The sequence below is a fragment of the Melanostigma gelatinosum genome (genome assembly GCF_949748355.1).
Source record: "Melanostigma gelatinosum genome assembly, chromosome: 22".
Classification (NCBI taxonomy): domain Eukaryota; kingdom Metazoa; phylum Chordata; class Actinopteri; order Perciformes; family Zoarcidae; genus Melanostigma; species Melanostigma gelatinosum.
In genome coordinates, this window is record NC_136655.1 from 14,007,895 (window position 1) to 14,152,073 (window position 144,179).

The 144,179-nt window shown below is 42.8% G+C and overlaps 1 protein-coding gene across 1 annotated transcript; it reads right to left on the reverse strand.

Moving 5' to 3' along the window:
- Positions 1 to 8,635: 8,635 nt before the first annotated feature.
- Positions 8,636 to 51,395, reverse strand: ntf3 (neurotrophin 3). Its single transcript, XM_079294738.1, has 2 exons — positions 51,268 to 51,395; positions 8,636 to 9,688 (listed from the first exon to the last, which is right to left on the reverse strand). The coding sequence occupies exons 1-2, from the start codon at positions 51,283 to 51,285 to the stop codon at positions 8,822 to 8,824; spliced, it is 885 nt and encodes a 294-aa protein (XP_079150864.1). The 5' UTR covers positions 51,286 to 51,395; the 3' UTR covers positions 8,636 to 8,821.
- Positions 51,396 to 144,179: the final 92,784 nt, after the last annotated feature.

Genomic DNA, 144,179 nt, shown 5'->3' on the forward strand with positions numbered 1-144,179 from the left:
ATTTTGTGAATGACGTACATTTTGTTGTCCATATATTGTAGCTGTTCGTAGCTTGACCGCTACAGACGTTCGTCAACACACAATAATCCCTTAAGTAAAGCTAAAACAGACAAAATCACATGAAATAGAGTCCCAAAGTTACTGTTATGTAACTTAAGGATAGTTCAAGGGTCATATTAATATTTGTTTTATTCTGAAAGATTCTGACACCAAATGCACTTTGCCCAAAATCAGCAACGTGCTAAACGCGATATGATTCTTAAGCCTCGGTTATACCTCCAAACGGACGGCTGCCGACACCACGCTGGAGTTCCACACAAGCGCAGTAGATAGCTTCACTACTATGGAGCTTCATGGATCTCACGCTCAGATTATTTTATGCTCTCCCTCAAAACCCTGACCACACAATCACATAGCCCCTGATTGTGCTTGGATTTCCTCTACTTCTGCTCAAACTGTGTGCTTGTGCTCGGATACTTGCTTGCACAGATTTCCTTTTCCCTCGCACTCTTTTGTGTGCTCGCGAAACGTTACAGGGAAATAACCCTGTCAAAAGTGTTCCATTGTTCGGTTGTGTTGTTTTACTGTCAAGCTGTTGATTGCTGGTCCGTCCATTTAAAATAGACTTGACTGTTTGAAATTGAAACATATAGGCGGATATTGTGAAGGAGACCTCAGAGACTGCCTTTTCTGTGTGTGTTCGCCCTTCCTCCAAGCTATTGCAGAGGAAACCACACTCCTTATATCGGCTCTAAAAAGCCAGAAACATTGCGATATTTTTAGCCCCCGTGATCTCTGTCTCTCTCTCTCATACACACACACACACACACACACACACAAATGCACAGACCCACTTACACATACACGCATAGACCCAGTGGGTGGTCAATGCTGCGTTTATGTCCAGATGTTCACACTGCAGGCCTGCTCAGAGACGGCCTCACATCTCAACAAATTTCCCCTGTCAATCATTTCGGCGAAACACACTTTCTCATTTCCTCTACTTATCCCCTGATGTGTGTGTCTGTGTGTGTGTGTGTCTGTGTGTGTGTGTGTGCGTGCGTGTGTCATACAAATATGGGCTCACCCTCTGCCGTGTACACAGGCCTCCTATTGTCACCCAATTATATGTCTCCATGTGGGACAGCTTCTCTATTCCACTGCCAGTGTCAATACTGAATGTACTGTATAACTTAATAATCCCTTAAGACTTTGAGGATTTTTATTTTCATTTTTTGATCAAGCATTTGGCAATGCCTCTGTTTTTCTTTTGGCTTCCAATGTTAAGGACCTCTGCCAGCACTAATACTATGTGACATGCTGATAGAGAGGAAAGCACATTACTAGTATTTTGTACAATTGTGCGTCAGAAACATTGTTCAAGTTTTCTTTTGATTCTATAACCTAATGTGTGGTAGCTTCAGTTTTTCCGGTTCTGGCACGGCATCGGAATTTCATCATTGACTCCTTCTTGCTTGAATAGATCAAAGTTTACTGTTCCAAGTACTGAGAGAAAATATATCAGTGGCAGGAAATGTCACTTTAAATCTATTGCAGTACAACTTTGCAAACTCAATTTGTAAATTGAATCGTATCTCCGGATCAAAATCATTTTCATGTCTGCAGCCTTGCAATTGACCTTAAACCAAATTGAATAAACTTGTTCCTGATTTACAGCATAATGGGTGACTTATCTCACCATTAAAAAGAGTTTGAGGAATGGCGCAGCATGCATAGATTTAAAATGTATTGCAGAACATACCTATGTTTGGCAATACTGTGAGTTGGCCTCCATGAGGACCATATTCGGACTTGTGTCTTGAAATAGCCTACTGGGAGTTTAAAAACATGGTATTAGTGGATCCCTCAAAGCCGTTCAGTGGAATGTTTAACGTTGAACGAGGCACTTGTTCTGGGTACGGCCTGGCCCCCTAAAGTAGAGTTTAATCCTCGGAAAGTCAAATCTTTTGGCATGAAAGCTTGGCTCCCACACACAACTCATATCCTTAAATGTTGGTAGGTTTGGGAACTGTACGACAACTTTTTGAACATTGATGGATGGCCTCTTCTATTGTCTCAAGAGCGAAATTAATTAATTGCATTAACTGCCGTGCCTTAAAGGGGACATATCAAGCTTTTAATTGTTTTTTATTTTAGGTTTCTAACAGAACATGTTTACATGATTTAATGTTAAAAAAAACATAAGTTTTCACCCTTTGTCTGAAATGCTCTGATTTAGGGCCTGTCTCTTTCAGCCCCCCTCCAGAAAAAGCCCACTCTGCTCTCATTGGCTTGTGAGAAAAATATGGTCAAATCTGAATGAATTATTGAATCACACGTTTTATGATCTAGACAGCCCACAATAAGTCTTTTTCACTACAAAAACAGAAAATGCGTTTGGTTGGAAGGCACTCTAGATACCCAAATGTATGTGCACAATCACAAGTGAGCTTATGTTTGTTCCCTTTTGAACATGGCCAGATTAACCTGCAATGGGAACATATACCATGCAATATTTCTACAAGACAGACAATATGCTAGCAGCTCAGTGAGGCTGTGCGTAGAGATGTAAGCTAAATGCTGACATCGGCAAGCTAACATCGTCACGTCAATAAAGCTGGAATTTGGATGTTCAGCAGGTATAATGTTAATCGTCGTTGTTGAGCATGTTAGCATGCTCACATTTGCTCGGCATGAACCACAAAGTACAGCTGAGGCCGTTGGGAAGGTCCAAAAATGTCTTTACGAAATTTCACAGCAAACCATCGAATAAAAAACACAAATGTCATCCTTATTGTTGTGCTGAAGGAAAAAGTAAGGGGATCCCGAAAAAAGGCACAATTCATTCTGAAGGAGACCTTGAAAGACTTGAATGTGTTTAATTCAGAGGGAAAGTCAATGCAGAAGGCTAATGCAAGAAGGTAATGTTTAGTCAGAGCTTTGTGGCGTGGTCATACTACGAGGTCTTGGAGGTTTCAGAAACATTTGTTTTCTGCATTCTGGTGACTTTTAAAGAATGACATTTGCAACCCACTCGCCTTTCTCTCGATCGGTCATTTATCTTTTCCTTTGAGTTCATGGCTTTTAATATATCAGCCTGCTACTTTTCTTAACCCAAGTACACTCAGCAGAGCACATTGCTGAAAAGGTCTCACAGGGCCTCGGCTTCCATAATGGTTCACGTTTGTTGTCTAATCGTTTGATGTCCTGATGAACAACAAACAACAACAGCCACACTTGGCTAGCAACAACGCAGCTTGATACTGACCGCCAAGAAGATAAATGTATTTTATTGCGGCAATCAACACAATCATCTTATCACCTGATGCACTGAATTCCAGCTAAATCACTTCAGACATTTTTGAGATGTCTTGACATAAACAGATGAACTTTGCCGGCAGAGAGACAAACTTCAAAGCTTGAAGTTTGTTGGCTTAGTTTAACATTGTATTGACCTAATAGGCTAGTCAGAAATACAGCAGCAACAATGAGCATGACAAACAGATGCCAAGTCTTGTGGACACATCTTATCCTTCTTCTGATCTTGCCATCTGTAAAAACATGTGACCTGTGAGCTTCAGGCTGTCAACAGGCTCTGGGGCTCTCTCTGCAAATCCCCCCTACAGGTATCAACGTAGGATGGGGGCTGAAACCTTGTGAAGTTCACAAGCCCTCTTTACGCCTTTGTCTGTCGTGTAGGTTTTGTCTAATGCTGAAAGAATCCTATTTCCCTGATTATAATCCGCCTTCCTCATTGCATTCCAATTAAGACCCTAACACCCACGCTGGTGCTATCTCTGGGCATATTTGTAATAGGTGTGCGAGGGGGAATGAGTACAAATGCACGGAATTTACTCAAAATAGATCTTTTCCATTTGAAGTCTGGTAACATAGCTAGCAGGGTTGGAAAGCAATGCCACTGTAAGAAATCGTGGGGAATATTATTAAGATGCTTATTTGATCTTTCTCAAACAATACTCGTTTTTTAATAATGCTGTCAATCAAAACGTATAACAGGAAGGTTTGAGGGGTCGGCTCTGGTTACAAGTGATATTCCTTTAGCAATGCCTCTTTTTGCAACCGCGTAATCATTCTGGCTGCTCTTTTGCCAGGTTCTCCTACTAATGCTGTCTGGAGCTGTACGTTGGTGGGAAATCACAGATTAGACGAGTTGGCCATGTCTGCACTTTTAGCCGTAAGAGACAAAAGGAAAGAGCCAATGGGAGACAGGGGGGCACAATGATGCAGGAAGACATTTTTTGTATTGTGTCAATTTAGCACACCTAAACACTAACATTTGGTGGATTAAACTCTTTGGGCAGCTTCAACACCCTCAAGACGCGATTTGGCGATGGCGCGGCGTGATTGGCGTGAATTTGCGTCATTCGCGTCATTTGCTCATTTCGCGTGAGTTCAAATATTTCAACTTCGGTGAAAAAATCGCGTGAGGCTATGGCGCCACAGCCTATCAGCTTTGAGATGCTCCTCCTGTCATCACTGACGTCCTGCCGTTGTAGAATCAGGAAATTAATACTGTAGCCGTCTGTGTTCACCCAGAGCTCTACGATGCCTCATATTACCGAACCAAACTATGTGTATAAACCATATGGCACAAACGATGCTGCCGTATTGATGGCGAGATGACGCTATTTTAAGTGTTGATGGAGCTGCTACAATGTTAGCATAGAATAGCACCAATCTATCCGAGGTCCATTGAGAAAACAATTATTTTAAGAGTTATTTGCTTGTCGTTAGTTTATTGCAGTTAAATCCACTACAAGTACGAAGTACAAATAGAGGTATTTTTTCCAAGGTTGATGGCGGAAAGAAATGGCGGACAGTTGAGCGGCTTCCAGACCAATAAGCCACGCCCCCTATCCGGCGCGATTGCCATGAATGGCGCGATTCATGCGAACGAGCACAAATGGTCCCCGGCAAGTAAAGGCGCGAGTGAACGCGGCGCGAGTGAACGCGATTAACGCGCCGCGTTCAGACAGCATTTGGTGGATAGTTTAAATTTTGACTTCATAATTACCTCTAAATTACACCGATTGTTTTAGTCTGCCTGAGGGTTCGGTTTCTTTCATTCGCTGAAATTTTCCCTTTACACCTAAATCAATTTAAATACGAGCACATGCATTCAGTCAGCACATTCCTGATCTGCTCTCTGCAGCCTGACAAGTGGTAAGCTCCTCTTAGAATAAGAGATTACCACCTTAAATTCCAGCTCTGCATGTATGTGCATCTCCTTATGTCAGCTTTACCCTTCTGTAAAACCCCAGGGTCATTAGAGATGACACATTCTGCTGCTCCCTCATCCCGCTTCCCTCACCTGCCTCAAATCAACAACAAATCAAACAACTTTTCAGGCCGTGCCTGAATGGGCCTCAGAAGGAGTACGTGTGTGATCACATGTCCAAGGAACAATGGGGAGAAACCATCCCTGGCCTGAGGACAGTGGGGTTAGAGGGAGGCAGGGAGTGTTCATGGGAGAACACTCCCTGGGAGATTTTATTGGTGTTGTCACATTTTGTGACAAGCTGGTCTCTTGGTGAGAGATAATCAGCAGGGGATGACCTCATGACAAGACGGACGCCACTGCCAAGGTTCGTGCCCGTTATTGTTTCTGTCAAAGTCTGTTGGCGACAAAATATGTTATAGTAAAAGCTTCAAAAGGAAATAATCTTTCGTAAGAATATAACTGTCTCGTCAGCATAAATCATGCCGCAAAGTAGCAGAGAGACTTATGGTTAAACGCAGGATCACAGTACACGTTGGGCTCGAATGCGTTGTGTACACTGTGCCATACATAAGAATAGAATAGGAGTGGAGGGGACATTCCTATTCAGATAAACGTAGCCGGATGGTCAGAGCGTTGGCCATTTTTATATTGCACCGTTGCCATTCCGACCGTTGTAACAGGCTAATGTCGGTATGAACTACACCGACTCAGGAGAAGCCAGCGACTCACTGAGGGGAGGTTTTGCAGTAACCACTAAAACAAGCAGTGGAGTACTAACGCTACAAAGCACAGCGAGCCAGAGTAAACTGGCTGGTGAAATGGCTACTTTGGCCTCTGCAGACGTACGTGTCAACTCTCAACTCGCTAATCAGACTGTAAACCGCAGCTGCATCATTTCTTCTGTTGGTATCTAACTATGAATTATCTGATCCATAGACCTTTTTCCCATGTAACTGATCATCATTGATGCACGTTGGCAGCTTTAGCAAGAAGCCATAACTTTATGATTCTGTTTGTTTAACACCAAAACCTGACATTGTTTATTAAGGTCACTGTAAAATGTTCTGCCACCAAACTTCAGCAAACTTGTAGCTCTTGGAAACGTCTGGACATAATCTCCCATATTTAAAAATTCTAAGTAACAACAGCTCGTTAACTTTTACTTTGCTTTTTTTTTTTTGAAGGTGGATGTTTCCTTTGAAAGCCAAAGATTGTTTGACAAAGATCAAATGCATGCCAAGCCAATCCTCCTGGGATAATGGTCTGAATACAAACATGTGTGCAGTAAGCACTCTACAATCCAGCAGCAGTCACCTGACTCTGTAGAGGATTGTTTCATTCCACAAACACTGAACATTCAGTTTTGAAAAGCTATATTTCTCAAAATCAGTCAATTTTCAAACAACACAGTGGTATCTGAGTGTTACTTGTTGCTTTGACTGATACCTCATGGTGACCCAGGACGTGTCACACCAGCAACCAGCTATTGTGTACCACCCTTTACCTGGAAGCTCCCTCTCAGTATCATCTGACAGGCCTTCCTGTCTCTTCACATACCATCTAATACCCAGCATACCTTCACTGTTTACACACAGCCTGCCATCTGCAGTGACCTCTGATGAATCTGTTAATGACTGATTCATATCTTTCTTCCTTCACATCTCTGGTCTGTTTCCATCTCTCTACACATTTGGTGATTTGCTTTGCCAGATCTTTGTGTCTCTTTCCATTGATGTCGTGGCTTTGTTCACATTTGTGTCTGGGCATTGCTAAATGTCACATTTATTGCCCTATTTTTACACGTTGTTTTTTTCGCTGCTTAGGAGACCTCCTTCCCTGAGGCAGTATGTCGTCTTTTTCCCCCACTCAGGCTTGATTAGGACCTATTTGTATGTACTAGCATTAACACAATTAGGAACATTATGACCTAGGCTGGTTTGCTCTTCAATTTAACCCTGAAGTCCAGGCTTTGAACCTCAGAAAGGCCTCTGGATTTTCCAAACTGTAAATACTGTGACTAATATCATCGATTATAAAAATGCCACTGGGATAACCATTGCTGAAGTTCGGCTTTGATTTCATTTGTATTTTTCCTTGCCGCACACAATGGGAGCCACAGTATAAGTCCCTCAGGAAAACAATACCTTCCGAGTGAAATGTGAGGCATCTGCATAAGCCCCATTCTGATATCTCTGTTCTCTCTCTGTGCTGTCAAGATAACAGTAAAGTGTAAAACATCTGATCGGATGTCAGAATAAATGACTATTGATCATCCGTCAGTGTTTCTCTTAGTGGCTTAACTCCCTAGAAGTCCCCGAACACACGACTGGGAGACACCGGCAGACTATTTTCTTGGGAATTGTGGAATTTTTTGTTATTGTGCCTTGATCAAACATTTAAAGGATGAGACTGGGGTTAATCTATATGCTTGGTATTATCACCAAATCCCGGTAAGAAAGCAAAACTTACCATGCATCATTCATGCAAAAACAACGTGTCAAAAACACTTAAATGGCGTGCCATTTTTCTTTAAGGTTTCTATATTATTATGTAGCTTGCCAGTGTCCCTTATTAAGTATTCAAATCCTAACATTCAAAGTTTGGTAGCATGCATGTTTTAGCGTCAAAATACTATTTTTCCAAACCCATCTAAAAACGGACAATATTGCATTGCAATCTTTGTCACCATGTTGCTTTTTTCTTTTCAAAATTCAAAATGGGTATTTGTTAATGAAATGCTTCCAACTTTAAGAAATATAGTTTTTTTTATTAAAAGGAAGAAACAGAAACATCTTATGATAACAGTTGAGAGTAAAACGTGGTGAACAGAGTCAAGGTGGTCTGATGAAAACCAAACGGTTGGATCTTCTTGAATCTCCGTCAGTCACTGCCAGCAGATTCCACAAGAGGAATTCCAAATTTATATTTCGTCAAAACTGTCTCCCAGAGAGAATGGACCCGCGGTGTGAATCTATATTTGTCATAGGATGCCTTTTTAGGTTCATCCCTCCAAAAAATGTGCGGCAACTGCTGTCTGTGATTTACCATGTCCTATCTCTCTGCTCTGCAGCCACACTGGTCATGGCACATGTAAAATCTTACCGTGAAGCACCTTTGCCACCCAGCTCCATATTAAAGTCTCAAAGTGAGTTCATAGCTTGTTTCGTTCCTTTTTTTGTAGACATTTTCTTCCTTTACGAAGACCTCCTTCAATAAATAACACAAATATATTCATAAGTCATATATAGATAGATAAACATGTATAAACTACATGCATTTCATATAATTTAAATAATTTATATGTACAGTTCCCCCTCCCCCCCCTCCCCGGCCCCTCTCACACGAGTTCTTTCGTAACAGCGGCTCTGTGCCGGCTTGTAGATTTGCAGCGCATTAAAGTGAAATATCATTTAAACGGACCCAAGATTTCTTCAGTAGAAGTTTCATTTTAGAGTGTCGCTCTGCACCACCATGGCACATCACCCAGTGGTGGGGAGCGCCGTGAACAGGAAGTAAAATCCAATACAGGAAGTAGAACTCCAAACAGGTAGTCACCAGCGTGGGCTTGCGTGGTTTTGTTTACGTCCTGCGGCGTTTCCGTGACAATGCGCAGACGCATGAGGTGTCTATGCGTATCCACCTCCAGCCCACTGAATTGCGGACCTGCGTCAGCGCTCGGACGTACGTCTGCGTCGTCTTGCACTGCGAGTTCCAGTTCTTGTCATCGATGCCCCTGCAGCCACCTTTGAAGGGCCTAGGGGTCCGACAGCGCGTCTCATAAAAGAACTGTTTGATGTCCTGCGCGGCACTGATTTTAAATTTGGCCAGGACGATGACAGGGTAACCCCCCGTGTCCACTGCTTGGGTTTTATTCGTCACCCACTGGCTCTCGCTGTCGCACACAGAATATTCCCCTCGATAGCTCTTGTGCTCGGCGTAGCGCCTCTTCCGCGTCTTGTTTCCCGCCGCCCCGTCCAATCCGCCACTGACATAATCGTCCGTGAGGTACAGCGGCGGTGGCTGCAGTGGCGGCCGGTTGCTCAGCAGCACCCGAGGCGAGTTGTACCGCTTGTGCTGCCTGAGAACGTCCGAGTTCAACAGCATCACCTCCTGGTCGGCAGCGTCGTCGCTGCGACCCCCCGTCCCCCACTGCTCCGCATCGCCCTGCTCCTCCAAAGGTAAGTTTGCACTGAGGAGGGGGGGCAGCGTGTCCGGGGGCTTGGTGTCCTTGCTTTTCCCATGTTGACTCTGGTTCCCCCTGGTCTTCCCCCTCGTCAGATCCGCCTGAAGCAGCTCGATGATAAGGGAGTTTAAGGGGTCGGGACTCGGCTGTTGCTGCTGTTGCCCCTGGCGTCTGCTGTCCATGTTGGTCGCCTGGATACCATAGAGGTACACGAGGACCATCACATACAGCAGGATGGACATCACTAGATTCACCTGAAAGATCTGCAGAGAACGAGAGAGAGACCATTTTAATAGATGCTATACTCCTGGTTGTCTTCATTACAGCAATGAAATACAGTTTTTTTTGTGAATTCACATTTAACACAATCCGTCTCCAGGGAGGGGAGAGGGGAAGGTGTGAGGCAAAGAAACTGCACGAGACAACGTACCCTCATACAATGGTGCGTATGATATCTTATGATAAGTTATTTTTTTAAATTGTGCCCATTCAACACAATCGATCAGAATCTCTTTAGGCAACACAACTACTTGGTTTAGGTAAAGAATGGTTTCGGCTAAATCAGTTCTTGTCATAGATCATGCTCTCGGCTGTTGGTTAAGCACGTAAGTCACGTAACAAAAGTTTAGTAAAAGTCAACGTTGACTTGGTTTCATACAAGACACAAACATGGTGAAAGTCCTGTGTTTGCTTGAAGCAACCTCCTCCCGACACTGACTTTGTTGCTCTTTATATTGCATCGCCTGCCACTTTCCTAGAGGCAGCCCCTTGCACTTCCTGGCTCACGATCTCACGGGTTAAATAGGAATTACAGTCCCTCACATTGGTCAAAGCAAGAACAGTGAAGGAGAACAGCATGCCGTTTATAAAAACAACAGGAAGTGCATCATTGTAATATGATGCATGTAATCCCGTTCATTTGTCCGCTCATTTACAGGACAGATGTTGCAGCAGCAGCAGGTCAATTCAGTGTGGCTTACACTTCCTGAGGATATCATTTTCTCCAATGTCTTATAACTTCAGAACTGAGAATCATGCCTTTTTAAAGTTTTCTTCCAAAGTAAAGTATTCCAGTTCCTAGTTATCTACAAGTCTACGTTTACATTGAAAACAGGAACCTCTAATAGCTTTTGTGGCTCTGTGGGAACGTTTTTGGCTTGAACTCAGTTACCACAATGTAAATAACAGCAGCAACCGTGCTGCTCCATGTACAGCATACCTTGTAGCCAAAAAAACACTTACAATTGTGCTCGGAGTAGTACATTTAAACGCTTGACACGAGCATGAAACCTGGCTCACACACACACACACACACACTTTGCTGTCTCGCCAAAGGGTGTCGCTGTCTCTTATTCACAGTAATTGTTTTTTTAAAATGCAGTTGTAGTCTACTTGGCAGTGTTGTGATTGTATGGTTGCCAGTCCAAATCAGGGGAGGAGCAGGATGATTCTTGGAGATGACGCCCTGCTCCATATTGAACAGCGTCTACTGCAAGACCATCGTAACCCAATACTGTTGGATAATTAGTGCAATAGCCTACTTACTTTTTCTTTCGTTAGCTTAGGATTTCAATAAGACAAAGTGCTCGTCTGTGATGAACAATCAGAAAGTTTTTAAACTTTTTGTTGAAATACAAAACGCACTGAACACTGTCTTCATAAGTACTTTTGAAATGTTAGTCAAGGCTTGCATCACAACACGGCAGCTGCTGTGCTACGGCTCTTGTCTTACTTCCTCCAGTCGGAGCCAAAAATGAAATGATGACAGACGAGCCACACCTGAGGTGTCTACTCTTACGGTATCATCTGTCATCTCTTGACTCTCATTTACTCTCACATTTCACTTGGGCGCACCCAGTCATCTGATCGAACCGAAAGAGCTCCATCTTTTCTACTTGATTTAGGACGATTGCTCCAAGAGGAGTTTTTAAAATCCTGTGGTGATCAGTAGGAGTTCATAGTATGACATAGTGTCAGAGAGCATTTTTCTCATGTTTGTGTTTGTCTGTGTACGCTCCCAAAAGCAGATGTTTCGGCACCACATGCTTGTTCCCAATCAGCATGGGTCAGGATGTGCTGGTGGTGTAAAACCACAGGGAAGAGTTGTTACCACTTACCGCAGCTGTTTGTGTCTTTCTGATATTTCTTTCACGAAAGCTGACTAGCCTCCACTTATTAGCATTGTCCAACTGCAGCCACTGTCTTTTACTGTTGGCCATCGGACAACCTCATTTGCACATACAGCAGAAAGCATTCATTTGGAGTCATGTTTCTTACCGACTGACAAAATCCAATAATCTCCATTTAGCTCTATTTTTGTCTCCACCAACTCCTGAAGGAAATATCTGGCTCTTTAGCTGCTAATTGTTCAACTACATTCACATAAATTCATGTGTCTGCAGTTTGGTGCTGGGCAGGTAGCATACAATGAGTTATCAGAACTTGTTCACTAGGAACCACTACTTGTTACGGATGAAAGCGACACGGATGAGAGCGGTGAGACTGAACCAAAGGTAAGGTTCATCTTGGAGTAAAGGCAAAGATAAGTTTAATGAACAACTTCTTAGTTTTTGGTTTTGCTAGCATATCCAAATAAGTGTTGAGTCAATGCGAGCCGACTGTTTGCCGCAACAATTAGGGAACATTCAACAAGTTTGGTAACCTTCTTAACTGTCCATGTAAGCGGTTTAAAAGTAACTCTCCATCCTCTCTTCAGCACTTTTATTGCAAACATGCTCCAGCCACCAATGTCTGGAATTCTCATCAGCTGTCAGTTAATAGACAAATTCTCTTTCTCTGCGTTATGGCCGACAGCACAGTAAAAACAATGAAACCATGCGGCGTTCCCTTTTAACTCATCGGGTGCTTTACGATCCTCGAAGACGAGTCGTCTGTGTTTTATTGTGGCCAACATGACTAGTTGGTTTTGACGTAGAGGGGTTTCTAATAGTTGTGACCACCTTAAATAATACACATTTTTAAACCCTTAACTATTACAAAAAGGACAGAGGCTCCTCTGATTGTCACAGCACAGGCCATGTGAGGCTCACAAAAGATCTGCTCCCCTAACCCTGATCCATAAACAACAAGGTTCCGGTTACTTCTTAATAAGCTGGGGTTACGCTTCGCAGCTATACATGCAGTGAATGTGTTTACGTGAATATGAAGGAAAAAGGTCAATGATGTATGCACGGTCGTACAGTATTTCTCCACTACGCCAAAACGCTAACCAGTATGTACTAGTTTTAATATAAAAATTGTTTTATTATGGGCTAGCATACTTTTCTCCTGTGTCACCATGTGTAATTATAGTATTCCCACAGAAAAGCAGGTGGTGATGCACATTTAATGTTTCACATAAGTTGTGCAAGGCACAGACGCCGATTTGTTCTCACGCCCAACTCGTAAAATACCGACGCCTGATCAGTGACCCTGTGCTTCAAACTGTGACACTCTCGCTACTTCACAGGCGATGCACAGTTTCCTCTAGTCACATGCACATACAGTCCCCTTTCAAAATAAACTTCAAATGGACAAACAGATGGCCACCAACTAAAAGAGGTGATTTGTTCCCATCAACAATGTTATGGCTGGATGATACAACTGTTGGAGGGATGGAGGGGCATCTGTTCAGCAGCAATGTCACCTTACAATCAATGGCTCAGGAAGGACAACAACACACACACACACACACACACACACACACACACACACACACACACACACACACACACACACACACACACACACACAACAGCTCATTTCTCTCTGTTTCTGTCCAAAGAGAAGTATCAATTTGAATATTGGAAACTGCTCAAAGTCATGTGCACTTGCACAAACTCGTACTTTCACACTCTCAAGGACCATCTTGGACTCACAACCTTGGCAAGTCTTAACCCTCAAACAACCCCTTCTTCTCAGAGTCATAACACTGTCAAACATGATCACACACGCCCACAATGTTGGAACATTAGTCACGTTCAAGCATTCATAAATCCCTTTACTTTTTGTGGGTTGCCTTCATCAGAAAACACGTCACCCGTAGGCCTGTGACTCAATGTATACGAAACGCTCTCGAGTTACAGTGGTGGGGAAAACCCTGCTGTTTATTCTGGCGTCCTGTTGGCTGAAATGTTAGTGACATTCTTATGTCAACAAACACACGTGCAAACACAACAGGCAAGGTCAGCAAAAATGATTCGAGGTCATGATCATGTATCGTCCGATAAGTCGATAGACTGTAGTACTCACTGTGACGGGCCTCGTTACATGCAGGCTCATAACAACATGCCGCCGCCCCCCCCCCCCCCCCCATCTGGGAATCTCCTCCCACGACTTGAGAACTTCTTTTGCAAGCGTGTGCCATATCTTTCTCGCCATTTAAGGCAGATTTGGCGGGAGGTGGGCTTAAAGAGGCGGGCGTTTCAGACAGACAGTGAATACAGGTTTATTCAGATAGACAGTGTGAGAAAAATAATGTGGTTGTTTTATCATTAAAGCATGTAAACATGTTTTAGGAACCAGAAATACAAGTATGTGCCTGAAAATGAGCATGCTATGTCCCCTTTAATTGAATTAAAAGCACTGGGGGCCGTGTTTTTTATTACTATTTGCCTTGCGACTCAGCCTGGAACACTCTGTCCTTAAGAGAAGCACATGCGATTAGCCCCTCGCGGCATTTTGACAATTTGACATTACCACTTATTGTGACACAAACTTTTAGTTTTTAGCTCAATTTCTTTGCCACTGCTTTGGTGATTAAATCCAAATGAAGGAATAAGGATCTCTCTGTTAATCAGGCGCCTGACCCGTGAACTCTGCACCCAGTGAGACAAATTCATTTCCACTCCTGCTGCCACAGTCACTGCAGGACAAGCCCTGACAGTAGTATACGGTGTTGACATTCAGACCCGTGCAGGCTAACAAAGCACAGCGATAACTTCCTCAGTGGGCAGAGTGATAATGAGACTGTGTGTGTGTGTGTGTCCTGCATGTCCTGCGTTTCTATGCTTTTTGTACAGGACAAGAGTCTGCACAAGGACGGGGAAATGAGGAAACACCTCCCCACTGAGGACACTTTGCCCGTCCTCACCTCTACAAAAACTTATTTTGGGACTTGGGTTTAGGGTTAGGTTTATAATTAGGTGTTGGTTTAACGTGAGGGAATACATGTAGTCGTCGAAAGTCAAAGTGTGTGTGAGAGGGATGCTGGGAAGAATAAGAAGGCTGACAGATGTTAATGCTCCCGAAAGAAAAGAAAATATATCGGTGTGATTGTCAGGATATTATCAGTCCACCTGTTTCATAGGCATGAAGGTGAATCTAATAACAGACACACTATTATATTATATTTATATAACATATTATGTCAAATGTGTGACCACAGAGCTGATAATGAATGGCAAACTCATTTTGCTCGTTTCCATGTCTGTCAGTCTGCCTTTGTGTGATGGGAAGCAGCATGTAGTCAATGCAAGATAATATAATAATCAAGCTATGTCAATATAATAAAATAGGACAATCGACAGGATGCATTATAAGCTGATTGACATTAGAAAATCTAATTAGAATAGTGAGAACAAGTCCAAACAGTATTTCATTTCCCTAATTCTCTTTCTCTTCCTGAGTAAAAGCTATACATCTTTCACATTATATTTTGACTTGTGTAAGTCATATAATATCTCATTTGCACACAGTTCAAACCCAAATTATGAACTTTAACAATAATAGATACAAACGCGCCACACGGTCAGCCATGCTTTCAGGAGAAGGGGGTGTGGCTCGACTGCAGTCCACTTTGGATGATGTGGAACACTGTGATTGGCATACAGACATCCAATCAAATAAGTCTTTGCATTTGGGTGGCGTCAGATGACAGTACTCATAGATCTAGACGTCCTAGAAGGGTGTTATGTCCGTTGGAATGGACAAGGGATCTGAACAGGTGTAACATGCATGACAACGGGATGAAAAGACAAAGAAGGTGTCTGGGAAGACTATGTTGTGTTGTCTGTTGTTACAGTTAAGAAGTCAGAAGCCAGTATGCTTCCAATAAAGTACTTATGAAACAGCTACAGGTGCATAACCAGCACCTTCTGGACTTGGAGGGCTTGAGATGCTGTGAGATAAGATTTTCTTCATCCCGAGGGAAACTGTTGTGCAACCAGTGGCGGCTGGTCAATAGAGGGCCATGGGGCATGGCCCCACCATGAGCCACACAAAAAAAAATTGTCAATATTTGTGTTTTTGAACTATGGAATGTATCCAGTAATGTGTGTAAAATATGATATCTGCGCAAAATATATGCTTTTCCTGCTCGTCCTCTCCGCCTGTGTGCTCTCTGCTCGTCCTCTCTGTCTGTGTGCACGACACTCTGAGAACGCGCAGCTTGGGGGGCCTGATCGTTTTGGCCCAAAAGAGACGGGTCTATGAAGCAGTTTAGCCAATTGCTGATTCAAGATATAAATGAGTGACATACAATTTAGCCAATCAGCACCCTCAAATAGATTCAGCTGTGGGCCAGAACGATCAGGCCCCCCTCGCTGCGCGTTCTCGTCAGGAGAAGTCTCTACAGGCGCCCGCGCCAGTGCGAGCACTCCTCCTCCAACCCCCGTTTGAGAGGAGAACTTTGAGGAGATTCTGCAGCCAAAGAGCTGATATCAGATCAGCCTGACCTCACAATCAGACAGCAGACTCGCGGGAAAGGGAAGCAGTACATGCGGAGCTTCTGTACTAGCTGTACACCAGACAGGTTTGGCTAGCTGGATGACGTCATGCTAATAACTTATTTAGCTTTTTAAAACAACGGGGACGGATCCAGCACGGACAGTTACGGGAGTGAGGGATGAGGAGGTAAGGAAACATGAGAACACCAGGGTAGGGAGTGAGGGATGAGGAGGTAAGGAAACATGAGAACACCAGGACACACATGAGAACTCTGTCAAGCTACATATGAGACAAAGTGAACATCTTTTATTCTACAGAGTTGTCCTCAGTCTCATCTGCTTAACTTGGTCATGGAGGCATCAACATGTAATAGAGATGTTAAATTAACAGTGAAAACTCATCATAGCTTAATTTAACATCAGTATTCATAATTACACTTCATGTTTACTTCTCCTGATCTTTACCTCCTATAACAAGGTCCATAGGGGCATCTCAATAAATAAACATGTTATATTATATTATATAAGTGTTATTTACTGATTGTTTTCGTGTTGGAATACATGTTAAATATTTAACTGCCAAGTAATAATGCGTGTTTGATACTTTAATTTTTTTGCATTAAATCATACTGGGATGTTTGCTGAAATTGATAGGATGGCCCTACCTAGAACATTTTCCACCAGCCGCCACTGTGTGCAACACTTCTACAGTAGAAAAGAGTGCAAATACAAAATATACAATATCAATAAGGTGCGAATTCAAAATCAACACAATGACAAGAAATAAAAGCAGGTTAACTATATTTGCGTAATGTGTGTTGTGTCAAATCTGAAGGAAGTGTATTTGATTATTTCACAATGTTCAGGATTATGTCCATTATACTTCACATGTATCCCAAACTGGAGTATTACTGAAACCAAGACGGGTTGAGATCTGGCAAACAGAGAAGCGGTAACACTTAATAATAACCATCATTAATACATTGTAAATTGATCATTTATTAAAATGAAGTTGATAATTATTTTACTGTTGATAAACAATGAAATGATAATTAATGTTTACCTATTATTAGTAATTCTAAACTTTGTTATTTCAATGGTTATTTGAACACTTTGTTTATGGTTCATAATTGGTTTGTTGACCAGTATGCATTATTTACAGCTGATGATTATATTTAGGGGTGTAACGGTTCACAAAATTCACGGTTGGGTTGGGTACGATACAGTGGAGCCACGGTTCGGTATGTTTCGGTACAGTAGAAAACTAAATGCCAGAGAAATGTACTTGATTTTAAAATATATTTATTCATTAAAACTAACATCATAAAGTTATTCTTTGACTTTGAACAATGATGGAACTATACCTGAGTGACCCATCTTCTGGGGTGTCTTCTTAGCAACACATAATCCTTATAGTGTCTAGGGTCCCCTATTTCGGAGACCCTCTGTGTAGACAGACATGTGTACACTGTGTATACTAGTCTGTGTATAATTCACTTTTGCGAAACGAATAAAAAATGTATAAAAATACCTGTGTAACAAAGAGATTCTGGGCGAAACAACCATGGGAGCCATTTTACACATTGCAAAACACAATTATACATGAACTAAGATCATATCTAGAAGAATACTACAAGTTTTACCACAAAACCACGTTTTTCTGGGCAAAAAACTGCAGTACTATACTCTTTGTTTTGGTCTCTGATGAGAAAGCACGGAGCGATTTTGATGGATGAACACATCCAGAGGGCCGTGGTTCGACCCCGCTTCGTGTATCGTTTTCGAAATGACTCTTTCAAACCGTTCAAAAGTTATGGGGGTTCATACCAATATCAGCCACAGGTCATGACAAAAAATATTGGGGAAACCAACTTACGTTTTGATGATTTTATGGACGAAAAACTGATCTATTCCAGTGGATTTTGGCACAGCTGTGTCCCCCATGTTCTGATGTGTGTTTGTGAGTGATATCACTGCGCTGGTTTACTGAATGAGGAAATGGCACCCGAAACCGTGAGCTGGACCAATCCATTTAGGGAGGGTTTCAGATTTTTAGTCAGTAAACAGACAATGAGATTGTCAAACACCCCCGCATGGCTCCCGTTGGACTAGCCCACATCGAAAAAGATGTTTTTTGTGCAGATCAGCCAAACACAGCCGAATCTAGGAGTCACAGACACAAATTATGATTCATATATATTTATGATTGACAGATATGACATTCATAACTGCTCAAATTTATTCCAAATGGTGTCAAACTGCTTTATTAGGATTATTGAACACTCTTAGTGATAAGAAAATTGAATATGTAGTTAATATTTAGTTATATAGTATATACAATTATAATACAGCAATGCAACTGCTGGTTCCGAAAATCTAAATTGTGCTTGAATCAGACCATTTATGCTGGCCTGCTTCACTCAATCGAAGTAAAATATGTTGTGGGGACATGTAAAACGTGTTGTTCTATGTCTGTGGCATAATTTTAGGCCAAGGCAGGCATTATTTAAAAAACATTTTTTTCAATACAAGTGCTTTTTTTCAGGCGAACCTGGAACTTTTTCAATTTGAGCTGTGCCATAAGTGTATCAGTTATTAACCAGTAACATATACACAATATTTACACAATTGAACACATCTCACAAGTGTTACCAGTATTCTGGCATCAAAATTATTAAAATAGACCTTGTAGTTAGAGTTCTGGACTCTCTTGAGTATGGGTATGCAATTTTCGAGCAGAGGCCTAAAAATAGGGCTGGTGTTTAAAGCATAAAAAACAAAAACTGCCTCATGTTATGTGGTATTGTTTCTTACATCTTGCTTACATCTTGTATTGTTACTTACATCTTGCAAAAGATATTTTTAATCTCAATGGGACTACCTCGTTAAATAAAGGTTTAAATTTAAAATTTAAAATTTAAATTTTTTAAAAATTCAAACGTATTGTTTGGTTCGTCATGCGTACCGAACCATGAGCCACGTACCGAACGGTTCAATACGAATACGCGTATTGTTACACCCCTAATTATAATACTGAGTTAAATACTTTGTAAAGCGTCTGTACAAATTATTGAGATAGATTGGAAATATTTTGGCTGCCTTTCAACATGGCGACACCAGATTCCGCGGTTTAGCTAACAACGGAACGAACTGCAGTCCGTTGTCGTTGTGCGCTTTTCCCATTCAACCCCAACCACCACCCCACGATGACGGGCTTTTTTCCTTCGCCTTCGAATGTGACCTTTCAGATCAGGTATGTTTACCTGACGTGTTTGAACAACCCTCCAAAACAACCAGTTTGTTGAAGTCCAATCCCAGCCTTTACTGTCTCTGCTGTCAGTTGAAACCGATATCCGATGACGTTACAACCTGGTTGTTCCTCTAAAACGCCCCATTTGGAAGCACTTGAAGCAGCGTTCTTTATAGCTTGAGGTCTGAGCGAGTCCCAGATTTTTTGGTGGATTTGAATTGTTCCCTCGGCCAAAAGGGTCAGAACATTTTCTCAGCCCACAGAGGGCCGTGTAATCCTTTTAGCTGTAACGTTGCCCCCACTGAATCTGATTCAGAGCGTGCTGGTTGCCTGCGCTGTGTTCGTACTGTAAATGACTAACGGAGCAGGTTTGGGCAAGAAGACACATCTGAAGCCTCGGGGGAACTCACAAAATATCTGCAGGTCATCAAAGATTCCTTAGAGTTTCAGTATTCGTGATTGGGTGCTCGTTACCAGCCGGTTGTTTTAGGGTGAGGTCACCGTCAGCACCTCCTCAGAAAGCTTAGTTTTCCTTAAACTGATCTTAAACAAGTAGGGGATCCGACACAGCAGCACGCAGGCTTACAAGAAAACTCACCGGGTGCCTGAGTGTTGTACTTTACACTTCAATGGGTAATTGCTCAAGGAAAATCTATTTTTCATGTGATTTTCAGATGGTACTGTGGCCTGAAAATAGTTACAGAACTGTGAAACTGGAATGCACGGTTTCGGGGCTTTGTCGCCCCGCAACCACCACAATGCCCCTTGTGACTCCCATTAGCGTAACATGAATATTTGCGAGATGTTTTTTCTGGCATTGTTTTTTATTGCCTGCGAACCAGACCGCTTATCCTGGATGACTATTCTAGGCTATGTTAGCATGCAGATGTTAGCATCGGTGTGGCTACACAGGAGGCGTTTCTGTTTTCCAGTCGGCTCCGTCACAAGCATCTGACAAGAACCAATCCGCTTCTGTTTTAATCAATCCGGCTACGCAGTCCTCAAAACAGCATGTTTGTTACCACACGTATCGACAATTCTGTATTTTGCATTGCTCAGGTCAATTTCTCAATCTGCAGAGTGAGGCCGAGTGCATTTGTGGACGGCCCAGCATCAAGCAGTTGGAGGTTTGTTAGCGATTGTAATGGTTCAGTCAACACAGGAACTTCGAAAGAAAATCGGGAGTCTGCAAAAATCGGAATCAGAGCATTAGACTTTAAACAAAAATCAGAAATCGGAATCAGCCCAGAAAATTTGCAACTGATGCATCCCTGGTATCATGTGCCTAAATCCCAATAGTCAATGATAATGTATCATTTTCAGTACTGGTTGTCATTACATCACATGTCCACACAAAAAGCTGCACATGTCGGCACTTATAACACATTTCAATCTTGCACATGTGCAGCGACAAATCTGATCCGAAAGAGAACAGCAACCTCCGAGACATCGATATGTCTTCATGGACAAGCAAAAGGTTCCTTTCTGACAGCCTAATCTCAGTTTCTGACATGGAGACATTGGTTTCAGGCACTTGTATCTGCTTTCTTGTCCTCTCAGTCACCCAGAGCTCACAGATGAGGGGTTAGAACGTAACTGACCGGTAAATTGAAGGATCCCCCATAAGACTGAGCTTCGTCTTCGACATAACAGTCCAAATAAGGCCGCTTCACTCGCACACTTTGGCAATCAACTTGCCCTCACAGCTCCGAGCTGCTGACTCTACAACTCATCAGTCACCACAATGACTAAGGATGAAGTGTTTTCTCTACCTTGATTCAATGACACACAAGGGAAAGCTCAGGGCTTGAGTCATTTGGATAAGCTTTCACCTCAGCCGGTGGCAAAGGATGGAGAAGAACAGAGGGGGGTAGTTGGGACATAAGAGGGTGTGGAGGAAAGGATGACAGGAGGGGAAGAAGCCATTATGAGGATAAAAAGGGAGATGTGTTTAATGATGAGGGCAATTAATCATCGTCATGTACAAATGTGGAAACACATTGTCTAATCTAGTTGGATGTTGTATATACAGTATGTACAAATATATGAAATGAACAATCAGCAGCCTGTAATAACAAAAGGAAAGACTTGCCGTGGCGCATTACAACAAGTAGAAATAGCTGCAGGACTTTGTAATGCCATTTAGCAAGATCTGATGTAACTGTTCTCTGTGCATTTCAGGAAGAGCTCTTCCTAAGAGCAAAATAGGGTACGACCCTGGCTAACCGCCCGTTGCCAAGGACTTAAGTTAAAATAGAATACCAGCAGATGTGGTGTGTGTGCAATGTAAAAGGTGGAGCCTGGGCACAGACTACAGCGTACATTTAGGTCAAACATGGGACAGGTGGTGCAAATACTAAGTTTCCCATCTACTATTCAATAAATACTCTCTTGTGTCTTTTCTTCTACTATTTCTTAATTCTATCTTCACGATTTGTATTTCCATTAAAGAAGCCATTATTCAATAACTTAAATCCAGTCGGCCAGGGAGGAACGCAATGACCTGCTAGTACACACACAAAGAGAAAGAACCACGTTATATTTAACATGTTAATCAAAAGCCAAAATGTTTGCAGAGGGCATCTGTGGGGACATCGTGTTCAAATGAAATACAAGTAAAAATGTCCACTGAGAAAAATAAGATTTCACTTTTCGAAGAACAAAGGTAACAATGTTTGTCTCCACCGTCCCTTTATAGTTTCAACTAAGCCTGCCCCCCTCCCCCTGACATTATCCCCCCTTCATCTGCTCATATTTATCCTCACCTCACTCCTTGTCCTTTTCTCCATCCGCCTGTCTCTGAAGCCCCATTCACAGACAGGAAGTGTATCAATGTGTATCAATTTGCTTTTCAAATTGTACTTACATTTTTTTTTTTTTATTTCAATTTGCGATTTAAACATTCTTCCCCAAATCCTTCATCCAATACCAGCATAGTTTATTTAGGTACGGGTGTGCATGTGTGCAGCTTCCTAAGCTCTTCCGCCATCCGTGTGTTTGCACATTTCCCTCGCCGTGTCCAAAACACCAGCGCTAATCATTCCCCCAGCAAACAGAGCTGGGTAAATTGCCAACACCCTTGGCTGGCCCGCTCTCCACGCTCACTGAAGCTGTTAATCTGATTCAAGCTCGAGTTGAAGGTTTAGAGCCGCCGCAAGTGGGGGGAAAAAAACCCCGCACATTGCACATATTGTAAATGCACAGTGAGCAGGGCGCACATGTGATACTGCCCGATGAGGTTCCATTTTACACAACAACAAAGTGTCTCTTGCACGGAGTCTGGTGTGAGCCACAAAAGGAAGCGGCGGGCTCACGCCCCCCCTGAGCTTTTAACTCCTGAGGGATTGATGCAGATAATCGGACTCAGCGTGGCAGCGTCTTCGTAAGAGAACAGACAGGTTTCCTCAGCGGACGGACTCTGTGTTTTTCGTGTGTGTGTGTGCCATGCAGGTCAAGCCCCATTATGTCATGTGCTGTTGCGGAGGGACGGGATACATGCCACCGGGCAAGGAAGCTGTGTTCCCCTGTGTCCCATAATCACTCACTGTGGCCTTGTTTTTCACTGCAGTGCATAAGTCATGCACCTTTATTGAAAGAGCACAAGTAGAGAGAACTCAAAAATGACTTTAGTGCAGTACAACACAGTTATAATGCCTTAAATGAAAAAAAAACATTGCCAAAGATAACATCAATAAGGACAAATGTAATTTCTTTTGTAATTTCTTTACAAAGAAATGGAAAAAAATGGAATCTCTGGACAACATTTTTCCAAGTGCCCACAAAAAAGGGGGGTCCCATGTGCGCTACATATTGAACTGTTCACACTTTTACAACCTCTCTTACAGCCTGCAGTTCAGTCAAGGTTTTACAAATATTTTGTCCCATAACTTGGTCTCAGCTGAGTCATTCATGGCTTCCGAGTTTGCGCTTAAGAGCAAAGAATTTAACTTTTTTTTTAATCTGATTAGTGCACACGGTATATTTTGGGCAACATTTTGAATGTAGAATAAAGTGATTTTGACAAAATATCTCTATTTTTTCGCTTAGATTTGGTCGTGATTCCTGACAGTCGTGTTCATGGACCGTGGGAAATGTGACAATCTGAGGATAATTTCTGTTCGTACAGATTCTGGCTTTGATGAATGCTGTCATTTTGGACAAAGCCACCAGCAGGTTGTGGAGTTTAGAGGGTTAAACTGACATCATCTTCCCAAATTCATTGAATACACATGCCAGGTCAACATGTAAATGATGTAAAGTTTGCGCGATATGTGAAGGGTGCACACTGTTGTTGAGGGTGTACATGAAGAGTAAAGGGTGTCTGTGTTCAGAGTGGACAATGCTGATCACTGAACAGTTTCAGATGCTGTTCAGATGGTTGACCGGGGGGGGCAGGGGGGCGTCGAAAGTATCTCGTCATCCTTTGAACTCAGGTCGACTTCGATAGTTTGGCCCTTTTTCCACCTCTGATTCCCTACATTTAATTACCTATTGGATATCGCCCCATTAATTACCCCGTCTTCAAGGGTTTTGCTTTCCAACATAGTTCTTTAATCTTCTCCATCAGCTGCCCTTTATGTCACGTCCACCATCCCGCTCTCTGCTTCTTCTCTCCCTCTCTCCCTCTCTCTCTCTCTGCTTTAACCTCTCACTGCAGAACATTAAAAAGTAAAGATATGTTTCCGTTTAGGAGTTACCGCTCTGTCTGAATGTGCAGCGGTAACCGTGCAGTAACAGTTTCACCACAAAACAAGAGAAAGTCACTCAAACAGCTTCCGAAGCCGACACACCGCTACATGCAGCAAGAGAGAGCAAGTGTGTGAGTGTGTGTGTCTGTGTGTGTGTGTGTGTGTGTGTGTGTGTGTGTGCTTCGGTGTTGTCAGTGGAGCCTGTGGCAATGTAAGTCAGATCATGTCTGGCTTTGTTGAGTTTGTGTGCCCACCATTAGGAATGCAAATCTAACGCACATAAAAGAGCGGCCTCAAACACACGGAGGGAAAAAAAGTGCGTGTGTGTGTAACTCGTATGAGCAAGAGCATGCACATTATCTCTCTAAATCCAAGTCTACTGTTCATTATCCTAGATAACCAGCAGGGTGACTTGCTTTGCCCAAAATGACAAGTTAAAAAACAAACATATAACTGACTGGCAACCTCTCTATTTTAATGTGTTTTATTTGATTCATTCTGGAACCTTATTTACATTAAAAGTACAACATGTTTTTAAATCAACTTATTAAAAAATAATTGGCTGGCCATCTGCCACCTAACCGTGGGCGAAATGTCGTAAGTCGAGTATCACTGCCATGGAGAAATGAATGAATGAACGAACAGCTGGTGTTTGTCAGACTGGTCTCCTACAAGTTAACCACACCTCCCAGATAACATTTGTTTTTGACGAACCACAAATATGTTTCCAATCATAGTCGCTGAAAGTATTCCATATTCCATATATCCATTCTAGGGAGGAGGTGATGCTCGATGAGTGAGTCAACATAGGACTTTAACCCAGGAGACTGCTCTTCTTGTCCCTTGTACAAGCAAAAGTCAACACTGACTTATTTCAATTCAACTGCGCAACTCCAATATCAAATCTACTAATTTAAAGCCCCGATCAAGCAGTTTTGTTGCAGTTTCAATTTACAACATTAACCATGTGTTTTAAAACTTCGACTGTAATACATGTATTCCATGTCATCCTGAATAACGAAGTAAAGAGATTGACAAATGCCACACGGGTTGGATGGGTGGGCAAACTGCTGTCCCCTGTGTATGTCACTTATTTGTCACGTACCTTTTGTAGTTACGTGACACCACTTACAAAGTTACTTTAACCCCAAACCACGATACTTTCCAACCAAGTCGTTTTGTTGCCCAAACCTCACCAAACGTCTGAAGTTTATTTTGAAAAGACTGTGTGCATGTAACAAGCGGAAATCAACACGTGTTGTTGAAGGAATTTAAATAGTAAAAAGTAAAATAAATGAGGAATTACTTTTCATAAGATATCATACAAACCATTGAGTAAGCAAACACATAAGGATAGCTCCTACTGAGCCTTAGAGAAACAACCCTCCAGTGTGTGAATGTGCAGAAACCCATTCCACCTGTTCTCGTGTTTGTGTGTGTGTGTGCGTGCCTGTGCCTGTCTGTGGTTGTTTGTTTTTGTTGTGTGCATGGTGGATCGTGATGAACAGAACTGAGGGCCAAAGCAAACAAACCACAACACCGGCATCGTCGCTTCAAGGCGAACGCAGAAATTTGAATTTAAATGATTTGGAAATATAGCTAATTAGAGTTTTTACATGCTAATATGTGGAACATCATGGATCAGTCCTTGAAGATTTACTGTAAACAGGCTGTAGGATGAATCCTCTTTTATTCTTTTATTTTTATTTTTTATTTTTATAAATTTTTTATTGAAAGACACGAGACAATATTAAGACAATACATAGACATAACAACAAGAGGATGACAAGAACAGTGGGATAAAAGCCAGCAAATATCATATAGTCAGTGTGTGTGTATGTATGTGTGTGTGAGAATGTCCTTGAGCCTTTTGAGATTGAGGGAAAAATATGTAAAAATAATAATAATAAAAAATAAAAAAATAAATAAATGAAAAACAGCTAAGTATGTGTGCATATGGATGTTCATGTATGCATGTACGTGGGTTTCAATTGGTTGTCCGGCAAGAAAAACAAAACAGAAATCAATAATCGTAAAAAATACACAAAAAAAAAATATCTATATACACCGGGATATATACTATACATATTTCAATATTAATAGAATGGGTGGTGTCACGTTTGCAGAAACATAGTGAGGGATGACCAGGTGGAATGATGTTCTGTTGTATTGTATGTGATGGATGAGGTTAGATTTTCCATTGAAATATACTCTATCATTAAGTTTCTCCAGTGTGCGATGTGTGTGTTATTCCTTGATTTCCAGTTCATGAGGATAGTTTTCTTGGCGAAAGTTAGGGCCACAAGGAGTAATTTGCGATTTGTTTTACTCAGATGTATTGTTGAGACGTCTCCTAGTAAGCACAGTGAAGGGGATAAAGGGACGAGGCAGCCCAGGAAGACAGACAGTGACTCAGTTATTTCTTCCCAAAAGTGATTAACTGGTGTGCAGAGCCAGGTGGCGTGAACAAAGCTATCCGGCTGTTTTGAGTGCAATGTGGACAGATACCTGATGTGAATCCCATTTGAAACATTTTTTGCCCGGTGTAATGAATTCTGTGAAGTATTTTATACTGTATTAGTTGTAAATTGGCATTTTTAGTCATGAAGTAGATGTTATTGCAGATTTGGGTCCAGAAATCAGCATCAGGAGTGATGGATAGGTCTGATTCCCATTTTCTTGATGGTATGGATGATGTTTTGTCAGACTGTGATATTACGCTACATATTTTTGAGATTAACTTTTTTGAAGAGGGGATATTAATCAATTCTGAGGTTGAGGGGGGTAATTCTAGGTTAGTGGCCTTGATGTTAAGTTTGGATTGAACGGATGATTTGAGTTGCAGATATTCCAAAAATGTATTGCTCCTGATGCCGTACTTCTGAACCAAGTGAGGGAATGAAACCATGGTGTTATTATTGAAGATGTGTTTCAGATGAGTGATGCCTTTAGCGGACCATGTGTGGAGATTTAGAGGTGTCTTGTGACTTAGAAAATCAGGATTGTTCCATATGGGAGTAAAATTTGAAGGTGCAAAAGTAATGTTAGTGATTTTGTGGAATTTCCACCAGGCTGTCAGAGTTTCTGCTGTTGTTAGTATATTGAAACAAGGATGGCGTTTGATAGATTGGCTTAAAAATGGTAAGTCAGAAATCTGAATGTCCTTACAAACTGTCTGTTCTATATCTAACCATGTGTTGTCTGATTGGCTGGGGTGGATCCATTTAAGAATGTACTGAAGTTTATTTGCTAGAGAGTAGTGAAAAAAATGTGGAGCTTCAAGTCCTCCTTGTGTTTTTGGTTTTTGTAGAGTGGCCAGTTTAATTCTTGGCGTTTTATTTTTCCAGTAGAATTGAGTAACAATTGAGTCAAGCGACTTGAACCAGGAGTGGGTGGGTTGAGATGGTATCATTGTGAATAGGTAATTTATTTTAGGAAGTATTGTCATTTTAACTGTAGCTATTCTGCCCATGAGTGATAATGGTAGGTTCATCCAGCGGAGGAGGTCGTCATTTCTTGTGTTAAGTAATGGAGTGAAGTTGAGTGTGAACAGCTCTGACAGCCTGGGGGAAATATGTATTCCCAAATACGTGATGGCACCTGTGCAGAAAGGGATAGGTGGTGTATGGGCTGCCCCATCCCAACTGGTACTATCTAATGGAAGGATGGATGATTTACTCCAGTTAATGGAGTAGTCGGAGATATTAGAGAATGATTCCATGACTTTAATAGTTTCCTGTAGTGATGAGTAGGGGTTTTGTAGGAAGAGCAATATATCATCTGCATAGAGACTGATCTTGTGATGGGTGTTGAGTGTTTGAATTCCTTTTATGTAGATGTTCTGACGAATAGCTGCAGCTAACAGTTCAATGAAAATGGTGAAAAGTGAGGCAGAGAGTGGGCATCCTTGCCTAGTCCCCCTGTGCAGTGTGAAGCTTTGTGAGGTTTGTCCATTAGTGATGACAGTGGCTGACGGTGAAGTATATAGAATTTGAACCCAGTTAATAAATGATTCCCCAAAGCCAAATCTTTGTAATGTGCTTGTGAGAAATGTCCAGTTTACTCTGTCGAAGGCTTTTTCTGCATCCAAGGAGGCTATGATGGTACCAGTTTGTTGTAATGATGAGTAATTGATTAAATTAAACAGTCTGCGTGTGTTAGTGGATGAATGTCTACCTTTGATAAAGCCGGTTTGATCTGGATGAATTATGGATGGAGTGACTTTGTCTAATCTGTGAGTTAATGCCTTAGTGATGATTATTAATATCTACATTGAGAAGAGAAATGGGACGGTAACTAGAAGGAAGAGTTGGATCTTTGTTTGGTTTGAGGAGGAGTGATATACTGGCTGTGTTCATGTTGGCTGGAAATTGCAAATTTAGTTTTATTTCAGTTATCATTTTGTTAAAGAGTGGAGCTAGAATGAACCAGAAGTGTTTATAGAACTCAGCTGGGAAGCCATCGGGACCTGGTGCTTTGTTATTGGGCATCAGATTGAGGGCAGTAAAAAGTTCGTCCTGTGTTAATGGTGAGTCAAGTCTGTTGATTTGTTCTTTGTTAAGCTGTGGTAAATCAATGCTGTTGAGAAATGAATTGATGTCTTCTTGATTTGGGTTATTTTTAGATGAATATAGATTGGCATAAAAACGTCTGAAGATTTTATTTATTTCATCGGGTGAATTTGTGGGCTTCCCTGCAGAGTCCTTGATGATTGAGATTGTTGTTTTTTCTTCATTTCGTTTAATTTGATTTGCCAGATATTTACCGGATTTATTGCTATGGTGAAAATTTTCTTGTCTAAGTCTGTGTATGAGGAATTGAGTTTTATTATTAATAATTTCATTTATTTGGAATTTGTACTTTCTTAATTCGTTCTGGGTTTCCGTTGTTGGGTTACTTGCATTAATGGTTTCGAGTCGGTTGATTTGTTGTTACAGTTGAGCTTCTTGTTGTTTTTCTTTCTTTTTTTGGTAAACAGAGAATGAGATGATTATTCCTCTAAAAACTGCTTTCCATGTTTCCCACAGAAGGGTTGGTGATGAATCCTCTTTTATTCTAAATACTTGCATATCTATTTTAGAAGTTATCCCTCCTCTGAATATACATGAAGTATAAATGCAGCAATCCTGACTGACAGATTGCAGCCTATGATGTGAAGTGCAGTAATCTCACTGGGGCGTGGTGGTGATAACGTGCCCCTAATCGGCTGGAAAAATTGAAGACTCAACTGCATGGTGTAAAGGGCATGAACAGGAAAAGTGTTTACCGGCAGTAGAGGAGTAGCGTGTTAGAGCAAGACAGCCGCCAGCCCATCTGTCTGATTAACATGAAGTAATGATGGCGGCAACCTGGTCCATGTTTGGCAGTGAGGCAGCAGAGTGGGAGCCAACCAGGAGAGATAAGCCAAGATGGGAAAGAGGATAAGAGAGAAGAAAAAGGGGGGACAGAAGGAAAAATTACAGCTATATTTGAACATCTTTAGGTTCAGCATTTTGGTTTTCCAGCCCACAAATTCCACTCTCATCAAGATAATTTTCAGTGGTGTAGCAGGCAGCTGCACCTGCCCAGCAGTTAGACAGCATCCAGGTACACAAACCTTTAACTAAAGATCTATATATAGGTCCAGACAACGCCATAATAAACTCCATCAACATAAAGGTGAACAAGTTTTGTGAAGTCAGTAACAGCATTGAAAAGAGATCTGAAGACCGTTATGTCCTCAGACTGTATCTCATACATTCAATTCTCAAATAGTGGCCTTTAGTGCCTCTTATAACAGAAAGAGGCCTTCATTTCTAATTCCCCATGTTCCCCCACTGTTAATGCAAATATAAAACTTCCTCCTTGTCTTCCTGTTGTCTTGGTAAATTCAGTAAAATGTCCATTTCCACAACACAACAGAAACAAGAGTTCATACCAGGCGCTCCACTTTTCCCCCTAAATGATGCTCAGTCACCATGAATGAAACTAAACACTTCCCTTCTGAATCTTCAGTCTCGCAGCCTTCCCTTTATATACAGGCTTTCAATTTGTGAAAAGTTTTAAACGGGGAGGAAGAAAAGACAGTGGCAGGTACATAAAAAAACAACTCTAATTTAATTTACCAGGACAGTCAGGAGAGGTATCGTGGGAAGAGGATGTCAGACAGGCAAAACGACGCGAAGGGCGAAATAAAGGTGGGAGAAGCTTAAGAAGTTGGGATAAAAACGACATGACCAAAAAAATCACTGTCTAACCTGAACTGATTGCAACTACCATCTACTGGCAGTGTTACTCTATAAAGCAAGGCAACTGCAGCCAAACACTACAGAAGGAAAGAAAACACAATCTCTCACACCACAATCTTAATGTCAGAATGGAAATGGGCAATAAGGGATATTGGCAGTCATTAGGAACTTCATCTATTTATACTGGCATCAAATACCTTGTGATATCACTCCACGGTGGAGAGATCTGCCAAATCCCGGCAGTCAAATCAAAACATGCTACTTTAGTTCAAATATCTGCTGGTAATACTTTGAGACAACAAACCTTTAATCCAGTTTTCAGTCCATGTTTTCACACAATCTGATTAGTCGTACTGGAGCACAGCTACACGGCCATTCGCAGATCATTTCAGATGCTGTTCTACAAGTGCAGATGCGCGCGTGCACGTCAGTTTACACTGCAAAGAAACCCAGATTCTCTCCATCTCTCGTAAATGTTGGAGCCTTCAATCACAGTATGTCTTCTCAAATGGCTTTGAAGGCCCCACATGTTTGCAAAGAAAACAGGACGGTAATTCTCACAGAACTGCAGCTATATAACAGCACCGGGATCACAATCGCTATCATGACCATGTATGTACTCCTACAGGGCTTTGCATGAAGCATGTGCATTGGCCCGTGCCTTTATTTTGCCTTGAAATCTGTCTACACACGAGTACCACTTGAATTACAACAAGCTTCAACGTTATTATGGAATTTTTGCCCAATGATGCCAAAAACACACTGCCTTCCCCGGCTTCAAAGGCTGTGGAAGTGGTGTACTTAACTTCTGCGCTTCCAAGTAATACCAGTGTGTGTGACAAGTCTGTTTTTAAAATGAGCAAAGCTAACTTTATGTCAGATTTGCTGAGTTAAATAAAAGTGTAATTTTAAGGTAGGGGCTGGCCAGTGCCACTTAATTACATTTGCAGTGTGCAAAACTCGATACTTCAGATCCCCTGAAAGCGTCAATCGCAAAATTTCCGTCTTTTATAAGCTTACTAATGCCCAGCAGTTTTTATTATTCAAACTGCAAAACATGATCAAATGTCTGCATGCTACGTGGTTTAAATACGTTGCAAATAGCACAGGAGGTGCTTTGATACTTACGGGGTTTTTCTTTTGTCTTATTTGTGCAGGTTGTTAGCAGCGTTACACCCTTTTCTTTGTACAAATGGCAAAATCAAACCTTTAAATAAGACAGCCACTAGAATAAAACAGGGACACAGAGGAGACGGAAGCAGCAATGCAGCAAACACAGAGGTTAGTTAATCCAGAAGAGCACAATATAAAGGTCATAGAGGGAACGTCATGTGATTAACTGATAAGAAGCGAATACATTTAATGCAGGTTAAATACTGATGAAATAAACCCTCTTTTAATAAACGATAGATCACAGAATAAAGCCATTATAAAGCCATTCCCCCTCTGAAGATATAGATTTCTACCCCATTGACAAGCATCAATCCCTGAACCAGATTTTGATTAACATGCACTGGGCTGAAAGAGACAACTGTGGACCACCAACTAAGGCTTCCCCTAAACTACTGTAAACTACTTTTGGCTCAAAAAATTAAACTTGGCAATAGGAAGAAACTATAAGTCTTTGATTAGTATTGCACCAGGTAGCATGAGCCAAACCGCAAATTAGAAGCTGCACTCATAACCGATATCACGGAAGATTATCTGAAACCCAGAAAAACACACCCCTGACCCCATCTGTTGAGACCTTGTGGCTCCAAACAGAAAATCTGCTGGCTCAGGAAACCGCAACCGTATCAAATTGAGACGGTGTGCGTTGCGAGTTACCGTGGAGACCCCAGAGATGATGCAGTCAGGGCGTTTAGTGATGCAGCTTAGCGAGCAGTGAGCCAAACCGGCAAATCCTCCGGAGGGATTTTCACCCGGCGATGTCTGAGCCCTAATACTGTCCAATTGACTCCAGATGTTACGGCACAGACAGAGAGAGGGAGATAGATCCTGTCTGTAGCTCAGTTTCCAGCCAAGTACTTGTTCTGGATATTGTAATTCATCATCACAGAAAAACTGAACAGCCATATCAACACTTGAGAGCACGCCCTGAGTGGTTGAGGTGACACAACAACGAGAGATAATGGGATTACACTGGCAAATCTGTCCTATCGGTTAAAATATGCTTGGAATCGATGTTGTGCTGGGTGGCTCCTTTTTTAATTACACAACTATTTACAAATGACTTCTGGTGTTCCTGAAATATCCAAAGTCGTTTCATGCAGCTCAGGGAGAAGCCCAACTGATGTTTATGCACCGCTTGCAAAAGCTCACATAGTTTACTGGTTCAGAGTCGGATTGAATAATCGACAATGTTCACCTTGTGTGCGAGAGGCAGAATAGCACGAATAGGAAGCTGATTGCAATTACCGGTAACTACCTTTTTTTTTTTTTTTAAATCTTCGGGAGGGAGGATGACGGACATCAGGAAAAAAGCCAGAGAAGTGTTTCTCAAGCGTTGGATCCCTCACCAAGGAAACCTGTGGTACAAGTCAAGAGATTATCAAGAAATCTAAAAAATGATGTGTCTAACCACTCGGTTCACACGTAATACGACATTCAAAAGGCAGGTAGAAATACAGCCTTGACTCATGGATGTGCTTTGATATAGATTTAAAGAAAGGTGTTGCAAGGTCATGGTGGGAACCCCGGTGTGGAATTCACCGAATTCAACGGTGTGGACGTTAACATGAACATCTTCAGAATTTGACCTGTGTAAAAAGCGAAGCGTTAAAGCAACACGTTGAGGTATTTACAGTGGGTTTGGTACCTATTTCTTGGCCATGCGCAGTCTCTTCTTCTGGTCGCCTGGCAACCTCACCGTAATGACAACACCTCAGCTAGTTACTGCGTCTAGCTAATAACCCCTTGTAAAACCACAAGATATAACAAGATACAAACAAGATATAACATGTTAATTATTGAGCTTTAGAGGCACTGGTTTTATGAGCGTTTGCCAGGCGAGGTGTTTCTTTCTGTTTCAAGTCTTTGTGCTAAGCTAAGCTAACCGGCTGCTGGCTGTAGCTTCAAATCTAGCGTGCAGACATAAAAGTGGTGTCGACTTTCTCATCTGACCCTTGGCAAGAAGACAAATAAGTGTGTTTCCCAAAATGCTGAACTATTCCTTTGAGACATTTCATAGTTTGTATTTCACTTCCTGGAATTGACCATGCTTAACACCACCTTTTAATTGAGCAAATCGAGTAAATTTGAAGCCTCGCTGGGAAGTGAGGCGGCTTGTCCTCCCTGTCACCTCCCAACTGGCTCTGTTCTCACCCCCAGGATGTTAAGGGTAGCGAAGGGTAGGGCAGAATTCCAATCATAACAGTGAATTACCCTCTGAATGTTTGTTTGGCTGCCACCAGCCAGGTGAGTCATCCACATTGTCCCTTCAGCAAACTAGTTTGTGTACATCCGCGGGTGCAAAAACAAGAGCATTTGGTGCGGTGTGCGTTGGCGTGTACATTTAAGAGAATGACAGCGGTGTCAAAGTGTGTGTGTGAGCCGGGTTCTTAAAGCTTTGATGGAATGGGGGAGATTAGTTAAAGTGTTGTGTGTGTGTGTGTGTGTGTGTGTGTATGTGTGTGCGAGCACGCAGTACAAGTGTGAGTTGAAGAGTACATGCACGTACGTATGTACAAACCTACAGGTACACATTCCTTCACCTGACAGAGAAAAACAAACGAGAACACACAACCTTGCAGCGAGTCTGACAACATAAACCAGAGAGAGAAAAAAGAGAGCATGTCCCTGTTGTTTCTCTAAATACACGATCATGATTCCCAGTGCAGGAAAGTTATTACACACATTGTAAATAATGTAAACTCTAAAGGCCACCAGTCAAAGAGGGTTTTCCCCCAACTGGGATTCGTACTTGTGATTGGAGCAAATGTTGAAAAGTTGACATTGTTTGCAAACATGCCCCCTATTTGAACATCCATTGTGACTTTGTACAGTAGTGGGGATAGGTAGTGGTAATAGTATGGAGTAGAGCAATGGACACAATCAGTCATTGGTATGAGTTTCTGTTATTTCTAAGCTTTAGATGGTATAATAGTGAAATTCCTGTTTGTATTGTCTTGGCGAGCCAACCAGAGGTCCTGGCAGGACAAAAGACGTTTGTAGCTGGTAACCTTCTGTCAGCGAGTCCATCCATCAGCTAAAACCCACAACAAGTATCAAACAAACTCTATTCTCCCTGCAGCATTGAACCCCTTACAGTTCGTGCTGTACACCCTTGTCTGGTCTCACGCAAATCCAGGAAAAGGAGTAATACAAAACATTTCAGAATTGCCAGTCGAATTTGTTTGTGTGATTTCATCCCACAATTCAGAGACGAATAAACTTCAAATGGCAATGATTTTTGACTGAGAGTTTTGAACTTTAACAGCAGTCAAATGCACACAAACCCCGCTGGTCAGTGAAGGTGGGAAGAAAGTCCACCAGAGAAGGTTCCCTGTGGAGTTTTTGACCTCTCGTGGCGCCACGGAGCAGTGTCAGCGGGCCCCCACTTTGCTTGTTCTCGCAATACACATTACTTCCAATGCATTTACATTATTCCACTGATCTACAACGTGCCAAGAAATGCAGCCACGCACCAGCAAGGGCAGGGGAAAAGTAGACTGCAGACAAGTAAACATGGATGTAAACGGTTCTTGTTTCAAAACCTCCACTCCACGCACGAGGTATTAAACAGACGATTGATTTATGATTTATGATTTATGTTCAATTTATGATTTACCAAATGTGGCTAGCCCGGGATACGTTTTTTAAGGAAGACCACAGACATCTCCCCCTTTAAACCAAGTTTGGGAGGGAGCCTTTGGCTCAGGGATCAAAGACACGATCCATGAAGCACGATGTCTCCGGTCCGAGTCATGTCATTCCCTCTCTCCTTCCCCTTGTTTCCTGTCATCTCTAATAAAGGCTTTGCAAAAGGAAATGGATTCAACATGTGCATAGTGCCTCAAAGATGCACACAATGAGAGACACTGAGTGTAATCAGAAAACTCCAGGACATCTTAAATGCTGTAAAGAAGACTTTGGAAAATGCTGTCATGAAACCATTTAGCTCTTCCTGTGGACAGAGGTGTAGTGTACTTTTGTTGCAACCCTAATTTATGTTTTAGGTTAACAGCTGTTTAAAATTTACTTCAGTGATTTTGTATTGTACTTCCATAAAGTTCGGGGACTTGTCAGAGACTGTTTTGAGAAGATAATGGTCTAAATCGAAGCAGCAGAACTCCTGGCTTAGGGTACTTCTCAAGTCTCTTAATTGTCGTTTCCTCGCTCCTCGCTTGAACCGGAGGTTGTTCTGCGCCGCCATATTGACGGCCGTCCCAAAGCTCTTCTTTAGCTCAGAGGAGCGAGGAGGGATCTCCAAGGAGCCATGAGCAAGGACCCACGAGAACAGGCTTCAGGAAGTGTTTTAACGGCCGACACGCCCCCTCATTGTTCATCAGTTATGTGATTGGACGCTGCAGCCGATCGGACTGATACGATTTTTTTCAACATGTAAACAGTGAAGACGGATCGCAGATTAAACTCAAACTTTATATTTGATTAGTTTTCTGATTCACAGTCTGGTTTAAATGTTCATTGTAGACTGAACAACAAAAGGACCACAAAGAACTTTCTTCATTTATCAGAAAGATTTGTCTTTTCATGATCTGTTATTTCCCTCAATAACTTTTATTATGGACACAATTAATGTCAGAAAGAGCTTTTTACATCATTTATCATCATTTCAATCAGTCACGTGAGGCTGATCATTCCTGAGTGTCGGGTTTGATGAGTTTTATTATTTAAGTTTAACCTGAAACATGGAGCCTAATAAAATATTTCCAGTATTTAAGAGAAACCATGATCCTATTCTGGGTTCATAATGATGCCACAGTCAGAATTTCAAAACGTACAGATGCAAACAAGTCATAAATAAGTCAAATGCATTCTGCCGGTAGAAATCGATCCTGCACTCATAAACAGGACAGTTTGTTAACGAGGTAACAGGCTACAGAGAGAAAACACCTCTACAGTGATGAATACTGTGTGTCTTTATTAGTTATTAGTATTATTAGTTACTATTATTATACAGTGATCATGTGAACAGACAAACTTATCAAAAGTCTCTCCAGCTGTTAAAGCCGACTGACAGCCGATCCAGCTGTGATCAGCTGATCCTCCGTCATCAGAAACAGATGTCGCTTTATGTGAAAGGTCGTCTCATATCTCTTAAAAGATATTTCCTCGTTTCCTCTCTCCTCGCATGGTTTCCTTGCATCCCTGGTGGGAGGGACTAAGACGCAAGGAAAGGACACAAGTGAGGGAAACGGGGATGCAATTAAGAGACTAGTCACACAGATAACTATATATATACATATATATATATATATGTATATATATGTAGTTATCTGTGTGTTTAGTACATTGACTTTGACGTATACAATTGGTGGAGTATCCCTTTAAGGTCTTGCCAAGTGCAGCCTTAAAGGACGAGAGACTAAGATTTGGCGGCATCTTGCAGTGAGGTTGCAGATTTCAACCAACCAAAACTTCTTCCAGTCTAGAGCCAGTGTTTGGTTTGTCCTCTCTGCGCCCCTGTAGAAACGTGGTTTAGACTATACACTTAGCATACTCAATAACATTAAATGCCATTTCTGCCAAGAAATCCCCCTAATGCTACACACTGGCTCTTTAAGTCTGAATAAATGTTCAGATTTATGCAGTGCTGTAGGAGTAGGTTTCCATGTACCATTGAGAGGCCATGTATGCAGGTAACATCATACCGAGCACTATGTCTGTTTATCCGAGCCTTCGCACTTCCAAACGGAAGAGACGATCTGATGAGCGAAACCAGCTGCTGAAGTGTTTGAGTGGCAAATCCAACTCAGAGACACTTGACCCTCAGTCGCACATGCCTGTCTCCGCTCGTTCTATTGGATAAACGACCGGCGCAGCGGCGTTGACACATGCCTCTTTAGTCCTGGTGTGAAAGAGAGGGGAGGCCCTATCAGTCTCCTCCTAACACAACAGGTCGGACACACACAGCAGGACCGGTCACAGTGTTAGATTTCCATCATCTGACGAGGTCCGCTCTCACTGGGGTTACACACACAAACACGCGGCGAGCAGATGTTTCTGCTCTTTCTCCCACTTCCTGCGTCCTTTGTTGCACTTTTTGTTTCTGTTTTGTTTTGTCTGTTAATAGCCCGTCGGAGTAGCATTTAAGTCGACTTTTCTTCATATCAAGCCAACACTTCAATCCACAACGTCTCCACGGAGAGCGAGCGAATGCCGAACACAGGAGCGGGGTCGACGAGCGAGACGTTTGTGGTCTAAACACGCTCACCGTGAAAGAGAGAGAAACATGCTCGATTTGCGAGAGTGAGCGGGAGAGAGCAGTAATGGGTCGTAATAACTCATCCAAATCAGCCGCAGAGATCAGGGAAGCTCATCCGGTGCCAAGCCTACTAGAATCACAGACAGGAATAGATTGTGGAATAGATTGTGGACGGCTCAACATTGGCTTTGGCCTTGCTTCAGTGTGTGTGTGGGTCTTTATGATGGTAGTATCTCCTGGATTAATAGTCCAGGGCCCAGGGCGGGATTACCAACCGGGCAAAGTGAGCAACAGCCCGGGAGCCCCAGAACTGTATTTTTGAATGTTGAAGGGAAGAGTACAATACCTCAATTATGAGACACTTCAAGTGTTTCAACAGGTCTAATACAGAGTCCACACACCCCTGTGGTCTCACGCTTCATGTTTCATTCTTGTTAGATGCAAATTTTAACTTGGGTTCTGCTCATCACCCAATCTAATTTTAAAGGAGGTCCAGGTCAAAATACATTTGTAAGACCTTTTATTACTTCCGTTTTGCACAAAAATTTTAATGTATTTAATCATGTTATACCCAACAGATCTGAGACAAGATAATATTCCAGCATGGAACAAGAAAGGTGCCCTCAGTGGGTCTTCAAAGACCACTGCTGTAATGTTTGATTGAATACAAATCAGCTAACCCCCCCCCCCCCCCCCTCCTCTAGATTGCAAAGGTATCAAACGTGTTCTTCATTCGCACATCTCACAGAACAGATACGCTCCCATTTGACTGTGTACAGATGTCAGCCCCGGCTCTGTGCACTGTCCCTCGGGTGTAACTGCGCCTTAAAGCGTTTGTGTAAACGTTGGGGTTGATTCCCAATAAAAAAAGCCATGGAAGAACTCTGTCACCGGCCACAGAGCAGCGGCAAGTTAGCTGTGTGTGTAGTTCTGTGAGCTGTTAGCCAAACACACCGTCCAAAATAATGAAAGTAAGTGAACTGTTCCGCCCTGTGTCTCTGGGCGCAGAGTAGCATCTGGGGGTTGGCGATGCACTCAGCCGTGTTGTCACTTGTGGCCCCTACCTGCAGGGTGCCGGTTAAGAGTAGCGAGTGAGAAGTCAATGGCAGTAATAAACACAGCAGGAAAAAAAAAAGGTGTTTTGAGAAAGTGTGAGCCAACGAGAGGTCCTTCTGCATGCCCATGGACACCCAAAATATTCTGCAGTTTGCTGCAGCACAATGCGAGATTAGTAGTGGACAGACACAGAGATGAACACTCACTCACGGACACATGCTCGAGTTTGCAAGTCATAAAAGGCACCCCTGGAGATCCCCATGTACTTAACCATTCTCACACTGACATGATTACTCACCAGGTAATAAAACCTCCACGTTTTTAACAATATTTATTTTCTCTCCCCCTTTTAAACTTTTGACCTCAGTGTTTGTTTTTCCGAGGTGCATTCCGGGCCCTGATGCAGAGTGGGACAGAAATCTGTGTATCTCCTTTGTGTAATTAGCATTAATTAGCTCTCAAATCATGGCAGATTAGATAAGGAACGAATGAGTTGTGAACACAATGTGCTGCATGCAGTGCACATGATCGCCCCCCCCCCTCAGTGATAAAGGGATAAACTGCACTAAGTTTGACAAATGTCAACAACAACAACAGCAGCAGACAATTACTGGTCTGCTGGAACAAAAGTCATGATGAATTTCTGAATGATAGGATCTGTTCTGCTGTTACATCCTCCCGGGCGCTATTTGTCATCTGACTGAGACTCCAGAATGTCTGTGTGTATCCCACGGTTAAAGGAAAGATGCCGTAAATCAAACAGGTGACTGAAACTTGTTACTTTTACAGTATGTGCTCACCGGTTGGGCCTGCTGTCCATATATCATTCCAGTCTGCCTGAATAAGACGTTAGTATTTTTGGCTCCTGCCTAAAAAAAATCTTCCCCACACAACGAGATAAAAAGTGTTCAAGCAGCTGAAAGTGAGCCCTTTTTTTGCTTAAATAACTGTCCATCACACGTCTCAGCTTTCAATCCACGAGACAAATCCTGACCTGAACCGTCTCATATGATCAGTCAATACCTCAGAATATACAGTACACCTTCCTGTCCAAAGACAATAGGTTTCAGCTTTGTGCCAACCATCATTGTTTGATCTCTGACAGCAGAGAGCATTAAAGCTGAAAGATGAACGACCTGCCAGCTATTTGGCTGTAGATTTGGTCTTAGTTCCATTTGGCAAATGGAAAACTTCATAAAACGTCTTTGTTCTGCTCCTCACCACTCTAAACAGCATCTGCGAATGGTAAAGTCTTTCATTGTACCGGGAAATTGTGTTGAGATATGAGGGGGTTAGCCTGTAAAGCACCGTAAACACTCTCCCTGGCACTGTCCTCTGTATTTCAAAGCAGCAGTTTTAATTGTCCAAAACAAAACGCTGTATGATAAACGTCTAAATATGAACCTGTGCTCCCTTTCCCTTTCAAAAAATACTGTTTTTGTTCCCAAAATTAAAACTAGGAGTCGAAAAACACAAAGGCAGACACATAACAGATATGTTTAGAATTGCCAAAGGCCGATTATATACAGTAAGTGTACACATTATGTCTTCTACACTTCATGTCTTCTTTATATTTAGATACCACAAACAATGTTGGATTATCAGATACTCTGCACTCTCTCCCGGTGAGGTGCATTGCTATCAAGTTTGACACGTTCTATCACATTTCATGCAAATAACATAGAGACGAGTAGGTGTGCACGGCGGCTTAGGGCCACATCTGAAATGAGCTCCTTGTCAGCACAAGTACATTGGTACTAATGTAGAAATGGACTAATCTACCCCAATTATTTTCCTGCTAAAAAGCTTTCTGGATCTGTAAAGTCTTTCCAAAATAAAAGCTTTCTCTTTAATCGGGTGCTATGCTATGGATCTAAATCTTGAGGATCAGGCATAGAGAAGCGATGACACGCATTGCTCATGACGCCGTATTTGTACATTTGAATGAATGCAGCGATTTCAATTCATTTTATGTGGCATGTTACTGTAACAGCTGTGTTGACTGCTCGGCTCTTTTGTGTGTCATGCAATGAACTTCTAGTACAAAGGAGGTCATGCTTTTCGCACATCCAATTCATATTTATTTTGTGTTTGGATGCAAACAAACTTACCACCACTGTCCTTTCACACGCACTGTGGCAAGGATTCGTGTTGTTCAGCATCAAAGCCGTATTGTGAGGTTGGGTTTACTTTCGCTCCTGTTTTACTAATTGTTGTACCAACCACAAGGCTCGTTTGAGTTCAGTGCTGAACTGGAAGATGTAACAATGAAGCCCAACTCCTTCCAAAATGTATCTTCATTATTATATTCATGCTTTGATAGAAACTAAATCATATCTGTTTTGTATTGTGCTTCAGAACTAAATGTTTTGTGATCAATTTTTAAAAAGAGAAACTTGCAAAACAACAAATAGCCATATTATGGGAAGGTCAAGGCATGCAAGACCAATGTCACAAAACAGCTGCAACAGACATGTTGAAAGTAGCACAAATTAGTTTATGAGGTGAGTAAATTGGAATTTTTTTGCGATTAATTTGATCTTTGAAAAAGCTTCTCTACAGATTCAGATCAGTTCAGATCAGTTCTAGGAAGCAACATCGGGATTCCAGACTCCATCCTGATGCAAGAACACTGATTCTTAAATTCTTCAAAACCCCACGGCCATGTTCTCACTCCAGACTCGTCAAATACCAACGATTGGTCAGTGGCCCTACACACTTCAAACTATAACATTCCTAGTCTGGGTTCCCTATGGTGTCACTTCTGGTCGTGTCTAAGATGGGTTTCAATGTTTCAATGCTTAATGTGTTTTCAAAATAAACTTCTTCTTTACTGACTTTTTAGTTTTACTAACGCAACAAAACCACTTGGTTAGGCATCGGCAACTTGACCACTGGATTAGGATTGGGAAAAGATCGTGGTTTAGTTCAAATGAGTATGTTTGTTTGGTAAAATAACTACGCTTTTGTTAAGTTACTGTCGCTGGTAATGTTTGGAAGTTATGTAACAAAACTACAGCGTAATAAGTCAACCTTTATGTTTCAACCAGCACATGAACGCACCACACCGCCACACTTTTTGCATCAGTTCAGGCTTTCAAGTGCACTATCACCCAACATGTTACATAAAAGTGTAAAGGCAACATGATACGGTGACAGATTACACATTACTAATGTTCTGTTATCACAAGCTTTGGCCCTACTGTATCTGATTATGATCACATCAATGAAGTATATAATCTATCATAATAAATATCACCACTGATGAATTTGTTTAAGCCACAGAAACTGTTCAAATATCAAAATGTTCACCTCTTTCAGGAGAGGTGTGATATGACTTTTCATATTTGTAATCTTTAAACTTTTTGAATTATTAAGCTTTTTGCAATTTGTTTTTGAATTGGATATCTATTTTCAGCAATGTTTTGCGATTAATTTCAGTTTTCAGCATTCCAATGCATTTTCAGCAGGAAATGCTTTTTCTAGTTCCACTATTTCTTCCGTCCCCCTTTTTTTGAAACTCTTCTTCTTCTTCTTCTTCTTCTTCATTTTTTAAGCTACAGAAACCGTTCAACTATTAAAATGTTCAGCTCCTTCAGCTCATCTCTGCTATATCTCTTCATATTTCTAACCTTTAAACTTTTTGAATTATTAAGCTTTTTGCAACTTTTGTTTTGAATGGGTTTCTATGGAGAAGATTTTCAAATCCTCTTAAACTTCTTCAACTTTCAAATCCTTCAACTTCCTCATACTTTCAGCGACAGACACCATTTCAACTTTAAAATGTTGCCGCGTAATTCAGCTTTCCGATATCTTTTAAACTTTTTGAAGTGCAGCAATTTAACTTTTATGATTTTTCAGCCCTTTTCAGACTTTATAATGGGTGTGTATTGCACAGCTTAGAGTGTGTGATGTCACCGCTAGAGTGAAGAGCAGCTTGAGATTCTTGTGAAAAAAGCATTTGTGTTTTGCCACTGTGTCCACAATCTTCACTCTTCATGCATAATTTCTGGATGTAAAAGTAGCTAATATTGTCCTTGTAGAAAAATTACTGTGGAATCCCACAGATTTCCACATTTGACACAGAAGCCGTTAATTGAGAGGAAAACCAACTTTCTGCTCCATAGAGACCAATGTTAAATTTTGCTTCAAAAACATCTTCCACAGTACACGGTACCCCATTTCGATATCTTTCCCCCCTCCTCCACCCCTCCCCCCCCCACACACACACGCCATTTTTAAATAAAAGCCCCACAGAATGAATCCTAACTGAAATGCTTGTGATGAGTCTGTCATTTAATAACCGGTTTGTGTTCATCAAACATTATGATTCTGTCTCCTCTCCCCTTCTCCCCCACACCCCATTTCAAAATAAAAGCCCCAGAGAGTGAATTCTAACTGAACTGCTTGTGATGAAGCCTGTCATTTAATAACCTCTGTTTATGTGTGTCAAACATGATGATTATGTCTCCTCTCCCCCTCCCTCCCCTACCCAGTCCCACCCTTTCAAAATAAAAGCCTCATGGATTAACTGTATTTAAACGTTTAGCTCAAAATTAGGCTTTTTTGTTGAAATGATGAATGCTCTTACTAATACTGCGACAACTACTACTAATATTTCTAGTATTACTACTACTACTACTACTACTTCAACTTTTGCTGTTGCTACTATTACTACTACTGCTGCTGCTATTACTGCTACCATAAATATTATTACTACCACTACAATTATTACTTATACCACAACTGCTATTCCTGCTACTACCAGTACTAATAACCAGTACTAATACTACTACAGCTATTAGTACGACTACTACTAGTACTACTACTACTGCTACTTCAAAAACTGACTTTACTATTACTACTACTACTACTTATTATACTACTACTACTGTTATATAAAATACTACGACCACTACTGCAGCTATTACTACGACTACTTCTACTACTTATTCTAATTACTAATACTTCAACTACAACTTCTACTACTACTGCTACTACAAATATCACTACTGCTACAGCTAGTACTTATTCAAATACTTAATACTTAATACTTACACTGCTAATAATACTTCAACTACAGCTTCTACTACTACTACAACAAATGTCACTACTGCTGGAATTCTTTTAAGCTACAGAAACAGTTCAAACATCAAAATGTTCAGCTCTTTCAGGAGAGGGGTGATATGACTTCATATTTGTAATCTTTCAACTTTTTGAATTATTCAGCTTTTTGCAATTTTTTTAAAATTGGATATCAATTTTCAGCAATGTTTTTGAGATTCATTTCAGCTTTCAGCATTCCAACGCATTTTCAGCAGGAAATGCATTTTCTAGTTTGAGACTATCGTCATACTTCAACAAAAGTATCCATTTAAAAAGCCTTTGGATTATCTGAAAAATGCATCATTGTCAATATTTTGGAGATGCGTGGTTTACACGGGACGGACGGCAGCGATATGTGATGCGAGACCCCCCGCGGATATTTTTCAACCGCAATCCTCACTTCCTCAAGGGCCATGTTTAGGGTTAGGGCTGTGGCTTCGGGGCAAGGATTATAGATTCGTCTCATGTTAGGGTTAGAGTTGAACCGAGTGAGACGACAAGTAGGGATTGGTTTTGTGCGCGTTTGTGTGAGTGGGTGGGTTCACCCTCGGGTTGTCTGAACATCTGTCAGCTCGAATATCAAAGGTGGCCACTAACCTGACCCGTCAGTCCACGCAGCTGTCACCTATAGGCATCACATTCTATAGGGAGAAAACGAAGATGGCCACGAACCCATGTATGAGCTGGCATGATAGGATAGCTAGTTCCTGACAGAACCATCCGAGACACGCTGGAGCTGTACCTTTCATTTCAGTAAAGCATTAAAAGCTGTTGTTAAAAAAAACGGAATCCATCACTGTGAAGGAATCATGTGTGAAACAAGGAGGAAACACAAGAGCCCTTGTACACACAGCTGGGTTTTTTTCCAGCTTTTTCATGGAGGTGATGTAAGAGCAGTGATAGACGGTAAACACATGTGGCCATCAGATTAACAAGAAATCACTTGGACAATGTATTTCTCTGCTGAAACTGACAAATCTTGAATAAATTTGACTTGACTCTGGTTGTAGTTTCATAGCGCTAATTAGGAAACGGTAATCTTCTTACTGGCAAAAGGCTCTCGATCTTAATCTGATATAATCACTTAATAAAATCCAATAGCACATTGGATGAGGCTGACTCGTCTAAATGTCATGGAGATATGTGCATAACCTTTTTAGAAGCCCATCTGACTCCGCTTAGTCCTATTTAGTCCGTACTGTATTTAAGTGCAATTTTGAGGAACTTGTACTTTTTTATGTATTTCTGTTTGAAGTTACTGTATACTTCTACTCCACTACATTTCAGAGGGACACATGTACCTTTTTATTGCATTACAACTATCTGATAGCTGTAGTAGCTAGTGCCGTTTCAGGTTAGGATATTGTTACAAAACCGTTTCTCTGCCCTATTAATGATGTCACGACCCCTCAGATTCTTCTTGTGACCCTCACGAGGGGACCAACCCCTAGATTGGGAACCATAAAAATACTTTACTGAGTATTTGAAACTAGCTCCACCTACAGCTACAACAGCCTAAAGCTACTTACAGACTGCTACATCAGCAGTGGTGGAAAGTAACTACGTACATTTACTTACTCTACGAGTGCCGTACTTACGTACACATTTGAGGTTCTTTGTACTTTACTTGAGTAATTCTCTGCTCCTTTACTCCTCTACATCTCGTAGGCAAATATTGCACTCTTTACTCTACTACAAAATGTGATCAATAAATAAATGATGATATTGTCGTATCATTAAGGCTTAGTAAGTTACTAGGCAGTATGTCTTTTATAAAATATATATACATACATTTAAATGTATGTATATATATTTAAATTTGCTCCACATTCACCTGCTGCAGCTTTAAAGCAATGAACAGATTAATGCATCAATAATTAAATAATACATGTTCTTTGTAGTTGTACACTGTGGTATTACTACTTTTACTTCAGTAAAGAAGGAGTACTTCTTCCAACCCTGGCTTTGAAAAATTGAACAACTTTCCAGCTTCTGTTTTGTTGTTTCATGAGTAACTGAATTTTAATTCAATACATAAAAGACCAGAACGTATCAAATACTGATTTAAATGAGCCCACAATGCTGAAAATCCAATGCAAACAGGAAGTAGTCAATTTGATGAGTCGCCTGCTTTCCATAAATGTGTAATTGGCCTACTGGTGAACAGCGACGAAGCTACTACAATACAGCGACAATGTGGGCCGAATCTAGGCTTGAGATGTAGGTCAACGAGGGTATACAAGATGCACCCCAACATCCATGCATATGATCTGAAACATAACCAGTAAAGGCTAATTAGTAGGGGTGTAACGGTACGCGTATTCGTATTGAACCATTCGGTACGAGGCTCACGGTTCGGTTTGCATGACGAACCGAATACGTTTGAATAAAAAAAATAAGAATTTTTTTTTATAAAACCTTTATTTAACCAGGTACTCCCATTGAGATTAAAAATCTCTTTTGCAAGATGTAAGTAACAATACAAGATGTAAACAAGATGTAAGTAACAACACTACATAACATTAAGCAGCAGTTATTGTTTTTTATGCTGCTGTGTTGCTAAGAAGACACCCCAGAAGATGGGTCACTCAGGTATAGTTCCATCATTGTTCAAAGTCAAAGAATAACTTCATGATGTTAGTTGTAATGAATAAATACATTTTAAAATCAAGTACATTTCTCTGGCATTTATAGTTTTCTACTGTACCGAAACGTACCGAACCGTGGCTCCACTGTATCGTACCGAACCCAACCGTGAATTTTGTGAACCGTTACACCCCTACGTAAGTAAAAGATCGACCTGTACAGGAATTTACTCATCAGCTGTATCAGCATCGGGATGTTATCGCGAGGTCACTGAGTCTGGGAGGCCGAGCCAGAGATGGAGCGGGGGATGTAAAGAGGGGGGGGGGGGAAGAGGGACATAAAGATCCCAGACAGTGAACGTGAGGGAGATAAAGAAAATCGTTGAGACAAAGCGGCAGATTACGGGGTCAAGATGGACAGAGAGATGAGGGCTGAGCTGTCGCATGACTGAACTGCTGGGAAGCCTCACCTTGAGACCACGTGATCTCTATCTGCTCTGTCTCTGGGAATTGTGGGAGGGACGAGGGGAGGAACTTTTGTTTCTGCGCTAGTATTTCAGTTAAGATTAGAACTTGTTTACATCACAGTAAGTGTTTGAGGTGACAGGTTAAAGGAATGAACTCCCCTGAATGAATGTCCTGTGTGTGTGTGTGTGTGTGTGTGTGTGAGTCTGCTCCTTCGCACTGCTCGGTCACTGAGCACAGGAACGCCATCCAATCCCAAATCCTCACAGCGCGTGTTGCTCTGACTAGCCGTAAGAATGTGCGGTGTATAAACACTCGACTAAATGTGTAAACCATCTCGCAGCAGTGAAACTGCAAAACATATAGAATTGAGGGGAACAGCTTGATCCACACGGAGTCAGAGGGGGAAGTGCGGGAAAGAAATCCAAAACTTTGTCCCCAAACACAAGCTGAACAACTTTTGTTTCTCTCATCATTTTGGAATGAAGCATCACATTTACCGGCACCATTTCACTTGTATTCGATTTGAAGGACTTCGGTACCCAGAATTTATTTCTTGGTTTATTTGGCTAGGGACAGTGCACACTAATAAAACATTCCTGTAAATGGGCCAGAGCCATAGCCAAGAGGCTATTTTTCATCTGTAGTCCCACGCATGTTCACTAACCTGCTAGAAAAAGGCCTGACAACCCCTTAAGGTGCTTGACCCCAGCCGTCTTGCAAACACCACATTTGACGCAAATCTATTCGAAAAGTACTTGAGCTCCACTTGACTTTCATTATGAAACCCTTCAAATGTCTCGAAAAGCAGAAACAACCTGAGAGAAACGTTTTTCTGTCAAGTGCTGTTCAGAGTTGCAGAGTGATGGGTGAACCTCAGTCACCTTTGGTGCTTTTGAAGGTGCTAATTGTACAAAACACCAGTGGCAAGACGTGGCAATCGGATAATTCCGGCGTTTAATTTACCGTCACCCACCAACTTTTTCCTCTTTGTGTATTTCCATTTAAAATGGTTCTTCGAACATCTAATTCAAAGCTCGTGACTGGATGGTTTCGGGCTTGTCAAACTAGATTTTTGACAAATGCAGCACAAATGTGGAAATATTATTAAAGTGTGTCATCTTCTGGATCCAAATTCACATGATCCTTGAGTCACGGGTGTCTAGTTAGCAACTTTCAGTTAAAGGACAAGTTCTGAATTTTTAAAGCCTGTCATAACAGAAGAGTCAGGTGCCCATTATATACACCGAAACGGTGTTCCTTGCTGTAATCATTGCTCTTGTTCACACTGGCTACTAAGGTCTCTTTCTAATGTACTTCCAAAGTAAGAAATGCAGTTCTCGTTCAGTGCGTTGCTAATTTTATAAATGTAATTTGAGGAATTATATGAAATCAGATGATTAACTTCCAAAGTTAATGTTTTGTATGGATGTCACAAGAACCGATGCTTCAGTACCAAGTCGATGCCAAACTTCTGAGAACATTTTTCTACAGTACAGCGGGTACTGCGTCGTGTTTTTTACCCTAATGATGCAACATTGTGAATGAAAACTAGCTTTCCTCCTGATTTCAACACAGATTTAACGTTAGCAGCCGTTAGCAGCACAGTCCTGCGGAGCTAACATCTAACGTTAACGGAAATTGCATTAAGGTTCATTATTTCTTACACTGTTTCTTTAATTGTTTTTAAATCTCCTTTTCTTTTGCCTTATGTTTTGATGCTTTTAATGGTTTTATGTGAAGCACTTTGAATTACCTTGTTGTTGAAATGTGCTATACAAATAAACTTGCCTTGCCTTGCCTATGAGGCTTAAGATCAACTTTGTTTACTCATGTCATCTGGATTTTGGCAGTCCTGCAACATTACCAAAATCAATTTGGGCAAGGAATGAGAAGGGAGAGTGAAGCAGAGAGAGAGAGGCGAGGAGTTGGATTCACTCAGAAAGGTTGGAATGCAGAGCAAAAAGGGACCAGAGGAACTCTCCACAGTAACATTCTCAGTGTATTAAACCACCTTTGTGGCCCCTTTCTACCCTTATCTCCTTTCTCCTTTATGTTCGTCCCATAAGCCCAGCCCCTAATATGTTCACACCCCTCGCTGCTGATTTTTCTCTTTTCCCCCTGCAGTAAAACACAAAATGTAAGTTGTTAAACTGAGTCGGCGCAGCTGCTCCGCACTCAGAGCTCTAATGCGCATGCAACAGCCCACAGCTGTAGTAGAAAGCTTTTCTCAGGCTGCACGGGAGGCCAGTTTTGACTCAAGTGCCCGTAAAGTCAAAGAATCACTAGAATGGAACCGGCCCCTCTCTCTCGCATCCTTCCCTGCGTCCTAATCTCCTCGTCCTGCTGTGTGCCGGCATGCCAGGAGGGGCTCTGCGTCAAATCCACCGCTGCAACAGCTGCTCCAGCAGCGGCCACACTCCAACACACACACATAAAAGAGGACTCCCACAGCAGCAGGGAAGCATCCACCAAAGGCTGAAGACGCCCACTGATTCGCGCCATTACGCAAAGCTGCCCAGACCACATGACATATCAGACAACTGCACCGCAGCTGTGGCAGGTCGCTTATAATGGAACCACACTCCTTTTTGAGGGGTCCATGGTGGCGTTTCTCCTGTGGTCAAGATGTTTCAAAGAATTTTAGGATATCTTCAACTTTGATTGCATGTCAAAACTTAATTTAAGAAATCTTCAGATCCGATGGTTGTTTTGAAGTTGAATAGCTCGACTGGATATCGTTTGCAGATATCTATCATTATATTATTTTTTAGTAAAACAAAACTTCTCAGACATCCTCAACGTCAGTTTTCCCTATCGGAAGAACGCTCTCACTTTTGTCACTGATGTGTTTTGGCCTTTCAATTTCAGATAAACACAATTGCATTTTGATGTAATTATATTCTTACTCAAGCAACTCACATGTCAGATATCTAAAATCCAATTGTTACAAATCATAACTGAAGTGATCCATTTTGGCACATTTTTTCTTTTTATTTTTGGATACCCAGAACAGATTGCATTTGCATTGTTTCTCGTAATAATCTGGATCATATTAAAAATAAGTCATTTTGGCAATATCTGGCAAAAGGGACATCGTTTTTTGTTTTGAAAGAATGACATTGTGGATATTTGAAATGTTAATTACGGGTGGGTAGAATTTGATTATGGATACCTGCAACACCTATGTTGAAACAGCTTGTCATACTGCAGCACTGTTATCTGTCTCCAAGTTATGTTAGCAGACTAGACACATGCATGCGGGCACGCAAGCAGCAGCAGTATTTTTGGGTTACTGGGCTATTTGGCTCATCAGCAGCGCCCAACGACTTTTAAATACTGATATCTGAGGGGGAAACTTAACAAATTGTTCCACACATGCACTCACATTCATGCAAATCACAAAACTTCAGCTCCATAAAGTCGATAACACAAATGTGAAACTTGAATTCATAACAAAAATATATTGAGTTGCATTTGTCCAAAAAGACAAAGTTTAGGACCTCAGCAGACGTCGAAGAGGACCTCTGCGTACCCAGAGGCTGTTCACTCTCTCCCCCTCGTGCGCGCACAGGCTTTAGTTTACATGCATACCAAACAAACATCCACACGGGGCAAGGGACGCGCAGAGAGGGAAACAAGATTGTTGTGTTGGGAGTCAACTGTGACAGCTCAGCTTTCACTGCCGCCAACAGCGAGCGCAACGAGGCACAATTAGCACGTTCGTAATCCGCAAGATATACAAGCTCAACCACATCTAAGCCGTTCCCGTGCGCACCGGGCCAGTTCTGCTCCCTCCGACACGCCGCACACCGCCTTTGTAAAGAGCAAGACTTCCGAGTGCATGTGAAAACAAACAGCAGGAGAGTCTCCAATGTTTGTGTGCGTAAGCGAGCCAGACCCAACCCTTTTACCTGTTCACAGAGAAAGAGGGAGAGGGAGAGAGAGAGAGAGAGATAGAAGAAGGGAGTTTGTCCGCACTAGGTTACCTTGAGGAAGCGCACAGCGCCTTACGTCACTTTCTACTTTTTTAAATTGACAAAGGTCAAGTTTACAAGAAGAAATAAGTCCCTGAACGCTTCATGCAACTACTCTGCTGTACAAAAAGTAAATATTTAATCTGGAGACACTTCAAACCAATTTAGACGCCGCTGCGGTGCCAAAATCCTGCTATATCCAAAAGTTCCAAAAGCTACTCCAGCCGCTCTGCAAAGCTCTCCATCGCGCGAGTTGGTGCACTTAAAGTTCAGCTTAAATCAGTTGCAGTCATTGAACACTTTGGGTTAGCCTCTGTCACTCAACTCGCGTCAGATTCCCCAAGAACCAGAGTTCTTCAGCGACAAAAACATAAATAAATAACAAAAATGCTCCACGAGGCACCAAATGAAAGAAACTGAGTGAAGCAGTTCTTACCGTAATAAAGGTAACCATAGCATCGGCGGGTTAGTATCCAACACAGTCGACATGAAGGTGATTAATCTGTAGACAGAATCCTTTGGCGAAATCGTCCCACTTTCTGAGGGCTGCCGCCTGTCTCCGCGCCACACTGGTTCTGCGTGGCGAGGATCAGGGTGTGCGTAATGCTCTCTCTCTCTTTCTCTCTGTCTCTCTCTCTCTCTCCCTCCCCTCTCTCTCTGGACAACATAATCTACGCCGCTCTTTCTGTTACAGGACAGATGGCTCTTGGCGCACGCTGCTGCAAACACCAGCATGCATGCTGCCACTGTCTGTCAGCGGAGCAAGCCTGCTGATATGAATTAGGGCACAGAATTAGGAGCGTGTGTATGTTTGCCCAAAGCAACCTTTACGTCTTAATGTAGTGCTGGCTGACATTTGACAGGTTCCCCCAAGACTCAGAGTTTCAAACAGGGTTGCATTCCGTAATAAAAAAATGTAATGAACTGAAGAAGCCCTAAAGTAAAATGAACTATTTGTTCTATAAGGCTTACTCTCTGCATATACTGGCCATGTGCACTTACATCCCTCTATATTAAGGTAATCATAGGAGCAAACAGCAAAAGTTACATGACATAGAGTGAAGTCTCTGTAAAGTACAGACACATTAGAAGTCAGCATAACCTTCTTAAAAAGTTCGAAAGCCTTAATGTCCAAATGTCCGTGCAAACTGGTGCCTAAATTAAGATTTATACATCTAGCTTCTTTAAAGTTCTGTTAGAGCAGCTGGAGGCTCAATGCCTTGCTCAAAGGCAATTTGTATTTAGGGACCTTTCATTTTATTTACACTTGTCCATGTCCTCCAGCAGCCATATCGGAGGTCGCAAGTTCTCATTAGGAGATTTCGATACGAACACTAAAAAAAATCTAAAACAGCGGATGCCACATTATCGCAACATCCGGGGTTAGATCCTGGCCTTGAGGTTTTTGTTAGCACTCTCTCTCCCCACCCATTCCCAGTCTGTGGCTGAGGTTGAATCGTCGTATTTGCGTTGGAAGGTTCCTAATTGAGTAAAATGAGGCAGAAGTGTCTAAAGGCTTTGTTAAGGTGCTGGTCAAATCCTCTTCGGAAAGGTGCTTCAATGCTTCCTTTCTTATCTCTTTTAGCATAGGGTTCACCATCCGGAATCAAAGGAAAGGAGATAATGCCGCCCAATAATTACTTGCGGCAGCCATTCGGCCCCCAATATCAACCACCGTCGCTGTTAACTGTAACACAATTGACATCCATTGAGGTCAAGGTAAAGTGGTGAAGAAAACACATTCGGACGTTTTTTAGTTGGACTATTTAAAAATAACCCCAAAATAATAATAATTTAAAAAGTACCAGGCATAATGTTTCTGACTGGGAACTGATTGTTTTATCCCAAATCTCTTGAAACTGATTCTGCATTAATATGGCAACGGGACTATTTTGGTTGAATCCAGGTAAACGGTCCGGATGGAGAGCGAAAGAGGCGCAACACATTGGCCGAAATACAACCTGGAGATTTTGCTTTTTATTGATTTAAATGAGCTTGTAACCTGGCGACTTGTGAAACAATCCGGACGTTCACGTCTTCTCTCAACTCCAACCCGAGAAATATAGTCCCTCGCCCCTAAAGGCTTGTCTGTCGTTCCACACCGATAACTCGCTGTTGTTGTTGCTGATTCTCTGATGTAGACAAACACGTTTTTTCTACAGATGTTTGTGAATTCAGCTCGTGTGTCGTTTTCGTACAAACTCTTCTGTTTCTGTGTCTGAGCTGATTTCACAACCCGAGACATCAAAACAGACTAGGTAGCGTTTCTGCTAGCTGCACATCTGGTCTTCCTCCTCCATCTCTTGTCAATCTCAACTGCACATCTGTTTTTTTTTTTTATTGGCCAACGTACACAGGCAAGATCCGACCCGACTGATAATTAAACTCTTCAACTCTAACAAATGTAGAAGGTAGCGCACAACCACAGGCTGTGCAAGCATAAAAGCAGATTCTTACACAGTCTGACGGAAGGTTTAGCCGTTTAGAGGCGAATTCTCAAAATGTTACAGAGACCTGTGGAGTTTTGGGCCACACAGTGGCGCTATGGAGCCAAGAGACCCAATCAAGCCGGTTTCACTGTAAACATCTTTGGAGATGCGTTTACAACCAGGTTAAGTTACGACATTTTCTGACTGATAGAACACAATAGTTGTTCAACACCAGTTCATTAAAGGCTTTTGTATTCATAATTCTAAACACACAGGATGATATTAACTCACTGCGTTCTTACGATTAAAATATGTAAAATCGGTTAAGTCTGTGGACTCCCATGTAGTTTTAAATTCTAGAGTGCACAAGTTTTATTTTCTTTCACAAAGGTTTATTGCAGTGTCTGGACGTTGTCTATAGAACTTTTTTTTTTACCCAGCAGAAAATTATGATCAGCAATGGCAGAATCTAAAAAACTGAGCTGTGTGCTCTTGTCCCACACTAAAACAAAGTATGGGTGCTCTCATTCATTTCCGAAGGAACCACAACTTCAAAAAAAAGGGTTGCAAGCAATTAGATGGGCCGAAGGACAAGAGAAGGGAGAGTGTGCGTTTGAAAGGGCACATTGTCTCGGCACGCAGACCTAGTATCCCCTCTCCGTGTCTGGTGGCAGTTTTTGCAGTTAAGTTTTGCATTTTTTGCATTTGAAAATTATTTGATATTTGTTTTATATTTGTTACATGTTTGAAACAAAAAGACGTCTAGTGCGTCTGTGGTTAACCAGTCACGCCTGTAATCTGCCCTGCGCCGGGCATCTTACTGGCACCAACACAGACGGCTGCATTTTAAAAATAAAACAACAAACCACAGCCAACATAAAAACTCATGGTGAAATGTATGCTTTTATTGTTTTATTTCTCATTGTTTAGTTGTGCAATTCACACGTGAGTAAATGGAATTCGCCTGCAAATAGGAACTTTCAAACTGTTACCAGTAAGATATTTCTTCACGTCTCCAGAACAGGAAGCAAAATGCTAATTTTTCCCATTAGATCCCATCAGAGCTAAAGCTTCAACCCGTCTGCATGCGCTCACTGCATGTGTTTCTCTTATCTCTGGATGTTACAAAGTGAGGGACACACTGTACAGTATATTGTTTCCCCCCCCCCTCTATGACTAAGCATTAGTCATACATCATAAGAGGTTCCTTAACGCCAGGCTTTGGTTCAGCATCATCACTGTAAAGGACGTTTTTAATTTTTAACGAGCACAATGGCAACGCACGTCTCCAGCGGGCCCCTCGGGCTTCCCACGTAATGTGACAACTGTGTAATAATTACCCTGGACCGCGGTGAAATCATCAAATATGAATCGAGCGGGGGGGCGGGAGTTTTTAGAGGAGAAAGTGGGGATGGAGAGGCCAAGAAAGGGAAAGGAGTCAGCTGAGAGAGGGGAGGAGGATGATGAAGAAGAGAAGCAGGGAAAAGATGGAGAGGAGAGTTGAGAGGAGAGAAGACAATTATGCAGTGAAGGAAGGAAGGAAAGATATTTAAGAGGAAATATATGAGAAGAGAGGTTTACATTTAATACAAAAATATTTCTGAATAACATCAAAGGCAAATAATCAGGCTTAGTTGCAATAATATATATATATATATATATATATATATATATATATATATATATATATATTTTTTACAGTAGTTGGAGACTCAGCTGTACTTTCCTTTTATTTATTAAACAAACACATTCAGTATAAAGGAGAAAAATACAACAATAACAAATAAGACAGGGGTATAGCATAAAACAATGAACACAAATATTATAAAACATCCAGATATTAAGCATCTTCATTGCCTTTTTATTCGTCGGACTAGAAAGCAGTTTCACATATTGTTCAACATCCTTCACCAAAACTAAAATTTTTCAAATAATATTTTGTTTGTAAGCCTTGTACCGAACGGTTTAATATGAATACGTGTATTGTTACATCCCTAGAATCAAATAACCGTAGCTGTGGCATCATAATGAACTTATTAGGAGCACAGAAGGCCCAGGTATAAAATGCACGGCCCGCCACTGCATTGTTGTAAATAAGGCATACAGGTTTATAATCAGCCATGACAGCCATGGCCGGAGCCCCACTGGAGCTCTTTTATGGTTTGCTTTGGAGGGTTTTATGTTTCCCATAGCACTGTACAGTGTTGGGTGTGAGGCTTCAAGATTTATTGGTACAACTGGGGTTTAACTCAGTAAATAGCTTCTTAGATGGCTCCGTGGAAAGGTCTGACTTCACAGCCAGCAGGAGAGACATTACATAGCGTTCCAGTTTCTTTGCTAACAAATACGGACCTGCAGACATTCAGAAAGCTCTGCGTGTACCGTTTGGCATCCAGAGCGTTTTCTCCTCTTCCTGTCAGGAGCATAAAGACGAAAAGCTGCTTGAATCTTCTAAATCTTGAAAGCCATAGTAAGTGTTGATGATTCGTCCTATATTTTGCAGTTAGCTGCCAGAGTCTGCTTGACTCTGATGGACCCTCCATCAATGGCCCCCACTGGCTGCGAGGCTCGTCATGTGAGGGTCCTCTTTGTGGATTTTCCAATCAAGTGAGCTTGTTTGTCGACGATGAGCCCAAAAAAAAGAGAGAATACATGCCTGTTAGGATCAGCTCTACATCGATAAACTTCTTTATAGCTTTCTAGACCTAGTGGCGCCGAGACAGAGGACTATCACCATTGGAGTCTTTTTGTCTTTCTGTTGTCAGGAGACTAAAGTGGTTTGATAGTAAATCACATCCTCTAAAACCAAGATGAACAATATCTCCTTTCATCAATTAATTGAAGAAACGCTGAAGAACTAGTTCGGGCAGATAACTCAAGTTCAGCGCTGCTCTCACCTGACAGTGAACCCTTCTCATTATTCGCTTGGAAAAGAATAATGCTGAAAGTTAACGTTTTTAAAATTCTCTCTTTCTAACAATATTTGTAGATTATAGTCTTTCTGTCAAAATCGGGGTTGTGGTAAATTGACTTTAGGTTATGTGACTGGCTGCACAGTGAAAGCAGCATGTTGGTAGAGCAGCAGCTTCGTCCAACACTGGATGTGTTCAGGCACACACTGCTGTGCGTTTGGTGAATGCTTGGAAGTTTGAAACACGGAGCCAATTCACAGCATGTGTGGACATCTGTGTGAGTGTCTTTCCGTGAGAGGTAAATGAGACAGACAACTGGTAATGCGGTTGAAGTGCTTCCTTGTGTAGACAAGCCTTTAGCCCCGAAAATCCCTTGTTGGAGGTCAGGAAAAGACTGTAGTTACAGTTCATCACAGGTGCAATAAAGTCTGACGCCGTAGCCATCCTGGTGCAGTTTTAGGTTAACACCTAAATCACTTAAAGTTGGTGTTACGTTCCCCAGTGGCCAGTATAAATGTTGGGCAAATATTCCATAATAATCTTTCAGCATATTGAAATTCAAACGATCTGTTCAGATGGTGAAAGCCTCATTCATGCCGCTATATGACGGCACCGGGATCACAATCATGACGTGTGTGGAAGTACGCAGGGTTTTAGAAATACCAAGGTCCAAAGACCGAGCTTGCAAGGGGGGGGAGGGGGTTTGGGGCTAGTTACCTGTACATGGACTCAGTGGCGGGCCGTGCATTCTATACCTGGGCCTTCTGTGCTGTCCTACTACACTTGAGCCATCTCCTAATAAGCTCATTATGATGCCACAGCTAGGGGTGTAGCAATACACGTATTCATAATGAACCGTTCGGTACGAGGCTTACGAACCGAACAATACGTTTGAATAATACGAGTGCATTTGGAAAATGCAGAAGCTTAAATATAATGTTTTCGGTGGACTGCACTCATGTAACAGACAACGGGCTGTGTGACCTTTTGAACCCGGAACAATAACAAAAAACAGCTGAGGCCCCGCACAGTGTTCAGGGAGGCTAAGCGGGGGAACAACAGCGGCACACAATCTACGAACTCTCCCCACAGCGTTTAGCCGTTCTCTACTGATTCAATCAGGGCTAAAGCAATCGCAGTTCACTTACCAAAGCTGCCTTTACTTAAAGACAAAGTCCATCCTCCTTTCTTTGTTGACAAAGTCAGTAACTCCCAAATCCATTTCTCCTCCTCCTTCAGCCATTGAGTGTTAACAAAACACAGCTAGGTAAAAAAATGAATAATAATCTACGCCAAGCAAAATGCTAAAAATGTCATAACTTCTCTTACATATGTTTCAACCTCAACTCTTACTAAATACTACGATCTGCTAGCTAGCTTTCTGTTTGACAGAAGTCACGCTGGCCCACTGACCAATCACGGCACACGTTAATGCAGACGTACTTAGCAGGCTACCTGGGTAGCACTGGCACGTCAAAGAAGACGCCCAACATGTCAAACTAAAGATCTGATTGGTTGAAGACTATGACAATCAACAATATCGTCCCCATTCACTTAAAGTGCAAAGGCTCTCGAGTGGGCATCGGGCCTCTCTCCTTACATAGAGACAGAGGGGCTGAATCTGATTGGATAAGAGCTCTCCTTAAAACAAGCTGTGCTGGAAGCAGCGCTGCAGGCTGGAAGCAGAGCAACAGAGGACAGAGGTGCAATGAGAAAATAAGCTAATGGGAAAAAAAATTATAATACATGTAGTGTATTTGTGACAAATTATTAAATTATAAAATAGCTATAACTTTGTGATTCTGTTTAGGCCAGTAGAGAAGGCTTAGCTGGCCCTGACGGCCCACCACTGCATGGACTCAACTGGCTGTCTGGTTTCCTCAACAAAGAAACACACAAAGGCAATGACGGTGGATGAGCAAGTCGGTGATCAGAAAATACCGAGGTCCTGACCTTGGTTTACCTCAATGATGCGTATAGTGAAGTTAATTTATCGTCTAATGTTTTGTTTCTTCTGGCCATTGTAGTTACGCTTCAAAACAGTAGCGGACTGTACTTAGGCTTCAAAAATCATAAAAGTGGTGTTCATTTGTCGAGGGAACCAGTGTGATACAAAAATACGTCATCCCTGCAGCACTGTAATTATCAGAATGTTCATTTTTATCACCCCATAATATTAACTGGAATCTGTGCCTCACTATCGTACGGGATGCTGTAGGAACCACGGATGCTCTTCTGATGGGAGGGGCTTACGGCAGAGAGGGGAGCGTGGAGAGCTGCAGGTTGAGGGTTGCAAATTAGAATTCTGGCTTTTCTTTTTTTCGTATTTTACAGAAAACCACCCACCCTGCGGTGCCACCTGATTTACAGTATTCTGAAAGGTTATTTTGGAAATGACTCCCCCAGTGACACCACAAATAAACTGTATAGGCTACCCCGGCTTTAAAGGACAAACTAGCTTCCCGTGGGAATTACGCGCCTTCGCGGCCCTTCCTGCACTCTCTGCTTTTGTTCCGTCTGTCCTCATGTTTGTTCAAACCTCCTCATAAATAAGCATGACTTGTATGAACTTGACGAAATTCCATATTTCAAGTGCGGAGTTGGGTCCGCAGAGCTTGGAACATGATTTCGTAGTGTAATAACCCACATAACCTCAAACAGGGAAACTGAGTCGTTCCTGACAAACTAAATCCCGACGAGATCACAGGCAACATCCTAAATGACATGAACCGGATTAGACTTGTTTGCACAGTAAATTCCATGTGATTTATGTTGGGATTTATGTTGAGAAAAAACAGAAAAAGAGTTGCGTTAGAGAAGGTGGAGAGGGCTTTGCAGAGGAAGAAGAGAGTGAAGGCTGCGGGTTACATGCACAGGACGTGTGTGTGTGTGTGTGTGTGTTTGTGTGTGCGCTTATAGATCACGCTACCTGTAGCTTTGAGGGAGTGGAAGCCTCCCTGATGAAACACAAACACCTCAGTAAACACACACACTCACACACAGACCTCACAGGGAGAGAGTGTATTTGTGTTGACACAGGCACGACGTCAGCGCTGATTATAGACTGCTGGTCCCGAGGGACTGAGTTTACTATGTGAGACAGTGTGTGTGTGTGTGTGTGTGTACATGTGAGCACATGTCTGTGTAACAGTCTTTTTGTTGTTGTTAGAATGTGTGTGTGTGTGTGTGTGTGTGTGTGTGTGTGTGCTGGTGTGTGTGTGTGCGCTCAGGTTTTACTGCACTGAAGCATCCTAACAGGTATTTCTATTTGTACTAGATAAATGTGTTTACAGTGTGTACAGTGAGGGTCCCGGGACAAGAGCATGTCAAATGTGTACATATTGTAAAGCCCTCTGAGGCAAATTTGTAATTTGTGATTTTGGGCTGTACAAAAATTAATTGAATTGAATTGAAATAAATTACAGGTATAGCATTTATCTAAGTCTGTCACCGATACTAAAAACGTAAATGTAGGCTACCATGGACATACAGTTTATACCACACATATTTCAAAATATAACAACATTTTCAATGTCACATCTGCTATTATTCCTACGACAGAAATGCTCATATATGCTGCAGCCTTAGAAATGTAGACAATAATGTACCCGATGAAAAAAGAAACATGACATTTAAAAAATCACATATGAAATATATTTAGACTGACCAGATGCACATAAACACAATATCTACACATAGAATGAATAATCCTCACTCACCAGCAGTGTCCTTCACCTTGACGTCATCGAGACCGCTCTCCTTCGGCGACTCACCCTCTGAAATAGTGTCACATTTATTTCATTTGCCAAAAATCACAAGTTTGTCTTCTCTGGCTTTACAGTCTGTACTTCTGTAACACACAAAAATAATGTGAAAAAATCAGACCGTTTTGTGACAATATGTTATCATTTGCTGGGGGGTAGAAAAGTAGGTGAGAGAGGAAAGGAGGAAAGAATGAGCGAAGAGCAGGAAGAGGAGAGACTATAAAGGACAGGAGGCAGGACAAACAGAAGTATTCGATCTAACTCGATGTCGATCTAACTGTTAATAACAGTTAGTCAGCAAGTTTGTCGAGTAAAAAAAAAAACTTGTGGCAATTTACTTCGTCCCTGTAAGCAAATGCACTGTTGCAGCAGCAAGGCCATTGGAATGAATTGAATTTGACACAAAATTCTGCGGCTTTAAATGCTGTGTGTCAAACTCCTGCTAAGTTATAAATAAGTTAAGAATCGGCCAAGGTTAATAAAGTCTTTTGAATTTTTAAAGAGTCGAGCGCCTTCAATACTTTGGATTCCTCAACTTTTCGTGACGAATGCGCTGCTGAGTCAAGCAGTCCATTTACTCATGTGAATGTTTCATTACTGAACTGCATTCAGATCACTGAACCCACTCTATAACACTGTATGATAGTAATGCTTAACAAATGTATACAAGTTATTTCAGACCCATGCATTTGCTCAGCCAGTCAGCAGAACATTGCCCATTCCCACATAAATATGAAGCCATATATTTTCATCCAATCTCTTCATATATGTCAGCTGATACATAATAGATGGTGCTACATTAAATTGCTTTCAACATCAACTCATCTTTAACCCCTTGGTTGTAAACGTGGCATGAATACCATTGCTCACGCATCTTTGCATCTGAAAACCAGTTCAAGTCTTTTAGCTTACAGTTATTGGCACAACTGTATTTAATGCAGGGCTGTTTTTATTTTTTGGCTATGTGTACCTGGCAACTGAGTGTGTAAAGGCTTTATCGGGCTACGTAAATTAAATTGACTTGGAGTCCAAAGCCGACGCTAGAGGGGTACCTATTGCGTCATAGCTCAAAGCGCGGGCCACCGACCAAGTGGACACGGAGTGAGTCGAAAAAGTTGAGTCTAAAACCATACAATTGGCGAAGATGCTTGGATTCATTTTGCTGAGCCACTTTCTGGTATGACCAGGCCTTTAGTCATCACAAATGGTTTAAAAGCTGGTTTGTGAAGAGATGTTTGTTTAACAGTTCATGTCAATATGGTGCCACTGCGTGACAATGCAGGACACAATAAGGCACATTGACATGCAAAACAGCCAAAGTGTGCATGACTAATACTTTCCCCTCACTCAATGCCCAGGGTTGGGGTTCCCATGAGCAAGGCACTAAACCACTGAGGCAGCTCCAGTTGCATCAGAGCGTGGGCATATACCGGGCTGCAGCCAGTATATGTGTGAGTGTGAAGTAGGGCGTTGCTAAAGGAGCATTGGTGCTGAGCAAACCTTCCCTGTGTAAATAGAGGTTCATTTCATTTAATAAGACATGCAAACACACACTCACAAAGCAAACACAAGATGTTTCCTGTAATAACGTGATACTAATTAAAGATCAATATTTACAACGTGCGATTACATTGCGTTGGCCAGATGGTGCACACATTTTGTTTGATTATTTGGTCAAATTAAACACATGCGTTTGATATTAACATACATATTGCACTGTGTACTCGGCACACCGGTGTCATGCCGGTGTTCCCCCTGCCTTTCACCCAGCTCATACTGGGAGAGGCTCTAGCAGGAATACGCAGGAACTGAATGAGAAATATATTTGAAGGAGTTCATGTTTAGGTCCTTAAATCTTTCAAAGTCCAAAAGTGCAGACAGTACAACAAATCCCAACACACATCATTATTCGGAACTAAGTAAGCAAAGGTCATATTTTTGATGTTTTGCTTTGCTTATTTCTCATTATTAAAATAAGGCCTCGAATCCTTTGAACGAAAGGAAGATCCCTAAAAGTTATTTTTTAATTGAAATGTGTATCCATTGATACTGTACGTCTCACTGAAAGCATTAACACATCATGGAGAATAAGTTATGATTTCTTACTAAGAAACGTGTTTCTGACTTCAGCCATCCAACTCCTTAAAAGTATTTGATAAAGCAAGTGTGATAAAGTGTCCTCATTTTGCTAAGATGTATTTAATGAATAAAATCAAATAAAACTGAACCTGATGATCAAAGGGAAACGGTATAAAAAATACAATATGGTGACACGTGGAGCTCTCATAGACGGACAATAAATAAAGTCTGAACGGTTTGTTGTTTATTTTTAAGCATTCATTTAGCTGACTTCCTGTTGCTATTAATCAATTCATGTCATGTAAGTACTTCCCAACGGAGTTCTTATTTATTGTCTTGTTTACTGTTCAGCCTTTCCGTTGGATTTATGGCAGATGTAATGAAGTGCACTGACAACAAATAATCAGCATCGAGATTATCAGTCAAGGCTTTCGTTCATTTGACTGGGACGCTACAACACCTGTAGCTCTGTATGTCAGAGGTGAGAACAGATGAGCAGAAAGGGAAAAAAGGCTTCTTCACCTTTTTGTGAAGGCAGACAAAATGGTTTAACGCGACGATTAGCTGCCCGCAGAGAATAAACCCTTTTTTAGAGATCAAACAGCCTTTGTTATGTTGCAAATATGTGTGTGAGAGTTGAAGGCGTGTGTGTGTTTGTGTTCATGCTGCATGCACTGCTGTGTGTATCCAGCATGTCAGCACTCAGTTGTTGTTTTTTTTGCAGAATGGCAAGTTCCCATTCTGTGGAGGCAACCTGCCTCGCCTGAAATAAAGAGCACCTCTGAAAAGATTATGATATTTTCATGAAATTGAATATGAATTTGTTAAGCTTCAGGAATAACAAGCGGTGGCCCTACCTCACACAGAAAAGAAGGAATTATAGAATAATCCAAGTTTCATCAAAACTACGAATTCCTTTCTTGACAGAAACACGCTTTGGTCGAGGTTCCCACAACCTGTCTGGTGTAATTCTCCTTCAGTTAGTGATTTCCACAGAATTCCTCTCAACGACTTCAAGGGAACATGTGAAACAAAGCCATGAGTCTTTTTGACAGAGGCCAATTAATTTGAGTGGCCCCTTGGTAACACCGCAGTTCACTTCTAACAAACAGGAGCCTCCTTTGTCTTTGAATGATGAGTCATATCACGTCATAAAGCTCCTTAAATATATCAATTACAATGTCCGTTGCAAATTGTATACAAGAATTGAGTATAAGAGAACTTTTCAAAAAAACACCCATCACAGTGGTTTTGAGGGATTGGCACAATAAGATCTATTTTTATTCTTTTCTTTTCTTTTCACTTTAATTGGGACTTTGTCGTTTGGATACAAGAACAATCTTCAACTGTCCGTACTGTCCATCTTGCTCGTTGGTTTCACGATGAGGCTTTATAATCTGAAGACTCCTTCATACAAATTAAAAGAATGAAGAAACCTGGTTTGTTCTCTTTACACATTTCCAAGAAAGATGGATTCCTCCAGCAGAAACCTAGCTTCATTAAACCTCACCCCACTTACAGAAACCAGGATTCTCATTTAGCTGATGTTTGAGAAATCAAGTGACCACTCAATGCAGACCATGACCCGGTTACTTCCAGTTAATTAAAACTGAGACATAGGGATTTGACCCTGGGTCTCTGCTATGGTAAGCAAAGGTTTACTCTATGCTGCCAGGACCTCAGAGGATGTAAACCTATATGTAACTGATCTGTTTTGGCTCAGGACTCAGGCCACTTCAATCAGGCCATAATGCTTGGTGCGACTGAAAGTTAGGTCAAAACTGACCACAACAGCTGTGTTGTCCTTTGTTTGTTTGTCGTTATTGCAGCACGTGAACTCTGAATTCTTTAGATTTTCATTGTTCTCCTAATAAACCTAATTTCTAATATTCTTCAATATCATTCTTTTTTTTTGTCTCACAGTGTGAGCGAGAAACACCTGAGAGCTTATGTTAGGCAAATTTCCCCTTGGGGATGAATAAAGTATATTTCTATTCTATTCTATTTCTAGTGTCAACACCAGACTTTAAAACAACATTTTGCAGTGAAATCTATTCATTCAAATGCAAATATCTGTGATTAGCCAGTGGGCGAGCACGTGACTATTGCGAAACGAAACTTAAGGTAGCCAGCAGAGCTTAGTCGGAGTAGTAAGAGTTCAAATTGAAAGATATGGAAGAAATTATGACATTTTTAGTTTTCTTTTACAAAGCAAGAATGATGGTCTGGAGAAATGGGGATTGTGTGGCGATTGCTTTAGCGCTGATTGAATCAGTAGGGAACAGCTACCTAAACACTGCGGGGAGAGTGTAGCATGTGTGCGTTTTCCTGCTAAGCTAGTTTAGCATAGCCTCCCAGAACACACGTGCGGTGCCTCAGCTGTGTTTTGTTTTGTTCCGGGTTCAGAGGTCGCACACCCCGTCGTTTTTCCAATAAATATTCTGTGAGCTTTAAATCACAAAGAAGCTGTGGGAGTCAGTGACAGGATACAGGAACTAAGACAATCTTGTCATGGAATTATCAAGTGGTTTAACTCTTGTCACAACATCTCTTCTGATTTTGTTAATGGCCTGGGATGTTTGGGTTAGATGTACCCAACTGGGTTTCAGTGTGTGTGCTTGTAATTGTAATTTCAGCCAAGAGGACACTCTTTTGCTCTCTGCCCAACCTGCTTTCAGTATTTGTGTGGGTGTTTTCCCTCTCGTGCTTTGGAGATATGGTTGATGTGTCAGTCAGCATCTGCAGCCAATTAAAGCACTTAAAGGATGCTGTGACTCTTTGTTCCAACAAGCCCACGGTAAACGATATGTTCGTCAGCCTGCATGGGAGCGTTTTCTGATCTGGCACTGTGATCAGCAGGGATTATTGATATACTGTAGCAACTCAAACTACTTGGTTAAGTTAAGGAAACAATTGTGGTTGAAGGAAATCAGCTTTGAAAGCTGGCAGAAGTTGGGATGCAGTCAGCAGACTCCCAGGTCGGAGTCCCGTGCCTTGTTGGCCCGATCTTTTCCGGCTTTACGAAAGCAACACCCAACTTCCATAGCTTTTCTTGGCAGACAACCATACTAAATTTGCATGACCATGCAAGGCGCTTGTAAGTCAACAAATCAAATTGAACAACAGGTTAAATCACAAAATATCTAGTTTGTAACTAATTACCCTCAAGAACATCACATGGAGGTGTTTTCTGATCTGACGCCCCTATCGGTAGGCACATGTTATATGTCTGTGCCTTCCCAAATCGTTGAGTCCCGTGACGTGACAATGCTCTGGTTCAGGTTTGGTTAGGTTTAGATGCAAATACTATTTGGTTAAGGTTGGAAAAATATCATGGTTGGGGTTTGAATTAGAACTTTGTTAAGGTTAGGCGAACATTGGGGTTTACGTTGAAATTACTACTTTGTTAATGTTAGTGTCATTGTCACTTCATTGTCATGGTCACAAAAATAAAATGTACCTGCGATCTCCCATGTCAAATTCCAATGTTTTGTTCAAGTTCAACTTTACCCTATGATGTCTTACTTTGTCCATTGCTTCTGACGTAATTCCTTCAGCCACTAGAGAGCTTTGTCACTTGAACATAAATTCATTTCATTTTTTGGGACAGTGGTTGTTTCTTCATGGATGGACAGTCTCACTGATGCCATTGTTTTCTTTTTATATATTTCCTACGTTCCTGCCAGTTTGAAATGGACACCTTCCTTGTACTATGGTCCTTGTCACCTCCAACTGGGGCCCTGTGGAGGGTTTAGACCAAGTCTGAGACTGTGGGCCTCCCCTCAGACAAAGATTGGAAAAAGGTGCCCCCTCACCTACTTAGTGTACTCGCTTAGTTTCCATAATTCATTGTAATTACCTCAGTATATATTTGCCAGTTCTGTAAAAATTTAGCGCGGAGCTTGCTAGCTAGCCACCGTGCTAAAACTACGTGTTGATTTTTGCAGCATGATGGGTTTTGAGTGGACTTCAGCCGGTTTCATGACTGACCAGTAAGCCAGAAACTGTATATTACAATGTGTTTATCCAAACAATACATGGCAGAACAGACATAGAAGCAAGCCACACAGCCACCATGCCATCACACAACGTGACATGGCCAAGAGGCAGTTTACCTTAAGTTACACATCTCTACTTTTCTTTTTTTTATGACTTACCCCCCCCCCCATCCCTCTTCTCCCCTTACTGCTCAATGTATGTGTGTGGGTGTGTGTGTGACAGTGATCCGTGGCCTGGGGCTGAAAAGGACAGGAGATGTGCATAAGAGAAAAGAAAGAAGGGAGGAAGAAGCACCGGAGCGAAGATGTAGAAAAGATATCGAAAAAGACGTGGCAAGAGGAAAGAGATTGGAAGGCAAAAAGGGAAAGAAGAGCAAGGAAACAGTTGAGAAAAGACCAGAGAGTGGCATACAAAGGGAAGAAGAAGACCACATTTTACTCTTGTCTGGATTAGATTTCTAACCAGTTTTTTACCCCACTTTCACACACACAAGAAACACACACATTAAATAGTGGTCCTGTTCAATAAATAAAAAACACTGAGGAAACTGAGGTGATCCATGCAAGTGTCTAAAAAGAACACACAGAAAAGAACACGATGAAGAAGAAAAGACCACAATGAATTGGGGAAGTTGGGGGATATTAGTTTTATTTTCTAAAGTGGAAAATGGACTAACTAAACCCTGATCATTTTAAAAAGAAGAGACAGAAAACACACAATATTACATGTCTGCTCGGTATGGGTTTTCCCAGCGAGAAGTTTAGGACTTTTCCCCTGGGGCCTCTCGGCTCCTCGGCTCAGTCTCATGTTTACACTCTTCCAACACACACACACACACACACACACACACACACACACACACACACACACACACACACACACACTTTCGCCCACACACCACCTTTATCTCCCTATCTCGCTCTGTCTGTTGCTTACATACACACACGCTCTCGCTTACATGAGCAACGTTTAATCTGTGAGGGGGAAAAAAACAATGCACTCTTGCTTACACTCATCTCATATCATCAAAGTCTGAGAATCAATCTGCTGCTGTTCATCATGCAGTGAGAACAAACAGAAACAAAGCACGCAGTGGCACTCACACATAAATCAATAGATTATGAATAACACCAAACACACAAAATACATCCATGGACACCCGCTCATTTGATCTCAGAGGGATCTTCCACCCCTGCAGGGTTTTTTTATATCTTCCAGGTCTGCATGTTTGCACACAGTGTCTCTGTTTCTGGGACATACTGCGCACACATTGTGTTTGAATTCAATCTTTTCAATTGAGACCAGACACAACATGTTGTTAGGACCCAACATCCACTTTGAAAAGTTAAAGTGCAGCCCGAGAGAAAGCAAAGCAGCATAACTGCTAACGAACGAAGGGTCAGGTGGTTTCAATCATCTCGTGTAAAATGCTTTCATCACAGAACAAACGAGGCACAGGCCAATAGCACACACGTTCATTCTGCGTCTGCTGCAGATGTGAAAGTGTGTCAGCTGACTGAGTGATTCTTTTAAACCAGTGGCGTAAGGTAGTTATACATTTGGCCCCAGTGCACACTGTTATGACACGATTATGACTGGCCCTAGTGCCAATTACCAGTTATGAAACATGCACTCACCCGATCGTATTGTCCCGTCACATGATCAAATACAGATTTCACGATGAAACATATCAACGTACATATTACCCAGCAATCATCACTGCACTTTTTTTAATGACATAAATACCAAAGAAAGTATTCCTTTAGTCTATTTATGTTTTTTATACTTCATGTACAATATTAAGCATATACTTTTGTTATAGCTACTGACATCAGAGCCAAGGAGTCTCGTCACAGCTTCGTGAACTCCGACCAATCCGTCAAACTAGTCAGCGCTGATCAAATATGAATCAGACTCCTCAGCTCTGATTGGTTGTTTTTTTGGGCAAATGTCATTAGGAGCACTAACAGGAGGAGCTTATCTGTTTCATGTCAGGGTGTAGTTACCATTCGAGCAAATGACATTTTTATTTTTTATTAAAGTTAGCTTTAAAACTCAGTTTAAATGACAGCTCTTCTAGATGAGTGACAGCTGCTGGAGGCACAGACTTGACCAACAGGAGGGCGGGGCTAACAATAAACCTCTTTCATAGTGGAGGAGAGTTCAGTATTGAAGGTTAAGAAAAGTGAGGATGTGCTTTGTCTCAGTTACCTCTCTCTCTCTCTCTCTCTCTCTCTCTCTCTCTCTCTCTCTCTCTCTCTCTCACATACATACATACACACACACACACACACACACACACACAGACGATCTGTTGTAAGGGCAAGTCCAATACCACGCATCACTAGCCTGAAGCGTGAGACCACGTAGCCGGACGCAGAAACGGGAGAGGACAGAGATGAGGGGCAGGAGGGAAGGGGGGAGGGGCGGAGGAGAAGGATGAGGAGGGAAAGGGAGGAGAAGACAGGTGGAGGAAGAGGAGGGAAAGAGGAGGGTAATTCAAGGCCGCAGGTTTAGTTTACCTGTCGTGGCAGCCAGACGGCAGGAGAGCTGCTGCATTAGATCACTCCCCCAGATAGGCGAGAGGGAAAGGGGAAGAGAGAGGGGAGGTTTTGTGTGTGTGTGTGTGTGTGTGTGTGTGTGGGTGTGTAAGAGAGTGTACAAGAGGGTTGTCGGGTTAGATTGCCCAGTCCGATTAGTCTGCAGTTCCCATATGGGAGTAGGAAGGTAACAACAGGTAACACGAGAATAAGTGGTCCTCCTGGAATAAATAAAGGCTTCTCTTCAATGACAAGGGAAGGGGAATTGGGAAGGCAATTGAAACGTTTATGGAGCTGAGGTGAGCTGCTGACTGAGCCTCTAGTTTTAGGAGTTTGAATTAAGAAGGAATAAAGACAACTATGTCAATTAAAGATTGTAAAGCCCTCTGAGGCAAATTTGTGATTTGTGATTGAAATCGAGTCACCTTGATTGAAAAATTCATGACTAATTCAGGGGAATTATCTGAAACGGATAACAACGAAGTTATCATTGTTTGTCAAAGCTAAGATTTGACAAAAGAGTAGGATTAAGACTTACAGTAAACATCATGGCCCAGTTTTCCAGGTGAAACTCTGGTGTGGATTTGTGACCATGGATGTATTAATGAGAACCGGTGATGCCATTCAAACATGGCGCTCCATTCGTTTCTAGGAAGGTTGCTCACTGGGCTTCCGTGCTTTTTGGCACGAGTCATTGGATTGAATCGATCAAAGACAAAAAATAGAGTAAATATGGTGCATTCAGGCTGTTTTGCAGCCGCTACCTTTCCCAATAATTGCGAATGGTAAACTGCTTTTTGGCCCAGTGTGCGTCCATTGATCCGACTGGAAGTTGCAATACCCCACGAGGCCCCTCAGCCCAGTGCTGCTTTCGGGGGCTTGCTTGAGACAACCTGCCTAACTTCTAACGCATTGTGCATTGGACTTCTTCTGTTTCTCAACCAACATTAAGAGCAAATGTTAATATTAATTCATATTATTTAGCAGAATGTTGTAGAGCAAGGCCCAATGTTCTTGTTTGAGTACACTGCTCCGTTCGACCCCCCCAAATAACAAAAACATCACATGGAATCAGGCGACTAATTAACACAATGCAGATGTGAAACTCAATGCTCTTTCCTCACACGTGTCTTTTTGTTTGTAATACAGCAGCAGCATTTTCAGAAACAATAATATGAACTGGCTCCTATGAAGAAGACCATGGTGTGGGATTTGAGCCATTTGTCCTGTACAATAAGGAAAAGCCTTCAGTTTACACATGGACCAAAGCTTGAGTGTTATTGAAAGCAGGATGTTGCGTGGGACAGCTCCTGGACGAATCGTATTTTGTAAGAAAAATGCATGTTGCTGATGACAGGTGGAGGGATGGGCTGGTGGTTTTATTGGTTGGAAATCTTAACCCCAGGCTGGTCCTTTGATGTTTGCTTATTTCTTTCAGTCGCACTTGTTTAATTAAGTGTTTGGCATCAGAGAAGTGCACACACGTCAAAAGTAACTGCATGTTAAGACTCCAGAACACCCCGGGAAATGTGTGTCACCTTCTGCTGACACGTACACCGCGTGGTTATCGGAAGATTTACTTCATGCAGCTGGAGACGTGTGTCACTGGGATTCACTTCTCTCAACACAAAGTCAGGGGCAGAACAAGGCAAAGATTTGTTCAGAGGTGAGTTCCTTCTGCTTGGCTGCTTCAAATGTTTTGACAGTCAGAGTCTATGCTGATAACAGAAAGCAGAACCCTGATTTGTTTCTTAATGTTTTGAAGTTAAGTGGTTCTTTTCTTCAAGAGACGGGCCATGGCAACAGAGGAGGGAAGTATGCAATTTGAATCAAGACAATAGTCAGCTGGTGCCATTATGTTTTTCTCATCAGAAAACTAAAGCAAGCCACAACATGCGCTCCAGATACGAGTGGTTTCTCTTATGCACTTAGGGAAAGTTGATATTCTTTCCATGTCAGGGCCAAAGCTGACACAGTTCACCCTGGGGAAACGCAGTTCATTCAAATATTACCGCTGTGGATTGGCAATGGGCCTTCGTGACATATTGTGGATAACCACAATACATAAAGGTTATGAATGTTTCATAGGTTTAACTGAGTAAATCTTGTTTTTATTTTACATGTGGATAAAATATGACATCTCACCTGCTGACCCACTTACAGTTGAATGGATTTTTAGTTGAGTTAGTTCCAGTTGGGCAGAGCCTGAACGCAGTCTGTAAGATTTCACAACATCAATGTGAATCGTAAAGTGACACCATGTGTTTCAGTTTAGTTCAATTCAAAATGTTATGAGGTTTTCAGACGGGGTTTGCAGAAAAAAGCATATAATGAATACATTAAATAAAGAAGCTATAAACTGCAGTATGAACAATGAAATCATATTGCATCCAAAATTAAATGGTAATACTAGTCCACCATATACAATACAGACCAAAACCCGCCAGTAAGCAGCGCAATTAAAGGTCGAACAGGCCGTCTCTTCCTGCACCATGTTATTTTCATTATACTTTTATGATTGAAACAGAACTGTTTCATTACCTCGCAATCAAAGACACACATGCACACATACCGCTGCCCTATAGAGAAAAACGCTGGCTCGTAAAACATGCAGGAAACATATTGGTAGCTGGACAGAAGCAGTGTGTATGCATAGACTTCTGTTATATGTATTCACGTTAAAGGTTTTAATGGCTTTTTAGCTTTCTTGGCCTCTTTGATTTGTACATCTTACTTGTTGCAAATGATTAAAGAAACCGTTTTTCAATGTCATATTAAAACATCTTTATGTTAGAATCAGAATCAGAACCGTTTATTGCCAAGCAAGTTTTCACCTGCAAGGAATTTGTCGTGGCGGAAGGTGCATAACATTCAACAACAAACAATAACATTTAACTATCAAAATAACATTTAACTATCAAATAACACTTAACTATAGAATACAATTTAACTGTCAAAAACAGTCAGCACAGTGCAGGAAATAGAAACATATTTGAAATGTACAATAAGATATGGAATATAGGATATGGAATAAAGTGCACACAAAAACAGATAACAGGACCATAAACCAAGTGAAGTGTATGAAATGTTAAAAGTGACGAGTGTGTTTAAATATAGAGACAGTGACGAGTGTGTTTATGGTATAATGGTTAAAGGTTCTACATAAGTAAGTTTCCGAGCATTAAAATACAGCAGAAAACATCTCATTGCAATGTAGAGATTAGTGAAAATGAGTGAAGTAATGTGCTGAGCAGAGAACGAGAATGACCTCATAAACGTTTTAGTGCATATGACTTGCACCACTGGCGAGCTCATGGCCGCCGCTCTGCACTGCGCTAACATGGCGGTTACAGCTCAGGACGCCGCCATTGGCGTCATCGCGGAAGCATGTGTCAGCACTGCTGTCGTTGTTTGCACTGTTAGCTGCTAGCCGCCGGCATGTTGAGAGCTGTGCGTAGCCAATAGATGTGCTCAAAAATCTTTATTGAGCACCTTTAAGTTAATGTTCAAAAATGATTAGCAGGTGCATTAACTGTCGTCTGTGTTGATTTTGCACCTTAGCCTGACCTTTATATTTGAGTTGGACACAACATCGACGGGAGCAGTGAGTTCGGCTTGTAAACTTATTGAAGCACCGACCTATGAAGCCATCCGCCTGATCTGTACCTGCATCAGTGTTTACTATCACCATAACTGCACAGCAGCATGCCTTCATACTGGCTCTCATTAAGCAACAGGCCATAAAGTGCATGCTGAGAACGGGGGAAACATACAATGGGGAGGAAAAGGGTGTTGCCTGTAAAGAATTATGTTGGAACTTAGAGTGACAAAACAGTGGGCAATAAACAGCAGAGGTGAATGCAGACAGGAAGGGTGTAATGTATTCTGTGCAGACTCATGTATTTATTATTGTCCTTAGCCATCAACTTGATGCGTTTCTTTTGTAACGCTTAGGCTGTAACGTGCAGGACAGCAAACTGGCTGCTGGTTGGCTCCTCGCCTCGACCTCTGACCCCAAAACGAATAACCTCAAATAGACTCTATAGGTTTGTAGGAATCAAAAGATGGGTTTTTGAGAAACTTGGTGATCAGAAGTAGGTTTATGCCAGTTTGAAATCCTCATTTTCATGGAATAGATTTTCTTTTTTTTCAACTAAGTAAGTCCATATTTTTTGAAGCCTAAGATTCGAAAGCATTTATGACAATATCCTTGAAACGTCACCTAAAATGTCTTCGAGTCTCGCACGGTGACAGCAAAGCAACTCTGCGTGAGCTGCACTTGTACGTAAAGCACCTGGAGTTTTGTCCCATTGGCATGCGTGTCACCTCAGGGTGAGTGATGCTGGCGTTCTGGGGTCCGTTGCAGGGTGTGGCTGGGTGGGGCGTCACCCCCCGAGGGCAGCGTGACAGTGTGATGGGCTGCCATTGTGTTGGAAAAGCCTTTAATGATGTTGCTCATGTAACATTTATGCCAGTTAAGCGGGACAGAGGCTTCTTAAGAAAAACACTCTCGTAACAGACAAATTAGAATCCATCCCGTCTGAGGAACTGTGGCTGGACGTTTCCAGGGTCAAATTCCTGCTGTATTGGGAGCCAATTTTGGGTCCGTGTAACACCTAATCAGATCACATCACATTTTTTTCCTCACATTTACGGAGGTGGCCGTGAGGCCCTCTAGGTGGACCGGCACATCTGGCATTTCCCAGAGTTGCCAGGTTGCCAGTCCGAGTCTGGCAACTTCCACATTCAGAGTGGAAGCTACTTAGCCATGGTTCCTAGCTAGATTTGGGATTGTCCCACATTATACAAAGGAGGAGGTTTTGCTAGCATTACCTGTCTCGGTTCCTTGGTTCCAATTGTGGTGATGGCAAACAGATTGATGTTGGATGGGACAAAGCATCAGCTAATAACATGCGCCCTCAGGTTGCACTTTGGAGGATGAATGTAGGGGCAGCTACCCTAACCCTCACCCTGAAGAAAAAATGATCCAACTTCAATTTCCTCTTTATGGTAATTGTGACCAAATAACCAAATAAATCAGTCAAAACAGGATGCACCCTTTATAGCTAAACTTAATTAGAATTTGAGTTCTAAGGTTTTGGATTGTTAAACATGGTGATGAGGTTAACTGTTACTGAAATGTTTTTTTTTTTTTTACTTACCCCAGCAACAAAAACTGAATATTTATAAATGTATTGACTAAAACGTATAAAACATATAGCATACATATAAACTACTACTGGGGGAAAATCCCATTAAAAAATGGTTACATTCATAATCACATCTACCTGTCAGTTACAATGTCATTCACACTGACATTCATAATAGTTCGGGCTAAACGATGCGAACAGGGAGTTATGAACTATTTGAGAAGAGAGGACAGAAAAGTGGCCTTGATTGGTGATGTGATGGCATCCTGTGGACAACTGCACTCAGAGCATGTCCACAACAAGCCCTCTAACACTGCACTGTAGCTAAAACTGGCAACGGCTGTGCACGTTTTCAGATAACAGAGTAAAGTGATACAGCAGAGAAAAAGAAAGAGGCTTCTACCCTGAACATCGAACCTCCAGGAGAAAAGAAGAAAGAAACGAACAGGCTTTCATTGTCGACCTGACTCTCCGTCTCTTGTTCTCACGGCAGTGGGGCGTTTTTCACCTGCTGGAGGGTCAGAGGGAGCAGGAAGTTTCCTCTCAGGGTACAAGAGGAGTCTCAGGGTTGAAAGCCAACACCCAGATAGTATTATAGCTGAGACCTTGTTGATGCATTTATCCACTTTTAGTTGAGCAGTGCAAACAGCTGAATTATTAATCCACTTGTTCATTCATCTTTGTTACAAAATGCTTTTGGCTGTGTTGTTTCTGCTCTGGACTCCTGAGAGATCATTATTAAAACAGTATGGCTGGGACTGTAATGTTCTATGTGATTCATGCCAGGGAAGCCCATATCAAAATACTTATAATTAATTCAATGATGAAATTATTAAAAATGAATGCATGCATAATTTCTAATACAAATGTATTTGCAGTGAGAACGCTGTGTGACAGTCATCAATAACTGAAAATAAAGATATAACGATACAAATATTCAGAGCATTTCTTGGACACGACTGCAATCACTGCAATTCCCTCCATAATGCAAATACCTTTTTCGTTTTTAAAAGTAAGTATCATTAATATCATTATGACATTCCACTTACTTTTCAATAATTCATCGAGCAAGAGATATGCTATTTTGTAACTAAATGCTGGCAAATCCACCAAATTGATTTGTACTTTCTTTTCCAATATGTATTTAGCATTTCACAAACAGACTCTGATAAGCCTCAACAGAAGTTGGTGTAACTCCCAAAACAGCAAAGTCACAGGTGAGGAAGCACTGCCCGAGAGGAGGTAGAAGCATTCACATACGGTGTTTACAGTGTGCAACATGTCTCGTATCACCGGGATGATATTCATCATGGTGTTCTGCAGTCAGTAGCTGACAGTGTGTCACTTACATTGTAATGCTGGTTCCCAGATGTCAGTCAAACAGTGGCATGGGAAACGTCCACCCAGAGGTTTGAAGTTTACATTTTATTTCTATTCATTTGTTAAAAAATGGTTCTAAATCACCACAGTATCATTGTAGTTCAAATATCAGTTTGACTTTAAAGTTAGAATAACTGCTCTGGAGCTAAACTGACTCATAAGTATTCAATGGGCTTCAATGTATTCATAAAGTGTAAATATTTCTCATTATCTGGCAAGCACTACCTCACTCTAAAGAGGTACTGAAGAAGAGAAGAAAGGCAGCTAAGCTCTTAAGTGCTCATGTATAATTATAGTGTGCGTGTGTGTGTGTGTGTGTGTGTCTGTGCGCAATGTTTGGCATGCCTGAGCAAATTAGACAAATGACAGTTATGACATTTAAATTAAAGTGTACATTCTGTTCTTTGGATTCCGGCTGCTTTACTTTGAGTGGAGATTTTTGGGAATTTACCATGACTACTTGCATGTGAAAATGGTCACTTGTGGTGATTGACCCACAGAGAATTGTGCATATATCCGGATAAATCCACTGTACGCTATACCTGCTGGGGTTGGAGGAGACCAAAGCAGGGCTAACAGGAGAGTGAATATCATTTACATCCACCAGTGGTCTGTAACGTACCTTCAGCTGAATCTGATGTATCAATAGGAAACGGTTTGTCTACTTAAAAGGTGTTGTTTTGTTTTTAACTGAAACTTGGTTAAATCAAGATAACAGTGCAGCTGTTCTTATTGAATCAACACCTCCCAACTTCAGTTTCATGAGTGAAACAAGAGCGCATAATAAAGGAGGTGGAGTTGCTGTTTTATTTAATGATTCTCTTCAATGCAAGCAGATGTCCTTTGGTCATTTTAGTTCTTTTGAATATGTGCTCTGAATTCCACTCAAGCTTTATTCCTAAACATTTACAGACCGCCTAAATACTGTGCAACCTTCTTTGATGAGTTTACTGAACTGCTGTCTGTAATCTGTATTGATTTTGACTGTGTTGTTATTGTTGGTGATTTTAATATCCATGTTGATAATCCCCAGGACAGAGAGTCTATAGAACTATGTGGTGTCCTTGATAACTATGATCTGACTCAGCATGTGACAGGACCCACCCACAACAGGGGGCACACTCTGGACCTAATCATCACCAAAGGTGTAAACATTTCAAAAGGTTGCTGTGACTGATGTTGCACTCTCTGATCATTTCTGTGTTTTCTTTGAGAGTGCAATCTCCTTGCACACAAATGTCCAAACCAAGGTTGTGACAAAGCGTTACATCTCTGAAAACACCAGTGAACTATTTATTCAGAAGTTCTCCTCCACACCAGCCCTCTCTTGCCTCTCAGTCAATGAGCTTGTAGATGGCTTCAATTTTAAAGTTAAAAATATTATTGATGCCATTGCACCCACTAAAGTGAAGGTTGTCTCGGGTAAGCAAAGATCTCCTTGGAGAAATGCTACGTTGGTCAAAATGGAGAAACGAGAGTGGCGAAAAACTAATCTCCAGGTTCACTGTGACATCTATAAAGAGAGACTTCGCAAATATAATTTGGAACTTAGAAATGCAAGGCAGTCATTCTTCTCTGACATCATAACCAAAAACAAGAACAATACACGCGCCTTATTTGCTACTGTCGACAGGCTAATAAACCCTCCAGTGTCGGTAGCTGCTGAACTCCAATCCACCTGGGCATGCAATCAATTTGCCTCCTTTTTTACTGACAAAATTCAGAAAATTAGACAACCAGTCAGTGCCTCCACATCAACCACAGGATATGTGTTGTCCCGATCTAACATCCATTCAAATATAATGACACAATTTCATTCAATCGACCGTAGAAGCCTAGAAGACATTATACAACATCTGAAGTCATCCTCCTGCTGCTTGGATATTCTACCAACACACTTTTTCAAAAATATTTCAAACTGCATGACCACTGATCTTTTACAAATTGTAAACACATCCCTTCTCTCAGGTGTCTTCCCACAAGCCATACAAACTGCAGTTATTAAACCACTCCTACAGAAGGTTAGTTTAGACTCCGCAACGATGAAAGATTATAGGCCAATATCAAACCTCCCATTTTTGAGTAAAATAATTGAAAAAGCGGTTTTCCAACAGCTGACCAACTTCTTGACCGTAAATAACTGTTTTGATGTTTTCCAGTCAGGCTTTCGACAGCACCACAGCACTGAAACTGCTCTTGTTAAGGTTTTCAACGACATCCACTTAAACATAGACAATGGCAGAAGTTCAGTCTTAGTCTTACTAGATCTCAGTGCTGCATTCGACACGGTCGACCATGCCATACTCCTAGAAAGACTAAAAATCTGGGTGGGACTCTCTGGCACAGCACTTAACTGGTTTGAATCCTACTTGAAGGGCCGAGAATACTTTGTGTCTGTAGCTCATTACACATCGGAGCTGACTAAAATGACATGTGGTGTTCCCCAAGGTTAAATACTGGGGCCTCTTCTGTTCAACATCTACATGCTTCCACTAGCTCAGATTATGGAAAACAACAAAGTGTGTTATCATAATTATGCAGACGACACACAAATCTACATAACTATGTCACCAGGGGACTATAACCCCATACAAGGGCTGGGTAACTGCATTGAACAAACCAACAACTGGATGTGCCAGAATTTTCTTCAATTAAACAAAGATAAAACAGAAGTAATTGTTTTCGGTACCAAGGATGAACAATTGAAAATCACCGCTCAGCTTCAGTCACTGATGTTAAAACCCACAAACCAAGCCAGAAATCTAGGTGTAGTTATGGATTCAGACCTCAACCTGAACAGCCATATCAAGACAATTACAAAATCAGCCTATTATCACCTGAAGAATATATCAAGGATTAGAGGACTTATGTCTCAACAGGATTTGGAAAAACTTGTCCACGCATTTATCTTCAGCAGACTGGACTACTGTAACGGTGTGTTTACAGGTCTCTGTAAAACGTCCGTCAGAAAGCTGCAGCTGATTCAGAACGCTGCAGCTCGAGTCCTCACTAAGACCAGGAGGGTGGATCACATCACTCCAGTTCTGATGTCTTTGCACTGGCTTCCTGTCCAACAAAGAATTGACTTTAAAATCCTGCTGTTGGTTTACAAAGCACTGAATGGTTTAGGGCCAAAATACATCTCTGATCTGCTGCTACCTTATGAACCATCCCGACCCCTCAGGTCGTCTGGGACCGGTCTACTTTCTGTTCCCAGAGTCAGAACTAAACATGGAGAAGCAGCGTTCAGTTTTTCTGCTCCACATATCTGGAACAGAGTCCCAGAAAGCTGCAGGTCTGCTGAGACCCTCAGCTCATTTAAATCAAGATTGAAGACTTTTCTGTTTGCTGCTGCCTTTAATTGAACTACATTCAATTCATATATTAATCAATTTCCTGCATTTCTGCATTTTACTACTGCATTTTATTTCGTGCACTGTTTTTTTAATGTTTTAATGAATGTTCTTAATTGTTTTTAAATCTCCTTTTCTTTTGCCTTATGTTTTGATGCTTTTAATGGTTTTATGTGAAGCACTTTGAATTACCTTGTTGTTGAAATGTGCTATACAAATAAACCTGCCTTGCCTTGCCTTGCCTTGTGTTTAATCATTTTCATGCCCAGCCATGTCCTTTTTCAAAGTGCTTCACATAAAACCATTAAAAGCATCAAAACATAAGGCAAAAGAAAAGGAGATTTAAAAACAATTAAAGAAACAGTGTAAGAAATAAAATTCAGTAGTAAAATGCAGAAATGCAGGAAATTGATTAATATATGAATTGAATGTGGCTCAATTAAAGGCAGCAGCAAACAGAAAGGTCTTCAATCTTGATTTAAATGAGCTGAGGGTCTCAGCAGACCTGCAGCTTTCTGGGACTTTGTTCCAGATATGTGGAGCAGAAAAACTGAACGCTGCTTCTCCATGTTTAGTTCTGACTCTGGGAACAGAAAGTAGACCGGTCCCAGACGACCTGAGGGGTTGGAATGGTTCATAAGGTAGCAGCAGATCAGAGATGTATTTTGGCCCTAAACCATTCAGTGCTTTGTAAACCAACAGCAGGATTTTAAAGTCACCATTGGCCGTCAGACTGCGCTTGTACACTCTGACAAATCCCATTGACCAGGTTTGGTTATAGTTGGCTTCTATAAATACAACATTTGCTCAAGATGCCCTTGTTTTTCTGTGATTGTACAGCCAAACGCGATGATCAAGGCCACTGTCTGTGCACCAATGTCACCATCTATTTATTGTGTTGGGTCAACAACTTGATCCTAAAGTCTGATTGCTACCAGGAAAGTAAAACTAAATATTTTTGACCTTAAGCCCTAACAACAGGTGAACCCTGTGGGACCGTCACTGTTTTAAATTACAAATAGATTAGTGGGAAGATCTAATTAATTGATACACATCTGAATGTCATTTATTCACTGGCAGGTAAAGAGAGCACGGCTAGAGGTGGTGGGAGGGATGATGAGATAGAAACATGGAGTCAGGAGGTTGAACCGACAGAGAGAAGGTGATCGACCCTGAGTATCCACACACATACACACACCTACACACACACACACACACACACACACACACACACACACACAGCGGTAACACTGGTCCTTATCAGTGATTAAGGGAGATGAGGCATTGTGCATTAAATTGCATCAACATTCCCCCCTTCTCTCTTTTAATCAGTGAAAGTCACAGCTGACATTGTCTCGGTACACAGTAGCTTCCTGAACGACCCAGATACACTTACCGGCAATACTGTTTGTGTGTGTATGTGGTGCTGCCTTGAATCCAGTTACCTTCTCTATGTCCTTTGAACTCCATGATTGCCCACAAATGGCATCTTTAAGGCAAATGACGCCCATTGAACATCCAGGTTCAGGTGTCTGTTATTATACGTTGTAGCCTGAGCCTGTTTATTTACTGGTGAAGTCTGTAAAAACTCACAGATATAATGTAAAATGCTGTAGATATCACGTGTGAAAAGAAGGTATTTAAAAAATAACATTTTGGAGATACAAGGTATACCTTATCGTCAAATGCTTCTGACTTAAAGTTGCTATAATCAATATTTTGAACAAGTACTAATATGTGAAAGCGGTCACACTTAAGGTGAACCTGGTAGGGACCTAAACAGAGGTAAAAGGAGAGTGAATATTGGATTTGCATTTGCCAGGTGGCCAGAAACAAGATTACAAATGAACGATAATGTTTCTCCATCACTGTAAATAAGAGACTGCATTGATGGCCTTTCCCCTGCTGGACTCGTGTTGTGTGGCTCTGTACTGCATAATTCAAAGCTTAGAAGCTTCATTCATCACATCAATACTTGTATTTTATCATTGATGACAAAGCATTATCCTCTTAGCGCAAGCATCTTTTGTTTTTGCTCGTTGAAACTTTTCAGAGAGGCGCTGCGCTCCCCAGTGCCCTGCCAAAAATAATGCTTGGAATACTCATCTACACACACAACAGGCAAAAGCAACATAAGCAGTCACGCATGTTCAAACTTGACATGCAGTCTTATAACACTCTTCCACTTTTCTTCCCAATAAGCCTTGAGACTGCTCGGTACATTTCAGCTGAATGTTATCTCGTCCTCCATCTGTAAACCAGGACAAGCGGAGCATATCTTTGGTGCAGCTGAACACTCCGTCTGCTCTGTTGATGAGGTAGAAACACTTCGAAGAACACTCACCCGGAGCAGCTTACCTCTAGCACAGGTGTAGATGTGATGGATAGTGAGCCAGAAAGTTCAAAATGGAAGCGGCTATTGAAGCTTGCACCATTCACCTTTATCCTCCTCTCTATCACGTTCACAAAGAGAGCCGTGGATTGCATCTTAGCTGCTTGGTAGTTCCCCAACGATAGCCTCGCTGTGATTCCCAGGTTAGCAATTCCCCAGCACTCCCACTGTCTTGTGTGACACCAACAACATTACAGAATAAGAACGATTTAAAAAGCTTTGTAAACTCTTTGTTTGGTTTGTTTTCAGCTGTCACACAGTCAGCATTATTTTAGGATTGATATGTTCGTCAGATGGTGAGGAAAGGAAACCTCTCTGTCCTCTTGTGTCTTATCAAGTCTTCTTGGTAAAGCCGGCTAATGGCATCATCCAAATAACTGTCCTTACCTTGTCATTTTGCGGTTACATTATGGATTTCAGATTTCAGAATTTCGTTTTTTCTCGTCGTGTTGTTATCTGCTCTGCAGTCTTTATCATCCAGTGCAGCAGGAATGGATTTGGATTTTTGTGGGCCAACCGGGAAGTAATCATTGCACCGTTTTCCTCAACTAAAAGCCAATTGGCTTTTTTTTCCATTGGATTTTTGCAGAATATTAATACTGACACGGTTTTGTTCAACAAGATAATCTTCACAAATGAACACCATTTTTATGATTTTTGAAGCATAAATACAATTGACTGAAGCAAAAAGCTAAACTTTAAACAAACATCGGTGTGATTACGTCTGGAAGTCTAATTTAGCCGTTTGTTAGCAACCACCATGCACCGTGTAATCACACCGTTTAATTCCAACCAGAGACTCAATCAACTCTCAACTAAAGGATAAAATGTTTTTAAAAGAATTAATAATAATAAAATATTTAAAAAAGTGTATTTTCAAAGCTCACATAAACTGCAATGAGGACCTTCAAGACACATTGAATTATAAGTGTTTGTTTTAATGAGAACATTTGTTACATGCTAACAGTGACTTGAGATACTCGCTGTACCGTCCAGCAGATTACTATCTGCAGCCGACACTTTCAGAGCTGTCCGGGTCAATATGTGAAAACAAAGCAGGCTTTGCATTGGTTTAACGGTTTGTCTTCCAGGTAGTCCTCCTCCGAGAATAACTTTTTTTGAGAAAACCAGCTCTGGCACCTCACTGACTTTCAAAGTACATGTCTTATTCATTACCAAACTAAAATGTGTACGTCGTTATTCCGGCTACTTTCCAGATGAATTATGAATTGTGATGTTGAAAGTATTAGTAGTTGAAATAATAATTAGTGATGAGTAGAAACCGGATAATTAATAACTACTATCGTTAAACATTTCTTAAACATGTATTGACTGGAGCTGAAAAAACAGTTCAATATATTTACTGTATGCAAACATTAGTTTCGTGGAATATTACACTCACAATTTTCAGATAGAGTTCATGCAGTGTATGTGCTGTTTAGCCCGCCATCATTTGCTGCTGTCTCTGTCTCTTTGTTTCCCTCTCCGTCATTTGCTACTCTCTCCATTTTCTCTCCCCTTCCTTCATCTGCTGTTGTCGCTGTCTGTCTATCTTTCTTCCTCTCCATCAGCTGCTGTCTGTCTGTCTGTCTGTCTGTCTCTCTCTCTCTCCATTGTGATTGTAAGAAAGTGTGAATAGTTTTCATCGTAAAATGTACGAGGTGTTTATGGGTGTAGTCTGTTTCGGAGCCACACCAGCATTGGGTAATGTTATGCAACGCGAGGTTTAGTAAAATGAAATAAAAAAGTACTTAAAACATCATGATGAAAACAAATCATGGCTAACTCATAATATACATCACCACTTGGACGCTCTGCAATTCATTCCCACCAGTTTTGTTTTTTATATCTGATTTGTTTGTTTATTGGAATGAAATTATGAATTATGAGAACGTGGGGTTGTCACAAAAGCTTACTTGGACAGGCATTGCCGTGCCGCTGGCACCAAACCACAGAAACAAGTCGTCTACAAAGATGCACAGGCTAGTGGTTTAGATATTGGACTCTGCTGTGAAACCCAGAATCTAGAAACTAACGAAAAAGCTGCTGTGATTTCCTCCGTCTCCAAAAGAGGAATGGTTTGGAAACACCTAATTATATTTATTCCAGGAGTCAGACGTTCCATTGAGTTTGATGACTGGCTGTTTTGTGTTGTAATAAAGTGCTTGTAACACTTGGGAAAGCTTGCCTGTTTAAGGATGAATGCATGGGGGGTCTACCACCTACAGTCAACATTTTACTATGTGCCATTACAGTTGGCAGAGAGGGGGGGGGGACAGGAAAGGGAAGAAGACAGATTAAATACTGGCATGCTGTACTATTTTGTTTTGTTTTCTAATACAGAGATGGAAGAAAAATGTCTTGACTGGCAGCACCTCAGTCAGTGAAAGCTAATTTAAGAAGAGATCATGAAAGTGAATACCTGTCACTGAATGAAGGAAATGAAAGAAACAATAGCTGGACTTAAACCTGCAGATCATGAATGTAAGGGGCTGTTTTACATTCGTCTCTTTTTATGAGCAACTACTGCATATTCACAGCCTTTCTTTTTACCTGGCAGTGAACAGTGGCACACTGCCGGCACAAAATGGCAGCATGATGTAACTGTTCAAAAATATCTACGGGTGTTGAGTTCAGCCTGGTTATCAAATATTGTCAAAAGTGATACATTAAATCAAAGGTATGAGGTACAAAGTCAAAACTTTTACTCAGAATGATTGTCTCTCTATTGAGTGTATTCTAACTGTGTATTTATATTTTTGTAAGGTTTTGGTGACAAGCATACAAACCTCTAAGAGGACATGTCATGAAACAAACTCACTTTTCCAGTGGTTGTGCACACATACATGTGGGTATCCGGAGTAACTACCAACCTACAAACTGTGAAATTAGACAAACCAGTCAGTTTTTTGTGGGCTGCTACCCTCATCCTTTGTACATTTCCCCGGGGTATACAGTACAAACCAGCTATTCTCATTTAAGTGAAAAGCTAAGAAACCACCGGTCCACATGCATTGTCTGCCCACCTCAGGAGAGCCATGAGCCGAAGTTGTCGCTAACTTTGGGGCAAACGCCTTCACTTGCCAGGGGGCAAGCAATACAGAGACACTTAGCTTGGGTCATGAGCAGGTGGCAACCTCCTGGTGTGAAAAGTGTAGCCAACGTAAAAGTACCTTAAACTTGCTTTCTTTCTAATAGCCAGCAGGGTCGACTCCACTGGTGGCAAATAGAAGTCTGGTTGTATAGAAGTCTATGAGAAAATGACTCTTCTTCTCTCTTGATTCATTACCTCAGTAAACATTGTAAACATGAGTTTATGGTCTCAATCTCTAGTTCCAAGTCTTCTTCAATACAGCATGATGTTCATTTAGTAAGTTATGGTGCGTTTAGAGTCAAACAGACCATAAAGCACGGTATGCTTTGGGGCGTGGCTACCTTGTGATTGACAGGTCGCTACCACGACAGTATACAATTTGGGTGTTGGTCGTTTCTTTTCCTCATATAACTATAACCCCTTCATAGTGTGTTTTCAGTTCATGAATGTTAAATGTAGCATTTTTGGTCGCCTAAAAATGTCTTATTCAGCGTTTGGTTGTGTGGAGCTCCACCCTCTCATATCTCGTCAGGCCAAAAAACAATTTGCGAGCCTTGAAATCTGCAGCCACAAACCAATGTGCACCGTCACGGTGACTTTGTCCACATACAGTCTTGAGGAGTTGTAGCATTTATGTACTTATTTTTCCATGACTGCTTCTTTCCCTCATACAGTAGCAGTCATTTATTTGTGTTGCATAATCCTGTGCCTTTTGTTGGTCTTGGTTGTGAGAAGCTTTATTAACTCATAAAGGACAAACGCTATAAAGATAAAGACATTATTAGAATTTAGTCCGGAAGGCAGAACCGCTCCCCGGTGCAGCAGTTCGTCATCCTCCTCTGACATGGCTGCTGAATGAAGAGGAGGGAGTGGTGCTCAGAGTAAACGGCCACCAGTGATCCGTCATCTCAGCGCACTTGACTGAACAATACTACCTGACTGACATTGTAAGTATTAATAAAGAAATTACTGCACTGTTTTCCTCTTCAGAAGAACAAGTTGGCTGCTGTCCCGCCGAGCTACGATAATAGCCAGTAATCTCACACGCACACACTCACACAGGGTGAGATCAGCTCGAACCAATAATAATGAGTCTGTCCTCCTGTAGCTGTTGTTGTAACGCAGAAATTAGATTATAGTTGATTGTCTATGCTGGGATTTACACGACAGGAAGTTCTGGTGGCAGGTTTTGACGAGATGAAAAAGATTACACCTGGGTCATGTGTAGGTAAAAAATCCAATTTATTCCTTTAGTTTGAAAATCTGTTTTTGTCTCAATGTGACTCGTATCAATCTGTTGTTTGTCATCTTCTTATCCGTAAAGTCGCTGCATGTTTCCACATGCGGAGGTTGATTGTATGACCTATGATGTTAGCGGCACAAACCCAGAAAGAAACCCCAAAGGCAACATGACAAACTGTGACAAACAACGCGGCTGTGATTGATTATCTATTGCAGGAAATTAGCGTTTGGGACTTGCGGTATGCTTTGGAAAGTGGCTGCAAGCGATGTAAATTGCACATTCAGTGGTTTTTAGGCTCTACCAAGCCTTTCGAATTGGTTTAGCTCAAGGAAGATCCTTAACACACTTGCAGTGTTTGTCCATAGAGCGCACTAGCGGACTCAGGCAGTTTGAGGGGCAAGGCCGGGAAAAATACAAAGGGCACCAGCTGTATGCGGTGGGGCATCAGCACGCTGAAAACAACGCGTCTGTCAAGATTAGAAGTGTTTTTTTTATGAGAGTATAACTGCTGCATATATTAGATTTCAAACCATTTATTTCACAAAGACACACATGTTGATGAAGAATGAGCTGCATATTGAGGAGCTCAGTGCGGGTAGTGGGTGGAATGTGTTTGTTTATCATTGACCTTGTTTTTGTCAACTTGAATGTCCCTCTCAATGGAGAGCAGCAGAAGATCTGAGACGCTGCCTTCCCCACATCTGGATCTTGTGAAGAGAATGACCGCAAGCGGTTGTAACTGGCAATGTGGCATATATTTTGAGGATGTGAAGAAAATTAAGAACACCTTTCACCAGTGGTGCTCCTCCGAGCTCTGTGCTCGATAGTCATCTGTAGAAGATTCAAAGCTGCACGTGCACCTCTGAGAAACACATCTGTCTCTGGCTGGTCCAGGTATTTCATCAGGGATGTCAACGCCAGCTGTGCCTGCTTGTTCCTTGGCTTTTGAAGAGGATCTTGCACTCCTCATCTTTTCTCATTGCTGTCCAGCTCTTCCACAATGCTGCATGGCACTGGCAGTTTATGGTCCTTTCTCTTGAGGGCATGAGGAAGCAATGGTAAGTGAGGGCAGGTGTGGCAATTTCCATGCATAGAGTTGATTCAAACTCTATCCTACTCAAGACCTGCTCGACCTGCTCTTAAAATATGTTTTACATTTTTATTTAATTTTTATTTAATTTTAATTTTATTCTTTAACATTTTTTATTCACTCTGTGTAGATAATTTATTGACCCTAGGGTCACATTGTGTTTTTTATGCTTTTAAATGTCTGCTCTGTTAAGCACTTTGTGATAGTACTGTCTGTGAAAAGCGCTATATAAATAAAATTCATTCATTCATTCATTCATTCATTCATTCATTCAAGAGCACGTGGGAGTCTGATGGATCGCTCTCAGCCTTGCCCTGAAGCAGCAGTACCGGACTGCAAAAAAGGACTGCGTTCTCATTAATGCCGCATGGAGCATTGTAGGTGAGGCTTGATTTGGCACTCTCCACCAAGACCAAGTTCAGACAATGAGCATGGCAGTGCATTTATATAAAGCTCTCTCATTAGGGCTCAGGATTTGTGACTGCAGACCCCTGTAGCAGCCACTCATATTTGCAGCTCCATCGTAGCCTTGGCCCCTGATGTTTTCCATTTTTCAACTCATTTTCTCAGTGCAAGTTTCTCTCATTCTTTACTGTCAGTTTCCTGACATCTCACAAACTTGGAATCATTGCTCCTTAATTTCCATCTTGCGGACACAGTGAACAACAAAGGACACCTGTTCGGCGAGAATGGAGAACACACTTCTTACATAAGTGGCAAGGGCCTTGTTTATGTCATTGTGGGTCTTATAGGACAACAGAGACAACTGGCTTTTTCGTTTAGGACTTGATGTGATTGATATCATCAAGATGCGTTTTAATGGTGGAATCATAATTGGCTTGTACCAAAAAAAGTTCAAGAAAGTTTACTTTGTTTAATTAAAGATGAACCACTTTTATCAAGACTCCTGAATGCCCCATTTTGTTATCAGTAAGCCGTGATTTCCTTTTTTTCCTGTCTTTTTTGGCTTTGTTGTGCATGTCTGCCCTCTCGAAAGCTTCGTCCAGTGGTCCGAAGTTACTCCATCTCATCATGCCCATCATGTGGGCTTCTGTTTTTTTAATGGTCCTTCATTTTGTGTTACACTCTGTGTCACGTCACACACACCTCAACTACACCTGTAGCTGCCAGTAGCTCCTCACAGGATGCTGATTGGTCCAGACATTGGAAGCTCCGACACAAACGCATTACAGGTGTGCCTCAGTGGGTACAGCAGGTCGTTCCGCCAATAACGTTTATCTTGCAACTTGGGTGATGTGGAGGCTCTAGCTTCATCTTCAGCATAAAAACGTGTCGTATCCATCTTCTCATCTGGCGTTTGATTATATTTCCCAATAACTACTCTCTTCAAACAAGTCTTTGTAGTGCAGGTGTAAACCTTATGGACTGTTATAAGTCATTGGAGTTGTTAACGGAGAGCCTGCACATCTTCACTGAGCTCCGTTTTAGGCCTTTTATGGACTATTACTTTCGCTGCATAATAATGATGCATTTTCATCTCAAGCTCCTGCGTCGCAAAATTCAAAACACATGTCATAGTTACATTGTGAAATCAGATTTTTTTATTTATTCATTCTGACAAATTCTCATTGTCACTGATTCGTTTGTGAAAGCCGAGTCATTGCATCCCGTCTTGCATCTCCTGCAGTTAAATGACAGCCCCGGTTTGCTTCAGGCCAGTTTCTTGTCAATTGTCAGCTCTGCTCGTTAGGAATGTGTTGCTGATGATTTGACCTGCTGCCTCGTTCTACTTGCATGTTACCTGTGGTACTGTACTGAAGCTTTGCCCGGACCAACGCTGGAGCCCGAAATGATGAAAAACAGACCTGTCTCAGGTCGGGGGTTTATCGTTCCTAAACAGACTCACTGGAATCTCAAACCTTTTCCATTATGAGTCTGCCCTTCTGCTGTTATCTTAAAGCATGTTTCAATTCACACAGCCATACAAGGAGATGAATGATGAGGAGGCTCTGGTCCAAATCAAAACATTTAAAACATGCACTTGTTTTTATCAAATGAATGATGGCAAGACATTGAGTTAAGACATTAGTTACAATCACTACACACTTTCAATAAAGGTAATAAATGTCATTATTTATGAGAAGCGGCTACAATATAATGATGGTGTTATTAAGCTCACTTTAAAAACTATCCTCCAAGGCATTAGACACACAGTTGTTCATGCGCACGGACAGTGTGCATGAATACATGAATATGAAAGCCAAACGATGCTTTTCAACTCTGACCTCCATGATCCTTTTAGCTGTCTGTCGTGATTAAGTCTTTGCTCTCTCAAACCCACACACACACATACACACAGATGTTGGGCAATGCCAGAAACCAGATTTCTCAGGATCAGCAAATTGAAAGCAGAATTACTGAGTCATCGAACCTAAATCCTTCAGCCCTCCTTCTTGCTTTTCAATTACTTTCACATGCAGTGGTTTACACCAAACCCCACAGAGAGAGAATGCATTATTAAGGGCAGTCAGAGTAAAGTGAAAGGAGTCATCTCTATGATGTAATTTCTCCCCCCTGCAAGTGACCCCAACCCTTCCTGTGACCCTCCAGGGCCTCTAGGCAAGCTCAGTAACTCATTGACCCCGGGATCATGTTTCTGCTCTGCAATTATCTGCAGTTCTGTGTTGTTGTTGTGTAATACTGCAGCATACAAAGCTGTCATATTTTCTTATAGCATTCTTTCACATTTATATTCAAATTTTCTTCTATTATAAATATATTTTGTTGAATTATCATTACTATCTTTATCGTTTATTATGAAAAGATATACCATGATGTTGTTGTGTCTCTTATGGTGTACTATACAATGACTTTTTTATGACATACTATACTCTAACATAAGCATCATTTGAAGCTGGAGAGACATCTCTGACTCCTGGACCATCAGCACCGGTTCCCCTCGAAGCTGCATTCTTCCCCTTCTGCTCTTCACGCAGTCCGTAGACGACACCACCCTCATTGAACTCATCTCTGGTGGGGATGAGTGTGCCTACAGGTGGGGGATCGACCATCTGAAAGATTGCAGCCGACCCCTCTCACCCTGGACACAAACTGTTCGCGCCCCTTCCATCTGGTAGGAGGCGGAGGTCCATCAGGACCAAGACCTCACGCCACACGAGCAGCTTCTTCCCGTCTGCAGTCGGGCTCATTAACAGAGCCCGGGTCCCCCACTGACTCTGTCATCCCCAGGACAACTTACTTCCCTCCCTACTGCTCCCCTGCACGTCACTTCATATTTAAACACACTTGTCACTTTTATATTACACTTGTTTACAGTCCTGTTATCTGTTTGTCGTGCACTTTATTTTATATTCTACTGTACATTTTTAATATGTTTCTATTTCTTGCACTGTTGATTGTTGTTTATTGTTCAATGTTATTGTCTAATGTTATGCACCACCTGCCATGACAAATTCCTTGTATGTTACATACATTGGCAATAAACGGTTCTGATTCTGATTCTGATTCTGATCTGGTGATCTGGTGATCTGGTGACCTGGTGCGGACAGATCAACTTAAAAGCGATTAAGGCAGTGGAGGTGTTTGTGGATTTCCTGCTGTCAGGACCTGTATGCATCCAGGATGGTCGACAAATGAGTGCAGCAGGGATCTGATTATGAAAGGAAACCTCAGCGACCGATATCAAGTGTTTAGTTGATGCATTGTAAATCACTCAAAAATATGTAGCATATCTCTTCCTGTTCTGTCCTGTTCTGCATTAAATATAAAAAGGGGTGTGAATGAAATCATGAGAAGCAATTCATTGAGTTTGCAGCCCCAAAGTCAGTGTGGATCCATGTGAAATATCACGTCCTTGTTGGCTTTGCAGCTATATCTTCACATGTACAGCGTGGAGTTTCCAAAGCACAGTGGGTCAGGAGGCACATAATATACAGAGTGAGACATCAACACGTGTCCTCAGTGTTGATATGGAACACATTCTGTTTCTCTTTTGTCCCACTTGGCTTCCCGCTTGTTTCACGCTGCAGTGCCCAGTAACTCGAGCTTTTAATGTGAAGCAGTAGCAGTAAGAAGTGTTTGCATTAACAGTAACTTAATACAGGTCTGACAGCGTTCGTGAACAGTAAACTGTGAGGCTGATGTAGAATTACAAACAGTAATGCTGGATTACATGCGTGCCTCATTTCCTGTGAATCCCTTGTGTGTAGGCCGGACTCCACCACTAACAGTGAAAGCAACCACACAGAGAGGTATGTGAAGAGCGCTAATGCATTGAATGGACATTGCTGAAAATAATGTTGACCCTTAATAAAGGTAAAAAAAAGGTTTGATGTCATGAATAACTTAGGGATCGTAACTTTAAACATTTTACTCTGATATTACTGTAAACTTCAGTTTCTAACACACAATTCTGTGGGAGAAAGACAATTTTGTGTCTTTTTTTTTAAGATGACATTGAACTCAGTTTTAGAAACTTCTTTTTTTTAGATCACTAACTTTTAACTCATCCCTTCTTCCTGCCCATGCAGCTCGGAGACTTTTCTCTATCTACTTTTCCTCTCTTTCTCTCCCGGTGTTTTCCTCCTCTCTCTTTGCTTTCCCAGGGGGTGACCCTTCCTCCTCTTCCACATCCCTGATTCAGAACAAGAAGGACTGTAACCCCAGACACACACACACACACACACACACACACACACACACACACACACACACACACACACACACACACACACACACACACACACACACACACACACACACACAGACAGAGTAACCTTAGCGCAGCGTTTCAGGATCAATTACTGAATTAGCATCCCAGACTGGAGTGCCAGGAACAGGGTGGAAGAGAGAACAGACAGTTATTTTTTTTAAATCATTCTCTCTTTCCCCTCCATTATTCTTTACCTCGTGGCTTCCCTCTCCATCATCCGTCTTATGCTGCAGCCGGCTCTCTGACAAATGCTGTGAAGATAAAAACAATTCCTCTCATTGTCTCACAGCGGAATATTTTACTGTACCCAAATTTAAGTTCATTCATTTTTGGGCTGGAAAAAGTTGATTATCTTATTCAAATATGGACAAAACTATAGACGAAAGACCTTTCCTACAGATTAGATTCACACACACATACACACACACACACACACACACACATGCACACTGTCTGGCCAGTAACCAGAGCCATGTGATATTTTGACAGTAACATGAAGCTATTCCTTTTTAATCTAATGTATTGTATCTTGCCCCTATAGAACTAGACGTGTGTGTGTGTGTGCGCGCATGTGTGTGTGTGTGCAGAGAAAGAAAACCGAGATAAACAGACCACAAGCTTTGTTGCTAAATGTTCTATATTATGTTTAACAACATACTTATCTCCCACATTCCGGGGTTGTAATGGGCTATAATCTGATTCTTTTTTGAATGGGATTACAACCGACAACCTCAATCACAATGCAGTGGTTCTCAAACTGGGGTCTGGGAACTTACACTCCTAAAAGCTTCTAGCAGATGTGGTTCTAGGTTTTGTCACCTGGAGGGCCCCATTGTTGGAAGCAGGAAGGGGAGCTGTGTGTGTGTGTTACCTTGTGCACATTTGACCACTTCATGCTTCTTGGGCGGATTGGTAGCGATGCGATCTCAAACAAGAACAAGAGTCTACATCACCATGTTGCAGCTCTGTGAGGCTGTGGTGCTTTGAACTTAATGCTTTCAAACGAATAGGTGGAAATGAGTCTCTCCCAGCGACGTGGCATTTACTCCTCGCGTATAACGATCATTGATGCAACCACTGACTCACCTGTATGGGTGAGAGCTTGTTTGTGCGTGTCCTGTAAGACATCCGTGTGTTTATCTTAGTATGCTGTGACCAAAACACTGAAATCTCCTGGTTTTCAACGTTCACGACAAAATTGTTCTGAAAATGAAAATAAAAATCCTAATATCATACTTTTTTTAAAGAAATAGCTGGCAGAGAACGTGTCACTGTGTGCCATTTAGCCAGCAGCCTGCGCTTGTGCGCTTGTTTAGTTTTAAACCTTATGTTTTATGTTTGCTTGTTGGACAGTTTCTAAACTAACTATGTTTTGGTGCATTCTGGGAGACAAAGCATCTTTTTTCTCTGCTTAGGAGCTGTCCAGGGTGCTGAAAGGTGCGCTCTGTATGTTCGGTGTGTTTTACAGTGAAATAATTGTCCCCCATGCGCATGAAAACATCTACGGTGTGTGCATCAGCACGCACACATGGGCTAAGGGTCCCTGTTTGGGGGTTAGAAAATATGGTCTTCAAATGTAAGCAGACTGTTGCAAGTCAGCCAGCCAAATTCATTTTAGTGCAGGCTGTTCTTGCGCTGGTGTTCTTTTGGCAGGTTCAGGTACATTACCGCCATCCTTTGACTGGAGAGGGCCCTGCAGATTTGCCGTTAGCGTGGAACAATCCAGAAGGATGCATTCACATTTGTGATCTTGCAAATGGAGACACACATGGCTAAATGTCTATTAGTTATTATGCATTATACATTTGATTTGATCTTTATCTACTGTATTTATATATATATTTGTATTTGCTGTTATTTCTATCTCTTGAATGGGTTCAAGGGATGCTTCTGGGGTCCTTGAATGAGTTCCTGGAGTCTTAGAAACAGCTTCAGGGTTTCTTGAGAGGATTTCAAGGTGAAAATGAGCACATACCTACACATACTGTACACACAGTCCACACACATTCACTAGTCACTAAAGCTCTTGTCCAGGCATCTGGATTTTAGCGTGTTGTTTTGCATTCGACGTCAGTTTCAGAACCGCACTGACATGTCTATGTGCGTATGTGTGAGGCATAAGGATGGTGAGATTTCGCTGCATTTTTTAAGGATTGGTTTTAGATGTCTATCTGATGCATGTAATATATTCAAAGTAAATCTGTGTTCATCTGCTTATTTCTACTTAAAAATGTAATTTCCTTGACTTACAACCATTGCCAATGAAGTCTTGCATGCGCCGCTTCGATTCAATTTAAATGAATACAGCCGTCCACACAGGCACAATATTTGATGCTTCACTCGTGCTTTACACTCAGAATCAGAATCAGAATCAGAAACCGTTTATTGGCATTGTATGTTTAACATACAAGGAATTTGACATGACGGGAGGTGCGTAACATTTAACAACAATCAACAACAATCAACAATGCAAAGTAGAAACAAATTCAATTTACAGAAAATATAAGATGAAGTAAAATATAAATAAAGTGAAATATAAGATAAAGTGAAATATAAAATAAAGTGAAGTCGAGTGCACAAGCGGACAGACAGCAGGACTATCAACCAGTGAGATGAAGTGTCGTGTGAAAGTGTCGAGTGTGATAGAAGGGATGTGCGGGGGAGTGACCGGTGGGAAGTTGTCCTGGGGATGACAGAGTCAGTGGGGGACCCGGGCTCTGTTAATGAGCCCGACTGCCGACGGGAAGAAACTGTTCATGTGTCGTGAGGTCTTGGTTCTGATGGACCTCAGCCTCCTACCAGATGGAAGGGGCACAAACAGTTTATGTCCAGGGTGGGAGGGGTCAGCTACAATCCTTCTTGCTCGTTTCAGGGTTCTTAAAGTGAACAAGTCCTGGAGGGACGGCAGATTGCAGCCAATCACCTTCTCAGCAGAGCGAATGATGCGCCGTGATGGAGGAGCAGAGGATGGACTCAATGATGGCTCTGTAGAAATGCACTACCATTGTCTTTGGCAGGTTGAATTTCTTCAGCTGCCTCAAGAGGTACATCCTCTGCTGAGCCTTTTTGGTGATGGAGCTGATGTTCAGCTCCCACTTCAGGTCCTGGGATATGACTCACAGTCGCAACCAGAACTTTCTATTCGTTTTTTACTCTTCAAGACTATTTTTTTCCCTTTCATGTGCATACTGACAGGGATACTGAGGACTGAGGCTGCTGTATTGTAATGAAAGATGCGGTGTGACGTATCGAAAGATATCGGTACCAAAAAAGCGATACCCAGCTAGACCAAACACATGGCACTCTGAGCCGAGAGAGCGTTTTCTAAAGCAATACTTTAACTTTAACTAGACAGTGGAATCTAAGAGGTGGGGTGTTCAGTGAGATGCTGGTGACAATTTGTTGATACAGACGGAGGAAGTGCTCCGTGCCCCATCATTGCATGTGGGATGACAACAGTGCCAGGCTCCAACCCACTCATTATAATCATTATTTCAAGGACAGGAAGAAGTCTAAAGCTCATAACCTTTCATTGCCATTACACCCCGTCTCAGCGGGATGCAAGCAGACAAAGATGACCGTCGTCGACATGAATTACAGCACAATGCAGAAAACAAAGAGAAAGCCGCGATGATCAAAACCACACGAATAACAATGCCCGGACCTGTTAATGATGCGGACATATATCTGCTTCAGTATTTGCCGGATTTGAGATAGCAGGGGGTTCAGGTTCAGTTTTCAAGCACATACACACACACACACACACTCTCACACACACACACACACGCTGCCCTGAGAAAGACCGGTATGCTAAAAGCAGTTGAAGAGGCCATGTTTTGACAGGTCTCTCCGTCCCACACACGCTCTTTTCTGCCTTACTCTTTCACTCCGAACATCTGTCTCGCCCTCTGTCATACCCTACTCTATTTTCAGACGTCGCTCTCCCCTCATCTGCTCTTGCCCCAGACATGTCGGCAGCATTTTCCTTTTTTCCCAGGGAGGACGGACACCCAGCATGAATTATTTCCACCGTCCTGTCCCGTATTGAAGCGGCAGAGGGAAGGATTCAGGACAGCAGAGGCGCTCCACATCCTCCACAACCGATGTCACATTTATAAAGCTGTCTGCTCTAGCTCAAGTAACACAAGAACAAATCCATCTCACCTTTTTTGTACCATATCACCGAAGTATGCACTCCCACAGTTGCTTGTCAGATGGCCGAACAGGCTCTATGATTACACTCTACTGAAGTTGGTGTTGAATGGGAAACATGTGTCACAATTGTATAACTTTCTGATATCAATCCTACAAGCAAGCCCACTTCTTGGAGCGATTTGCTGAGTGTGTCAACGTGAGAAAAAAGGGAGGGTTTGAACGTTCACGCTCCTCTTAGCTCTGTTTGGGTCTCCACCAACTCCTGAGGGAAACATCTGGCTCTAGCTGTGCTCCACTATTTTCTGTATCCAGTTGCAAACGTTGTCTGTCTGTTGTTTGGTGATGAGAAGGTAGTGTACAGTGGGTTACTAGAGGGTCTTTTAAACACAAAACAGCTGGGGTAGGAAAACGACTCTGATGAAAGCCATGACTGAACCAAAACAGTGAGGTAGCGGGCGGTTAAAACAAAACAAGGAGCTGAACAATGCTAAAACGATCAGTAGAGCTAAAGGCAACTGCAGAGTTGTCTTTTCTTGGGGGTGACTGCTGTCATGTTCCACAACAGTTTGTGGGCCATCAAGACTGGAGAGCATGAACGATTAGGAGGCGGAAAGGGACGAGTCAGCATCAGAGTGTAGGGACGTGATGAGGGAAGAGGGAGATAATGGAGAGGAGGTGAAGTGTTGGGGCTGCCTGCGGACAGCGATGTCAAAACTTTGTCTGCTGGTGAAATGATGGATAGAGACGGCACTTCTCTTTCACTTGGGAGGGTGGGAGTTTTTGTTTTCTTTCATTGCCTTTCTCCTTCTTTGAGTTCACGTTTGAGAAAAAAATGTTGTTCTCTCTTGTGAAGCCGAGTGCAGCCTCTGCAGCCCATGTGATGAAAGAAAGAGGATCTGATTTCAGTTCACCACCAGGAGAAAACTTCAACACGCACACTTCATTTAAGCAGAAACAGCAGGAAGACAGTGGCTAAATCTACAGCGGAGGAAAATAATATTCGACTTGTAATCTTTTAAAATACATTTAAACAAAAAAAGTAAAGGACACAAGTTGTATGTAGTGATGGGAGCCTCATTTGCCACTAAAGAATGTTTATGTGACAGTAGTATGTGTGTGTATATATATAATATATATATTTCATCATGCCGCCAACAACACCATGATCCCTCACCTGCTTCCCACTCACAACTAAGATGGAGTCACTACTGTCCAGAACTGAATCCAGGGTCTTTATGGAGGTAGGTGAGATCATTTTGAGCTTGTGTTGCTCACGCGCCCACTGTTGGTTTTGTAGTGGTTTTGTAGTCCAGCCTTTAAAATCCTAAAATCACACCAACACACTCGTGTAAGGCAGTAGCCTATATTGGACCCGTTGCAAACAAAATATTGTTCCAACGTACATTCCAAGAAGACGCTATGGGACTGGGAGCTAAAGTTAGTCTTCCTACTGTTGACAGTCATCTGGAATTCACATCAAAAATATTACTGTGACAGTAAAACAGTAGAAAAACTGCTTCAGATTAAGAGTCCACAATTGTATAGTGCTTTACAACCAATATCGATAATGATCATATCAGACATGAATTGAATTCGTTAAATCTGGAGGCTTTCTCAGATTTATTGGGATGCAGTCACCCTGGTTCACCCCTTTGTAAGTGAATCAAATATGTGACATATGGTAAAATGACAAGCGCGGCTGGGAATAGCTCCTAAATTCTTTCCCACGTAGACGACCGACCATTCTGCTGTTTCCTAGTTTACCATGCGAATGCCAATGGAGTGTGTCTGCTGATATGTGTGCAGAAATGCCCTGATTTTAAGAAGGGGTGTGTGTAAAAGAGATATATCACTGCCAGATATTTCCAGCAGCTGCAATGATGCTTCATAGAAGAAAACTAAATCTAGAGTAACCACCAGGTTCTTTTGTGAGTCCTTTAGAGCAGTGATTCTTAACCATAGGGCATAGGGAAAAACGTTCAGTTTTGCACCTGTGGGCCGCGAGGGCCGCGGGACCACATAGGTTATCAATTGAAGACACCAGAGATATCACTGTTATCCATGAGACGCTCAGTTACAATATAGCTTCCCACCACCTGGTGGCGGTAATGCGTCAGTCAGTTGTTTAACAAGCTGCAATAAGCAGAAGAAGACACTCAGCTAGCCGCTAGCCTGTAGCGAAAGTTATGGATAAGTTATTAAAAAGAAAAAATGAAGACGACAGTGGTGCCATACCCCCCAAAAGTCTAAATGTGTGTGCAAATACAATCCTGACTTTCTTAAGTACGGCTTTGTGAACGGAGGCAGCGAGGCAGAGCCGAGTGCTCAGTGTGTGGAATGTGGGCTAATGCTATCAAACGAAGCACTGAAGCCTTCGAAAATAAAGCGACACGTAGCGACGAAACATCCTACGCTCGTGGGAAAGTCTGTTGGGCTTCTTGTTGTGTATGCAGGTTTACATACACATGATAATAAATGTCTTTGTGATCATCACATTGTATCATCTCATTTATTTAACAAGGGTTTTGCCTGTTCAACACCGGCATCCTCGATCCCCTCCCCTTCCGTTCCTACGGCTTGTTTGCGCAAATACGTCACAAAACATGTCCGTGTTTGGTATCCCAGCATGCCCAAAATCCTCATCTTTGCAAAGAAATCATCGATTTTCTTTCATTTCTTATGGTTTCTCCACAAAAGGAGCCCACACACACACTGTCCAAAGTCGCCATAACCGCTGCAAGTCGGATCTTGCAGCATTTAGACTGAAAAAGACAAATTACAGACACATAGCGGATGTTACCATGGAGCTAGTGGCTTCAGAAAACGCAAACCAACGTTTGCGTAACTGAGCTATTCTCATACTCGATCGTGCACTCGGTCGCAGCCATTACGCACAGCAAGTCCGCTACTCACACACCATGTCTTCGACCATATATACTTAGTTTTTGCATTTGCAGAGGCTAAAAATAAAAGGGAAATAATATAATATCAAAATATACAGGGAGAAACACCTTTAGTGTGTCAGAATATCATGTGGGTACCATGTGTCCATTTGGGTCTCCAAATGTCCTTTTAGAGCTCCGCCTGGATCTCTTCATGGAAGAAACACTGTAGAATGGTCATACTTTGTCCAATCTTCTTCAAATTTGAGGCAGTTGTTCACTGATAGTGTAGTTACAGCCCTATACTGTCCTTTACCTGTACATATACAGCCACAGGCAGTTATTTACTGACTCCAAAGGCCCACTGCTCTGTTTCTGTATGACCTACAGGTTTTCTGACACTTTTGATGCATATAGTCAGAGTAGGCCCCGGGACACTTTGTACTTGAAAAGCGCCTTTGATGAACACATGTGGTCCACAGTATACACTGTCCTTAGGCTGCAATCGCAGCAAGAGCCCATTTACAGTGATATACAGCTTTTTATTGAGTCATCAGATACAGCATGCTGATTCCATTCATCCAAATGAATGGTTGCAAAAAGCTTTGCTAGTAATAATAACAAAAAAGGCCAGAACCATGCTTTTTTTGTTGAATGAAATGTTTCAACGCTTACCAGAGAGACAGAGGACGAGGCGCTGTCCCCGTAAAGGGTCTTATCCCCCTGCGGCTGTCGTGATAATACGTGATGCTCGGAGACTAATCCAGCAGGAAGTAGAGATGATCGTTAATCACTGCTCCTCTGACTGCACGCACAGATTACACACGTATTTATGTCATAAACATACATTCTGCTTTATCACACCGATACAAATGCGTGTATCTTCACCCATTACCTATACATTGGGAAAACTTTACATACTGTAACTGCAAAACACTTTCCAAAGCTTGATTTTGATTTTCCCACAGTTGTCTGATCAGCAAAAAGCCCACGGGACAGGCTCCCATTTTAATAAATCACAGCTGTGACACAGGGGGTTATGAATCAGATCACTTTATTTATTTAATTTATTTTTTCCTCTGGGTAAATGCAGACATAATCCGAAGGTCCTAATCTAGCAGAGGTGGCAGAGCGGAGCGGTAATCCTCCTACAACATCATCAGGGAAGCCCCACCCCCCACACACACTTGTCCCCGCTGGATTGAACACATCCGTTTGGGCTTTACGCTAACTCCTACTACTCTGATGAAATGGAATAAACTGGGCAGTGATGGGGAACAGCCTGTGAGTAGGATGGAGGAAGAGAGAGATCAAGTGGACGTGGGCGCTGAACAACAAACGTCCATTCATTAAGTGGTTCGCGCGTCACAACAATATCCCCTCGCGTTTGTCCACGTGGAGGCCTCCCCTAACATGACGTCAAAGCGTCTGTCTCTATGATAAACGCAATGATATGGGAGGAAGACATGTCCTGTTGCACTTGTGCACCGTTTATTCTGCATTTTAACACATCATTAGACTGAGTAGGCTGCTTAAACTACCCCAACAACCTACTGGGAAAAATCCCAAACCATAGATCCAGATGATATCAGAGCACTCATTTGCATTTGCCAAACAAACATGGCTAAGATGACTAGCCTGGTTAAGCTAACGCAACAACTGACACCACCAATGCCAAAGCCTTGCAAGTGGAATTTGTACATAGATTCAGGCGTGCCGCCAGAAATATTGCCTGCAAAACCTATTTGACGACCCCAACGGCTTGGGGTTGCAGGGGTTCTGGTCACGGTGCCGCTGAGATGGGGGCCGTTGAGGACGCAGATGAGAGCCCAGCTGCTCCAACTCCTTCCTTGGTGGGACTCGGTAGATAGCGGCATGTTGAGAAGTTGCCGCCGCTCGTTCTCCTGGAGAGCGAGACAGGTGAAGCAGCAGTTGGCCTCGGTTTAATGAAACAAAATATCATATCAGGGCCTAAGAATAATTTCCCGCAGATAGGTGGTATTCAATGTTCATGTAGTATTTTTGAGGGCCCCTTTGGAATCATCAACATTTCCGTTACGTTACTCATTTGTTCGGGATGAGGAGCTGCAGGAGATGATGTGCAGCTCAATGTGCAAACCGTTCGGTGAAGGATGGGGCTGCGATTGCTCGTTCCTTAACAGATGAGATCGGACGTTGGACTCCTACATTTGGCTGCTCGTCCACACTGTTGGTGGCCAAACCGACATAAATGGATTTTCAGAACTCACAGTGTACGTCTGCAGTGCGTCTTTCAACTTCACAATCAGATTGCTGCGAACTCAGCCGGTACTGTGTGGATTTGCAATGGTTTACATGCCGCTGTAGTAGATTAATGTCATTAGAAACCATTTGAAGTTATATTCACAGTGAATATCAACGATTGTCAATTTACTGAGGAATGAGACATTTATAGCTGACTCATTCTGTTTATCTGTTAGAAACCAAAGAAAGAACTTATTCACTTTTCATTCGAAAGAGCACAAGGCTGGAGGTTGTTTTCGTCAAATAAATAGACATGTTCTTTCAAGTCCACACTGTCGGTGGTTAAACGGTCGTAGTTTAGGCTGGAGGAGGTGTAGCGTGTTACATAACGAAGGTTTCACAGGCTGGTAAAGTCTCATTTATTCATGGCAGGATTCTCCAAACTGCTCGTAGCTGCAGTAAATATTACAATGATACCCTTTAGGAGGAGGCCTTGATCGAGGGGAAAGGTTGAAGGAGACAGAAAGACTGCCTTTGTCGAGCGGGGATTTCCATTTATGAATCTGTCCGGGTTCTATCGCTACAATGTAAAAGACAGTCATTGAAATGTAATATAAACAGTTATTTGCAACTTTGATTCTTTTTTAAAAATTTTACTTTTCACATATTGCCCACTTTCAACTTAAACAGCTTGAATTGCAAATCACCGAATTGCACTCGGTGTGCTTTCTCATTTAAACGTATCATTAACATCACTCTGCTCACGTTATGAAAATACAACCAGACATGGCTGGATTACTTTATGTATTAGTTTGTTTATTGGATTATTATTGCTCCTTTTCATTTATTTACTTGCTGATCTTTTTGTTAATAAGAATGATACAATGAATACAATGATAATAGACTGAGAGCAACGCCTGCATTTTGACGCAATCTTGAGGGGGCCAAAGTAAAACCGTGGCCTTTATTATTTCAGTCATCGTCTTTCTAAACAAAATTGTGTTTTGCCAGGTCACCAGAAATAAAGTACCGATCTAATACAGAGTATTATAGCGGGGCATCCTTCAGAAAATGTGCAACAAGTTGGCCTGAGATGATTCAGTCCTGAACTGATCATACTGTTGTGCTACGCAGTGATTATGAGTAGAATGTGGATGTGCACAACATGCAGCCGTGTGACAACGCCATCAGTAAAACTGTGCCAGCGTAATTTTCCCAACGCAACCAGTCCTAAAGCGGAGCCACTCATCTTGGTCTAAACAGTCGTGTGTTTTCATACCATTCTGTTCCATCAGCTCATGACACGACTCATCCTCATGTGAACACAGCAGCCTCTGACCCCTCTGATGAAAGCAAACATCAACTAATCATAAAGGTGGTGACTTTCTACGACCTTTCTTCCAATTGTAGTGCGCCATGTCTTTATTGGACTCTATCGTCTGCCATGTTCGCGTTTCACACTGTTGCTATTCCTGGTGTGCTTTATTCGCTGCTGTTTAATCCTAAAGGCGCAGTTGTGGAAAATGGCTTCTTTTGGTTCCTCTGTACCCAGAGAAAAGTGATGAAAATAACAGATACTGCTTTATTTACCCAAATGTGTCGCTGTGCAATGGAGCTGATGTGAAGGGAAGCGACGTAGAACTTCCACTATTTCTACTGGAAGTCATTCAACTATTTTTGACTGATTGCTATCCAACGGGAACGTAGTAGGAAGCTGTGGGCTCAGAGCCAAAGACAATATATCTGTCAGCCGCGGAGGCTCGTTCTGCCACTTGTTCCTGATGTGCAGCACATGAGCACACATGAGGAAAATACTGTTCTGCGTCATGCTGCATCTCCCACGAAGACATTATCCATCCTAAATATAGAGAAATAATTCATATTTTCCTCTCCTTATCTGACCACTACCAAAATCTTCTTCCTGTTCACCCAGACAGCTTCTCCTCCCAGGCTGTACCAAATCTAATGCTTTAGACAAACAAAAGCTGGAATTCTGCTCTTTTTTTATTAATCTACCGTAGGTTGTACTGTAAATACAAAGCCTGTGTGAATCCCATTAGACAGGACATTGGCTCATCTAATATAAATCAATTATTTTATTCTTCAACACAAATAGATGGCAGTCTAATATGCCGTGCTTGGGAAAAGAAAAAAAGTCGAATGCAGCAACTGCAGAAATTTGAACGGGTTAGTTCAACATTTTGGGAAACAAAATGATTTTCTTTCTTTGCCGAGAATTATGTAAAAGATTAATACCAGTCTCATACATGTCCGTTGAAAATTAAGGTTTTCTGAAAGTGCAGAAAAGATACTAACTTTATTCTGTAGCACGGTGAGTGTATATATCCTCAAAACAACTGTGCCTGGGACAGAAGAGGCCCCCCGCTTCCCAGCAGGCCATGTACACTTGAAAACATTGAATTTCCTCTGGGGAGCCATCGCAGTGATCTGAGACGGGCAATAAATGTGATACTCAGCATAGAGGTGTATAATCAGTTATAAAGTTTTTGTATTTATGACCATTTCTACTTCTTTCGACATGATTATAGTTGACTTATTAAAGCACCAATGTGTCTGCAAGCAGCCGAAAAATGATGGTCCCGTTCAACAAAACTGCATCATTGATTATGTCTGGAGGGAAATGTATTCCTTCCCAGATCACATTTGTTTTTATACTTCAGAATACATTTCTAATCATCAGCAGAAGTTCGCGTAGGGAGGACTGACTTCTGCACTAAGAGTCCTCATGTAGCTCTTTATATAACACAATATACTGGCCAGCTTCCAACCACTGGACTTTTTTATTCAACAGTGACCACACCTGCCCTACAGGCAGACATTTATATGAAATTAATAATAAGTATTACTTAAAGTCTCGCTGTCAAAGACTTACAACATTTTTCTCACAACCTAGAATTTCCATGCTCTCCTCATGGCACAAATAGAAAGCACATTCATTCTCCTGACAGGCCGAACAAAGTTTGTGACTTCTCTCACTTCCAGCCTGTAATGTTCCCTGTGACTGTCCTTCTGTTTGCCACATTGATTGAAAGTCATCCAGGGAATTCAGTGGCTCTTGAGGGTTTTGTTTTTTGTTACCATTCTAATGTTGACGGTTAAATTGTGTCAGCTGTTTTATTCTGAAAATTATGATTCAGAACATTTGCTTGAATCTTTCATGAATATTAGAATCTAAATATCTCAGATGTCAAATAGTTTTTGAATTAATCAGTGTTATTTTGTATTAGTTAACATTGGCATTGAGTATCTAAATAGTAAATATAAAGAACAATAATTCACAATATTAAAATTCTTAAATTGATGGCTGGTCACATAATTACCTCATTTATTAGTGCCAGTTTGTCTCTGTTAAGGATGTTTTTAATGTTTTGCATGTATGATGTATCATATCTGTATAACATGTAACGTAAACCTGGTTCTTCACATCTTAAACTCTACAGCGACATCTAGTGTACACGGGTAGTAATGTCTATATAATGTATTGATTTCATTATCTGTGGCAGTGTGACAGTAACAGGCCTTTCAAACACCACATTATGACTTGCCATGTAAGCAGAGGCACAGATGTAACTAATTGCATGGAAATGCAATCTGCATACTGTCCTCATAGGAGGTACAGTGAGTTACAAAAAGGGTCCAGAATGCAGCCGTTGATTTTCCAGATATCATAAATGTATTCAGACCGACCACAACATGGAAAAACAAACATTACATTAGGTGTATCATCTAAGGCTCTCTCTAGATACTCGTACTGAAGGGAAAAAAAACTTGCAGTGGACAAAACACTGCCTCCGTTTGAGTGAAAAACACAGACCGACCACTTTGCGGATTTCCAAAACCTTTTATAAAATGTCACCTCCTGTCTGTGGCCAATCAGCTGGGATCCATGGAATTAGTGCCACAAGGTGGCATCAATCTCCCCTTATTTGGGGCTAATTGGGAGTCAAATGCACTTTGACAAGAGATGTTAATCAAATGTACCCTCTCAACAGGCAAAAGCAAGACATAAATATTGTTAGTGAAGTAGAGCAACAAGTAAACATTCCCTTTTTTGGAACTACACCACGGGAAAACATGACCCACAAAGGTGATTCAAAGGGAAAGATCATTCCTTCTTCCTCAAGGGTCAGGGTTTTAGTCCCCTTACAGAGAACCTGTGTGAACACAAAGCATATTCACAAACATCACAAGAAGCAAGACATTTACTCAATATTGGGACAGGAGGGAAAATAAGCTCGAAGATCTAGCAGCATTACTTTAAGTGTCCAGCCGGTGGCACAAATGCTGCAAAGTTAGACAAATGGAAGGGAACCTCTTTACTTAGGGGAATAGTGTTTTCCTTTTTGAACAAGGGAAAGATGAGCATGTTGAAACTGGGAATCAACCACTTCTATAAAGACGAGTGATTCCTAAAATTCTAATATCTGGAGAAGGGGCACCCAGAACTGGGGACCTCTTGATCTGCAGTCAAATGCTCTACCACTGAGCTATACCCCCAATGCTTTATGACAAGTTTAGGCTGCGGGCCACTCTGTTGGACTACAGACGGGTGGCTCTGCTGGAGGCAGTCTGCAACTGCGATGGAATGCAATGATGATAGAGTAGACCGTCATTGTAGCCACTTTTGACCTGCAATGCGGTAAAAGTTGTTTTTGTCCGATATCAAAAAGCTGGAATAATATCTCAGGGGAATAGTGTTTTCCTTTTTGAACATGTTGAAACTGGGAACCAACCACTTCTATGAAGAACATTGCTTCCGAAACTTCGAACATCTGTAGAGGGGGCACCCAGAGTTGAACTGGGGACCTCTTGATCTGCAGTCAAATGCTCTACCACTGAGCTATACCCCCAATGCTTAATGACAAGTTTAGGCTGCGGGCCACTCTGTTGGACTACAGACGGGTGGCTCTGCTGGAGGCAGTCTGCAACTGCGATGGAATGCAATGATGATAGAGTAGACCGTCATTGTAGCCACTTTTGACCTGCAATGCGGTAAAAGTTGTTTTTGTCCGACATCAAAAAGCTAGAACAATATTTCAGGGGAATAGTGTTTTCCTTTTTGAACAAGGGAAAGATGAAGATGTTGAAACTGGGAACCAACCACTTCTATGAAGAACATTGCTTCCAAAACGTCAAACATCTGTAGAGGGGGCACCCAGAGTTGAACTGGGGACCTCTTGATCTGCAGTCAAATGCTCTACCACTGAGCTATACCCCCAATGCTTTATGACAACTTTAGGCTGCGGGCCACTCTGTTGGACTACAGACGGGTGGCTCTGCTGGAGGCAGTCTGCAACTGCGATGGAATGTGATGGTGATAGAGTAGACCGTCATTGTAGCCACTTTTGACCTGCAATGCGGTAAAAGTTGTTTTTGTCCGATATCAAAAAGCTAGAATAATATCTCAGGGGAGTAGTGTTTTCCTTTTTGAACATGTTGAAACTGGGAATAAACCACTTCTATGAAGAACATTGCTTCCGAAACTTCTAATATCTGTAGAGTGGGCACCCAGAGTTGAACTGGGGACCTCTTGATCTGCAGTCAAATGCTCTACCACTGAGCTGTACCCCAAATTCTTTGTGATACATTCAGTCCGCGGGCCACTCTGTTGGACTACAGACGGGTGGCTCTGCTGGAGGCAGTCTGCAACTGCGATGGAAAGGAACGATGATAGAGTAGACCGTCATTGTAGCCACTTTTGACCTGCAATGCGGTAAAAGTTGTTTTTGTCTGATATCAAAAAGCTAGAATAATATCTCAGGGGAATAGTGTTCTCCTTTTTGAACAAGGGAAAGATGAAGATGGTGAAACTGGGAATCAACCACTTCTATGAAGAACAATGCTTCCGAAACTTCTAACATCTGTAGAGGGGGCACCCAGAGTTGGACTGAGGACCTCTTGATCTGCAGTCAAATGCTCTACCACTGAGCTATACCCCCAATGCTTTACGACAAGTTTAGGCTGCGGGCCACTCTGTTGGACTACAGATGGGTGGCTCTGCTGGAGGCAGTCTGCAACTGCGATGGAATGTGATGGTGATAGAGTAGACCGTCATTGTAGCCACTTTTGACCTGCAATGCGGTAAAAGTTGTTTTTGTCCGATATCAAAAAGCTAGAATAATATCTCAGGGGAGTAGTGTTTTCCTTTTTGAACATGTTGAAACTGGGAATAAACCACTTCTATGAAGAACATTGCTTCCGAAACTTCTAATATCTGTAGAGTGGGCACCCAGAGTTGAACTGGGGACCTCTTGATCTGCAGTCAAATGCTCTACCACTGAGCTGTACCCCAAATTCTTTGTGATACATTCAGTCCGCGGGCCACTCTGTTGGACTACAGACGGGTGGCTCTGCTGGAGGCAGTCTGCAACTGCGATGGAAAGGAACGATGATAGAGTAGACCGTCATTGTAGCCACTTTTGACCTGCAATGCGGTAAAAGTTGTTTTTGTCTGATATCAAAAAGCTAGAATAATATCTCAGGGGAATAGTGTTCTCCTTTTTGAACAAGGGAAAGATGAAGATGGTGAAACTGGGAATCAACCACTTCTATGAAGAACAATGCTTCCGAAACTTCTAACATCTGTAGAGGGGGCACCCAGAGTTGGACTGAGGACCTCTTGATCTGCAGTCAAATGCTCTACCACTGAGCTATACCCCCAATGCTTTACGACAAGTTTAGGCTGCGGGCCACTCTGTTGGACTACAGATGGGTGGCTCTGCTGGAGGCAGTCTGCAACTGCGATGGAATGCAATGATGATAGAGTAGACCGTCATTGTAGCCACTTTTGACCTGCAATGCGGTAAAAGTTGTTTTTGTCCGATATCAAAACGCTAGAATAATATCTCAGGGGAATAGTGTTTTCCTTTTTGACCATGTTGAAACTGGGAATCAACCACTTCTATGAAGAACATTGCTTCTGAAACTTCTAATATCTGTAGAGGGGGCACCCAGAGTTGAACTGAGGACCTCTTGATCTGCAGTCAAATGCTCTACCACTGAGCTATACCCCCAAGTCTTTATGACAAGTTTAGGCTGCGGGCCACTCTGTTGGACTACAGACGGGTGGCTCTGCTGGAGGCAGTCTGCTACTGCGATGGAATGCAATGATGATAGAGTAGACCGTCATTGTAGCCACTTTTGACCTGCAATGCGGTAAAAGTTGTTTTTGTCCGATATCAAAAAGCTAGAATAATATCTCAGGGGAGTAGTGTTTTCCTTTTTGAACAAGCGAAAGATGAAGATGTGGAAACTGGGAATCAACCACTTCTATGAAGAACATTGCTTCCAAAACTTCTAATATCTGTAGAGGGGGCACCCAGAGTTGAACTGGGGACCTCTTGATCTGCAGTCGAATGCTCTACCACTGAGCTATACCCCCAATTCTTTGTGATAGATTCAGTCTGCGGGCCACTCTGTTGGACTACAGACGGGTGGCTCTGCTGGAGGCAGTCTGCAACTGCGATGGAATGCAATGATGATAGAGTAGACCGTCATTGTAGCCACTTTTGACTTGCAATGCGGTAAAAGTTGTTTTTGTCCGATATCAAAAAGCTGGAATAATATCTCAGGGGAATAGTGTTTTCCTTTTTGAACATGTTGAAACTGGGAATCAACCACTTCTATGAAGAACATTGCTTCCGAAACTTCTAATATCTGTAGAGGGGGCACCCAGAGTTGAACTGGGGACCTCTTGATCTGCAGTCAAATGCTCTACCACTGAGCTATACCCCCAAATCTTTGTGATACATTCAGTCTGCGGGCCACTCTGTTGGACTACAGATGGGTGGCTCTGCTGGAGGCAGTCTGCAACTGCGTTGGAATGCAATGATGATAGAGTAGACCGTCATTGTAGCCACTTTTGACCTGCAATGCGGTAAAAGTTGTTTTTGTCCGATATCAAAAAGCTAGAATAATATCTCAGGGGAGTAGTGTTTTCCTTTTTGAACAAGCGAAAGATTAAGATGTGGAAACTGGGAATCAACCACTTCTATGAAGAACATTGCTTCCAAAACTTCTAATATCTGTAGAGGGGGCACCCAGAGTTGAACTGGGGACCTCTTGATCTGCAGTCGAATGCTCTACCACTGAGCTATACCCCCAATTCTTTATGACAGGTTTAGGCTGCGGGCCACTCTGTTGGACTACAGACGGGTGGCTCTGCTGGAGGCAGTCTGCAACTGCGATGGAATGCAATGATGATAGAGTAGACCGTCATTGTAGCCACTTTTGACCTGCAATGCGGTAAAAGTTGTTTTTGTCCGATATCAAAAAGCTAGAATAATATCTCAGGGGAGTAGTGTTTTCCTTTTTGAACAAGCGAAAGATGAAGATGTGGAAACTGGGAATCAACCACTTCTATGAAGAACATTGCTTCCAAAACTTCTAATATCTGTAGAGGGGGCACCCAGAGTTGAACTGGGGACCTCTTGATCTGCAGTCGAATGCTCTACCACTGAGCTATACCCCCAATTCTTTATGACAGGTTTAGGCTGCGGGCCACTCTGTTGGACTACAGACGGGTGGCTCTGCTGGAGGCAGTCTGCAACTGCGATGGAATGCAATGATGATAGAGTAGACCGTCATTGTAGCCACTTTTCACCTGCAATGCGGTAAAAGTTGTTTTTGTCCGATATCAAAAAGCTGGAATAATATCTCAGGGGAATAGTGTTTTCCTTTTTGAACATGTTGAAACTGGGAATCAACCACTTCTATGAAGAACATTGCTTCCGAAACTTCTAATATCTGTAGAGGGGGCACCCAGAGTTGAACTGGGGACCTCTTGATCTGCAGTCAAATGCTCTACCACTGAGCTATACCCCCAAATCTTTGTGATACATTCAGTCTGCGGGCCACTCTGTTGGACTACAGATGGGTGGCTCTGCTGGAGGCAGTCTGCAACTGCGTTGGAATGCAATGATGATAGAGTAGACCGTCATTGTAGCCACTTTTGACCTGCAATGCGGTAAAAGTTGTTTTTGTCCGATATCAAAACGCTAGAATAATATCTCAGGGGAATGGTGTTCTCCTTTTTGAACAAGGGAAAGATGAAGATGTTGAAACTGGGAATCAACCACTTCTATGAAGAACATTGCTTCCAAAACTTCTAATATCTGTAGAGGGGGCACCCAGAGTTGAACTGGGGACCTCTTGATCTGCAGTCTAATGCTCTACCACTGAGCTATACCCCCAATTCTTTGTGATAGATTCAGTCTGCGGGCCACTCTGTTGGACTACAGACGGGTGGCTCTGCTGGAGGCAGTCTGCAACTGCGAAGGAAAGGAACGATGATAGAGTAGACCGTCATTGTAGCCACTTTTGACCTGCAATGCGGTAAAAGTTGTTTTTGTCCGATATCAAAAAGCTAGAATAATATCTCATGGGAATAGTGTTCTCCTTTCTGAACAAGGGAAAGATGAAGATGGTGAAACTGGGAATCAACCACTTCTATGAAGAACATTGCTTCTGAAACATCGAACATCTGTAGAGGGGGCACCCAGAGTTGAACTGGGGACCTCTTGATCTGCAGTCAAATGCTCTACCACTGAGCTATACCCCCAACGCTTTATGACAAGTTTAGGCTGCGGGCCACTCTGTTGGACTACAGACGGGTGGCTCTGCTGGAGGCAGTCTGCAACTGCGATGGAATGCAATGATGATAGAGTAGACCGTCAATGTAGCCACTTTTGACCTGCAATGCGGTGAAATTTGTTTTTGTCCGATATCAAAAAGCTGGAATAATATCTCGGGGGAATAGTGTTTTCCTTTTTGAACATGTTGAAACGGGGAATCAACCACTTCTATGAAGAACAAGGCTTCCGAAACATCGAACATCTGTAGAGGGGGCACCCAGAGTTGAACTGGGGACCTCTTGATCTGCAGTCAAATGCTCTACCACTGAGCTATACCCCCAAATCTTTGTGATACATTCAGTCTGCGGGCCACTCTGTTGGACTAGAGATGGGTGGCTCTGCTGGAGGCAGTCTGCAACTGCGATGGAATGCAATGATGATAGAGTAGACCGTCATTGTAGCCACTTTTGACCTGCAATGCGGTAACAGTTGTTTTTGTCCGACATCAAAAAGCTAGAACAATATCTCAGGGGAATAGTGTTTTCCTTTTTGAACAAGGGAAAGATGAAGATGTTGAAACTGGGAATCAACCACTTCTATGAAGAACATTGCTTCTGAAACATCGAACATCTGTAGAGGGGGCACCCAGAGTTGAACTGGGGACCTCTTGATCTGCAGTCAAATGCTCTACCACTGAGCTATACCCCCAACGCTTTATGACAAGTTTAGGCTGCGGGCCACTCTGTTGGACTACAGACGGGTGGCTCTGCTGGAGGCAGTCTGCAACTGCGATGGAATGCAATGATGATAGAGTAGACCGTCAATGTAGCCACTTTTGACCTGCAATGCGGTGAAATTTGTTTTTGTCCGATATCAAAAAGCTGGAATAATATCTCGGGGGAATAGTGTTTTCCTTTTTGAACATGTTGAAACTGGGAATCAACCACTTCTATGAAGAACATTGCTTCCGAAACTTCGAACATCTGTAGAGGGGGCACCCAGAGTTGAACTGGGGACCTCTTGATCTGCAGTCAAATGCTCTACCACTGAGCTATACCCCCAAATCTTTGTGATACATTCAGTCTGCGGGCCACTCTGTTGGACTACAGATGGGTGGCTCTGCTGGAGGCAGTCTGCAACTGCGATGGAATGCAATGATGTTCTATGAAGAACATTGCTTCCGAAACGTCGAACATCTGTAGAGGGGGCACCCAGAGTTGAACTGGGGACCTCTTGATCTGCAGTCAAATGCTCTACCACTGAGCTATACCCCCAATGCTTTATGACAAGTTTAGGCTGCGGGCCACTCTGTTGGACTACAGACGGGTGGCTCTGCTGGAGGCAGTCTGCAACTGCGATGGAATGCAATGATGATAGAGTAGACCGTCATTGTAGCCACTTTTGACCTGCAATGCGGTAAAAGTTGTTTTTGTCCAATATCAAAAATCTGGAATAATATCTCAGGGGAATAGTGTTTTCCTTTTTGAACATGTTGAAACTGGGAATCAACCACTTCTATGAAGAACATTGCTTCTGAAACTTCTAATATCTGTAGAGGGGGCACCCAGAGTTGAACTGGGGACCTCTTGATCTGCAGTCAAATGCTCTACCACTGAGCTATACCCCTAAATCTTTGTGATACATTCAGTCTGCGGGCCACTCTGTTGGACTACAGATGGGTGGCTCTGCTGGAGGCAGTCTGCAACTGCGATGGAATGCAATGATGATAGAGTAGACCGTCATTGTAGCCACTTTTGACCTGCAATGCGGTAACAGTTGTTTTTGTCCGACATCAAAAAGCTAGAACAATATCTCAGGGGAATAGTGTTTTCCTTTTTGAACAAGGGAAAGATGAAGATGTTGAAACTGGGAATCAACCACTTCTATGAAGAACATTGCTTCTGAAACATCGAACATCTGTAGAGGGGGCACCCAGAGTTGAACTGGGGACCTCTTGATCTGCAGTCAAATGCTCTACCACTGAGCTATACCCCCAACGCTTTATGACAAGTTTAGGCTGCGGGCCACTCTGTTGGACTACAGACGGGTGGCTCTGCTGGAGGCGGTCTGCAACTGCGATGGAATGCAATGATGATAGAGTAGACCGTCAATGTAGCCACTTTTGACCTGCAATGCGGTGAAATTTGTTTTTGTCCGATATCAAAAAGCTGGAATAATATCTCGGGGGAATAGTGTTTTCCTTTTTGAACATGTTGAAACTGGGAATCAACCACTTCTATGAAGAACAAGGCTTCCGAAACTTCGAACATCTGTAGAGGGGGCACCCAGAGTTGAACTGGGGACCTCTTGATCTGCAGTCAAATGCTCTACCACTGAGCTATACCCCCAATACTTTATGACAAGTTTAGGCTGCGGGCCACTCTGTTGGACTACAGACGGGTGGCTCTGCTGGAGGCAGTCTGCAACTGCAATGGAATTTGATGGTGATAGAGTCGACTGTCATTGTAGCCACTTTTGACCTGCAATGCGGTGAAATTTGTTTTTGTCCGATATCAAAAAGCTGGAATAATATCTCGGGGGAATAGTGTTTTCCTTTTTGAACATGTTGAAACCGGGAATCAACCACTTCTATGAAGAACATTGCTTCCGAAACTTCGAACATCTGTAGAGGGGGCACCCAGAGTTGAACTGGGGACCTCTTGATCTGCAGTCAAATGCTCTACCACTGAGCTATACCCCCAAATCTTTGTGACACATTCAGTCTGCGGGCCACTCTGTTGGACTACAGATGGGTGGCTCTGCTGGAGGCAGTCTGCAACTGCGATGGAATGCAATGATGTTCTATGAAGAACATTGCTTCCGAAACGTCGAACATCTGTAGAGGGGGCACCCAGAGTTGAACTGGGGACCTCTTGATCTGCAGTCAAATGCTCTACCACTGAGCTATACCCCCAATGCTTTATGACAAGTTTAGGCTGCGGGCCACTCTGTTGGACTACAGACGGGTGGCTCTGCTGGAGGCAGTCTGCAACTGCGATGGAATGTGATGGTGATAGAGTACACCGTCATTGTAGCCACTTTTGACCTGCAATGTGGAAAAAGTTGTTTTTGTCCGATATCAAATAGCTAGAACGATATCCTAAGGGAATTGTGTTTTCCTTTTTGAACAAGGGAAAGATGAACATGTTGAAACTGGGAATAAACCACTTCTATGAAGAACATTGCTTCTGAAACTTCTAATATCTGTAGAGGGGGCACCCAGAGTTGAACTGGGGACCTCTTGATCTGCAGTCAAATGCTCTACACCCCCAATTCTTTATGACAAGTTTAGGCTGCGGGCCACTCTGTTGGACTACAGACGGGTGGCTCTGCTGGAGGCAGTCTGCAACTGCGATGGAATGCAATGATGATAGAGTAGACAGTCAATGTAGCCACTTTTGACCTGCAATGCGGTAAAAGTTGTTTTTGTCCGATATCAAAAAGCTGGAATAATATCTCAGGGGAATAGTGTTTTCCTTTTTGAACATGTTGAAACTGGGAATCAACCACTTCTATGAAGAACATTGCTTCCGAAACTTCTAATATCTGTAGAGGGGGCACCCAGAGTTGAACTGGGGACCTCTTGATCTGCAGTCAAATGCTCTACCACTGAGCTATACCCCCAAATCTTTGTGATACATTCAGTCTGCGGGCCACTCTGTTGGACTACAGATGGGTGGCTCTGCTGGAGGCAGTCTGCAACTGCGTTGGAATGCAATGATGATAGAGTAGACCGTCATTGTAGCAACTTTTGACCTGCAATGCGGTAAAAGTTGTTTTTGTCCGACATCAAAAAGCTAGAACAATATCTCAGGGGAATAGTGTTTTCCTTTTTGAACAAGGGAAAGATGAAGATGTTGAAACTGGGAATCAACCACTTCTATGAAGAACATTGCTTCCGAAACATCGAACATCTGCAGAGGGGGCACCCAGAGTTGAACAGGGGACCTCTTGATCTGCAGTCAAATGCTCTACCACTGAGCTATACCCCCAATGCTTTATGACAAGTTTAGGCTGCGGGCCACTCTGTTGGACTACAGACGGGTGGCTCTGCTGGAGGCAGTCTGCAACTGCGATGGAATGCAATGATGATAGAGTAGACCGTCATTGTAGCCACTTTTGACCTGCAATGCGGTAAAAGTTGTTTTTGTCCGATATCAAAAAGCTGGAATAATATCTCAGGGGAATAGTGTTTTCCTTTTTGAACATGTTGAAACTGGGAATCAACCACTTCTATGAAGAACATTGCTTCTGAAACTTCTAATATCTGTAGAGGGGGCACCCAGAGTTGAACTGGGGACCTCTTGATCTGCAGTCAAATGCTCTACCACTGAGCTATACCCCCAAATCTTTGTGATACATTCAGTCTGCGGGCCACTCTGTTGGACTACAGATGGGTGGCTCTGCTGGAGGCAGTCTGCAACTGCGATGGAATGCAATGATGATAGAGTAGACCGTCATTGTAGCCACTTTTGACCTGCAATGCGGTAACAGTTGTTTTTGTCCGACATCAAAAAGCTAGAACAATATCTCAGGGGAATAGTGTTTTCCTTTTTGAACAAGGGAAAGATGAAGATGTTGAAACTGGGAATCAACCACTTCTATGAAGAACATTGCTTCTGAAACATCGAACATCTGTAGAGGGGGCACCCAGAGTTGAACTGGGGACCTCTTGATCTGCAGTCAAATGCTCTACCACTGAGCTATACCCCCAACGCTTTATGACAAGTTTAGGCTGCGGGCCACTCTGTTGGACTACAGACGGGTGGCTCTGCTGGAGGCGGTCTGCAACTGCGATGGAATGCAATGATGATAGAGTAGACCGTCAATGTAGCCACTTTTGACCTGCAATGCGGTGAAATTTGTTTTTGTCCGATATCAAAAAGCTGGAATAATATCTCGGGGGAATAGTGTTTTCCTTTTTGAACATGTTGAAACTGGGAATCAACCACTTCTATGAAGAACAAGGCTTCCGAAACTTCGAACATCTGTAGAGGGGGCACCCAGAGTTGAACTGGGGACCTCTTGATCTGCAGTCAAATGTTCTACCACTGAGCTATACCCCCAATACTTTATGACAAGTTTAGGCTGCGGGCCACTCTGTTGGACTACAGACGGGTGGCTCTGCTGGAGGCAGTCTGCAACTGCGATGGAATTTGATGGTGATAGAGTCGACTGTCATTGTAGCCACTTTTGACCTGCAATGTGGAAAAAGTTGTTTTTGTCCGATATCAAATAGCTAGAACGATATCCTAAGGGAATTGTGTTTTCCTTTTTGAACAAGGGAAAGATGAACATGTTGAAACTGGGAATAAACCACTTCTATGAAGAACATTGCTTCTGAAACTTCTAATATCTGTAGAGGGGGCACCCAGAGTTGAACTGGGGACCTCTTGATCTGCAGTCAAATGCTCTACACCCCCAATTCTTTATGACAAGTTTAGGCTGCGGGCCACTCTGTTGGACTACAGACGGGTGGCTCTGCTGGAGGCAGTCTGCAACTGCGATGGAATGCAATGATGATAGAGTAGACAGTCAATGTAGCCACTTTTGACCTGCAATGCGGTAAAAGTTGTTTTTGTCCGATATCAAAAAGCTGGAATAATATCTCAGGGGAATAGTGTTTTCCTTTTTGAACATGTTGAAACTGGGAATCAACCACTTCTATGAAGAACATTGCTTCCGAAACTTCTAATATCTGTAGAGGGGGCACCCAGAGTTGAACTGGGGACCTCTTGATCTGCAGTCAAATGCTCTACCACTGAGCTATACCCCCAAATCTTTGTGATACATTCAGTCTGCGGGCCACTCTGTTGGACTACAGATGGGTGGCTCTGCTGGAGGCAGTCTGCAACTGCGTTGGAATGCAATGATGATAGAGTAGACCGTCATTGTAGCAACTTTTGACCTGCAATGCGGTAAAAGTTGTTTTTGTCCGACATCAAAAAGCTAGAACAATATCTCAGGGGAATAGTGTTTTCCTTTTTGAACAAGGGAAAGATGAAGATGTTGAAACTGGGAATCAACCACTTCTATGAAGAACATTGCTTCCGAAACATCGAACATCTGCAGAGGGGGCACCCAGAGTTGAACTGGGGACCTCTTGATCTGCAGTCAAATGCTCTACCACTGAGCTATACCCCCAATGCTTTATGACAAGTTTAGGCTGCGGGCCACTCTGTTGGACTACAGACGGGTGGCTCTGCTGGAGGCAGTCTGCAACTGCGATGGAATGCAATGATGATAGAGTAGACCGTCATTGTAGCCACTTTTGACCTGCAATGCGGTAAAAGTTGTTTTTGTCCGATATCAAAAAGCTGGAATAATATCTCAGGGGAATAGTGTTTTCCTTTTTGAACATGTTGAAACTGGGAATCAACCACTTCTATGAAGAACATTGCTTCTGAAACTTCTAATATCTGTAGAGGGGGCACCCAGAGTTGAACTGGGGACCTCTTGATCTGCAGTCAAATGCTCTACCACTGAGCTATACCCCCAATACTTTATGACAAGTTTAGGCTGCGGGCCACTCTGTTGGACTACAGACGGGTGGCTCTGCTGGAGGCAGTCTGCAACTGCGATGGAATTTGATGGTGATAGAGTCGACTGTCATTGTAGCCACTTTTGACCTGCAATGTGGAAAAAGTTGTTTTTGTCCGATATCAAATAGCTAGAACGATATCCTAAGGGAATTGTGTTTTCCTTTTTGAACAAGGGAAAGATGAACATGTTTAAACTGGGAATAAACCACTTCTATGAAGAACATTGCTTCTGAAACTTCTAATATCTGTAGAGGGGGCACCCAGAGTTGAACTGGGGACCTCTTGATCTGCAGTCAAATGCTCTACACCCCCAATTCTTTATGACAAGTTTAGGCTGCGGGCCACTCTGTTGGACTACAGTCGGGTGGCTCTGCTGGAGGCAGTCTGCAACTGCGATGGAATTTGATGGTGATAGAGTCGACTGTCATTGTAGCCACTTTTGACCTGCAATGTGGAAAAAGTTGTTTTTGTCCGATATCAAACAGCAAGAACGATATCCTAAGGGAATTGTGTTTTCCTTTTTGAACAAGGGAAAGATGAACATGTTGAAACTGGGAATAAACCACTTCTATGAAGAACATTGCTTCTGAAACTTCTAATATCTGTAGAGGGGGCACCCAGAGTTGAACTGGGGACCTCTTGATCTGCAGTCAAATGCTCTACACCCCCAATTCTTTATGACAAGTTTAGGCTGCGGGCCACTCTGTTGGACTACAGACGGGTGGCTCTGCTGGAGGCAGTCTGCAACTGCGATGGAATGTGATGGTGATAGAGTACACCGTCATTGTAGCCACTTTTGACCTGCAATGCGGTAAAAGTTGTTTTTGTCCGATATCAAAAAGCTAGAATAATATCTCAGGGGAGTAGTGTTTTCCTTTTTGAACATGTTGAAACTGGGAATCAACCACTTCTATGAAGAACATTGCTTCCGAAACATCGAACATCTGCAGAGGGGGCACCCAGAGTTGAACTGGGGACCTCTTGATCTGCAGTCAAATGCTCTACCACTGAGCTATACCCCCAATGCTTTATGACAAGTTTAGGCTGCGGGCCACTCTGTTGGACTACAGACGGGTGGCTCTGCTGGAGGCAGTCTGCAACTGCGATGGAATGCAATGATGATAGAGTAGACCGTCATTGTAGCCACTTTTGACCTGCAATGCGGTAAAAGTTGTTTTTGTCCGATATCAAAAAGCTGGAATAATATCTCAGGGGAATAGTGTTTTCCTTTTTGAACATGTTGAAACTGGGAATCAACCACTTCTATGAAGAACATTGCTTCTGAAACTTCTAATATCTGTAGAGGGGGCACCCAGAGTTGAACTGGGGACCTCTTGATCTGCAGTCAAATGCTCTACCACTGAGCTATACCCCCAATACTTTATGACAAGTTTAGGCTGCGGGCCACTCTGTTGGACTACAGACGGGTGGCTCTGCTGGAGGCAGTCTGCAACTGCGATGGAATGTGATGGTGATAGAGTACACCGTCATTGTAGCCACTTTTGACCTGCAATGCGGTAAAAGTTGTTTTTGTCCGATATCAAAAAGCTAGAATAATATCTCAGGGGAGTAGTGTTTTCCTTTTTGAACATGTTGAAACTGGGAATCAACCACTTCTATGAAGAACATTGCTTCCGAAACATCGAACATCTGCAGAGGGGGCACCCAGAGTTGAACTGGGGACCTCTTGATCTGCAGTCAAATGCTCTACCACTGAGCTATACCCCCAATGCTTTATGACAAGTTTAGGCTGCGGGCCACTCTGTTGGACTACAGACGGGTGGCTCTGCTGGAGGCAGTCTGCAACTGCGATGGAATGCAATGATGATAGAGTAGACCGTCATTGTAGCCACTTTTGACCTGCAATGCGGTAAAAGTTGTTTTTGTCCGATATCAAAAAGCTGGAATAATATCTCAGGGGAATAGTGTTTTCCTTTTTGAACATGTTGAAACTGGGAATCAACCACTTCTATGAAGAACATTGCTTCTGAAACTTCTAATATCTGTAGAGGGGGCACCCAGAGTTGAACTGGGGACCTCTTGATCTGCAGTCAAATGCTCTACCACTGAGCTATACCCCCAATACTTTATGACAAGTTTAGGCTGCGGGCCACTCTGTTGGACTACAGACGGGTGGCTCTGCTGGAGGCAGTCTGCAACTGCGATGGAATTTGATGGTGATAGAGTCGACTGTCATTGTAGCCACTTTTGACCTGCAATGTGGAAAAAGTTGTTTTTGTCCGATATCAAATAGCTAGAACGATATCCTAAGGGAATTGTGTTTTCCTTTTTGAACAAGGGAAAGATGAACATGTTTAAACTGGGAATAAACCACTTCTATGAAGAACATTGCTTCTGAAACTTCTAATATATGTAGAGGGGGCACCCAGAGTTGAACTGGGGACCTCTTGATCTGCAGTCAAATGCTCTACACCCCCAATTCTTTATGACAAGTTTAGGCTGCGGGCCACTCTGTTGGACTACAGTCGGGTGGCTCTGCTGGAGGCAGTCTGCAACTGCGATGGAATTTGATGGTGATAGAGTCGACTGTCATTGTAGCCACTTTTGACCTGCAATGTGGAAAAAGTTGTTTTTGTCCGATATCAAACAGCAAGAACGATATCCTAAGGGAATTGTGTTTTCCTTTTTGAACAAGGGAAAGATGAACATGTTGAAACTGGGAATAAACCACTTCTATGAAGAACATTGCTTCTGAAACTTCTAATATCTGTAGAGGGGGCACCCAGAGTTGAACTGGGGACCTCTTGATCTGCAGTCAAATGCTCTACACCCCCAATTCTTTATGACAAGTTTAGGCTGCGGGCCACTCTGTTGGACTACAGACGGGTGGCTCTGCTGGAGGCAGTCTGCAACTGCGATGGAATGTGATGGTGATAGAGTACACCGTCATTGTAGCCACTTTTGACCTGCAATGCGGTAAAAGTTGTTTTTGTCCGATATCAAAAAGCTAGAATAATATCTCAGGGGAGTAGTGTTTTCCTTTTTGAACATGTTGAAACTGGGAATAAACCACTTCTATGAAGAACATTGCTTCCGAAACTTCTAATATCTGTAGAGTGGGCACCCAGAGTTGAACTGGGGACCTCTTGATCTGCAGTCAAATGCTCTACCACTGAGCTATACCCCCAACGCTGTATGACAAGTTTAGGCTGCGGGCCACTCTGTTGGACTACAGACGGGTGGCTCTGCTGGAGGCAGTCTGCAACTGCGATGGAATGCAATGATGATAGAGTAGACCGTCAATGTAGCCACTTTTGACCTGCAATGCGGTGAAATTTGTTTTTGTCCGATATCAAAAAGCTGGAATAATATCTCGGGGGAATAGTGTTTTCCTTTTTGAACATGTTGAAACTGGGAATCAACCACTTCTATGAAGAACATTGCTTCCGAAACTTCGAACATCTGTAGAGGGGGCACCCAGAGTTGAACTGGGGACCTCTTGATCTGCAGTCAAATGCTCTACCACTGAGCTATACCCCCAAATCTTTGTGATACATTCAGTCTGCGGGCCACTCTGTTGGACTACAGATGGGTGGCTCTGCTGGAGGCAGTCTGCAACTGCGATGGAATGCAATGATGTTCTATGAAGAACATTGCTTCCGAAACGTCGAACATCTGCAGAGGGGGCACCCAGAGTTGAACTGGGGACCTCTTGATCTGCAGTCAAATGCTCTACCACTGAGCTATACCCCCAATGCTTTATGACAAGTTTAGGCTGCGGGCCACTCTGTTGGACTACAGACGGGTGGCTCTGCTGGAGGCAGTCTGCAACTGCGATGGAATGCAATGATGATAGAGTAGACCGTCATTGTAGCCACTTTTGACCTGCAATGCGGTAAAAGTTGTTTTTGTCCGATATCAAAAAGCTGGAATAATATCTCAGGGGAATAGTGTTTTCCTTTTTGAACATGTTGAAACTGGGAATCAACCACTTCTATGAAGAACATTGCTTCTGAAACTTCTAATATCTGTAGAGGGGGCACCCAGAGTTGAACTGGGGACCTCTTGATCTGCAGTCAAATGCTCTACCACTGAGCTATACCCCCAATACTTTATGACAAGTTTAGGCTGCGGGCCACTCTGTTGGACTACAGACGGGTGGCTCTGCTGGAGGCAGTCTGCAACTGCGATGGAATTTGATGGTGATAGAGTCGACTGTCATTGTAGCCACTTTTGACCTGCAATGTGGAAAAAGTTGTTTTTGTCCGATATCAAATAGCTAGAACGATATCCTAAGGGAATTGTGTTTTCCTTTTTGAACAAGGGAAAGATGAACATGTTTAAACTGGGAATAAACCACTTCTATGAAGAACATTGCTTCTGAAACTTCTAATATCTGTAGAGGGGGCACCCAGAGTTGAACTGGGGACCTCTTGATCTGCAGTCAAATGCTCTACACCCCCAATTCTTTATGACAAGTTTAGGCTGCGGGCCACTCTGTTGGACTACAGTCGGGTGGCTCTGCTGGAGGCAGTCTGCAACTGCGATGGAATTTGATGGTGATAGAGTCGACTGTCATTGTAGCCACTTTTGACCTGCAATGTGGAAAAAGTTGTTTTTGTCCGATATCAAACAGCAAGAACGATATCCTAAGGGAATTGTGTTTTCCTTTTTGAACAAGGGAAAGATGAACATGTTGAAACTGGGAATAAACCACTTCTATGAAGAACATTGCTTCTGAAACTTCTAATATCTGTAGAGGGGGCACCCAGAGTTGAACTGGGGACCTCTTGATCTGCAGTCAAATGCTCTACACCCCCAATTCTTTATGACAAGTTTAGGCTGCGGGCCACTCTGTTGGACTACAGACGGGTGGCTCTGCTGGAGGCAGTCTGCAACTGCGATGGAATGTGATGGTGATAGAGTACACCGTCATTGTAGCCACTTTTGACCTGCAATGCGGTAAAAGTTGTTTTTGTCCGATATCAAAAAGCTAGAATAATATCTCAGGGGAGTAGTGTTTTCCTTTTTGAACATGTTGAAACTGGGAATAAACCACTTCTATGAAGAACATTGCTTCCGAAACTTCTAATATCTGTAGAGTGGGCACCCAGAGTTGAACTGGGGACCTCTTGATCTGCAGTCAAATGCTCTACCACTGAGCTATACCCCCAACGCTGTATGACAAGTTTAGGCTGCGGGCCACTCTGTTGGACTACAGACGGGTGGCTCTGCTGGAGGCAGTCTGCAACTGCGATGGAATGCAATGATGATAGAGTAGACCGTCAATGTAGCCACTTTTGACCTGCAATGCGGTGAAATTTGTTTTTGTCCGATATCAAAAAGCTGGAATAATATCTCGGGGGAATAGTGTTTTCCTTTTTGAACATGTTGAAACTGGGAATCAACCACTTCTATGAAGAACATTGCTTCCGAAACTTCGAACATCTGTAGAGGGGGCACCCAGAGTTGAACTGGGGACCTCTTGATCTGCAGTCAAATGCTCTACCACTGAGCTATACCCCCAAATCTTTGTGATACATTCAGTCTGCGGGCCACTCTGTTGGACTACAGATGGGTGGCTCTGCTGGAGGCAGTCTGCAACTGCGATGGAATGCAATGATGTTCTATGAAGAACATTGCTTCCGAAACGTCGAACATCTGCAGAGGGGGCACCCAGAGTTGAACTGGGGACCTCTTGATCTGCAGTCAAATGCTCTACCACTGAGCTATACCCCCAATGCTTTATGACAAGTTTAGGCTGCGGGCCACTCTGTTGGACTACAGACGGGTGGCTCTGCTGGAGGCAGTCTGCAACTGCGATGGAATGCAATGATGATAGAGTAGACCGTCATTGTAGCCACTTTTGACCTGCAATGCGGTAAAAGTTGTTTTTGTCCGATATCAAAAATCTGGAATAATATCTCAGGGGAATAGTGTTTTCCTTTTTGAACATGTTGAAACTGGGAATCAACCACTTCTATGAAGAACATTGCTTCTGAAACTTCTAATATCTGTAGAGGGGGCACCCAGAGTTGAACTGGGGACCTCTTGATCTGCAGTCAAATGCTCTACCACTGAGCTATACCCCCAAATCTTTGTGATACATTCAGTCTGCGGGCCACTCTGTTGGACTACAGATGGGTGGCTCTGCTGGAGGCAGTCTGCAACTGCGATGGAATGCAATGATGATAGAGTAGACCGTCATTGTAGCCACTTTTGACCTGCAATGCGGTAACAGTTGTTTTTGTCCGACATCAAAAAGCTAGAACAATATCTCAGGGGAATAGTGTTTTCCTTTTTGAACAAGGGAAAGATGAAGATGTTGAAACTGGGAATCAACCACTTCTATGAAGAACATTGCTTCTGAAACATCGAACATCTGTAGAGGGGGCACCCAGAGTTGAACTGGGGACCTCTTGATCTGCAGTCAAATGCTCTACCACTGAGCTATACCCCCAACGCTTTATGACAAGTTTAGGCTGCGGGCCACTCTGTTGGACTACAGACGGGTGGCTCTGCTGGAGGCGGTCTGCAACTGCGATGGAATGCAATGATGATAGAGTAGACCGTCAATGTAGCCACTTTTGACCTGCAATGCGGTGAAATTTGTTTTTGTCCGATATCAAAAAGCTGGAATAATATCTCGGGGGAATAGTGTTTTCCTTTTTGAACATGTTGAAACTGGGAATCAACCACTTCTATGAAGAACAAGGCTTCCGAAACTTCGAACATCTGTAGAGGGGGCACCCAGAGTTGAACTGGGGACCTCTTGATCTGCAGTCAAATGCTCTACCACTGAGCTATACCCCCAATACTTTATGACAAGTTTAGGCTGCGGGCCACTCTGTTGGACTACAGACGGGTGGCTCTGCTGGAGGCAGTCTGCAACTGCGATGGAATTTGATGGTGATAGAGTCGACTGTCATTGTAGCCACTTTTGACCTGCAATGTGGAAAAAGTTGTTTTTGTCCGATATCAAATAGCTAGAACGATATCCTAAGGGAATTGTGTTTTCCTTTTTGAACAAGGGAAAGATGAACATGTTGAAACTGGGAATAAACCACTTCTATGAAGAACATTGCTTCTGAAACTTCTAATATCTGTAGAGGGGGCACCCAGAGTTGAACTGGGGACCTCTTGATCTGCAGTCAAATGCTCTACACCCCCAATTCTTTATGACAAGTTTAGGCTGCGGGCCACTCTGTTGGACTACAGACGGGTGGCTCTGCTGGAGGCAGTCTGCAACTGCGATGGAATGCAATGATGATAGAGTAGACAGTCAATGTAGCCACTTTTGACCTGCAATGCGGTAAAAGTTGTTTTTGTCCGATATCAAAAAGCTGGAATAATATCTCAGGGGAATAGTGTTTTCCTTTTTGAACATGTTGAAACTGGGAATCAACCACTTCTATGAAGAACATTGCTTCCGAAACTTCTAATATCTGTAGAGGGGGCACCCAGAGTTGAACTGGGGACCTCTTGATCTGCAGTCAAATGCTCTACCACTGAGCTATACCCCCAAATCTTTGTGATACATTCAGTCTGCGGGCCACTCTGTTGGACTACAGATGGGTGGCTCTGCTGGAGGCAGTCTGCAACTGCGTTGGAATGCAATGATGATAGAGTAGACCGTCATTGTAGCAACTTTTGACCTGCAATGCGGTAAAAGTTGTTTTTGTCCGACATCAAAAAGCTAGAACAATATCTCAGGGGAATAGTGTTTTCCTTTTTGAACAAGGGAAAGATGAAGATGTTGAAACTGGGAATCAACCACTTCTATGAAGAACATTGCTTCCGAAACATCGAACATCTGCAGAGGGGGCACCCAGAGTTGAACTGGGGACCTCTTGATCTGCAGTCAAATGCTCTACCACTGAGCTATACCCCCAATGCTTTATGACAAGTTTAGGCTGCGGGCCACTCTGTTGGACTACAGACGGGTGGCTCTGCTGGAGGCAGTCTGCAACTGCGATGGAATGCAATGATGATAGAGTAGACCGTCATTGTAGCCACTTTTGACCTGCAATGCGGTAAAAGTTGTTTTTGTCCGATATCAAAAAGCTGGAATAATATCTCAGGGGAATAGTGTTTTCCTTTTTGAACATGTTGAAACTGGGAATCAACCACTTCTATGAAGAACATTGCTTCTGAAACTTCTAATATCTGTAGAGGGGGCACCCAGAGTTGAACTGGGGACCTCTTGATCTGCAGTCAAATGCTCTACCACTGCGCTATACCCCCAATACTTTATGACAAGTTTAGGCTGCGGGCCACTCTGTTGGACTACAGACGGGTGGCTCTGCTGGAGGCAGTCTGCAACTGCGATGGAATGCAATGATGATAGAGTAGACCGTCATTGTAGCCACTTTTGACCTGCAATGCGGTAACAGTTGTTTTTGTCCGACATCAAAAAGCTAGAACAATATCTCAGGGGAATAGTGTTTTCCTTTTTGAACAAGGGAAAGATGAAGATGTTGAAACTGGGAATCAACCACTTCTATGAAGAACATTGCTTCTGAAACATCGAACATCTGTAGAGGGGGCACCCAGAGTTGAACTGGGGACCTCTTGATCTGCAGTCAAATGCTCTACCACTGAGCTATACCCCCAACGCTTTATGACAAGTTTAGGCTGCGGGCCACTCTGTTGGACTACAGACGGGTGGCTCTGCTGGAGGCAGTCTGCAACTGCGATGGAATGCAATGATGATAGAGTAGACCGTCAATGTAGCCACTTTTGACCTGCAATGCGGTGAAATTTGTTTTTGTCCGATATCAAAAAGCTGGAATAATATCTCGGGGGAATAGTGTTTTCCTTTTTGAACATGTTGAAACTGGGAATCAACCACTTCTATGAAGAACAAGGCTTCCGAAACTTCGAACATCTGTAGAGGGGGCACCCAGAGTTGAACTGGGGACCTCTTGATCTGCAGTCAAATGCTCTACCACTGAGCTATACCCCCAATACTTTATGACAAGTTTAGGCTGCGGGCCACTCTGTTGGACTACAGACGGGTGGCTCTGCTGGAGGCAGTCTGCAACTGCAATGGAATTTGATGGTGATAGAGTCGACTGTCATTGTAGCCACTTTTGACCTGCAATGCGGTGAAATTTGTTTTTGTCCTATATCAAAAAGCTGGAATAATATCTCAGGGGAATAGTGTTTTCCTTTTTGAACATGTTGAAACTGGGAATCAACCACTTCTATGAAGAACATTGCTTCTGAAACTTCTAATATCTGTAGAGGGGGCACCCAGAGTTGAACTGGGGACCTCTTGATCTGCAGTCAAATGCTCTACCACTGAGCTATACCCCCAAATCTTTGTGATACATTCAGTCTGCGGGCCACTCTGTTGGACTACAGATGGGTGGCTCTGCTGGAGGCAGTCTGCAACTGCGATGGAATGCAATGATGATAGAGTAGACCGTCATTGTAGCCACTTTTGACCTGCAATGCGGTAACAGTTGTTTTTGTCCGACATCAAAAAGCTAGAACAATATCTCAGGGGAATAGTGTTTTCCTTTTTGAACAAGGGAAAGATGAAGATGTTGAAACTGGGAATCAACCACTTCTATGAAGAACATTGCTTCTGAAACAACGAACATCTGTAGAGGGGGCACCCAGAGTTGAACTGGGGACCTCTTGATCTGCAGTCAAATGCTCTACCACTGAGCTATACCCCCAACGCTTTATGACAAGTTTAGGCTGCGGGCCACTCTGTTGGACTACAGACGGGTGGCTCTGCTGGAGGCAGTCTGCAACTGCGATGGAATTTGATGGTGATAGAGTCGACTGTCATTGTAGCCACTTTTGACCTGCAATGTGGAAAAAGTTGTTTTTGTCCGATATCAAACAGCAAGAACGATATCCTAAGGGAATTGTGTTTTCCTTTTTGAACAAGGGAAAGATGAACATGTTGAAACTGGGAATAAACCACTTATATGAAGAACATTGCTTCTGAAACTTCTAATATCTGTAGAGGGGGCACCCAGAGTTGAACTGGGGACCTCTTGATCTGCAGTCAAATGCTCTACACCCCCAATTCTTTATGACAAGTTTAGGCTGCGGGCCACTCTGTTGGACTACAGACGGCTGGCTCTGCTGGAGGCAGTCTGCAACTGCGATGGAATGCAATGATGATAGAGTAGACCGTCATTGTAGCCACTTTTGACCTGCAATGCGGTAAAAGTTGTTTTTGTCCGATATCAAAAAGCTGGAATAATATCTCGGGGGAATAGTGTTTTCCTTTTTGAACATGTTGAAACTGGAAATCAACCACTTCTATGAAGAACATTGCTTCCGAAACTTCGAACATCTGTAGAGGGGGCACCCAGAGTTGAACTGGGGACCTCTTGATCTGCAGTCAAATGCTCTACCACTGAGCTATACCCCCAATGCTTTATGACAAGTTTAGGCTGCGGGCCACTCTGTTGGACTACAGACGGGTGGCTCTGCTGGAGGCAGTCTGCAACTGCGATGGAATGCAATGATGATAGAGTAGACCGTCATTGTAGCCACTTTTGACCTGCAATGCGGTAAAAGTTGTTTTTGTCCGATATCAAAAAGCTGGAATAATATCTCAGGGGAATAGTGTTTTCCTTTTTGAACATGTTGAAACTGGGAATCAACCACTTCTATGAAGAACATTGCTTCTGAAACTTCTAATATCTGTAGAGGGGGCACCCAGAGTTGAACTGGGGACCTCTTGATCTGCAGTCAAATGCTCTACCACTGAGCTATACCACCAAATCTTTGTGATATATTCAGTCTGCGGGCCACTCTGTTGGACTACAGATGGGTGGCTCTGCTGGAGGCAGTCTGCAACTGCGATGGAATGCAATGATGATAGAGTAGACCGTCATTGTAGCCACTTTTGACCTGCAATGCGGTAACAGTTGTTTTTGTCCGACATCAAAAAGCTAGAACAATATCTCAGGGGAATAGTGTTTTCCTTTTTGAACATGTTGAAACTGGGAATCAACCACTTCTATGAAGAACATTGCTTCCGAAACTTCGAACATCTGTAGAGGGGGCACCCAGAGTTGAACTGGGGACCTCTTGATCTGCAGTCAAATGCTCTACCACTGAGCTATACCCCCAAATCTTTGTGATACATTCAGTCTGCGGGCCACTCTGTTGGACTACAGATGGGTGGCTCTGCTGGAGGCAGTCTGCAACTGCGATGGAATGCAATGATGTTCTATGAAGAACATTGCTTCCGAAACGTCGAACATCTGTAGAGGGGGCACCCAGAGTTGAACTGGGGACCTCTTGATCTGCAGTCAAATGCTCTACCACTGAGCTATACCCCCAATACTTTATGACAAGTTTAGGCTGCGGGCCACTCTGTTGGACTACAGACGGGTGGCTCTGCTGGAGGCAGTCTGCAACTGCAATGGAATTTGATGGTGATAGAGTCGACTGTCATTGTAGCCACTTTTGACCTGCAATGCGGTGAAATTTGTTTTTGTCCGATATCAAAAAGCTGGAATAATATCTCGGGGGAATAGTGTTTTCCTTTTTGAACATGTTGAAACTGGGAATCAACCACTTCTATGAAGAACATTGCTTCCGAAACTTCGAACATCTGTAGAGGGGGCACCCAGAGTTGAACTGGGGACCTCTTGATCTGCAGTCAAATGCTCTACCACTGAGCTATACCCCCAAATCTTTGTGATACATTCAGTCTGCGGGCCACTCTGTTGGACTACAGATGGGTGGCTCTGCTGGAGGCAGTCTGCAACTGCGATGGAATGCAATGATGTTCTATGAAGAACATTGCTTCCGAAACGTCGAACATCTGTAGAGGGGGCACCCAGAGTTGAACTGGGGACCTCTTGATCTGCAGTCAAATGCTCTACCACTGAGCTATACCCCCAATGCTTTATGACAAGTTTAGGCTGCGGGCCACTCTGTTGGACTACAGACGGGTGGCTCTGCTGGAGGCAGTCTGCAACTGCGATGGAATGTGATGGTGATAGAGTACACCGTCATTGTAGCCACTTTTGACCTGCAATGCGGTAAAAGTTGTTTTTGTCCGATATCAAAAAGCTAGAATAATATCTCAGGGGAGTAGTGTTTTCCTTTTTGAACATGTTGAAACTGGGAATAAACCACTTCTATGAAGAACATTGCTTCCGAAACTTCTAATATCTGTAGAGTGGGCACCCAGAGTTGAACTGGGGACCTCTTGATCTGCAGTCAAATGCTCTACCACTGAGCTATACCCCCAAATCTTTGTGATACATTCAGTCTGCGGGCCACTCTGTTGGACTACAGATGGGTGGCTCTGCTGGAGGCAGTCTGCAACTGCGATGGAATGCAATGATGTTCTATGAAGAACATTGCTTCCGAAACGTCGAACATCTGTAGAGGGGGCACCCAGAGTTGAACTGGGGACCTCTTGATCTGCAGTCAAATGCTCTACCACTGAGCTATACCCCCAATGCTTTATGACAAGTTTAGGCTGCGGGCCACTCTGTTGGACTACAGACGGGTGGCTCTGCTGGAGGCAGTCTGCAACTGCGATGGAATGTGATGGTGATAGAGTACACCGTCATTGTAGCCACTTTTGACCTGCAATGCGGTAAAAGTTGTTTTTGTCCGATATCAAAAAGCTAGAATAATATCTCAGGGGAGTAGTGTTTTCCTTTTTGAACATGTTGAAACTGGGAATAAACCACTTCTATGAAGAACATTGCTTCCGAAACTTCTAATATCTGTAGAGTGGGCACCCAGAGTTGAACTGGGGACCTCTTGATCTGCAGTCAAATGCTCTACCACTGAGCTATACCCCCAACGCTGTATGACAAGTTTAGGCTGCGGGCCACTCTGTTGGACTACAGACGGGTGGCTCTGCTGGAGGCAGTCTGCAACTGCGATGGAATGCAATGATGATAGAGTAGACCGTCAATGTAGCCACTTTTGACCTGCAATGCGGTGAAATTTGTTTTTGTCCGATATCAAAAAGCTGGAATAATATCTCGGGGGAATAGTGTTTTCCTTTTTGAACATGTTGAAACTGGGAATCAACCACTTCTATGAAGAACAAGGCTTCCGAAACTTCGAACATCTGTAGAGGGGGCACCCAGAGTTGAACTGGGGACCTCTTGATCTGCAGTCAAATGCTCTACCACTGAGCTATACCCCCAATACTTTATGACAAGTTTAGGCTGCGGGCCACTCTGTTGGACTACAGACGGGTGGCTCTGCTGGAGGCAGTCTGCAACTGCAATGGAATTTGATGGTGATAGAGTCGACTGTCATTGTAGCCACTTTTGACCTGCAATGCGGTGAAATTTGTTTTTGTCCTATATCAAAAAGCTGGAATAATATCTCAGGGGAATAGTGTTTTCCTTTTTGAACATGTTGAAACTGGGAATCAACCACTTCTATGAAGAACATTGCTTCTGAAACTTCTAATATCTGTAGAGGGGGCACCCAGAGTTGAACTGGGGACCTCTTGATCTGCAGTCAAATGCTCTACCACTGAGCTATACCCCCAAATCTTTGTGATACATTCAGTCTGCGGGCCACTCTGTTGGACTACAGATGGGTGGCTCTGCTGGAGGCAGTCTGCAACTGCGATGGAATGCAATGATGATAGAGTAGACCGTCATTGTAGCCACTTTTGACCTGCAATGCGGTAACAGTTGTTTTTGTCCGACATCAAAAAGCTAGAACAATATCTCAGGGGAATAGTGTTTTCCTTTTTGAACAAGGGAAAGATGAAGATGTTGAAACTGGGAATCAACCACTTCTATGAAGAACATTGCTTCTGAAACAACGAACATCTGTAGAGGGGGCACCCAGAGTTGAACTGGGGACCTCTTGATCTGCAGTCAAATGCTCTACCACTGAGCTATACCCCCAACGCTTTATGACAAGTTTAGGCTGCGGGCCACTCTGTTGGACTACAGACGGGTGGCTCTGCTGGAGGCAGTCTGCAACTGCGATGGAATTTGATGGTGATAGAGTCGACTGTCATTGTAGCCACTTTTGACCTGCAATGTGGAAAAAGTTGTTTTTGTCCGATATCAAACAGCAAGAACGATATCCTAAGGGAATTGTGTTTTCCTTTTTGAACAAGGGAAAGATGAACATGTTGAAACTGGGAATAAACCACTTATATGAAGAACATTGCTTCTGAAACTTCTAATATCTGTAGAGGGGGCACCCAGAGTTGAACTGGGGACCTCTTGATCTGCAGTCAAATGCTCTACACCCCCAATTCTTTATGACAAGTTTAGGCTGCGGGCCACTCTGTTGGACTACAGACGGCTGGCTCTGCTGGAGGCAGTCTGCAACTGCGATGGAATGCAATGATGATAGAGTAGACCGTCATTGTAGCCACTTTTGACCTGCAATGCGGTAAAAGTTGTTTTTGTCCGATATCAAAAAGCTGGAATAATATCTCAGGGGAATAGTGTTTTCCTTTTTGAACATGTTGAAACTGGGAATCAACCACTTCTATGAAGAACATTGCTTCTGAAACTTCTAATATCTGTAGAGGGGGCACCCAGAGTTGAACTGGGGACCTCTTGATCTGCAGTCAAATGCTCTACCACTGAGCTATACCACCAAATCTTTGTGATATATTCAGTCTGCGGGCCACTCTGTTGGACTACAGATGGGTGGCTCTGCTGGAGGCAGTCTGCAACTGCGATGGAATGCAATGATGATAGAGTAGACCGTCATTGTAGCCACTTTTGACCTGCAATGCGGTAACAGTTGTTTTTGTCCGACATCAAAAAGCTAGAACAATATCTCAGGGGAATAGTGTTTTCCTTTTTGAACATGTTGAAACTGGGAATCAACCACTTCTATGAAGAACATTGCTTCCGAAACTTCGAACATCTGTAGAGGGGGCACCCAGAGTTGAACTGGGGACCTCTTGATCTGCAGTCAAATGCTCTACCACTGAGCTATACCCCCAAATCTTTGTGATACATTCAGTCTGCGGGCCACTCTGTTGGACTACAGATGGGTGGCTCTGCTGGAGGCAGTCTGCAACTGCGATGGAATGCAATGATGTTCTATGAAGAACATTGCTTCCGAAACGTCGAACATCTGTAGAGGGGGCACCCAGAGTTGAACTGGGGACCTCTTGATCTGCAGTCAAATGCTCTACCACTGAGCTATACCCCCAATACTTTATGACAAGTTTAGGCTGCGGGCCACTCTGTTGGACTACAGACGGGTGGCTCTGCTGGAGGCAGTCTGCAACTGCAATGGAATTTGATGGTGATAGAGTCGACTGTCATTGTAGCCACTTTTGACCTGCAATGCGGTGAAATTTGTTTTTGTCCGATATCAAAAAGCTGGAATAATATCTCGGGGGAATAGTGTTTTCCTTTTTGAACATGTTGAAACTGGGAATCAACCACTTCTATGAAGAACATTGCTTCCGAAACTTCGAACATCTGTAGAGGGGGCACCCAGAGTTGAACTGGGGACCTCTTGATCTGCAGTCAAATGCTCTACCACTGAGCTATACCCCCAAATCTTTGTGATACATTCAGTCTGCGGGCCACTCTGTTGGACTACAGATGGGTGGCTCTGCTGGAGGCAGTCTGCAACTGCGATGGAATGCAATGATGTTCTATGAAGAACATTGCTTCCGAAACGTCGAACATCTGTAGAGGGGGCACCCAGAGTTGAACTGGGGACCTCTTGATCTGCAGTCAAATGCTCTACCACTGAGCTATACCCCCAATGCTTTATGACAAGTTTAGGCTGCGGGCCACTCTGTTGGACTACAGACGGGTGGCTCTGCTGGAGGCAGTCTGCAACTGCGATGGAATGTGATGGTGATAGAGTACACCGTCATTGTAGCCACTTTTGACCTGCAATGCGGTAAAAGTTGTTTTTGTCCGATATCAAAAAGCTAGAATAATATCTCAGGGGAGTAGTGTTTTCCTTTTTGAACATGTTGAAACTGGGAATAAACCACTTCTATGAAGAACATTGCTTCCGAAACTTCTAATATCTGTAGAGTGGGCACCCAGAGTTGAACTGGGGACCTCTTGATCTGCAGTCAAATGCTCTACCACTGAGCTATACCCCCAAATCTTTGTGATACATTCAGTCTGCGGGCCACTCTGTTGGACTACAGATGGGTGGCTCTGCTGGAGGCAGTCTGCAACTGCGATGGAATGCAATGATGTTCTATGAAGAACATTGCTTCCGAAACGTCGAACATCTGTAGAGGGGGCACCCAGAGTTGAACTGGGGACCTCTTGATCTGCAGTCAAATGCTCTACCACTGAGCTATACCCCCAATGCTTTATGACAAGTTTAGGCTGCGGGCCACTCTGTTGGACTACAGACGGGTGGCTCTGCTGGAGGCAGTCTGCAACTGCGATGGAATGTGATGGTGATAGAGTACACCGTCATTGTAGCCACTTTTGACCTGCAATGCGGTAAAAGTTGTTTTTGTCCGATATCAAAAAGCTAGAATAATATCTCAGGGGAGTAGTGTTTTCCTTTTTGAACATGTTGAAACTGGGAATAAACCACTTCTATGAAGAACATTGCTTCCGAAACTTCTAATATCTGTAGAGTGGGCACCCAGAGTTGAACTGGGGACCTCTTGATCTGCAGTCAAATGCTCTACCACTGAGCTATACCCCCAACGCTGTATGACAAGTTTAGGCTGCGGGCCACTCTGTTGGACTACAGACGGGTGGCTCTGCTGGAGGCAGTCTGCAACTGCGATGGAATGCAATGATGATAGAGTAGACCGTCAATGTAGCCACTTTTGACCTGCAATGCGGTGAAATTTGTTTTTGTCCGATATCAAAAAGCTGGAATAATATCTCGGGGGAATAGTGTTTTCCTTTTTGAACATGTTGAAACTGGGAATCAACCACTTCTATGAAGAACATTGCTTCCGAAACTTCGAACATCTGTAGAGGGGGCACCCAGAGTTGAACTGGGGACCTCTTGATCTGCAGTCAAATGCTCTACCACTGAGCTATACCCCCAATGCTTTATGACAAGTTTAGGCTGCGGGCCACTCTGTTGGACTACAGACGGGTGGCTCTGCTGGAGGCAGTCTGCAACTGCGATGGAATGCAATGATGATAGAGTAGACCGTCATTGTAGCCACTTTTGACCTGCAATGCGGTAAAAGTTGTTTTTGTCCGATATCAAAAATCTGGAATAATATCTCAGGGGAATAGTGTTTTCCTTTTTGAACATGTTGAAACTGGGAATCAACCACTTCTATGAAGAACATTGCTTCTGAAACTTCTAATATCTGTAGAGGGGGCACCCAGAGTTGAACTGGGGACCTCTTGATCTGCAGTCAAATGCTCTACCACTGAGCTATACCCCCAAATCTTTGTGATACATTCAGTCTGCGGGCCACTCTGTTGGACTACAGATGGGTGGCTCTGCTGGAGGCAGTCTGCAACTGCGATGGAATGCGATGATGTTCTATGAAGAACATTGCTTCCGAAACGTCGAACATCTGTAGAGGGGGCACCCAGAGTTGAACTGGGGACCTCTTGATCTGCAGTCAAATGCTCTACCACTGAGCTATACCCCCAATGCTTTATGACAAGTTTAGGCTGCGGGCCACTCTGTTGGACTACAGACGGGTGGCTCTGCTGGAGGCAGTCTGCAACTGCGATGGAATGTGATGGTGATAGAGTACACCGTCATTGTAGCCACTTTTGACCTGCAATGCGGTAAAAGTTGTTTTTGTCCGATATCAAAAAGCTAGAATAATATCTCAGGGGAGTAGTGTTTTCCTTTTTGAACATGTTGAAACTGGGAATAAACCACTTCTATGAAGAACATTGCTTCCGAAACTTCTAATATCTGTAGAGTGGGCACCCAGAGTTGAACTGGGGACCTCTTGATCTGCAGTCAAATGCTCTACCACTGAGCTATACCCCCAAATCTTTGTGATACATTCAGTCTGCGGGCCACTCTGTTGGACTACAGATGGGTGGCTCTGCTGGAGGCAGTCTGCAACTGCGATGGAATGCAATGATGTTCTATGAAGAACATTGCTTCCGAAACGTCGAACATCTGTAGAGGGGGCACCCAGAGTTGAACTGGGGACCTCTTGATCTGCAGTCAAATGCTCTACCACTGAGCTATACCCCCAATGCTTTATGACAAGTTTAGGCTGCGGGCCACTCTGTTGGACTACAGACGGGTGGCTCTGCTGGAGGCAGTCTGCAACTGCGATGGAATGTGATGGTGATAGAGTACACCGTCATTGTAGCCACTTTTGACCTGCAATGCGGTAAAAGTTGTTTTTGTCCGATATCAAAAAGCTAGAATAATATCTCAGGGGAGTAGTGTTTTCCTTTTTGAACATGTTGAAACTGGGAATAAACCACTTCTATGAAGAACATTGCTTCCGAAACTTCTAATATCTGTAGAGTGGGCACCCAGAGTTGAACTGGGGACCTCTTGATCTGCAGTCAAATGCTCTACCACTAAGCTATACCCCCAACGCTGTATGACAAGTTTAGGCTGCGGGCCACTCTGTTGGACTACAGACGGGTGGCTCTGCTGGAGGCAGTCTGCAACTGCGATGGAATGCAATGATGATAGAGTAGACCGTCAATGTAGCCACTTTTGACCTGCAATGCGGTGAAATTTGTTTTTGTCCGATATCAAAAAGCTGGAATAATATCTCGGGGGAATAGTGTTTTCCTTTTTGAACATGTTGAAACTGGGAATCAACCACTTCTATGAAGAACATTGCTTCCGAAACTTCGAACATCTGTAGAGGGGGCACCCAGAGTTGAACTGGGGACCTCTTGATCTGCAGTCAAATGCTCTACCACTGAGCTATACCCCCAAATCTTTGTGATACATTCAGTCTGCGGGCCACTCTGTTGGACTACAGATGGGTGGCTCTGCTGGAGGCAGTCTGCAACTGCGATGGAATGCAATGATGATAGAGTAGACCGTCATTGTAGCCACTTTTGACCTGCAATGCGGTAACAGTTGTTTTTGTCCGACATCAAAAAGCTAGAACAATATCTCAGGGGAATAGTGTTTTCCTTTTTGAACAAGGGAAAGATGAAGATGTTGAAACTGGGAATCAACCACTTCTATGAAGAACATTGCTTCTGAAACATCGAACATCTGTAGAGGGGGCACCCAGAGTTGAACTGGGGACCTCTTGATCTGCAGTCAAATGCTCTACCACTGAGCTATACCCCCAACGCTTTATGACAAGTTTAGGCTGCGGGCCACTCTGTTGGACTACAGACGGGTGGCTCTGCTGGAGGCGGTCTGCAACTGCGATGGAATGCAATGATGATAGAGTAGACCGTCAATGTAGCCACTTTTGACCTGCAATGCGGTGAAATTTGTTTTTGTCCGATATCAAAAAGCTGGAATAATATCTCGGGGGAATAGTGTTTTCCTTTTTGAACATGTTGAAACTGGGAATCAACCACTTCTATGAAGAACAAGGCTTCCGAAACTTCGAACATCTGTAGAGGGGGCACCCAGAGTTGAACTGGGGACCTCTTGATCTGCAGTCAAATGCTCTACCACTGAGCTATACCCCCAATACTTTATGACAAGTTTAGGCTGCGGGCCACTCTGTTGGACTACAGACGGGTGGCTCTGCTGGAGGCAGTCTGCAACTGCGATGGAATTTGATGGTGATAGAGTCGACTGTCATTGTAGCCACTTTTGACCTGCAATGTGGAAAAAGTTGTTTTTGTCCGATATCAAATAGCTAGAACGATATCCTAAGGGAATTGTGTTTTCCTTTTTGAACAAGGGAAAGATGAACATGTTGAAACTGGGAATAAACCACTTCTATGAAGAACATTGCTTCTGAAACTTCTAATATCTGTAGAGGGGGCACCCAGAGTTGAACTGGGGACCTCTTGATCTGCAGTCAAATGCTCTACACCCCCAATTCTTTATGACAAGTTTAGGCTGCGGGCCACTCTGTTGGACTACAGACGGGTGGCTCTGCTGGAGGCAGTCTGCAACTGCGATGGAATGCAATGATGATAGAGTAGACAGTCAATGTAGCCACTTTTGACCTGCAATGCGGTAAAAGTTGTTTTTGTCCGATATCAAAAAGCTGGAATAATATCTCAGGGGAATAGTGTTTTCCTTTTTGAACATGTTGAAACTGGGAATCAACCACTTCTATGAAGAACATTGCTTCCGAAACTTCTAATATCTGTAGAGGGGGCACCCAGAGTTGAACTGGGGACCTCTTGATCTGCAGTCAAATGCTCTACCACTGAGCTATACCCCCAAATCTTTGTGATACATTCAGTCTGCGGGCCACTCTGTTGGACTACAGATGGGTGGCTCTGCTGGAGGCAGTCTGCAACTGCGTTGGAATGCAATGATGATAGAGTAGACCGTCATTGTAGCAACTTTTGACCTGCAATGCGGTAAAAGTTGTTTTTGTCCGACATCAAAAAGCTAGAACAATATCTCAGGGGAATAGTGTTTTCCTTTTTGAACAAGGGAAAGATGAAGATGTTGAAACTGGGAATCAACCACTTCTATGAAGAACATTGCTTCCGAAACATCGAACATCTGCAGAGGGGGCACCCAGAGTTGAACTGGGGACCTCTTGATCTGCAGTCAAATGCTCTACCACTGAGCTATACCCCCAATGCTTTATGACAAGTTTAGGCTGCGGGCCACTCTGTTGGACTACAGACGGGTGGCTCTGCTGGAGGCAGTCTGCAACTGCGATGGAATGCAATGATGATAGAGTAGACCGTCATTGTAGCCACTTTTGACCTGCAATGCGGTAAAAGTTGTTTTTGTCCGATATCAAAAAGCTGGAATAATATCTCAGGGGAATAGTGTTTTCCTTTTTGAACATGTTGAAACTGGGAATCAACCACTTCTATGAAGAACACTGCTTCTGAAACTTCTAATATCTGTAGAGGGGGCACCCAGAGTTGAACTGGGGACCTCTTGATCTGCAGTCAAATGCTCTACCACTGAGCTATACCCCCAATACTTTATGACAAGTTTAGGCTGCGGGCCACTCTGTTGGACTACAGACGGGTGGCTCTGCTGGAGGCAGTCTGCAACTGCGATGGAATGCAATGATGATAGAGTAGACCGTCATTGTAGCCACTTTTGACCTGCAATGCGGTAACAGTTGTTTTTGTCCGACATCAAAAAGCTAGAACAATATCTCAGGGGAATAGTGTTTTCCTTTTTGAACAAGGGAAAGATGAAGATGTTGAAACTGGGAATCAACCACTTCTATGAAGAACATTGCTTCTGAAACATCGAACATCTGTAGAGGGGGCACCCAGAGTTGAACTGGGGACCTCTTGATCTGCAGTCAAATGCTCTACCACTGAGCTATACCCCCAACGCTTTATGACAAGTTTAGGCTGCGGGCCACTCTGTTGGACTACAGACGGGTGGCTCTGCTGGAGGCAGTCTGCAACTGCGATGGAATGCAATGATGATAGAGTAGACCGTCAATGTAGCCACTTTTGACCTGCAATGCGGTGAAATTTGTTTTTGTCCGATATCAAAAAGCTGGAATAATATCTCGGGGGAATAGTGTTTTCCTTTTTGAACAAGGGAAAGATGAAGATGTTGAAACTGGGAATCAACCACTTCTATGAAGAACATTGCTTCTGAAACATCGAACATCTGTAGAGGGGGCACCCAGAGTTGAACTGGGGACCTCTTGATCTGCAGTCAAATGCTCTACCACTGAGCTATACCCCCAACGCTTTATGACAAGTTTAGGCTGCGGGCCACTCTGTTGGACTACAGACGGGTGGCTCTGCTGGAGGCAGTCTGCAACTGCGATGGAATGCAATGATGATAGAGTAGACCGTCAATGTAGCCACTTTTGACCTGCAATGCGGTGAAATTTGTTTTTGTCCGATATCAAAAAGCTGGAATAATATCTCGGGGGAATAGTGTTTTCCTTTTTGAACATGTTGAAACTGGGAATCAACCACTTCTATGAAGAACAAGGCTTCCGAAACTTCGAACATCTGTAGAGGGGGCACCCAGAGTTGAACTGGGGACCTCTTGATCTGCAGTCAAATGCTCTACCACTGAGCTATACCCCCAATACTTTATGACAAGTTTAGGCTGCGGGCCACTCTGTTGGACTACAGACGGGTGGCTCTGCTGGAGGCAGTCTGCAACTGCAATGGAATTTGATGGTGATAGAGTCGACTGTCATTGTAGCCACTTTTGACCTGCAATGCGGTGAAATTTGTTTTTGTCCGATATCAAAATGCTGGAATAATATCTCGGGGGAATAGTGTTTTCCTTTTTGAACATGTTGAAACTGGGAATCAACCACTTCTATGAAGAACATTGCTTCCGAAACTTCGAACATCTGTAGAGGGGGCACCCAGAGTTGAACTGGGGACCTCTTGATCTGCAGTCAAATGCTCTACCACTGAGCTATACCCCCAATGCTTTATGACAAGTTTAGGCTGCGGGCCACTCTGTTGGACTACAGACGGGTGGCTCTGCTGGAGGCAGTCTGCAACTGCGATGGAATTTGATGGTGATAGAGTCGACTGTCATTGTAGCCACTTTTGACCTGCAATGTGGAAAAAGTTGTTTTTGTCCGATATCAAAAAGCTGGAATAATATCTCAGGGGAATAGTGTTTTCCTTTTTGAACATGTTGAAACTGGGAATCAACCACTTCTATGAAGAACATTGCTTCCGAAACTTCTAATATCTGTAGAGGGGGCACCCAGAGTTGAACTGGGGACCTCTTGATCTGCAGTCAAATGCTCTACCACTGAGCTATACCCCCAAATCTTTGTGATACATTCAGTCTGCGGGCCACTCTGTTGGACTACAGATGGGTGGCTCTGCTGGAGGCAGTCTGCAACTGCGTTGGAATGCAATGATGATAGAGTAGACCGTCATTGTAGCAACTTTTGACCTGCAATGCGGTAAAAGTTGTTTTTGTCCGACATCAAAAAGCTAGAACAATATCTCAGGGGAATAGTGTTTTCCTTTTTGAACAAGGGAAAGATGAAGATGTTGAAACTGGGAATCAACCACTTCTATGAAGAACATTGCTTCCGAAACATCGAACATCTGCAGAGGGGGCACCCAGAGTTGAACTGGGGACCTCTTGATCTGCAGTCAAATGCTCTACCACTGAGCTATACCCCCAATGCTTTATGACAAGTTTAGGCTGCGGGCCACTCTGTTGGACTACAGACGGGTGGCTCTGCTGGAGGCAGTCTGCAACTGCGATGGAATGCAATGATGATAGAGTAGACCGTCATTGTAGCCACTTTTGACCTGCAATGCGGTAAAAGTTGTTTTTGTCCGATATCAAAAAGCTGGAATAATATCTCAGGGGAATAGTGTTTTCCTTTTTGAACATGTTGAAACTGGGAATCAACCACTTCTATGAAGAACATTGCTTCTGAAACTTCTAATATCTGTAGAGGGGGCACCCAGAGTTGAACTGGGGACCTCTTGATCTGCAGTCAAATGCTCTACACCCCCAATTCTTTATGACAAGTTTAGGCTGCGGGCCACTCTGTTGGACTACAGATGGGTGGCTCTGCTGGAGGCAGTCTGCAACTGCGATGGAATGCAATGATGATAGAGTAGACCGTCATTGTAGCCACTTTTGACCTGCAATGCGGTAAAAGTTGTTTTTGTCCGACATCAAAAAGCTATGGGGAATACTGTTTTCCTTTTTGAACAAGGGAAAGATGAAGATGTTGAAACTGGGAATCAACCACTTCTATGAAGAACATTGCTTCTGAAACGTCAAACATCTGTAGAGGGGGCACCCAGAGTTGAACTGGGGACCTCTTGATCTGCAGTCAAATGCTCTACCACTGAGCTATACCCCCAATGCTTTATTACAAGTTTAGGCTGCGGGCCACTCTGTTGGACTACAGACGGGTGGCTCTGCTGGAGGCAGTCTGCAACTGCGATGGAATGCAATGATGATAGAGTAGACCGTCATTGTAGCCACTTTTGACCTGCAATGCGGTAAAAGTTGTTTTTGTCCGATATCAAAAAGCTGGAATAATATCTCAGGGGAATAGTGTTTTCCTTTTTGAACATGTTGAAACTGGGAATCAACCACTTCTATGAAGAACATTGCTTCTGAAACTTCTAATATCTGTAGAGGGGCACCCAGAGTTGAACTGGGGACCTCTTGATCTGCAGTCAAATGCTCTACCACTGAGCTATACCCCCAAATCTTTGTGATACATTCAGTCTGCGGGCCACTCTGTTGGACTACAGATGGGTGGCTCTGCTGGAGGCAGTCTGCAACTGCGATGGAATGCAATGATGATAGAGTAGACCGTCATTGTAGCCACTTTTGACCTGCAATGCGGTAAAAGTTGTTTTTGTCCGACATCAAAAAGCTAGAACAATATCTCAGGGGAATAGTGTTTTCCTTTTTGAACAAGGGAAAGATGAAGATGTTGAAACTGGGAATCAACCACTTCTATGAAGAACATTGCTTCTGAAACTTCTAATATCTGTAGAGGGGGCACCCAGAGTTGAACTGGGGGCCTCTTGATCTGCAGACAAATGCTCTACACCCCCAATTCTTTATGACAAGTTTAGGCTGCGGGCCACTCTGTTGGACTACAGACGGGTGGCTCTGCTGGAGGCAGTCTGCAACTGCGATGGAATTTGATGGTGATAGAGTCGACTGTCATTGTAGCCACTTTTGACCTGCAATGTGGAAAAAGTTGTTTTTGTCCGATATCAAACAGCAAGAACGATATCCTAAGGGAATTGTGTTTTCCTTTTTGAACAAGGGAAAGATGAACATGTTGAAACTGGGAATAAACCACTTATATGAAGAACATTGCTTCTGAAACTTCTAATATCTGTAGAGGGGGCACCCAGAGTTGAACTGGGGACCTCTTGATCTGCAGTCAAATGCTCTACACCCCCAATTCTTTATGACAAGTTTAGGCTGCGGGCCACTCTGTTGGACTACAGACGGCTGGCTCTGCTGGAGGCAGTCTGCAACTGCGATGGAATGCAATGATGATAGAGTAGACCGTCATTGTAGCCACTTTTGACCTGCAATGCGGTAAAAGTTGTTTTTGTCCGATATCAAAAAGCTGGAATAATATCTCGGGGGAATAGTGTTTTCCTTTTTGAACATGTTGAAACTGGAAATCAACCACTTCTATGAAGAACATTGCTTCCGAAACTTCGAACATCTGTAGAGGGGGCACCCAGAGTTGAACTGGGGACCTCTTGATCTGCAGTCAAATGCTCTACCACTGAGCTATACCCCCAATGCTTTATGACAAGTTTAGGCTGCGGGCCACTCTGTTGGACTACAGACGGGTGGCTCTGCTGGAGGCAGTCTGCAACTGCGATGGAATGCAATGATGATAGAGTAGACCGTCATTGTAGCCACTTTTGACCTGCAATGCGGTAAAAGTTGTTTTTGTCCGATATCAAAAAGCTGGAATAATATCTCAGGGGAATAGTGTTTTCCTTTTTGAACATGTTGAAACTGGGAATCAACCACTTCTATGAAGAACATTGCTTCTGAAACTTCTAATATCTGTAGAGGGGGCACCCAGAGTTGAACTGGGGACCTCTTGATCTGCAGTCAAATGCTCTACCACTGAGCTATACCGCCAAATCTTTGTGATATATTCAGTCTGCGGGCCACTCTGTTGGACTACAGATGGGTGGCTCTGCTGGAGGCAGTCTGCAACTGCGATGGAATGCAATGATGATAGAGTAGACCGTCATTGTAGCCACTTTTGACCTGCAATGCGGTAACAGTTGTTTTTGTCCGACATCAAAAAGCTAGAACAATATCTCAGGGGAATAGTGTTTTCCTTTTTGAACATGTTGAAACTGGGAATCAACCACTTCTATGAAGAACATTGCTTCCGAAACTTCGAACATCTGTAGAGGGGGCACCCAGAGTTGAACTGGGGACCTCTTGATCTGCAGTCAAATGCTCTACCACTGAGCTATACCCCCAAATCTTTGTGATACATTCAGTCTGCGGGCCACTCTGTTGGACTACAGATGGGTGGCTCTGCTGGAGGCAGTCTGCAACTGCGATGGAATGCAATGATGTTCTATGAAGAACATTGCTTCCGAAACGTCGAACATCTGTAGAGGGGGCACCCAGAGTTGAACTGGGGACCTCTTGATCTGCAGTCAAATGCTCTACCACTGAGCTATACCCCCAATGCTCTATGACAAGTTTAGGCTGCGGGCCACTCTGTTGGACTACAGACGGGTGGCTCTGCTGGAGGCAGTCTGCAACTGCGATGGAATTTGATGGTGATAGAGTCGACTGTCATTGTAGCCACTTTTGACCTGCAATGTGGAAAAAGTTGTTTTTGTCCGATATCAAAAAGCTGGAATAATATCTCAGGGGAATAGTGTTTTCCTTTTTGAACATGTTGAAACTGGGAATCAACCACTTCTATGAAGAACATTGCTTCCGAAACTTCTAATATCTGTAGAGGGGGCACCCAGAGTTGAACTGGGGACCTCTTGATCTGCAGTCAAATGCTCTACCACTGAGCTATACCCCCAAATCTTTGTGATACATTCAGTCTGCGGGCCACTCTGTTGGACTACAGATGGGTGGCTCTGCTGGAGGCAGTCTGCAACTGCGTTGGAATGCAATGATGATAGAGTAGACCGTCATTGTAGCAACTTTTGACCTGCAATGCGGTAAAAGTTGTTTTTGTCCGACATCAAAAAGCTAGAACAATATCTCAGGGGAATAGTGTTTTCCTTTTTGAACAAGGGAAAGATGAAGATGTTGAAACTGGGAATCAACCACTTCTATGAAGAACATTGCTTCCGAAACATCGAACATCTGCAGAGGGGGCACCCAGAGTTGAACTGGGGACCTCTTGATCTGCAGTCAAATGCTCTACCACTGAGCTATACCCCCAATGCTTTATGACAAGTTTAGGCTGCGGGCCACTCTGTTGGACTACAGACGGGTGGCTCTGCTGGAGGCAGTCTGCAACTGCGATGGAATGCAATGATGATAGAGTAGACCGTCATTGTAGCCACTTTTGACCTGCAATGCGGTAAAAGTTGTTTTTGTCCGATATCAAAAAGCTGGAATAATATCTCAGGGGAATAGTGTTTTCCTTTTTGAACATGTTGAAACTGGGAATCAACCACTTCTATGAAGAACATTGCTTCTGAAACTTCTAATATCTGTAGAGGGGGCACCCAGAGTTGAACTGGGGACCTCTTGATCTGCAGTCAAATGCTCTACCACTGAGCTATACCCCCAATACTTTATGACAAGTTTAGGCTGCGGGCCACTCTGTTGGACTACAGACGGGTGGCTCTGCTGGAGGCAGTCTGCAACTGCGATGGAATTTGATGGTGATAGAGTCGACTGTCATTGTAGCCACTTTTGACCTGCAATGTGGAAAAAGTTGTTTTTGTCCGATATCAAATAGCTAGAACGATATCCTAAGGGAATTGTGTTTTCCTTTTTGAACAAGGGAAAGATGAACATGTTTAAACTGGGAATAAACCACTTCTATGAAGAACATTGCTTCTGAAACTTCTAATATCTGTAGAGGGGGCACCCAGAGTTGAACTGGGGACCTCTTGATCTGCAGTCAAATGCTCTACACCCCCAATTCTTTATGACAAGTTTAGGCTGCGGGCCACTCTGTTGGACTACAGATGGGTGGCTCTGCTGGAGGCAGTCTGCAACTGCGATGGAATTTGATGGTGATAGAGTCGACTGTCATTGTAGCCACTTTTGACCTGCAATGCGGTAAAAGTTGTTTTTGTCCGACATCAAAAAGCTATGGGGAATACTGTTTTCCTTTTTGAACAAGGGAAAGATGAAGATGTTGAAACTGGGAATCAACCACTTCTATGAAGAACATTGCTTCCGA